The sequence below is a fragment of the Lissotriton vulgaris genome, chromosome 8, assembly GCF_964263255.1.
Source record: "Lissotriton vulgaris chromosome 8, aLisVul1.2, whole genome shotgun sequence".
In the NCBI taxonomy this organism is placed as follows: domain Eukaryota; kingdom Metazoa; phylum Chordata; class Amphibia; order Caudata; family Salamandridae; genus Lissotriton; species Lissotriton vulgaris.
Genome location: NC_141696.1, coordinates 1,292,098,183 through 1,292,242,361, shown reverse-complemented (window position 1 = coordinate 1,292,242,361; position 144,179 = coordinate 1,292,098,183).

Here is a 144,179-nt window from a genome sequence, read left to right as displayed (position 1 = left end):
CCGACTCGTTGTGACTATCAAGAGCACACATAGCAAGTGGTCCATTTAGATGGATAACCATGGAATGTTGTCATTCAATCCAATGACATCAGATTGCAATCTGTGAATCCACCGTTGCTCCTTCACAAAGAGAAAATGGGAGACATTGGTGATGTGAGGTGGGATGTATGGCTGTTCCAGCACTAACCAAAACATGTCCTCAGGTTTATGTTTCGCTTCCAAGAAGTGATTGGTAAGGCCTGTAGATTGCTTCCTGCATCGGATAGTACTTTTGTGTTCGCTGATGCGAGCCTTAATCATCCGCGTTGTATGGCCCACATATTGTTTTTTGCATGGACAGATGATCAAATAAATCACTTTTTCGGAATTACAATTAGTATGCCTTGTCAATTTCCAGGGTCTATTGGTTCCAATATCCACTGTTAAGGTTTTGCGCGTCTGTGGACAGGCAGCACAATTCCCGCATGGGTAATGGCCTTGAACTGGATTGCTGTTCCAGATGGTATTAGTGGTTTGTCTCATCTCGGTGCGAGGTCTGGTGTGTACCAGATTATCCCGAATAGAGGGTCCTCTTCTGAAAGCAAACAAAGGGCGAGGTATTGCGCTTGTTGCTGTATTCAGGATCTTCCAATGCTTCAGGAACTGCAGTACCCTACCCCTCCGGTACCGCCAGGTGTAGCCCTTAGGGAACTGCAGTACCCTACCCCTCCAGTACCGCCAGGTGTGTCTGAACGGTCCGCACTTTTAGGCATCTCCAAATATCCACCGAGTCCTAATACCGGACCTGACTACAGTATCAGCCACTCCCACTCTCATGCTCCTCCACAGGCGTCAAGCACTGATACACATCTCCGAGTATTCTATCTTAACACTCGCTCCATGGTGAAACACCAGCTTGATCTATTCCTTTTGCTCACCACGGATAGACCTGACGTATTGCTACTCACCGAGACCTGGCTCACTCCGGACTCTCATCCTGACATCTTAGCTGCCCTTCCCCCTGACTATTACATCCTCAATGTCAATCGCCCTCTGAACCGCCCTGGAGGCGGAGTAGCGGCTATCATTCACAAAAAGTTCAGATTTCTCACCTCCGCTTCACTCGCCCTACCCGGGACAGATAATTTAGTCATCAGTCTGGAGACCGGAGGTGGTGCCCTTGCAATTGTACTACTTTATCGTCCCCCCTTGTCGATGCCATCTTTCCCTCTATCCTTGAGTGAACAGGTGGCTGACCTGCTTACGCACAACTCGAGAATCGCCATATTCGGCGATTTCAATTATTGGTACGACAACGATCTTGCAGGGCCTCATGCCACAGAGCTCTTTGAAACTCTGACCTGCCTGAACCTTACACAACACATCTCCTCACCTACCCACTCCAAAGGCCATATTCTTGATCACGTCTGGACCCACAATCTCGCCTTGTCCCGCCCTAACATTTCTCCCTGCCTCTGGTCAGATCATCACCTGATAGAGGTTACTATTACCATTACAGGGAGCATTAAGGCCCCTACCCTTCCTGGCGGACAATGTCGCAAATGGAACTCTTATGATTCCCAGGGGTTTCTCGACTTTGCAGCTAACACCTGTCCCACCATCAACCTAGCATCCGGTATCGACTCTATGGAAGGTGTAATTACCACCTGGCTGCAAGCGGCCAGTGACAAATTTGCCCCTCTCACTAGATTTGCTCACACAAGGTGTGGCAATTCCCATCGCTGGTTCTCTGAGGAACTTAAAATACAAAAATTGAAACTACGCCAGCTTGAACGCAAATGGAGACGGGGTTACTCTACGGAGGATCGTGCTGAGTATGTGAAGGCCCGTTATGAATATAAAAGTGCTATCATTAAAGCTAAGACCTCACATATCTCTGAAAGAATCAACTCAGCCTCTAATAAATCCAAAGAAATCTTTAAAATCATGAAGGATTTCTCCTCTGATCAAAGAATCCTCCCCTCCCAGGCTCCAACCCAAGACACTTGCAATGCGCTCAATACTTATTTTATTCAGAAAATCGTTGACATCAAGAACGCCATCTCCCCCTCCACTCCCTTTACTTCCTCAGACTCCTCCCCTCTCAACCCCTATACCTTCACTCAGTTCCCAGCTATTACTCCCAGTACCCTTACTGAGCTCACAACCCGTATTAAATCAGGTTCTCCCAAGGACTGTTGTCCCCCCCCGGTCCTCAGGGCAGTTTTCTCAGCTCTACCTGACAGCATACTCCCCCTCCTGAACACCTCCCTAAGTACTGGCAAGGTCCCCTCTGTGTTTAAACAGGCCATATTGGTTCCCCTCCTAAAAAAAGCCGGAGCCGACCCTGCCAATCCTGCTAATTACAGGCCTATCTCCCTTTTACCCTATTCTTCCAAACTGTTGGAGGCCCATGTGACTACTTGTCTATCGGCATTTATAGAAAGCTCTGACTTCCTGGTACCTAACCAGGCAGGCTTTAGGCCAGCCCATTCTACCGAGGCAGTTATCTTAAAAGTCATCGATACTCTCCGGGGGAATGCTGACAGAGGGTCCCCACAGGCACTTGTCCTTTTGGATCTCTCGGCTGCGTTCGACACGGTGGACCATGACATTCTTCTCCACCGTGTCGGACAAGCAGGCATCCAGGGCCCTGCACAGGATTGGATCAAGTCCTTCCTTTCTGGCAGAGTGCAAACTGTCCATCTAGGCCCCTTCACTGCGACCCAGGTATCCACCACCTGTGGAGTCCCCCAGGGATCCTCCCTTTCACCCCTCCTTTTTAATTTATACCTCCGCCCGCTAATTCATTCACTCAGTAACTGGAACTGCACTGTCCTCAACTACGCAGATGATATGCAGATCATCTTTCCCTTAGACACCCCGGATGCCGCATCTAACTTCCAGGCAGTAATGCTGCACATCCAACAATGGATGATTTCTAACCAGCTTAAATTAAATCCGGAAAAAACAGAACTTATCCTGCCTGGTACCAGCTCAGCACACTGGGGACCTCAATTCTGGCCAGCTGAGCTGGGCACTGCCCCTATTCCGTCGAGTGCAGTAAAAAGCCTAGGTGTCACCATTGACAGGGACCTCACCCTCAAAACCCACGTCGGAGCTATCATCTCTGCTAGCATGTTCCAGCTACGTAAAATCCCAAAGATCTCTCACCTGCTTTCCCACGAGGCCTTGGTTCAAATCGTCATTTCCCTCGTCCTTTCCCGCCTCGACTTCTCCAACTCCCTCTTCTGGGGCCTATCCAGGTCCCTGCTGCACCGCCTCCAGATGGTGCAGAACCAGGCAGCAAGACTCATTTGCAAAGCCCCCAAATGGCAATCGGCTAGACCCCTCCTGGCCAAGCTGCACTGGCTGCCCATCGAACAAAGGGCTGCCTTCAAAATTGGATGCCTAATCTATAAAGCCCGGCATACCAAATGCCCGGCCTTTCTGAAATCCCTCATTAACCCACACTGCCCCACTCGCAATCTCCGCTCTGCCCATCTTCACCTTCTCACCGTCCCAGCGATCAAGTTAAAAAAACAGGGTGGCCGGAGATTTAGTTTCCTGGCACCCAAGCTGTGGAACTCCATTCCCCTACACATCAAAACCTCTGACACCTTGCTGAGCTTTAGAAAGAGCCTAAAGACCTGGCTCTTCTCGAACTCCCATTAGCTCTCAGTTCTACCTCAATTCCAACCTCAGCGCCAGGAAACCTCCGGTGTCAGTGCGCTCTATAAATTTAGCCTAACATTAACATTAACATTAACAGTATGGTTTTCTTCACCTGGTTGGAAGATGTGGTGAAAGTTTGGACCATAGTCATCTGGTCCCTTGTGGTCTCTGGCCTCTTGTGTTGCAGAAGTGCCTCTCGATTATTGTTGAAGCCTCTCTTCCGTGCGCGGCGTATTAGATGATCCGGACTGGGGGTGAAAACTCTGAGTTTTCACCCCCAGTCCCTTCGCGAAAATTTACCTGTCGGACAATTTCTCAGGGTGAGAAGGAATTGTTCATCTAACACCCTATACGAACAACACGCGAAGGAACTAGCGCTTAATCTGAAAGATCGACACTATCCGGATCATCTAATACGCCGCGCACGGAAGAGAGCCTTCAACAATAATCGAGAGGCACTTCTGCAACACAAGAGGCCAGAGACCACAAGGGACCAGATGACTATGGTCCAAACTTTCACCACATCTTCCAACCAGGTGAAGAAAACCATACTGAAGCATTGGAAGATCCTGAATACAGCAACAGGCGCAATACCTCGCCCTTTGTTTGCTTTCAGAAGAGGACCCTCTATTCGGGATAATCTGGTACACACCAGACCTCGCACCGAGATGAGACAAACCACTAATACCATCTGGAACAGCAATCCAGTTCAAGGCCATTACCCATGCGGGAATTGTGCTGCCTGTCCACAGACGCGCAAAACCTTAACAGTGGATATTGGAACCAATAGACCCTGGAAATTGACAAGGCATACTAATTGTAATTCCGAAAAAGTGATTTATTTGATCATCTGTCCATGCAAAAAACAATATGTGGGCCATACAACGCGGATGATTAAGGCTCGCATCAGCGAACACAAAAGTACTATCTGATGCAGGAAGCAATCTACAGGCCTTACCAATCACTTCTTGGAAGCGAAACATAAACCTGAGGACATGTTTTGGTTAGTGCTGGAACAGCCATACATCCCACCTCACATCACCAATGTCTCCCATTTTCTCTTTGTGAAGGAGCAACGGTGGATTCACAGATTGCAATCTGATGTCATTGGATTGAATGACAACATTCCATGGTTATCCATCTAAATGGACCACTTGCCATGTGTGCTCTTGATAGTCACAACGAGTCGGGTTCAGTGTGAATAACCACTACACATCTGTGGCGCTAATGACACCAGGCTCTTCGTTAACCATTTACAGGTTCCTAAGTTACATGCAATCTACCGGATCACCTCTGATCCTTATAACAGACCCCTTAACTATATATTCACCATTAATTCACACCCAGTAGTAATTTATGTACACTGTAGAGGTCAAGGTCTCCTAGTAAGCTGGCCCAGGAATTTGTTAATTCCTTAGTTGTAAATTTTTTTCATTGCCTTTTTTTCATTGCCAGTTTTCGGCTACACAGCGCACAAGTACGCTCTTCGGGCGCAGTTACCAATTTATGGGGCTTTAAACTTGTAACATGGCTATTTAAGATCCCTTTATTTAGCTCCCGCCCAATAAGCTAACTTAACGAGTCGTGGGGTTTTCCAGCAACATAATCGCGTCCCCGTTTGCCTTTCAACACGCGATCAGCAGCTGGATGGGGGCCGCAATAATCAAGCGCGAGACGGCTGCTTTTCATCAGCGTCTCGCTACTTGCCAAGGTAGAGAGTCAGCGCTCCTCCAATGCGCATGCGCAGTACACGCGTACAGATGTGGTTGTGTCCGCGCATGCGCGGCACGCGTGAAAAGGCGCACCGGCCTTCGCGCATGCGCGCGATTTGTTTACATTGCTGCACGCATGCGCGAGGTAGAAGTGAATTGTGTATCGCGCAATTGCAGCGCATACACATCGGCACTCAGCTGAGACTAATTATCAATCAATGTAGCGCTATAAATAGACGCCAGCCTGTCCGTTCGGTGCCTCCCCTTCGGCTCGTCATTCAGCCTCAAGGTACCGACGGACAGGTAAGCAGGGACTGGGTCACTTAAACTGGGTAGACCAGGTAGTTCACTATTTTGACCCCTCCACTCAGTTAATAGATAGGAACAGGAGGACTCCCTTTTACCAAGCTCTGAACAGCATTTATCAACATCCTTATTTTGCTGCAGAGATGGACTTTAGGAGATAAAGACAAGGGGGATCTTTCCCCACTGGTTCTAAACAGTAGTATCAAACATCATAACTCAGTAGTTTGGCTGGGAAATAGGTGTTGCTTCAGTACAATTGATGAGCATCCCCTTTAATACAATAGAGGGCTAGATACCTTAGTCGTGAGATGTGGCCACCTTAGACACCGGTGGGGCACATGTGACAGACAGTTGATAGAGAGTATGTGGGTTTTTAATAATATACAGAGGTCGTATCCTCTAGACATGTATCTTTCACAGACATTGTCTTTGTATATTTAGAGCGGTGCCTTATCCGTCCGAGCAGTTGCCGGGTGAGGTGAGGTCCACTTCCCACACACAGCTGGGTAAGTGTTAAACTTGTGTACATCTTTTTAACCATTGGGTGACGTATTACAATGCACTTTGTATGTGACTATTACTAATGAGTGATGGTCCAGTCTGAGGTATGAGAGTTTTCACTGGTGCTGCACAGTACATCATCCTCTAGAGTATAGCTGATGTACATTTAATTAATTTTTAGGAACAAGGTCTAAAAGCAATGTCTATACTGTTCTCTTTTATTTTCTTGTGCTTCTACAGGAAAGACCTATCGCATCACCAGAACAACACTGAGAAGATGTGGTAGGATGGTTCTTGTTTTACTCACCTTCTTGTATATTTTGTTTAGTCCAGCACATATTATAGTGCCTTGCAGTAGCAGATATTAATTCGGCCCTGACGAATGCCAGTGATCCTTCACATTTAAGGCAGAAACATGTTGGCCCTCTTATATCTCACTTAGTTTTCCACCAAGCAAGTCAAACAGTGATTTTTTCACACTGTTGTTTCACTATTTTTAATCTGACGTCCAGGCAGACGCTAATAAAGGTCTTTGTCTGCCTTGATAGCCATTTTACCACACATCACTTTATTTTTCTTTCTTGCACTGCACATATCAGCCTCACCCTCTAGTCTAACAATTGTGGTGACCATACCATGGTTTATGAATGCGTCGCTAAATCCCAACTAGGCGACTGCACACTTACCTTGGTTTTGGAGTCCTACATGATGAGGCTCCGCCATCGGGTGGGCTGATAGGACTTAATCAGCCACAGTTGATAGTCTTTTGTTAAATTCACCTGTGTACAAGCATACCAGTGTCAATAGTCGTACCTCAGCACCATTTGACTTACAGGCTTTATTGTGAGTTACAGAAACATCCTCCAGTCCAGTCTTAGGCAATTGGAATGGAGTACAAAATAGCTCCCCATATAACACTTCAGGGTTTTGTTATCTCAAACCTTCTCAGCAAAGTGTTTTTTGTTCTCCATGCCTTTTCTTTTGGTAGATTTGCGATAAATATATGTCCAGTACATAGTTGGCGATTGCAGCTCTGTAGTTAGGGTTCAGCAGCAATTTCATTGAAAATATATTTTAGTTGGCTTTCAGCTTTAGCGTGGTTTGACACATATGCCTGCCATTTGGCATTCACCCTTTGTAACCAACTACATTGCTGCATGCCAGGTTTTGTGAAGAACCATGCAGGTCAAAATAGGCCAGAGGTTGTGAAACAAAATGCATTTCCCATTTTAGCTTTTATTAGAAATTATGCATTAGGTTACGGCAAAAACCACAATGGCAGCCAAAATTTACTCAAAAAGTGTTCTGTCATTGGGTTGATGTAAATCTCATTTTTTTTATCTTTACAATTAGAATTAGAGATATCTTGTCCTCCAACCTTGTACGCGTAAAACAACAAAATTCTGTCAATAACATTTGAATTTTCATGAAATGTGATTGACTGATGAAGGACATGAATTATTCTTTTTTCCTCTAATTCCGGAAGTTACCCAATCCAGAAAATAGGCCTGGGCATCAAATTAAAAGTGGACCCCATTAGCGACTAACGAGGTAACTAAACAAGCATTTACAATGCAATGGTCTCGGCATCATTAAAGGTAGAGCTATTGGCATGGCTCATGACATTTTTTTCATTTTTTTTCTTTAAAACATAAATAAATGGTATTGTCATTTACAATGGCAATAGGTGAGCATTAGAGAGTAGTAGAGAGTATTCGCGGACACAGAGCCACACACACAGAAAGCCACACACACACACACAGAGCCACACACACACACAGAGAGCCACACACACACAGAGCCCCACACACACACACAGAGCCCCACACACACACACACAGCGAGCCACACACACACACACACACACACAGCGAGCCACAAACACACACACACAGCGAGCCACACACCACACAGCGAGCCACACACACACACACCGAGCCCCGCACACACACACACACAGAGCCCCCACACACACACACAGCCTCACACACCCACACACAGAGCGCCACACACACACACAGAGCGCCCCCCACACACACACAGAGCCCAACACACACACACACACACAGAGCCCAACACACACACACACAGCCCAACACACACACACAGAGCCCAACACACAAAGCCCCCCCACACACACACAGCGAGCCACACACACACAGCGAGCCACACACACACACACACAGCGAGCCACAAACACACACACACAGCGAGCCACACACCACACAGCGAGCCACACACACACACAACGAGCCCCACACACACACACACACAGAGCCCCCACACACACACACAGCCTCACACACCCACCCACAGAGCGCCACACACACACACAGAGCGCCCCCCACACACACACAGAGCCCAACACACACACAGAGCCCAACACACACACACACAGCCCAACACACACACACACACAGAGCCCAACACACACACACAAATCCCCCACACACACACACAGCGAGCCACACACACACAGCGAGCCACAAACACACACACACACAGTGAGCCACACACCACACAGCGAGATACACACACACACACACACACACACACAACGAGCCACACACACACAGAGCCCCCGCACACACACAGAGCCTCACACACCCACACACAGAGCGCCACAAACACACACAGAGCCCCCCACACACACAGAGCCCAACACACACACACACACAGAGCCCAACACACACACACAGAGCCCAACACACACACACACAGAGCCCAACACACACACACCGAGTCCAACACACACACACAGAGCCCAACACACATACAGACATCCCTCAGTCTAGGTCAGCCACACGTCCATCTCCGCCCACTAACACCCCTGGAAACAGAGGCAAGAAAAAACAAGCAATTTCTTTGGATCCTCTCTACTGGTACCTGCTTGTAGTGTCCTAGGATTTAGCCTGGGATCCCGGGGTTTGTTGGCTGACAGTGCAGGAGGGATGTATGAAGTTCCGGGTGTCTCTTGCTGCCTCTCACGGAGGGTCCATTGCTTCTTGGCAACCAAACTGCGTTCAATGCTGGTGGAGCGGATTAGAACATCCCCTGCTGTACTGCTGTACTGCTGTACTGCTGTCCGTAGAGACCAGACTGATATAACTGAGCTGTTCAGTGCCATTGGGTAGTAAAGCAGTACATAGGTGTTAACCAAGGAGAAAGTAAGGCGCTATACAGAAGAGTCAGAAGATACTGAGTGGAAGAGGATGCGGGAAGCGGTGAAAGGATGGGGAGAGCGGGGATTGATGGAGAATGCTGCGAGGGCACTTGCTGGCAGGGATTGCTCTTGGATACGGTTGCAGCCCAGAAAATATTCCAGCGAAGCCCGAGGACAGCTGACACCACTGGGATGGCTGGCACGTCTTAGGGGGTTGCCTATAAACGAGATGTTAGGATGGGTATTGGGTCCCACTAGAAACTGCGGGGGAGGGGGGGCCAGGTCGGAGCTATCTCCTTTAATAAGGGTGATATTAGAGGGAGGGGCTAACACACCTGCCTCGATAGGAGGCCCCTGAAAGGGTGAGTGCTCATACCTGCCTCGCTCATGGCGGCCCCGCGGGAGGGGCGCTGGCTTCGACTCTGTCCATGTCATGGGCCTCCGTGGCCCCCCAGGGTCCCTGCACACATGCTGCCTCCCAGTGCTCCCCGTGCATCCTACGGGCCGCAGAGGCAGCGGGCGGTGTCCTCCCCAAGAGACCGGCGCTCAGTGCATCCTTTGCGGCATGGCTGTCTCCAGGTACTGGCTCTTAGTGCATCCTCAAGGGCCAGCTCATCCCCGAGAGCCCCGCTGCCCGTTCCCGCTCTCCACGGCTCGCCTCTGCTCCATCTCTGCTGCTTGCAGGCGGAGTGCGCCCGGAAGCGGTGGGCTGGTCTCTGATAATGTGTTGTGCTCCCTGTCTGGTGTAGGCGACCTGAGGCGCCTGACAGCGGGGAGAGAGGGGGCTTCCTCTTGTGTTCTACAGTCCATCTCGAGCTTCCGTCCTTGGGAGTTTGTGCCGTCTATGAAGATTCCTGCCTTTCTCTGACGTTCTGCATCCATCATCCACTATATCAAAACAAAAATGGAATTCCGTGACCTTTTCGCCCCGTGCCCTAAAACGCAACCCGAAACACGGTTAAGCGCTTACTACCACTGATGAGGCGTTCATGCGCCTAACGCTGGGCCGCACACTGCTCTAAAAAGACGAACGCAGCTAGGGAAAAAGGCAAGAAAAAGACGAGCGCAGCTAGGGAAAAAGGCAAGAAAAAGACGAGCGCAGCTAGGGAAAAAGGCAAGAAAAAGACGAACGCAGCCAGGAGGCAGAGGCAAGAAAACTTACCGACTCGGGTGTCGCCATGCACGCAACCAGCAACATTTTTGGGATTGTGGGGCGTGTTTTCGTTCTCTCCTCTTTGCCAATGGGAAGAGGAGAGAAAGTAAACAGAAAGAAACAAAAAAACACACCACTCAATCCCAAAAAGACGGGGCTTGAATGGAGTGACGCCCCTCTCCTCCAATGGCTGGACTCCGTTTAGGAAGCCAGCCAATGGAAAAGAGGGGCGGGTTCAAGCCCCATTCTAAGAAACTTTAAATCTTCGGACAGAACTGCGCAAGCACAGCCTACGGTCCTCGACCTAAAAAGTGACCCACATTCTGCAAATCGGAGCAACTTTGAATCTTGAAAGCACAGTTCAAAGGTGCTTTGCAAATTATGGCAGACTGCATCGATTTGTGCTTGCTAAAGGCAATGTTTGTGATAAAATCCGGAAATACAACAGTAAAAGTGGACCAAAAAACATTGAACAGCATATAAACAGCCAAAACGAGGGCCGACACACTGACCTGTCAGACCAGCCATTCAGATACTGTCAGGTTGCCATATAGGCCAGTCCGGCCCTAACCCAAACTTGCAAGTTTCATGTAGTTGGATAAAAGTTCACAATGAAAAGGGGAAACATGATCACCAGTTGCAAGCCATAAAGTAGGCAGAAAGAGAACAAGAGGCATAAGAAAAGTGCTAAAAATGAATTTAGTGAACAGTAACTCACAAATTCCCAAATCAATTAGAGTGTGCAGCTGCCTTCCTGACCCTAAAAATGATGCCTTTTCCTGAAATTAAGATGATTTGGTGACTTAGAACATTTAAAAACTGGGGTAATTGAGTCTTCATGCCTGTGGTTAAGTGTAGAGCTGGGCAAGATGCATGGGCGATTAGATGCAGAGCTTACACCACCCAACCATTGCGATGCATGGGTACGTGAGCACAGTGCCTGGCCAAAGCCAAGCTCTACTTGTAACTGCAGGGAGACACGAGTGGTTGGGCGCAGGGAAATGCTGCAGCCCAGCTATGGGTTCAACCCTAGCCATGGACAGCCAAAGGACATGCGTGGCAGGTGTTCGATATACAGGCGGTTGGGCAAAGAGGTGGCTCGAGGCCAGGCCCTCTATCCAATCCCTGCTACACACAGCCGAAGGTAAGAGGAAAGAATGGCAGCAAGGAACAACTTACTGCACCACCCAGTAAAGTCACCACTAGGTCACAAGCTTGAATATTGCCCACCTCAAATAACCAGCTGCCACACGGTCATAAAACATAAATATAACAAGAAAATGAGAGTCAATACAATCACAAAAACATGAGTCAAAAAATGTATCATTCCATAGGCCCAAGTCTGAACTGGTAATTCTTTTATTCCAAATTCTTCCACAGCCAACCTGTTTCGCCCTATTACCAGGGCTTATTCAGGGCACTAGCCGGAAGTGTCATGTAGCCGATCACGAGAAATATCTGTTACAATTCTTCAATTCTTCTAATAATTTTCAACGGTCATTCATGGGCCATCTTAGCACTGGGAACCAGTGAGCAGACAAAGGTTAAAAATGTTAAAAGAGCCGCGATTTCAAAAATGTCCTAAAATTAAGGGTATGTGCGTGCAACCCTGAGAGTCAGAGGGGGGAGTGAGAGATAGGGATAGAGAGAGATAGAGAGATAGAGAGAGAGAGAGAGAGAGAGAGAGAGAGAGAGAGAGAGTTCCACAGCTTAGCAATATGACATGCTACAGAAACCAAAAGATGTAATCAGAGCAGTTAAGGGGGCTATATAAACATTACATAGTGTAGGAAGAACCGCCAGAGCCAACCTGCACGAAGGGATGAAAGAGGTAGCCGAGTGGATGACGACCAGCCGCCTGAAACTGAACTCGGACAAGACGGAGGTCCTCATCCTGGGCCCCTCACCCTCCGCCTGGGACGACTCCTGGTGGCCTCCCGCCCTGGGCACCGCACCCAAACCGACAGACCATGCACGAAACCTGGGCTTCATCCTGGACTCCTCCCTCTCCATGACCAGGCAAGTCAACAACGTTTCCTCGGCGTGCTTCAACATCCTACGCATGCTACGGAAGATCTTCTGGTGGATCCCCACCGAGACCAGGAAGACCGTCACCCAGGCCCTCGTCACTAGCCGACTGGACTACGGCAACGCCCTCTACGCCGGTACCACCGCCAAGCTCCAGAAGAGACTCCAGCGGATCCAGAACGCCTCAGCCAGACTCATCCTCGACATCCCACGAACCAGCCACATCTCCGGACACCTGAAAGACCTTCACTGGCTCCCCGTCAACAAAAGAACCACCTTCCGCCTCCTCACCCACGCACACAAAGCCCTACACGACCAAGGCCCGAGCTACCTCAACAGCCGAATCAACTTCTACGCTCCCAAACGCCACCTCCGATCAGCCAACCACGCCCTCGCCGCCGTCCCCCGCATCCGAAGAGCGACTACAGATGGAAGGTCCTTCTCCTACCTGGCCGCCAAGACCTGGAACTCCCTCCCGACCGACCTGCGCCTGACCCAAGACCACCTCTCCTTCAGGAAGAAGCTGAAGACCTGGCTGTTCGAGCAGTAGCGGCACCCCCCCCCCACCCCCAGCGCCTTGAGACCCTACGGGTATGTAGTGCGCTCTATAAATGTAATTGATTGATTGATTGGAAGAAGTGATGATCCCTAGGTAACACCATAAGGGAAATTCAAATTGGCAGATTGAAAGTGGGATGAAAAACACACATCTTTCAGATAAAAATGATTTGGTCCATCCCAGAGACTCTAATGTTCAACGGCCACTCAAGGAATACTGAGTGTAAGAACATGTCCGATACCGAAGAGAGGTCAAGTAAGACTAAGGCAGCTGGCACACCCTTGTCCAAGATGACTCTAAGATCCTCAACTACCACTAAGAGCACCGTCTCAGTATAATGGGAAGATCTTGCAGAACTGGTCTGCGGCCATGACAAGTGATTTTTAGTATTTGGGAGGTCTTCTTTGTTATTCACTCAGCAGCAGTCTCTTTATTTTGCTCTTGGGCACTGAGTTTTTAACTCTATTCTTAACTTACCTGTTAGCAGCAGTGCCACTCTCTGATCCATCATGGCACAGCCATTTGCAGTGGCTTTAAATCCTTCCCTGCTTCCCCTCCTACTTCCCCTAGACCCACTATGAAAATCTTCCATTTAAACGTCTGGTCTTTGGTCAAACATTATATGGAGATCCATGATCTCATTGTGGACGAATCTCCTGATGTATTCTTTATAACTCAAACCTGGCTGACTAATGCCACAGTGGCTGAGCCGGGCCTCGCTCTCCCCCAGGGTTCAGTGTACTGACACTCAATAAAGAAACTAGAGGTGGGGGCGTAGCTGTCATTTAAAAAAATTGCTACCACTGTTTACTGGTTATGGAGGATGTGGCCGGGTGCGAATGCGCTCGTTTTGTCATCTCGTTCAATGCCCACTACTCTTTCTCAGGTCTTTTAGTATATCGCCCCACTGGACCTATTTTGGATTTCAAGTCAGCCATCATTGAGGTCGAGAGTTCCCTGGCATTGACAGCTAAGAATTTTAACCTCATTGGTGACCTTAATTTTCACTTTGACTGTCCAAATGACCCCGAAGTTGACAGTTTACTTGCGGACTCCTTTGCTTATCAACTTAGCCAGTTGGTGGTGGGTCCCACCCACTCTGCAGGGCATTTACTTGACCCGATTTTCTCCAACAACTGTTCTCTTTTGGTCAAGACACCCAGCCCAGTGTGTTGGACTGACCACTATTTAGTTACTATCCTCTTTCCGCTCACTGAGCCTACATTTAGATCCAATCCCAATCCCACTCTTAGGCACTACTGGCACAAACTTAAAACAGAGGATCTGCTCTCTATTCTAGCGTCCTCTTACCCTCTCCTAGATACAGATCCTGAGCAAGCGAATAAATCATTCTGTGATTGAATATTACAGGCCTTGGACACTCTGTTCCCTGCCAAATGGTTCATAGGTCGCTGCTCTAATTCCAACCCCTGGTATGATGACTCACTGGCAGTCCTGCGCAGCAACTGTAAGAAATTAGAACGGGCCTGGAGAAAGGTCTACGACCTTGGGGCTAAAAAAATGTATCAGGATGCAATCAAACACTATCATAAGGCCATACATCAGGCTCGGTCAGCCCATCTCACTAATGAGATTAAGCCAAGTAAGAATCCGGCTAAAAGCATCTTCAAAATACTCAACGATTTTAAAACTAGGAAGGATCCCTCGACGCCGTGCATTACGACTGACCAACATTGAGAGGATTTGGCCACTTTTTCCGTGCAGAAAGTTGAAGCCATTTATAAATCCTTCCCTATCTGCCCTCTGGATCCCATGTCCACAACAGATTCTCGGCCCATCAATACCCTGGCAGTCATCCCTTCCATCTCCCAGGATTAGTTCCTTACCCTGAGCAAAAAGGTTAAATCAGGTTCCTCTATAGATCCAATGAGGCCAGCCCAATTTAGGGATAATCTACCTGCTTTAATGACACCTCTGCGGCAGATTATCAATACCTCTTTCACTACGGCGGTGGTGCCCCCGGCATGGAAACAAGCTAGAGTTGTCCCCTTGCTGAAAAAACCATCACTCGATCCTACTAAACCAGAACATTTTCGACCCATATACCTTCTGCCCTGGGTCGCTAAAATTGCTGAGGCCCACACTAGTGCCATCCTCTCAGGCTATTTGAACAACACAGGTGCTTTGGATCACTCTCGGAATGGTTTCCGCCCGGGTCATAGTACCAAGACCGCGCTGCTAGCCGTGAGTGAACATCTGCGGACCATCCTGGATGAGGGTCAAACTGCGGCCCTTATTTTACTCGATCTTAGTGCCGCGTTTGACACAGTCTCCCATCAGATCCTCCTGTGCCGGCTAGAGGAGGCGGGGTGGTGAGCCTGGCCTTGGAGTGGTTTCATTCTTTTCCATCTGACGGATCATTCCAGGTTTCGGCCCCCCCTTCCTCTCACAAGCTCATGTCATCAAGCAGGGGGTCCCCCAGGGCTTGGCCTTAAGCCCCGTGTTGTTCAACCTTCATGTACAACCCCTGGAGGCAGTGGCTAAGTACCACGGCTTGACCATGGTCTCGTATGCTGACGATAAGCAATTAGTGGTGGTCCTCTCGGACGATCATACTCAGGGTGCTGTACGATTCCGGGATGGCCTAGCAGCAGTTGCGCTCTGGATGACGGCAAACTGCCTGCAACTTAATGCCAACAAGTCAGAAGTTCTGTTGGTGGGGAAGGATAAAGGGCTCTTTGGAAAGCATTGGTGGACGGCTTCTCTGGGGACTGCCCCTACTCCCAAGTCGGCAGTAAAAAACTTAGGGATCTGGTTTGATTCCACCCTTGGGTTCCAGGAACATACAAAGAAGATCGCTGGTACTTGCTTCAGACTCCTGCGGGGTTTGAGGCCCATGCTGGGCTTCTTTGATCCTTCAACTCGACAGTTGATAGTCCAGGCGACCATCCTATCTAAATTAGATTATACCAACTCACTTTTGTTAGGGGCTAATAAGGCTGAAGGTACCCGCCTACTGTGAGTACAGAATGCGGCTGCCCGAGTCCTGTTGAGGCTCCCCTTGACCAGCTGTGGGTCAGGTGCTTTACGGAGCCTTCACTGGCTACCCATGCCTCAAAGGATCCAATTTAAAGCTCTATACCTAACCTTTAAAACTTTAAAGCTGTCCTCCCCTGAGATCCTATCTAATCTGTTAGTCCCTTACGTCCCTACTCGTCAGCTACGCTCGGCAGAGCACTCCCTAGCAGCGTTCCCCTTGTGAAGCACCTCAGAGCGGGGGGCCAGTCATTTCGATTTCTTGCCACTAAATTATGGAACTCAATCCCTGTTCAGATCCAGCGGTTAGATTGCCTGCTGTCCTTCCGTAAGGCCATCAAAACCTACCTATTTCATACAATCTAGCCCATGCTTTCTTTTGTCACTGCTGCAAGCGCCAGGACGCCCCTTCACTGAGGCAGCTGTGCGCTATATAAAACTACCTAAAAATAACAATAGCAGTGGAGAGAGTGTCGCCCGCCATTCTTGCTCCACTTGCAGTTTAAGCGGAAGGCGGATAGCACTCTAGTGGCACTCGACCGCTACTTAAACAGATGCTTGCACGGCCGAGCAGCCTAGAACTGGTCTGGGGTCATGACAGAAGTGATTTTTAGTATTTGGGGGGTCTTCTTTGTTATTCACTCAATGGCAGTCTGTTTATTTTGCTTTCGGCCATTTTATACTCCAGTGTCTTAACTTACCTGTTAGCAGCGGTGCAACTCTCCAGTCCATCGCGCCTTTGCTGTTTGCAGTGGAGAGAGTGTCGCCTTCCATTGTTGATCCACTTTCAGTGTAGATGGAAGGTGGTTAGCACTCTATTGGCATTTGACTGCTACTTAAACAGATGCTTGTACGGCCGTGCAGTGGATGCGCGCAGCAGGCAAGCTGTTGGCCAGCCAAAGGCAACCCAAAGGTGAGCCCGTCTGTGCCCATCCCCTGCCGTCTGGGGCCTGGGGCCAGAACCCCTAGTCTTTCTAATACCCATAAAAGATTTTATTCTTCCACAGAACTTAAGGAACTCGCCCCACCTTCTCATATGGAATGCCACAATCCTATTGAGCTTGACAGCCTTACCCTTATGTACCGACTGTGGGTTTACCTCCAGTCTTCCTGAGAAGGAGAAAGTCTGTAAACTAGAACCATAAAATGCAATTCACTGTTTGGCCGTTAATTGCCACTCCCTAACTAAACATAAACAGGAGATTTTTGAAATGATCAGGGACGTTCAACCTGATGCTCTTTTTCTGACCGAAACATGGCTCACAGACACATCCACCCCTAAGATTTTAGATGCCATACCTTGTGGATATGGAATTGTGAAACAAGAGTGGCTGTTCCAGAGAGGAGGAGGCGTTGCTTATATTTCTAAGCTCACCATAAAATGTTCGTTTTGATTAATGTGAAGGTGAGATTTTTTCACTAATGCTCACAAACACATGCACATTAAAGTGTCTCTTAATCTATCGTCTACCAAGGCCGGCGTTTAAGTGTATATCATTTCTGGAGGACCTCACTTCTCTATTGGCAGTCCGGCATAATAAATGTATTATTCTTGGTGTCCTTGACCTACATTTTGAAGATAGCTCTTGTAAGGGAGCTCAGTCCCTTATCAATGATATTGAAACTCTGTGTCTGGTACAGAGAGTCTCGGGGCCCACTCACGTGAAAGGTCACACGTTAGACCCTGCCTTTTTTGATTTTCCTACTCTGCTGGTGGATACTCCCATCATAGTTCCCGGGTCAGATCACTTGATGATACCTTTTTCTTTTCCACCTCCTAACAGAATTTCCAGCGGTGGCAACGATTCTAATGCACTTTCAAGGAAATATGCCAAGATTTATTTATAGATTTACATAGCGCAGACATGACCCAGGTGGGTATCAGAGCGCATTACAAAAGATCAAGGACAAAAAGAGTTTGGCAAGTGGGTCAGTAACAACAACAGTGATAAGATACTGATGTATACAAGAGAAACAAATTATTGTAACACAACAAAATGCATATAAATGAGCATACATGAATAAAAAACAAATAGTGATGTTGAGAACAGTCATAGGATCAAGTGCGAAGTACATTGTAGCAGCGCCATCAAGGCGAGGCAGTCTGTACAGGAGGAGAAAAAACATTTTGTTTAAGAACTAACAACAAGTGGTATGGAGTGGGAGTAGGTATGTTAAGATCAGAGGGAAATCATCAGTAGTGCTTTTGCTTCTTTTTTTGAAAGATGCCGTTGAGGGATTCAGTCTTATTTCCGGAGGCAAGGAGTTTCAGATTCTCAGGGCAATACCCAAGAAAGCTCGATTAGAGGTTTTCTTTCTTTGGAATTTTTGAGGTTTTAGCAGCAGGATGCTTGAACTCCTAGAAGATGTGGTACCACCAGAGAGTTCCAGTTTTTGAGCAAGGTACAAAGGGGTGTTTTGGTATAGGGCCTTGTGTGTCATGCAAGCAATTTTAAGATATATCCTAGCTTCAAAAGGCAGCCAGTTTAGGCATTCCAGGTCTTTGTGTGATGTGATTATTTCTTCTGGATCCCGTGATAAGCCTTGCAGCCGAATTCAGGGAGTCCCTGAGCGGTGCCAACTTTTAGCTGGGTAGTCCACAGAGTGTTGCGTTACCATACTCCAACCTGGAAATTACTAGAGCTTGAACAGCAGGCTTGAAGTCGTCCGGGAGGAGGAAGGGATTTATCTTTCCTAGGACACTCATGTTGAAGTTAGCTCCTTTGGTGGCTGAGCTAATGTGCTCCTGCATACTCAAGGTCTTATCAAGTATTATTCCAAGAGACCTTGTGGAGTCAATGATGTGTGGTGTTTAGTTGAGAGCAGTTAGGTATTTCATGTATTCAACAATGACCGGAGCCTGTTTAGTTGGCACAATAAGGAGGAATTCCGTTTTGAAGGAGTTTAGCAGTTGGGAAGTCAGCCAGTGTTGTGTTTTGAGTAAGGTTGCGTTGAGTGACCTGTTGTCTTCTGGGCAGGAGATTTTCAGGTACAGTTGGGTGACATCCACATACATGTGTTAGCAAATGTTGGATGAATTGAGCATTTCTGTTAGAGGCTCCGTGAACAAGCTGAAGAGTGCGGGTGAGAGTTCCGCCCCCTAAGGGACCCCAAGGTTGGATGGGTTAGAGTTGGAGAGGGTTTTATTGACTTTAAATCTTTGCGTTCTGTTGTTAAGAAAGGAGGCAAACTAGTTTAACACTGAACCTGATATACCCATCCTGCGTTCCAGTAAGTCCAGGAGGTTGTCATGTCTGACCTTATCAAAAGCTGAAGAGAGGTACCGAGGCCTTCACTAAGACACTATTATCCTCCCCACCCAACGTAGGGGAGAATGTGGATCAGGCATACAGTAATATCAATCTATGGATTAGTGAAGCCTTAGAGTTAATCGCTCCATTAGGTCGGGCACGCTCCTTTCCTTCTGCACCCTGGTTTAATGATGATCTAGTGGCAGGCAAGAAAGCGTGCAAGCTCCAGGAATGCATCTGGCGGTTGGATTACAACCAGAGTGGTCACTCTAATCTTAAATTAGAACTTAAACATTATCTTAAGTTAATTAGAATGACATGGAGAAAGTTCTATGTACAAAAGATTGATTTCACCATACTCAAATCCTTGTCCTCTCTCAACTGAGTATCTGCTGTGGGAATCCCCTCTCAGGAAACCTGCAAAAGCATTTTTCACTTTTTCACAACTAAAATAGGTAAAATCTACTAAATATTTCCCCCAGAAGCCAAGGAATATAGTGCTAAACTGACAACAATAGATAGCCCAGTCACCCAGGGTGCTCATGGGTTTTTCACCAGCACTTCGATGAAGGAAGTACAGTATCTTTTCCTACAGGTTAAATAAATCGGAGTCCCTTTGGATACAGCCCCACCTAGGATCCTCCAACTAGGAATGTTCCCCACCCTTCTCCATCTCAGACAACTAATTGTGATGTCTCTAAATTCATGGTGGTTTACCCCAGAAATGAAAAATATGCCACTTTGCTCACCATACAAAAAACAATCACTCTTGACCCCTCGATTTTGGACACTCTTTGACCTATCTCTCTCCTGCCCTTTTTCATGAACATTGTGGGAAAACATGTTAACCATCAACTCACTTGCTTTATCAAAGAAAGAGAACTACTTAACCCCTCTAACTATGGTTTTCGGCTGCCCACTTGATAGAATCTGCCCTTCTTCTTGTGACTAAAACGTTAAGACACAATGCGGATCAGGGTCTTACTTCGGCTTTAATACTACTTGACCTGACTGCTGCCTTTTACACTGTATCCCACGGCCACTTGTATCACAGGCTAAGGGAATGTGGCATTGGTGGCTTGGCCCTAAGATGGCTTTCATCTTTTTTGTTTAGCTGCTCATTTCAAGTAACCCAGAGACCTTTTATCTCCGAGGCACTGACTCTTCCCCAAGGAGTTCCACAAGGCTCTATCTCGAGTCACACCTTGTTTAATATTCAAATGTGCCCTCTGGCAGAGGTTATTGAAAAACATAATGTTAGAGTAGTATCATACGCTGATGACACACAATTGATTGTGACTCTTTCTCAACATGAGGCTGGTTCGGCTCTCCAGTTTAAATCCTGTCAGGTAGAACTGGCCTCCTGGAGGACTGAGAGATGCTTAAAGCTCAAAGCTAACAAAACAGACCTCCTGATAGTTGGTAAGACTCCTTCCATACAGTTATTGGCATGGTGGCCAGATTCTCTTGGCTAGATCCCTGAACCGAAGCTGAATGTTAAACATTTGGGTGTTTAGCTCAATACTAATCTTTCTTTTGAACCCCAAATCAAATCTATTACTTGGAAATGCTCCGGCACTCTGAAAATGTTAAGAAAGACGCAGAACCTCCTCCTATTGAATCACGTAAAACAGTGGAACACACACTAGTCACATCCTAGTTAGATTACTGCAGTGTGCTCTACCTGGGAGTTACAAAGGGAAGCCTAGAAAATCTCCAAAGAACAAAATACAGCAGCCCGCCTGGTCCTTAATCTTCCCAAAAGGGCTTCCGCTACGGCGGCTCTAGCCACTTTGCACTGGCTTTCGTTGTAAAAGAGAATCTATTTCTGCCATGGGATTCTAGCTTTGAAAGGTCCCAAATATGTGTGCCCCCTGATAAAGCCCTATTCCCCACAACCTTACCCAAGATCCTCTAAGGCCAACTTGGTGCAAATACCTATGATCCAAACAGCCCAATTGGGTGCATGTTCCTTTTCCTTTCTGGCGGCTACGTTTTGGAATTCCCTCCCGGCATCGATAAGAGCCGAACCTTCAGAAACTTGATTTAGAAATTTGTTCAAAACCTGGCTCTTCAGTTCTGCATAATTGCCCACCTGGGCTTCGATGCCACTCCTGTCGCGCTTCGGCAACCTGGTCATGGTGTTAGCATGGGGACACACCAGTGTGGTGCAAGCAGGTGCTCTATAAATGTTTTACTATTATCTAAAGAAAAATTGAGTCTCATCTCACAGTTTACTGTCTTCCAAACAGGATGTGTACTATTAGGCCTCATTCATAAACAGGTTGGGGTTAACAAACAGAAGGGTAGTCTCAAATCCCTCACTGACAGCCTGGAAGCACGGTGAGTGACAGAGCTCCATTATACTGCTTTTCACTCTGCTCCAGTACTTCTATTCTCTCTGCTAAGCCTAATGATTGAGCTGAGCTGCAGGGCACTTGGGCAATGCAATACCTGGTGCCCTCCAGCTACTCCCATAACTACGGCATTGTGAAAAACTGAGGAGAAGTTAGAATTAAAGTTGGTTGGCAATTACAGAAAAAGGACAGAATGAATGTTACAAACATTTCCCTATGTTTTGGTTCTGCAATCATGTAGCCAAACATGAAAGTACTCTTGCACGAAATGAAAGGTCTGGTTGTGAAACCTAAAAAAACACATCAACAAACAACAAAGTGATGGAAGGAATGCTTGGATTCTCTCTCAGGTAAGATGTGCACCATACAAATAAGCATAACATAACATGATTTCATCTCAGCCACTGGAAATCACATAGGCTGCATTTCGATCCAAGGCTTTTTAGACCAATGTGCCACTCTAGACAGAGACCAGCCATATGCAAATCATTCCTGGTCATGATGTAATTGGAACGGTCCAGACAGAAAGGCCAGCTCAGGTCCCATCCTAAAAGAACAAGCATTTGAAATGCAATAGGTCTCGCATTATTGAAGTTTGAGCTATTGGCATTGCTAATAATAATGCAACACCGATAGCTCAAACATTCAGTAGTGCGAGACCTATTGCATTGCTGTTTTATATAGCGCAAACTCGACCCAAAGGTATCAGAGTGCTTTACATGAGCACCAGTTGCATTACAGATGGAATGGAAAGTAAACTTTTATGAGGGCACTGATTTCTGAAAGATAGAGGCAGAGACACTGGATTACGTGAGAACACGGGCGCTGATTTCTGAAAGATAGAGGCAGACACACAAGATTATGTGAGAACACGGGCGCTGATTTCTGAAAGATAGAGGCAGAGACACTAGATTACGTGAGAACACGGGCGCGGATTTCTGAAAGATAGAGGCAGAGACACTAGATTACGTGAGAACACGGGGCGCTGATTTCTGAAAGATAGAGGCAGAGACACTAGGTTACGTGAAAACACGGGCGCTGATTTCTGAAAGATAGAGGCAGAGACACAAGATTACGTGAGAACACGGGGCACTGATTTTTGAAAGGAAGACCGAGAGACACTGAATTCCGAGAGGAGAGGGAAATACCTGGGTTGTGGAAAGATGGAAAGACACTCCCTGCCCATTGTTCTCCCCTGTTACCTATGCTCTAATCTTATTTTCCAAGAATTACACACAAAGCATCCCAACTACGATTGTTTGCGACCTGGTTCTAATTATGGCATTTCTGATTCAGTTGGGAGTTTACTCTGTTGTTCTGAGTAAGATTGCTGTCGCCTAAATCTCGACGCTCTCCACTCGACCACACACGGGTAATCCTTGGCAAACAAACCCCTCCAGTTAAGCTTCTGTGCTCTAGTTTTTTTTGTTGAAAAATTATTGAGCTTGATACTGATGGAAGACCTAAATGACCACCCGGAAGCCGAGGATGTGATACTACGTGCAGGACATCTTTGTAGAAGTGATACAATGGCATATCGCTTTTGAATATGTACTTTTTATCACAAACTGAGAAAATTGCATCTCAAGAGAGCTGAATTAAAGTTTTGTGTTTTATTTCCTATACATCATCACTCGATTGCATTTGGCAGGTGGAACATTCTTGCATGACTTTGCTAAATTTAATGTTTGAGCCTGTTGTATAATAGCGAAAATAATTTTACTGTTATGTTAATAATGACACTTTTAGTCTAATGAACAAAAGGTAAGTTTGGAAAAATGCAGATGCACTGAGACATGGGATGAAACAAATATAATATTGAAAGTGGGCGTTTACATCTCTAATAACCGCATGCGTGATGTACAGTGCTTGAAAGCTGCAGGCATCTAACAGCTATATAACGTCAAACATATTTCAAATAATTTTATGCGCATGTGAACCATTCGTAAAGCGTTCACAAGTTGCACCAGAGATTGGCCAACTGCTGCCGACCATTTAGACAAATGTTTACATGCCTCGTTTTTTTAAAAAACGTTATCTTAAAACATTTATTGTTCCTTCTGCTGCAAGTCACTGGGAAAATGCAACATCCTCTTTCTGCTGTCGGGTCTCCATGAGTGCCCAGATACTGACCTGTGTGGAGATGCTGTTTGTTTTCCCCCTGCCTCTTTAGCCTATTCTTGGACTCCCCTCCTCATTTGAGTTCTCCTCCATTTCCTTCCCCACCCATCGACCAAGAAAACTTGGTAAAAAAAAGGCGCCATTTTCACAACAATTGAGACTAAATGCAATTATTAGGCAGGAGGTCGTGGGTCAGAAGGGATGGGGGAGGTGAGAAGGGAGTAAGAAAGGCGTGGAAGAGGTGATGGGGAGTAGAGGGGAAACCTGTTACCGCCTGCAAAAAAGCTCACAACGCGAGGCGTTCTCTTCTGTTTGTGTACACTTTATTTACAGAAGCAGTAATCTAAGTGCTTTCATTGGCTTTTCTGGCTATGACAAAAAACATATGGACTTTGTAATCCTGATTACAATGCGCGCTACCAAAGGGCTTATTTTGTATGTGATCAAAGGGCAGACAGGGGCCATAACAAGTGCTGTTTTTATGGGTTTTAGTCTAGTAATGCCTTATGGAATCTGTGAAATTAGAGGGCAGTGGAATATGTGAACAAGTGGCTGTTTTTTCACGAGGACAGTGCTTGTATGGCGGTTTATTACATATATAGGAAAAGTATAATGGGCCATGCGCATGCTGAGGTCACGCAGGGACAAGAGATGTGCACGCTTATGGAGTGCACATCTCCTGCCCGCCTTCATAGGAGACGCCATGCGCGCGCATCGACTGTCCGTGCTCGCACATGGTTTGCCTCCCTTCGATAAGGAAAACCACAACAATAGAGACTCGCTAAGCGAGCAGCGCATGCGCTGCGTTTGCTAGGTGAGACCTAAAAATGAAGGACTGGAACATGGCCTTGAGTGTCTCCAGGGCTTGAGGTTAATTCAAGCATGCCTTACATCACTTGTTGTTTGTTTCAGTTGATGCTCTAGTAAAGACTTTTTTTTAAAGACCTATCACATTCCAAAAATATGCTAAACTGTCCCACGTGCATTTGGGATGTGAGGTACGCTGGCTCATCATGGTTAAAGGAAGCTCGCAGACATCACTTCAATGTGGCCCCATCTGGTATCCTCTGCTGACCTGCATTAAATAGGATGACCGACTGCGTACTTCAGGTGCCTGAGTCCAGTGGTGCTATTACTGGTTTTCCTCAGCCTCTTACTATACAGCACATTTACATCGCGTAAATTCCTAGATAATCTTTCATATTCAAACTCTGGAAGCTGTGAAATCTTTTTAACAGCCTGAAAGAGACACTTTCACAAGTCCCAATTCCATGTTTATTTTTGACTTGTGCACATACCTCACTGTGATATTTCTAACTTTCTCACCCTTCACAGAGAAAGTCACCAGGCAATTTGGTCATGGCTTAGAAATGTAAAGCAGACACTTTATTTCAACAAAGCAGCCAAGCGAGAATAATTCTTGTCACTTAGCTGATTTCTATCCTCAGTGAGTGAATATGAACATATTCACAATCATAAAAATTTCAGCTGTGTTTGCACTTTCGTTTCGCTTATTTTGTCAGATCAATAAAAGATGTTTTCACCTCAGTGCTCGGTTTTATGGTTTGTCCATTTAACACCGCGGTGAGCACGTGCCTTCAGTGTCATCTAGTTCATAAAATGCCCGTATGCTACTTTAAATCATGCGGAAATGACGTGCATGTGTAGTTATATTAATAGTGGATTCTATTGCTACACCTACAATAGGAGTTCAAATAAATACTGATAGGTTCAGACCCATCTTTCTGTCATTAATTGGATACTTCATTCTTGTATCTTTGGGGAGCTTGTGCAGAGGGAAGGCCTGATAGGGACAGAAAACAGGTCAAAACATCCAAAATAAAAGTGCCCACCGTTTGCGAATGTAAGAGCTAAAGAGGTGCCCAAGAAAAGCAAATGGAGGCAGTTTTGACTTTGAAAAGGCACCCTGGTTTTTGTAAGGTACAGAAGGCAGCATGCATTATTTGTGCTTGTTGCAGGAAATGTGTGTGGTAACGTTATGGAAATCAACTGTAAAAACCCGCAAACAAGGCTTAAAAACATACCCCAAAACAGCCACAAATCAGCCTTAACACTGATCTGTAAGACCAGCCCTTCTGGCACTTCCTATGGCACGATTCAGAAAAGGGGGTGGTGATGGACAGAGTATCTGAATTAAACAGAACACTCATACCCAGTCAACAGATCAGGGCTTGATCCATCACCGTTTTTTAGCTCACTGCACCATCCCATCTCAGAACCTGGCTACATGCAAATTAGTCTGTCCCTGGCCCAGTGCATCATGGGAACAGGGCAGACCAAACTACCAAGCCAATTCTTATACTGGGAAGGAAACAAGCTTCCGGGGACCGGTTTCCTGCATTACAGCCGTCTTCGGCCCGGCTTGCTTGAATCCTGATGGTGCAATGAACAAGGGACTCACATCTGAGTATACCCTTCCACGCTTATGGTGGACAAAATGATTCAGAAAAGGGGGTGGTGATGGACAGAGTATCTGAATTAAACAGAACACTCATACCCAGTCAACAGATCAGGGCTTGATCCATCACCATTTTTTAGCTCACTGCACCATCCCAGCTCAGAACCTGCCTACATGCAAATTAGTCTGTCCCTGGCCCAGTGCATCATGGGAACAGGGCATATCAAACTACCAAGCCAATTCTTATACTGGAAAGGAAACAAGCTTCCGGGGACCGGTTTCTGGCATTACAGCCGTCTTCGGCCCGGCTTGCTTGAATCCTGATGGTGCAATGAGCAAGGGACTCACATCTGAGTATACCCTTCCACGCTTATGGTGGACAAAACGATTCAGAAAAGGGGGTGGTGATGGACAGAGTATCTGTATTAAACAGAACACTCATACCCAGTCAACAGATCAGGGCTTGATCCATCACCGTTTTTTAGCTCACTGCACCATCCCAGCTCAGAACCTGGCTACATGCAAATTAGTCTGTCCCTGGCCCAGTGCATCATGGGAACAGGGCAGACCAAACTACCAAGCCAATTCTTATACTGGGAAGGAAACAAGCTTCCGGGGACCGGTTTCTGGCATTACAGCCGTCTTCGGCCCGGCTTGCTTGAATCCTGATGGTGCAATGAGCAAGGGACTCACATCTGAGTATACCCTTCCACGCTAATGGTGGACAAAACGATTTAGAAAAGGGGGTGGTGATGAACAGAGTATCTGAATTAAACAGAATACTCATACCCAGTCAACAGATCAGGGCTTGATCCATCACTGTTTTTTTAGCTCACTGCACCATCCCAGCTCAGAACCTGGCTACATGCAAATTAGTCTGTCCCTGGCTCAGTGCATCATGGGAACAGGGCAGACCAAACTACCAAGCCAATTCTTATACTGGGAAGGAAACAAGCTTCCGGGGACCGGTTTCTGGCATTACAGCCGTCTTCGGCCCGGCTTGCTTGAATCCTGATGGTGCAATGAGCAAGGGACTCACATCTGAGTATACCCTTCCACGCTTATGGTGGACAAAACGATTCAGAAAAGGGGGTGGTGATGGACAGAGTATCTGAATTAAACAGAACACTCATACCCAGTCAACAGATCAGGGCTTGATCCATCACCGTTTTTTAGCTCACTGCACCATCCCAGCTCAGAACCTGGCTACATGCAAATTAGTCTGTCCCTGGCCCAGTGCATCATGGGAACAGGGCAGACCAAACTACCAAGCCAATTCTTATACTGGGAAGGAAACAAGCTTCCGGGGACCGGTTTCTGGCATTACAGCCGTCTTCGGCCCGGCTTGCTTGAATCCTGATGGTGCAATGAGCAAGGGACTCACATCTGAGTATACCCTTCCACGCTTATGGTGGACAAAACGAATCAGAAAAGGGGCTGGTGATGGACAGAGTATCTGAATTAAACAGAACACTCATACCCAGTCAACAGATCACCATTTGCGAATGAAAGAGCTAAAGAGGTGCCCACGAAAAGCAAATGGAGACAGTTTTGACTTTGAAAAGGCACCCTGGTTTTTGTAAGGTACAGAAGGCAGCATGCATTATTTGTGCTTGTTGCAGGAAATGTGTGTGGTAACGTTATGGAAATCAACTGTAAAAACCCGCAAACAAGGCTTAAAAACATACCCCAAAACAGCCACAAATCAGCCCTAACACTGACCTGTAAGACCAGCCCTTCTGGCACTTCCTATGGCACAACAGGCCTGTCCGATCCTGTGCTTCGTTTGCTTTATAAACTCTCGGCATGGGATGTCCCTATGTTGCAGAGTTAAACGCATCCTCTAGCACATTGTTTACATTTTTCATTCAAGAGACAGTTAATTCTGCAAGCAGTAATAATATGAATTCTAGGACTAGCAAACCTCCAAAGCTTTAGACGCTCTGCAGCCCCGCCCCCACCCACCCCCCAGTTGTCCCTAGACTAGAGTTTCCGCTTTGTGATATTAGAGCCCATGGTATGAGCTTAAGACGGCGCACATTGACTGGCATTTTAAAAAGTACCACATTTCCTTTCAGGGGTGTCTTCTTTTCTTAGCAGGGCCACAGGTCTCTGTTGTAATGTGGAGACATCCGCGACTTTAAAAAAAGCAGAATGGAAATTTAAAAAAAATTAAGTACCCTTTGAGAAAAGTACAAAATAATTTAACAACAACCGTCATCAATGATGTCATTTAACATGCAATGAGTGGTGTAATATGTGAGGTCATAAGCAGTGCATGATGAGAGCACAAGTTATACCTAGTTCAATAAACTATGACAGGCAAAATGCAGTGTTTTTTTGATTTTTAAATGTTAGTTCTTGTTGGAATGGGCCCTTTCCAGGATGCTTTCCCTCAACTTTTTGCTTTTGTCCCTCCTGGTTCCCATTGATCTACCTGCTAGCCTTAGGACTTTGAGCTCGTTTGACACTGCCATTCAGTGCACACGCGTTGTGCTTGTCATATACCATTCTATCACTGAAAGGGTTTCCTTTGGACAAATTTGTGAAGTGTAAGCAATATAGGATATATGTACTAAATTATATCAAGAGCTCACTCATTCAACTTAACTCCTTTATTTTTAATTTTAATTTTGTATTTGTCAATGATTGGGAAATGCATAGTACAATCACATACATCAAAGCAGTATCAATACAGCATTAAGCATGGGCGGAAAATCCGTTTCGCTCGCGGATTTTGCGGATTTTCGGTAAATTCGCAATCCGCGAGATTCGCGAATCTCCCGCAAAATCCGCAAATCTGCGAGCAGCGGATTTTGCTCGCACTGCTCGCACTGTTCGCGTGAGTTCGCGGCTTCCCAGTACAACTTCGCGCCCCGCGAATAAGTGCAAAATTGCAGAAATACGATCTTAGCAAAACTGAAACTACTTACCAGGTTCAAAAGTTCAGGCTCATCATTAGTAGCCATTTCCTGTAGTGCTTCCTGAGGGGCCCCTCCAGAGTTCAGTTGCCAGTTGCAACTATTATGTGACCCTGCTCTGAACCTCAGAATAGTTACACATATGCCACAAAGGTCCTGAATTACAGCTAAGGGAGACAAGCAGGAGCCAGGCTGGAAGTTCAAATCCATTAATCAGCCCCTAATTCATTATTGTCAGTTGGGGCAGGGCAGGTGTTGTAACTAATTTTGCAACAATGAAAGCACTTAGCAAGTGCAAAAGATCACTAATCAGGAAGCACTAAGGAAGCAGGTGCCAGCTAAAAAAAATATTCTGTGACACATTAATCAGCCCCAAATTAATTCAGGTCACTTGAGGCAGGGAAGGTGTGCTTGCGTTGCCACAATAATGTACACAGAGGGTGCTGTGATGAAACAGAGGGTGGCATGGGTGGGCCAGAGGGTGGCATGAGTAGTCAGAGAGTGGCAGTGGTGACAGAGAGTGTCAGTGATGAAGAAGAGTGTCCCAAACAGGCTGGACACGTAGAAACAACAAGTTCGCGAAACTTGCGACCCGACAGGTAAGTTCGCAATTTGCGAAATTGTACAAAACCCTCGCGAACTGGCAGAAACCCGCGCAAACACAAAAAAAAAATCCGCAAATTCGCGAGAATTCGCGGATTTTGCGGATTGCGAGTTCGCAAATCCGCAAAATTCGCGAACGCGAGATTCGCAAAATTCGCCCATGCTTATACAGCATACGGCTAATATCACAGGTAAAGTAATTAAACAAGGAGCACATAAAAAATAAATACCAAAAATACAAAAATACATTCTAGGACCCACTTATTTAAACCACGTTAGGTATCCTCGAATTTCCAGAAGATTATCTAAAGCCAAGACCCTCATATTTTATTACATTTAGCAACTGAATGTATGCCTCTTGACTTGGCCAATGCCTGTTCCATATCATATGTCTGTTGGACTAAAAGCCACCAATCCATCACATTTGGAGGCTTTGGGGGTATCCATTCTCGAGCAATAATCAGCTTTGCCGAGACTAGCAATAGACCGCTGCTTTTAAGTACAACATTACTACGGCCCAGCATAATTTCCCCTACTGTCAAAGGTATTTCTAACCCCAATTTCTAGTGGATAATATTCTGAACACCCTGCCAAAATCTTTTTAGCTCTAAACACGTTACAAACATATGTTTGATATCTGACTTATACATATCACACCTTGGGCACTTCATCCTATCTGTAATTATATTGTTAACCGCCACTTGGCTATCCTCTCGGGTGTGTAATAGGTAGGACGCACCCAGCCTCCCCACAGCACATACCCGGGTGTTCGGCAAGCAACGACCAGGCTACCCTTCCTGTCCGCTCTTCCTTCTTCCATCTTCTTTTTTCCCTGCTTTCCTTTTTTCCTTCCTTTCCTTTAATTTCTTCTTGAGAGGGCAATACTTATGTACGCCTGTACCAAGCTTTGCCCAGCAACTGTATATGCGTCCAATCATGTCAACGATATGCCTACTGTAACCATACGGCATATAACGACACCAGTATTGCCTTCGCTATATATGTACTGTAAAATCTCTCGAATAAAATCTTTTTGAAATCAAAAAAAAAAGAAAAGACAGATCATCCAATGTTGATGCAATCTCAAATTAGTAGAATGCACTACCTCTTTATAGTGCCCAATGCTTGTATTATAGTGCTAACCCCTACAGGAATCTCCAATATTTTACTCCATTGATTAGCCAACCTTTCACAATCATCTGCTCTGTTGCTGCTCTGCCAATTTTAAACCTTGCTAATCATAGATTCCCTTACTTCATCATATGTAAAATCCCAAACCTCAGACCCAGTTATATTAGTCAACTTCAGGTGCTTTCGAAAAAAATGGTTATTTATGTATGAGTTGTAGTCTTTCAAAAGCAATAATACCATTATAATCGTAGAGATTACCCAAACATCCCACTCCCACTCCGCCCCACTTTTTCCCCACCCCATCGTGAAATATATTAGGTAAGTCAGGGTTAGAATACAGAGGGAATTTATCATGATATGGAGATATATTGCCTTTATGCAAAATCACCCGCCAGATATATATGCTGTCCTGAGAGATCTTGAATTGAACCCTTTTAAAATAATTAGGGTCCATTATTCCATACAAAAACATCTTACTTTCTTCCCCCAGCATTAATGTATGAGAAAAATTGAATACTCGCAGGATTAATCAAACTACGGAGACAACTAAAGAAAGATGACCAGAAAAAAATCTTAAAATCCAGTAACTCCAAGCCTCCTTGGTCAAATGGTAATTTTAATCTTTCTATCGCTCGCCTAGATTTCTTTTTTTTTTTTTTTTATTTGACAAGCAAGTCAAGGAGTGTGACATTTTTCATATACATACAAAAAATAAGAGGGTTTCAGTTAGTACAGGCTCAGATCGGTGTTCAATAAGAAAAATAAGAAAAAAGAAAGGAGAGGAAGAAAAAAGAAAAAAAAAAGAGAAAGAAGAAAAAATACTGGCAAACCAAGAATAAAGCTTCTTGGCCACATCAATAGTATCAGCTAAGGCACATACATTCCATTAACCAAATCCGTGTACGATTTACACAAAGTTGTCCCAGATCTTTTCGAACTTAACCATTGCTTTTGAGCTTCTGCTCCTAGCCAGTGCCCTTTCCATAGATTAAATTTCATGGAAAAGATTCCACCACTCGATTGTGTGAGGGGGGTTCTGCGAGATCCAAGCCGTAGCAACCACCAATCTGGCGCAGGACAGAGCTATATTTAACCAACTTCCATATATGATGCCCGTTGGGTATATAGATAGTAGTACCAGAGGTGCAGTAATTGGAGTGTTAATCAACTGTTTTTGAAATAAAACATTTTCTATTTCTAACCAATATTTAGTTAATAATGGGCATGAGTAGATCATATGTATGAGGTCAGCTGCCACCAGACCGCATTTAGGGCATTTTGTATGATCACTACTTGAAATGTTTTGTGACCATTTAGATATTTTTAATGGAGTATGATAAAGTTGACTAACCGTCCTATAAAGTTGTAGTTTCAGGCTAGAAGAGTGGAATACTTTTTTAATATTAACTAGCGCAGCTGAAACATTCTGGGAAGTCACTTTAAATCCCATATCGGCCGTCCATTTTGACGCCAGTCTAGGGCAGTCATCCAATTTGTTTTGGCCGAGACTTTTGTATCCCATACTAATAATAGATTTCCTTTTTGTAGAGTAAAAACAACTCCAAATATCTGAGCTACCTATTTGTTTCAGATTCATCTTGCGTACCAGATAGTCCTTAATTTGAAGGTATTTATATATCATTACTTCGGGCAATTTGTACATAGTCTGCAGTGTTGCAAATTGTAGAAAACCATCTGAGCCTTATAAGTCTCCTAGCGTCTTAATTCCAAACTTGACCCAGTCCCGCCCAGTTTTATCCCTGAAGATATAGGGGAGCCCTGGATTATCCCATAATGGTAGCTCAGTATGAAAAAAAGTGTTGCAGTGGCTCAGGATCATGTTCCAGATACGTACACCATCCCTTGCAATCTTAAATTTTACTCGTTTAAAATAATTTGGATCTTGCACTTTTGCCAAGAAATGTTTTGAGTTAGTGCCGAGCATAAACTGATAAAAAAAGTATTGATCATTAGCTATAAACAAACTCCGAAGCCGGCCTAAAAAGGATGCAAAAAAGTAAACTTTAAAGTCCGGGAAATCCAAACCCCCTTTTTCAAGTGATAATTTTAGTATAGACATAGACCTTCTAGCCTTCTTATAACCCCAGATAAAACTGCTAAAGATTCCATCTAATTTTTAAAAAAATAAGTTGTTAACCCGAAAAGGAATGGAACGGAAAAGATATAAGAATTTCGGCAAAATGTTCATCTTAATCAGATTGATTCGGCCAAGTAGATTAAGCGGGATCTTATGCCATTTTTTGAGCAGCATGGTCACCTCTTTAAGTAAGGGATCATAGTTTAACGTGTTTATTTCAGTGGTCTTAGAAGAAATTGTTACCCCTAAATAGACTGCAGATTTACAAAGTCCTAACGCTACTGAGTTAGCTTGATAATTCATGATAACTTGTGTTTTATTGATGTTTAATTTATAACCGGACATAGCTCCAAAGTTTTTAGCTTCCTCTCTTATTCCTAGTAGTGCTTCCACCACATTAGTGGTGTAGATAGCCAAGTCATCCGCATATGCGGTTATTTTAAGGATTCTGTCTTCAGGCTGCATTGGTATGATCTTAACTTGAGTTTGCAAGGCATTGATGAAAGGTTCCATAGAAAGAGCAAAAAGCAGGGGTGACAACGGGCACCCCTGCCGAGTCCCCCTTAAGATCGCAAAGGTTGAAGAAAGTAACCCAGCATAGCTGATTTTCGTGTTAGGATCCCTATATAGAGCCTGTATGCTTCTGTGGAACTGCCCTTTAATGCCAAATTGCTTCAGGACTATCCACAAATAATCCCACCCCACTCGATCGAATGCCTTTTCTGCGTCTAGAAGTATCATACCGAGTGGGGTGAGATTAGTTGCAGCCACGTCGAAGGCAGTGATAGCCGTGTTGACATGGGTGGTAGTATCCCTCCCTACCACAAAACCATGCTGTTGATCATTTACCAAATATGGCATAAGGGGTGCCATTCGCATTGCTAACAGTTTGGAGTAGGCCTTAGCGTCGGAATTTATTAAAGAAATAGGTCTGCAAGACCTGCATTCCATGGGTGTTTTTTTTTTTTTAAACATAATTTTAGCGGTTTTCCAAGAGTCCTGGGCCATTCCTGTAGCACCAATTGAATTAACTACTAGACAAAAAAGAGACAGAATTTCATCTGCACAAATTTTGTATAGTTCTAACGGAAGTGTGTCTTCCCCTGCCGCCTTATTAGATGGGAGAGAGAAAACCGCCAGACGTAATTCTGCTATTGTGTATTTCTCTTCCAGTTGGTCGGTGCTTTCCTGATCTAAATATTCTTTTGACGGTACTTTCTCGTTTATGTAAGATTGGATCTGATCTTCTGTGCTCCTGCTCTCAGGGGTGTATAAGTTTTCGTAATAAGAAGAAAACTGTCCCATAATTTGTGAAGGTTGGGAGTATAGAATATCAGTGGTACGCATTATAGATTTAATTAAGGTCGTTGCCCGATCCTCAGCAACTTTGTAGGCCAGGAGCTTCCCTACTCTATCCCCACATTCATATTGGGAGAGTTTATATTTGAGTATTTTACGACTGTTTTTCTCCCTGAGGGAACTTTTAGTAATTGACCGTAATGTTATAAGTTTATTTTCCAACTGAGCAATGTCTTGGTTGCTTAGCCCACCAGCCCTAAGATTGTCAGCTAATTGATTTTCAACCAGTAAGATGTTGTCAGTTGCTGCCTTAGTTTCTTTCCTACGCAATGCATTTTGTTTAAATACAAATTGTTGTGCAAGCCCCCTAATGGAGGCCTTGCAAGCATCCCACACTGATAAGAGAGTAGCAGTATTAATATTGTTTTTATTGATAAATTCTTTTATATGTTCCTTAAGAGCTGCTACAAAAACTACATCTGTTGATAAATATCTTGGGAACGTAAAGGGTCGCCGTTCTACTGACCTTTGAGCTAAATGGAATATAAAAAGAATAGGATTATGGTCAGAAGATATTCTTGGGATGATTTCCATATGTCCTGAGTCAATTAATTCATCTGAGGCCCACGCCAGATCTATTCGAGAGCATAGTTTATGGGGGGAGGAATAGTAGGTATATCCAGGTGTACCTGGATGTAGATTACGCCATATATCTTTTATATTGTGTATCCTTGCTAATTCCAGAATTGCAGCCCTAGTTTTACGCATGCGTGGAGCTATCCCTCTCTTCGTCACATCCTGTTCATAATTTAGCACACAATTAAAGTCCCCCATCAAAATAAGTTCGCCTTCCCAAGATAGTAATTCTACATTCAACCAATCAAAAATGCGTGGTTCGTCCTTATTTGGCCCATAAATGGCACAGAAGACATAAATACGGTTTTCTATCCGCATTTGCGCTATTGCCCATCGCCCCCCATTAACTGCAGCAGTTTTGATCACTTGTCCCCGCCCTTGTCTCTTCCTCAGAATTGCTACCCCCCGAATAGGAACATTTAAAGTAGTGCATACAACCATCTCGTATCCCAGTTGGGACAGAAGTTTTTTGTCCTTAAAACAAATATTCGTTTCTGTGAACATAACCAAATGTGCATCATACATTTTCAGTTCCTCATAGACCAAGCTCTTTTTAGTCTTATTATTCAAGCCTGACACATTCCATGCTAAACAACTAAAATACGACATTTTGAATATCAATTAAATCATTGAGATCTGTCCCGTTTCTAATCTGATAACTACCAGGTTACACTCACTTAGACTTGTCCTGTCTTTTTTTTGTATTTTTCCCCTCCTCACCACCCCCCCTTTTCGCCTAGATTTCTTGTATCCCCATATAAAGCTACCAATTGCCCATTCTTATCGTTTGAAGAAGGAGTTGGGGACCCGTAGAGGAATAGAGCAAAAAGGTATAAAAACTTGGGCAGGGTTTTCTTTTTAATTATATTAATACAATCTATAATGCCTATCGGTAGCTTGTGGCAATTTTTTGAAAATGTTTTTTTGTTTCATTTTTGTTTTATTGTGTTTTCAAAAAAAAGAAACAAACATCAAAAAGAAGAGAAAAAAAAACAGGCGAAGGCATTCACAAATTATAAACCATATTACAAAATATAAATAGATGAATAAAGATATATAAATACAATACATGAAAAGAACAGTAGAAAAAAAGGGGAGAAAAAGAAAAAAGGGGAAAAGAAAAGTTCATAATAAGAAAGAGAATATTCAGAGAATTAAAAGATAGAAGACAGAAAAGGAGAGTTAATGAAAAGGTGCAGGTGATGATGTGAAAGGTAACCAGAGGAGATCAGATTTGATTTTTTGAGAGAGAGTGAGAGACGAAACACTAGCAATTCTATGTTCATCACAAATAAAATTCCACCAAGTCATTGAGGAAATTTTGGAATTATCCTTCAAAGAGGATAAAATAACTTTGAAAGCTAAAGCAAGAAAAAGGTTAAGTAGCAAGGAGATAGAGGAGGAGACAGCAACATCAGGATAGGAAGAGCCTAGAAAAACATTTTGTAATGATAAAGTAAAAGCACAGAGAAAAATTTTCATACAAATAGTCCAAACAGATTTCCAAAATATTAATACATTTGAACATTCATAAAGTTGACGCCACAAAGTGCCAGTAGCATTAGAGCAAGACCAACATAATGGAGAAGAAGAAGGGGAAAAATTGGAAACAGAAACAGGTATAATAACAGCTCTATTAAAAATAAAATACAAAGATTGGGTTATACGAGCAGCGGCAGAAACTTTAAATAACTTAGACCAAAACGTGTCCCAATCCGAAATAGAAAGAGAAACGGACAAGTCAGTTTCCCACGCAATTTCAAAAGGTGATTTAGGTCTTTCAGTATTGAGAGACAACAATAATTTATAAACAAGAGCTGCTTTATGTCTTTGTATCTGAAATAAACTATATAATGGAGTAGGTGGAGTAAGAGAAGGTGTATCCACAGGAATGTCAAAAGAGGCAAGCTGTAATCGCAACGCATCTGAAATTACAGTATATTCATTAAAGCAGGAGCTAGGTAAATGAAACCGCGGCTGCAGCTCATGGAATGGGAGGGCATAGTTGTGGTGTATTAATTGGTGCACAAAGATAATTCCCTTCTCCTTCCAATACTTGGAATAAAACGATTTACCCTTATATTTGAGGAATTTATTGTACCAAATGGTAGAGGATAAAAAACATTGAAATGGAGTTAGACTAGAGGTGAGAATATTGTATATTATATTCAGGGACAATTTTAAAATAGGGTTACTTGAAGTACAAGTACAACTTGACATATATACTACATTCTGAAAAGTGAAGTCCTTTAGTAAGGAACGCTCAAAACAATCCATCTAGGAATAGGAATATCAGCAAAATCATATGCTAAAGCAAATGATTGCTTAATTAAAAAAAGGCCGAATGATAAGCTTTAAAATGAGGGAAACGTACACCACCTTCAGATTTAGGGCGTGTAAGTTTTGCACTAGCAATACGTCGGTGTTTTTTATTCCATAAAAATTGCGAGCAAACAGAGTTAATTTGGTAAAAAATATGACAAGGGAATGCGAATAGGTAACGTGGATAGTGTATATAAGACATGTGGGGCAATCATCATTTTGATGGTGTCTAACCTACCCTACCAGGAGAGATGTAAGGGAGACTATGTAAGTAGGAGCGATTGGATTTTAGTAAGTAAAACATTAAACGTATATTTAATTGTGTTAGATAGTGAAGTAGAGAACCAGATACCAAGGTATTTGAGTTTAGTGGGGCACCACGCATAATTAGTACCAGAAAACATATATTGGTAGTACAAAGAATTCAGAGGTAAAACTTCAGTCTTAGAGAGGTTCAATTTATATCCAGAAACACTGGAATTACAAACGAACCTCATCCATAAATGGAGGCAGGGAAGTAAGGGGATTAGACATGTTGTAAACTAATATATCGTCAGCATATGCTGATATCTTGGTCTCTATAGAATTATATGAGAAACCAGAAATATAAGCATTAAAACGAATGCGTTCGAGAAATGGTTCAAGACATAAAACAAATAACAGGGGAGAAAGGGGGCATCCCTGATATGTACCTCTGAATAAAGAAAAAGATTTAGAAAAGTGATTATTCACAAAAATACTAGCTCGCGGGCAGGAGTATAATAGTTTAACATAGGAAATAAATGTAGGTCCAAAGCCGAACCATTGGAGAGTTTTGAACATAAATTGCCAATTAATACGATCAAAAGCCTTTTCGGCATCCAAGGATAACGCAGCAAGGGGTAGTTTGAATTTCTTGCCATATGAAATGATATTTGCAAACATTCTAGCATTGTCCATTACTAACCTGCCCTTCACAAAGCCAACTTGATCAGTCTTAATTAATAATGGAATAATATGTTCAAGACGAGAATCCAGAATCTTGGCAAATATTTTACAGTCATAATTGATCAATGATATAGGTCTGTGATTTTTACAAAGGGAATGGTCCTTGTCAGGTTTAGGGATGATAATTATTAAAGCTTCCATTAAAGAGCTAGAAGCTCTTTCATGGAAGCTTACACATGATGGAGGGAAGGGAGGGTCATACAATAATAGTTGATACACATCAGGAGTACGTCTAAAAAAAAAGAAATGACATCACATATAAGATGAGTATAGGAAATATGTTCCATAGAAACAAACAATACTGATGAGCACATGCCACATATTTAATATCATCAAGAAAAAGAGACAGATGAACACAAACAAGGAGAAAGTCAAAAAAGGAAAAAGGAGTTGAAACAAAAAAAAGCGAAGATAGATCAAGGAACATAGTCCGGATCTATAAAAAATTGACAAAGACACATTCATGGGGCGTTACTGCGCAGACGAGAGATGAAGCAACAGGGAAAAATATAGAAATTATATATCAACAAACAGCCATAACGAGCAAGAAATACCAACAAGGGAACAAGAATGCTAAGGATTATAGGAAGCAATACCAGCTGAACTTGTAGAAATGTTCTGGAGGAATGACCTCAACTTATTGGGATCATCAAATGAATGTGTGTAGCCCTCATGAGTAATTTTACATAAGCAAGGATGAAGGATACCATATCGAATGTTCAATTGGGGGCGTGGCTTGGGCGCCGATGGCGATGGTCGCCTGAGAGCTCGGCTCCGGGACTAAGCCCGGGATTATCCTGAAAATCAGAGGCTGCGGGGCACCCCGGACCCCGCATTCTGCTGAGTGTGCTGACGGTAACCTGCCGAGGCCCCTGGTGGAGATCGGACAAGGATTGCTCCGGAGTAGGACCGAAGTTTGCGGAGTTGCGGAGTGCGACCCAACATGGCGCCCAGACTCCTTTGTCCCCCTGTGAGGACCTACTGACTTGGAGAAGAGCCGTGGGCAGCGACTGGCGCCCGGCTTCGCCATCCCCGGCTGTTCTGGGCATGGGGCATTTATTGGATTGAACCTTTTGCAACGGTTTTGCACTCGGTTGGACGGCCGGGTGGGTGCCCACGCAGTGGAGGGCACCGGGAGCGGACGCCCTGAGATCCGAGCGGTGGCCCGCCTCGCGACTCCGCAACTAGCTACGTCTTCCCGGCCAGTCCACCTACATAGGAGGCGCGACACTCTGGCGCCACAGATCATCCGAGGGAATTGGTGGCCCTCACCCCGGGGCTATAGTGGGTGAACGGGTCTGCCCGACTCGGCGACGGCTGTCTCCGCCCCCCCATCGGTGCCCTCGGACGCCGTGGCGGTGGCGTGAGCCGAAGCGGCGGAGTCTCCACAGGCTCTGGAGAAGGAGGTCGCCCATACCCGAATTGAGGACAAGCACCCGGGAAGGTCGTGATCGACACCTGTACACGGAGACACCTACTCCGGGACCCTCACGGAGTGCCCCTAGCAGCATGGGGAAACCTAGAGGAGCCAAGGGATCCACCCAGACCACCTCGGACTCTGAAGCCCAGGACAAAGAGGAGCATGGGGACCCGAAAAGCTCTGGTAGCGCGCCGCTGCAGCAACAGTTCGACCGTGTCCTAGAGGCGATAGAGGCTACGAGATCGGCCCTCCAACAGGACATTGCTCAGGTGGCGACGAGCCTGGGCCTCCTCAGGGCGGACCATGGCAAACTTTCAGACCGGGTCAAGGAGGTGGAGGGCACGGTGAAAACTTTGGAGCCGGCGCAGCGAACCTTGGCTGCGACGATGAAGGACGCCTTATCCCGAATTGAGACCCTCGAACGGAGGGCGGAGGATGCGGAAGGCCGCAACAGGAGGAACAACATCCGAGTGGTGGGCCTGCCGGAAAAGATCGAGGATGGCGACATGGTGCAATACTTGGAGACTTGGCTCCGAGACACGGTGGTCCCGGAGGGTCTGTCCTCCTTCTACACTCTAGAACGGGCCCACAGAGTCCCAGCACGGCCCCCACAGCAGGGACGTACCCCGAGGCCGGTGGTGGCGCGGTTGCTGCATTTTCGGGACAGGGCCCGTTCCAAGTTGCAAACAGTCAGGTGAACATCTTCCCTGATTACACCTACGAGACGCAGCGCAAGCGGTTCTCCTTCCTAGCGGTTAAGCGCGAACTCAGGAGCGAGGGCATTCAGTATTCACTCCTATATCCTGCAAGGCTCCGCATCATTCTCGATGACAAAACCCAGTTCTTCGACACCCCGGAGGAGGTCTGTGACTGGCTCGAGCTATACCGGACAGGGAAAGATGGTTTTGGCTCCTCGTCCCAACAGGCGGATGAGCCGGAACAAAGGAGGCGATCCAGGAGGGTCAGGAATCGCCGCGGCCGCACGGGAGGGCCCTCGACTGCGGAGACATCGTCGGAACGGAGGGGAGTGTTGGAAGTATTGTCGGAACTGTCGGGAGCAAGGGACGAAGTCATCGAGGAGGAAGAAAACCCGGGTGCTCAGGGGGCACCGTCGGACTCGGAGGATTCAGTGGCAGATAGTACACATACACCGGTGATCACACCGAAATCGGTGGAAGACCTTCTAGATGGACAAGGGTAACGGGGTATACTGCTTTGTTTTGGGTGGGGGCCCGGCAGGGGGGAGGCGGTTGCCGTCCTTTATTGCTGAGGACGCGGGAGAGAGGGTTGGGGGGCCTCTGCTTTTGCCCCGGAAGGTTTTGGCACTGTTTGGGGCTTGATATAGTCCTGGTGGCCTGGGCGACGAGGGCCCACTGCCTCCGCCCAGCCCGCACCTGGCCCATAAGGCCTTCCTACGGTGGCGACCGTAGGATTAGTGGGGGTTCTGGGGTTGATGTACGACGAGGTTTGGATGGGATCTAGATGGTGCTGTTTGGGTCCTGTTCTGGGGTGGGTGGGGGGGGGGCTTTGTTGGTTCTTGGGTGGTTTGGTTTTGGTTGGGGAAAATGGCCGCCATCAGCGCTGGGAGGATTGATGCCTTTGCTTTGTGGGGACCCAGATGGGGGAACTGTGCAAGAACAATCTGGGACAATGGCTGATGTTGCTAACTTGAAATGTGTTACTTGGAACGTGAGGGGGCTTCACACTATGTCCAGGCGCCACAAGGTCCATGCTTATTTAGTGCGTAGGGGAGTGCAAATGGCGCTGCTGCAGGAAACGCATCTGAACAAGGCGGAAGGGGCGGCGCTTCAGCGTAGATGGCGGGGGCAGGTCTTTTCCACGTCGTACTCTGCTTATGCCAGGGGGGCGCTAATATGGATCAGGGCAGGGGTCCCCTTCCAGGTCACGAGGACAGTGTTGGATCCAGAGGGGCGTTTCGTGGCCATCTCAGGCACTCTAGGAGGGAGGGACCTGAACGTTTGCTGTGTGTACGCTCCTAATGTGGACCAGACTGCCTTCCTTTCCAGGTTATCGGGCTCGTTGGCCCACTTTTTCGCCGGGCCCCTCCTGTTGGGGGGAGACTTTAACTCCGTAGTGGATGTGGACATAGACCGCTCGCATCCCCCGCTCCCCGATTCCCTGGTCCGTCGCACGGCTAAGAGTCGTCAGGATTGGCAGACCCGCTGGGGTTTGACGGACATTTGGAGGGCGCATCACCCCGCATCTAGGGATTATTCATATTACTCGAGCCTCCATGAGCTGCATGTCAGACTGGATGGCTTTCTTGGTTCGCCCGAACTGGTTTCGGCAGCGGTCCGATCGGAGTACTTATCGAGGACCATCTCGGACCATAACCCCCTCCTACTGGACATTCGCTGGTTTCCTGGGACGCCGGCGGTGCCCACCTGGAAGATGCGACCCGAGATCCTCGAGGACAGTGTCTTCAAGGCGGACCTGGGGGAGAGAATATCGGATTATTTTGCGTCCAACGGCGGCTCCGCGATTACTAGGGCGTTAGAATGGGACGCTTTTAAGGTAGTGGTGAGGGGCTACTGTATCTCTAAAAAGGTGGGCATGAGGCGCGTCATCCTGGCTGATTTGGACACGGCGGACCGGGCACTCCGCGAGTTGAAGTTAGCCGCCCCGGACACCCGGAATTACAAGCACAAACGGCGGAGGCGAGGGAGAGGGTAGCGGTGGAGGTCGAACGGCTCCGCTGTTTTGATTATAAGGCCTATACGGTCCGGTCTATCGCGGAGGGAGACAGGTCGAGTGCGTTGCTGGCGTGGTTGGCCAACCCTACGCGCCAGTCCCAGACGACGACAAATATGCGTGGGGCTGACGGACCGAGGTATGCACCCAACCGGAGATTCTTGGTTGCTTCCGGCATTATTATGAATGTTTATACCGCAGCCGCTCCGCACGCGACCCAGACCGGCTCGATAATTATCTTCGCCCACTGGAGCTCCGCACAGTAGGGCAGGAAGTGGCGAAAACTCTGGGTTCCGATATCGACTTGGGGGAGATCCGCGGGGCTATCAAACGAATGGCAAGGAACAAGACCCCGGGCCTAGATGGCCTACCAGTGGAGTTCTATGCAGCTTACGCTGACCTCTTAGCCCCTCGGTTACTGGTGGTCTACAGGGAGGCGAAGAGGCTGGGGTGACTCCCGAGCTCGATGTGTGAAGCGTTGGTGGTTCCTCTCCTCAAACCGGGCCGAGACTCATCCGACCCGGGGTCCTACCGTCCCCTATCAATGTTGACGGTGGACTACAAAATATTGAGCAGCATCTTGGCCTCGAGGCTGATGGGACATATGAGTTCCCTGGTGCACGAGGACCAGGCCGGCTTCATCCCGCGGCGGAACACGACTATGAATATTCGTAGGTTGTTCCGCTTGCTAGGGGAACCATTTGTGGATGCCCCGTCCCCGGTAGTTTTGTCGGTGGACCTGGAGAAGGCTTTTGATAGCCTAGAGTGGGACTACCTCTGCACGGTGTTACGGAGCTTCGGCCTCGGGGAGGGATTTGTCAGATGGACCGCGGTTCTTTATGCTTCTGCTTCGGCCAGGGTCCGATCGGGCCCATTGATTTCATCACGGTATCCGGTGGAACGAGGCACGCGGCAAGGGTGTTCCTTGTCCCCGCTTCTCTTCGCGCTAGCGGTGGAGCCACTGGCGATGCACCTTCGCTCGGGAGCCCACTATACGGGCTTATGGACGGCTGCGGGCCCGCATTATGTCTCGCTATATGCGGACGACCTGTTGCTCTTCCTGGAGGACCCGGTCGACGCTTTACGGGGAGCGGAATTGGCGCTCACGGAGTTCGGAGCGGTCTCGGGCCTCCGAGTGAATTGGTCTAAGACCTGTCTTTTTCCGGTACGCAGGGGTACCCCCACCCCTGCGCTAAGTAGGGAGATTAGATGGGAGCCCGACTGCTTTAAGTACCTTGGGGTATTCGTTTACCACGACCAACCCGACCTCCTAGATGGGAACATTGCCCGCTGCATTCGAGCACTCCGAGGTTGCATGGACTTTTGGGCCACGCTGCCGCTCTCAGTGGCGGGACGTATCGCCCTGCTCAAAATGGTGGCGCTTCCCCGGTTATTGTATTACTTCCGAACTTTGCCGATCTGGGTCCCACCGGCCACGTTTCGTCGCTTACGCTCTATAGTGGTCGGGTTCCTCTGGGGAACGGGCCGGCGGCGGGTGGCCCTTAATACCTTGATGAGGCCGAAAGACGAGGGGGGGCTCGCTGTGCCGGACTTCGAGAAGTACTATCTGGCGGCGCAGCTCCAGACCTTCACCCAGGAGATCGCCAGGGAGTTCAGGGGCCCGGAAGACGGTAGAGGGACGGGTATGGCCAGGCATGTTCTCTCCTTTATAGCGCTGCGACAACGCTTGGTCCTGCGGGACTTGTCGATGGAGGAGCGGACTATCCGACTGTGTTGGAATCGGGCTCACGCCAGAGGCCAACTGAGAACACCATATGGGCCTGAAATACCGTTGGGGATGCTGACGGCCCTCCCCCATGGAGGGGATTGGTCACGATTGGCGGCCTGGGAGGATTCCGGTTTACAGCTCGTCGGTGATCTGTACGAGGACGGTGCGCTCTTGTCCTTTCAGGATCTCATTGACCGCTTCGGGATCTCCCGGGGCGACTTTCTGCTGCACTCGGCCATTGTGCGAGCGATCCAGGCACACTGGCAGAACGGGCCGGAGGAACCCCACTTGTCTCAGGTGTGCCAGTACGTAATGATGTCGGCGGGCACGGTGAAGGCGGTCACTTGCCTCTACGGCAGGTTGATTGCCGAGGGATTGGCTCCTCTCACCACATTGAGGACCCGCTGGGAGGAGGACATTGGTAGAGAGATCCCGGAGACGACCTGGGCCCAGTTGGTGAGACGTGCCTGGAAGGGCACACGTAGCGCCCGTTTCCAACTGGTCCACTATTATGTTCTCCATAGAGCGTACCTGACCCCGGTGAAAATCAGGCGTTATTTTGCCACGGCTTCAGCGGAATGCCCTAGATGCCCGGCTCAGGAGGCGGACCTCCTACACATGTTATGGGCCTGTCCGGGACTGACGTCCTACTGGCAGGAGGTAGCGGCGACTCTGGAGGAGGTGACGGGGAGGCTCTTATCATTCGACGCGGCGGTGGGGCTCTTACACTGGTTCCCCCACACCCCCCGGAATAAAATTTCCAGTAAATTTATTGACCTGGGGCTCCTCCTTGCTAAGCGAGAGGTGACCAGAAACTGGAAGGCACGAACTGGTCCGGCAGGCAGCAGATGGCACAGTGAGCTTTTGAAGTGGGCGGCGGGAGAGAGCGCGCTGAGATATCAACTGGCTTGGAGACAGGGTAATGAGAAGGCGCAGGAGGCCGCGTTGGAGTGGGAAATGCTAGTGCAGGCCCTCAGGGATTATTGTGCCCCCAGCGACTCCGAAAGTGAAGAAGCGACTCGCCCCGAGTCCTGATGAACGTCAGCACTGACAGTCTTATTACCTTCCCCGTGGGTCAAATAGCAGATCCTATGTTGATAGCTCCCTGGCGCTGGTGGTGGGGGGGGGAGGGGGGTTTTCTCAGTTAGTGGGTATTTTGAGGGGGGGGTTTATTTTGGGGGTTTTGGGTTTGTTTGGAAAAGCAGATGACGGACAGTGTATTATCCGGACCAGCTCCAGCATCCTACGGACCCCTGTTGCATTTCGCCGCCCGACCCCAGGGTTGTGGGCCGGTTGGCTGTGTACAGACTTTACGGAGGGGGGCCAGAGGGCTTTATTCTGTATATGTTGCTTATAATACAATGCTGGTCGCTACTGTACTGATTTACTGATTCCTGCAATAAAAATATATTTAAAAAAAAAAAAAAATCGAATGTTCAATTGTCTCATTTGAGGACAAAGAGCCAAGAATTATTTTCTTCTAGCGTTAGTAGCATTCAATAAGTTTTGAGATATGAAGATGTTGTGACCAGACCATTTGAGGTGGCGTTTCGATTTAGCTGCTGAGAGGACTCACATAAAATCAGTAAATTCCAAAAATAACATAATGATTCCTCTAGGTTTTGAGGGATGAAGTTGAACGCGACCAAGTCTATGAGCACACCAAATATTTAATGAAGGCTCAGGTGAAAGGTCCAAAAGTTCTGGCAAACATTTTTTGAGAAAAAGAAGAATATCTGGACCTTCAAGATTTTCTGGCAGGCCATAAAGACGTAAATTATTACGTCTATTACGATTTTCAAGGTCCTCTGTGTGAAGTTTTAGACGGTGAATTTCCAGCTCCAAAACCGGAATTTTCGTAGAAACGTCTTGAAGATCACTGATATATCCAACACTTTAGCTTCCATACTAATCCATCTATCCTCTATTAGCTGAAGCTTTTCATTAGTCGTTGACATAAAAGACTTAAGGCCTCTTACTTTATCCAAAATAATATCAAGTACAGGATTCTGAGAGGATAAAATGGGGGAAGGAGTGTCATTTTTGGCTCTCTTAGGTTTGGTGCCAGAAGACAATGCTCTGACAGAGAGTGGAGCTGCATTTGCCATCTTGGAACAATGAGGAGAACGAGACGCAATTTTTAATGAAGATTTCAATCTTCCCATATGTCTAGATGCATGAATAAGAATGAGGCTCCAGGAAGAACTAGATCAAAAAAGGACATCACCCTCCATCAGCATTGTAGTAATTGCTAACTGCAAATATAGTCAAGGCATCATGGCAAATATAAAATACAAGCCAGATTGCAGGAAGCTAGGATGGGTGACCAATGTATTAAAACTTGTTCAGCATATGGAATGCAGCAGTTGTTAAAGCAGTCTTTGTTCATTAAAATAGCCAAAAAATATGAGGCAAAAAAAAACAACAAGAGGCAAGCATGAGCCAAAAAGAAAGATGCAGCTTGAGAGGAGATAAGCTGACAGCAGGGGCAAACCATGCAAGTTAAGGGCATTCATTTTGTATGTTAGTGCCAGACAGCAGCATCCTAGTATCCTTGTTAAAAGAAAGCATCACTTCCTTTCTTTAAAAAAAAAAAGAATAATAAAAAAGAAGCACACAGGAAAAAAAAACGTTGCAGAGCGTTTAAGCATAAAACGCCGGTTTACCTGAGGCTGCGTGAGTCGAGCGGACTGCACAAAATGGTGGCCGCCACTCACATCGCTGAAGAGAAAATTGGCGCCATTACCACAAGCTCGCTGTTTGCCTCTAAGGAGTCAGAGCAGTTGTATTCACTGCTCTGACCCTTCTGTCACGATACATCATCTTTGTAGCTGCTGCTAAGAGGCAGAGTCGGCTGAAAATATGTTCGGAGCTCCGTAGATGCTCGTAGCTCACGGAAGAGCCTCCATCTGCAAGCGGAGCGAGACCACTCCCCCCTTGTGCCCATTTTTAAATGATTTAATTGTATCCTTCAGCAGCTCCTCATAATTCAGAGAGATAATTTTCTCTATTTGTGCTGATATTCGCACCCCTAGACAAGTGACGGCTGGACATACCCCCTGTATAACAAAAAGCGCTTTGTGAATAATTAATATTTGGGACTTATTAATATTTAATTTATACCCTGATATCTGACTGAACCCGGCAGCCGCCGCTGTTATTTTCCCTAATGCTCGCCCTGGATCTGTGGGGAATATTGCCTAATTGTCTGCAATAGCGGTGACCTTTAAAAAAATTATTCCATTACTATTTCGAGGATTGTTTTGTAAAGCACAGATGAATGGTTCTATGTATAGAGCAAATAATAGGGGTGAGAGAGGGCAACCCTGGCGTGTGCCACAGGACACCGGGAAAATAGACGATAATAAACCTAAATACGCTAATTTAGCACTGGACTTATTATATAGGGCTTGTACCCATTTCTTAAAGCAACTTCCAATCCTGAAAGCAGCGATTGCAGCCCAGAGAAACTCCCACTATACTCGGTTGAACGCTTTCTCAGCCTCTAAAAGAATCATACCGAGCGGGGTAGATATAATATTTGCCACATCGAACGCTATTACCGCCGTATTTACATGAGTAGTTGTATCTCTATTTTGGATAAACCCATGTTGTTGGGGAGAAACCAGATTAGGCATCACCAGAGCAAGCCGGTTAGACAATATTTTTCCAAAAAAATTTGCATCAGTGTTAATGAGCGAAATCGGTCTATATGACCCACATTCCTCTGCTGGTTTATCTTTTATTCAGAAGAAGACAATTTTTATCATATTCCAGGAATCAGGCACTTGCCCATTTACACTGATAAACCTTAACGTCTGGCTAAAAGGCAGCCTCAGTTCATCCTTAAAGATTTATAAAATTTTAAGGGGACAGAATCTTCCCCGCAGCTTTACCTGAAGGTAAAGCCCCAATTGCCATATCAAACTCCTCCCACAGTATCTCTACGTCCAGGGACTCAGCGATCTCCTCCCCTATACTTGGCAAGAAAAATCCCTGAATATAATTACCAATATCTGCCTGCCTTGGCTTTATTGTTGAAGTATACAGTTCTTGATAATACCTCACAAATTGCTCTAAAATCTGCTGTGGATGCTCATACAGTCTACCAGCAGGCCACCTAATAGTTGTAATTAAGCATGGGCGAATTTTGCGAATCGGGCATTCGCGAATTTGCGTATTTGCGGACTCGCGATCCGCAAAATCCGCGAATTCTCGCGAATTTGCTGATTTTTTTTGTGTTCGCAAGGGTTTCTGCCAGTTCGCAAGGGTTTTGTACCAGTTCGCAATTGGGAACTTACTTGTCGGCTCGCAACCGTCGCGACTATGTTTTTTCTACGTCTGGTTCATCATCACAGGTTCACAGCACCCTCTGTTTCACCACTGCCACCCTGTTTCACCCATGCCACCCTCTGGTACATCAATGCCACCATCTGGTTCATCACTGTAGATTATGGGGGGGAAAAGCAGGCACACCTGCCCTGCTTCAACTGACATGAATTAATTTGGGGTTGATTTATTAATGTGTCACTGTTTTAAAATTCCAGTCTGGCACCTGCTTCCTTATCTGTAATTTACTTTCTGTTGCAGTGCAATTTTTTTTCCAGGACCTTTGTGGCCTACTTGTAGCTATTCTATGAGCCTGCTGTGAGGGTCAGAGCAGGGTCATAGAATTGTTGCAACTAGCAACTGAACTCTGGAGGGGCCCCAGTCAGGAAGCACTACAGGGAATGGTTACTAATGATGAGTTTGAACTTTTGCACCTGCTGAGTGCCTTCAGTTTAGCAAAACTCATTTTTCTGCAATTTCGCAGGATTCGCGGGGCGCGAACTTGCGCGAGATCGAATTTGGAAGCGAATATGCGATTGTTTTTTTGTGGCGTGTTAGTTCGCAAGGTTTTGTGCGTTTTAGCGAGCCGCTTGTAGCGCAACGGCGCGAAGTTACCCTCACGGTCGTTCACGGGCGCGGCCATCTTGTTTGCATGACGTATTTCCGTTTCCGGGCGCGATGTGTAATCTCGAAAAGTGTGCGGCTCGCTAGTACAATTTTGCGTGTGATCGCGAGGAAAATCTCGCGCGAACTTACCCACACGGTTGTGAACGGGCGCGGCCATCTTGTTTCTCATTCATTGCTATGGTTCTGGGCATGCTTTTTGTATCCTCTCTGAATCTCTGCCATCCTTTGCGTGTTTGAAGTTTTTTTATCTATTTTACTTATTATCTATCCCTCTATTTTTCTAGCTCTATATTTTTGTGTTTTCTGCTACTTTTGGTTAATTTTAAACTACTTTTTTAAACTCTTTTCTTTTCTTCTTCCCTATTCTATTTCTTCTTTATTATTTAGCTTCCTTTCTGCCCAGACCATGGTAAAGGGAGCCGGGAAGCACCCCGAGAAGGGGAAGGGTCCCGCACCCCATGCCCGGCTCCCGTGCGGGCGTTTGAGGGGGGAGGAGGTCGCACCCCAGGAGATCTTCAGCGCGGAGGAGGTGGCCGCACTAATTTTTTATGTTCAGCGCCGCCTCCCCAGGCCCATCATGGCAGGCGGCAAGATCGCTAGTGGGTACGGGATCCAGGAGCGCCGGAAGCGGTGGGAGAAGGTGTGCCGGGCCATGTACCAACACTCTCGGCTCCGGCACACCTACAACCAGGCCACCCACCGTTGGACAGATCTCCTGGACCGGGAACGCGATCAGCTCGTCCTGCTCGGCCTTGAGATTCCCGGGCATGGTGAGTAGTAGTAGCGATTTCTTTACTACTCTGTTTTCTCCTGCTCTGTGTGTTATTATATTGCAAATTTGTGTTTTTTACCAAGAGCATTAATGCTGCTGATTACATTGTATGTAAATTATATTTCAAAATCTTCTGTGCATTTCAGGTGCACTGCTCTCCTTCTCAGTAGCGTTGCTACTATGCTTATTTGTTTTCGATTTTGTGTTCATTTCATTGGCCTGTGAAATTATGTATGAGTGTAGTTTAAAGAACTGCGTAATGCTAGACACTAAGGGTCAGATTTTTAATTACCGGCGCATCCCTGCAAAGTAGCAGGAATGCGCCAGTAATTGTGCGCCACGCCACCACCACCCATGGTGCGCCGTATTTACAATGCGGCATACCATGGGCCCAAAACGTCACCAAATCGTTACGCATCTGTGCCGTAAAGGCGGCGCATTGCTGGAGTTGCGTCACAACGATGGCGCAGCTCCAGCAATGCTCGGGGTGCCCTATCTCCCTAATGCTGCGTCAAGCCATACGTCTGCTTCAAGCAGGCGCAGGGTTTGAGTCACGCATCATTGTCCTCAAAGTGACTGATTGAAATCTTGTAGATTTCCCTCAGCCACTTTTAGGATGCGTTCCTGCGCAGGAACGCCCTCCCTTGCGCCGGAACGCCCCCTGATGGCGCAGGGCTTTACAACGTGATGCATCTCCCATATGCGTCACGTTGTTAATATACGCCGCACCATGGCGCCTCTTTTGTTCTGCGGCTGCGTCACAAAAGTCATGCAACAATGGAGCAAAAGAGCCACAAGGAGCTTCTAAATCAGCCCCTACAGACTCAAGTCCAGTCCTTCGTTTGTACACATGGCGATAAGAAGAAATAGTGGTGGTGGATTGATAGTTTGAGTATTTTAATGACTGGTTAATGTAGTAGGAAACTTTTTAGTGTTGTCGCTGATCTGCAATCACGATGGACTTTGTCTGTCACTTCGCGTGCTGCGGACTGCTGCCTGCCAGTCCTAGGCGAACCTTTTTAGTAGTTTGTTTAGTGAGTTACATAAGAACTTTCCAAGTCGACGGTCCGCAAATCAAGCAATACTAATAACGTAGTAGACCACATGATATCGGTCAATATATCCCGTGGAATAGTTGTCTATTTGCTATTTCGCCAAAATATTTTGTTATTGTTCTTTTGAAATGTTTGATTTGGTTGACAAATATCATCCGTGTTTTCTGGTCTTTCTTTCATGTTGTACATCAGCTCCCCCCAAGGGCAAGATGGCATTGGAGGAGGCTGCTGCTGCTGCTGCTGAACAGGATTGGTCAGGCGAGGGATCCTTTGCTGGCCCCAGTAAGTTTTAATTTTAATATAGATACCTATTTTTTCCTAGCGTTCCTCATTCGATTTTTTCTAAATCGTCTTTGATCTTCTTGTAGACTGTATCTAAATTCTTATCCTTCCTCGACTATGACTCCCTGTGGTATTACTAGATTATTCTTATTAGTCTGTCTGTGTAGCTAACTAAGATTGCACATTTGGCAATTCCATTGGACTCCCATTCTAGTCAGCAATAGCTCTATGCACTGAGTGCAGTCCTCTGGGATTGTCCATAATGTTTTTTCAAGTCTTCTAAATGTTTATGCTTTGACAATTGCCAACAATAAAAAGGTGAATGACCACCAAGAAAGAATAAGATACTACTTTACTTTTGGTTTGGATAGGAGGACAATCCATTCTACTACTGTTGCAGGGACAAACAGAACTATGAACACTAAATAATGCATTGCTTAGCTTATCAATTATAATAAGCGCTGTTAGACTTTCCACATACCTCAGTGATAACAGACTTTGTAGTTGAACCCCCAATCTCCTTACTGACTAGATAGTGTGGCAGAGTCATTTAGCTCCCAAAGTCACTGATGATTGATCCCCAATGATGATTATCCAACGCAGGAGAAGAGTACGGAGTCAGAGTCAAGAAGTGTCAGAGGCACGGACTCATGCTTGCACAAATTGCAAAACCTTTAGCTCAGCCACTCTAGTCTGAAGGACCAAAAACCACAGAGTCTATTTAAGTTTAAAAGCTTTATTAAAAGTAAACACATTTATTAAAATCAAGTTTGTCATAAAACTAAACGTTTAACTTAAAATGGAAAAGTGCTTAGTGCTGACGATTAATTGAACACATTTCTTGTGGTCGAGCCAAGCTCTCACCTGGTTTGAACTTGATCTTGCTCGTGTTCTTAGAAGTCAAGCTTCTGTCTGTTAGGAGAAAAAGTGGTGCGTGTTAAAAATAAAAAGCAAGCATTCATCAGTTGTGCCAAAAAGTGCAGCAAGACAACAGCCTTCCCTGGAAAAAGGGGCATTTTTACTTTAGAGTAGACAGTCACAAATTATTACATTGTTTTCTGTTTTTTTCACATTTCTTTATTCCTAGGCCAAATATTATATAGTAGTGAGTGGTGTATTCTACCATTCTTAAATGTACTTTGTAGGTGGAACATCTGGTGCTGGGCCCAGCGCGGAGGTGGGGGAGGAAAGTTCTGGGGAGGAGGCGGTGCAAGTGCCGGAGGACACCAATGTGCCTGTGAGGGTTCGCACGGTGGTGGCGGGCAGAGGTAAGCTATATATTCCTTACTTATTGAGATTGAAGACTGCAGAGTGTGCTTTCTGCACGGGTGTATTATAAATAAACCAGGTAGTAGCCTCCTCTAAATGTACTTCGACTTAGCTGTGAAGTTTTGGGCGAGAAGAATCCCAATCAGATCTGAGATGAACTTGATGGATGGGATGAACGAAAAGCGAAAGAAGGGTGTAAGTAAGTGTGGAAGGACGAGAAATTTAATGATGACTGGCAAAGAAGAATGATATGTGTTTGCTTGGTCCCCGAGGTGGCTGGGAAGGAAAGAATATGGTATGGTGCATGGCTGGGTGAATGATGAAGCAAGGATGGGTGGAAGGAGAACAGCCTGGGTGGGTGAAACAGAAACTGTATGTGTGCATATACTTTGAATGGATGGATGCCTGGATCATGGTACTATCTGACTCTTAGATAGCATATGTGTATCTAGAGAGAGTAGACGGTCACTGGATGAACTAAGTGTTACTTTGAAGAGCATGTAACACCGCACCCTCACGTCCGTTCCAGTGTAGGAAAGGCAAGGAAAAGAAGTTGTAATTTTGTCCAAATACTACCATGAATAGTAGCAGTAGTTTGTATTGCAACTGCAAGCACAGCATATATCCGGTTATTACGGTGGACACTCCCTACCTCTCTTAATAAGTTTAGTTTAGTAGTAGTACGTCATTCATGTGTGGGTGTATCACTGTTCACTCAATAAAAAGCAAAGCACCTAAAGTCATCCCATATGTAATCAAATCCATCCCAGGTGAAGTGATAGATAATCAGATTATTTAGCTTCTTCATTTTCCTTTTCTAGTACTCATTTGCACTGTAGGGTGAAAGTTAAATTAATTCAGCAGTAGCCCTTTTAACAGAGTACTCTCAGTGCCACCCGTAATAGAAAAGTAAGAGCTTCACCACCTGCATGTACTGGACCGGTACAGTAACGCAAGTCTGTCTCACTCATCATGGTGTGCGTCTGTTTTTCTCGGGTGCAAGTTCACTGTGCTGGCATTATGCCGGCTTGCATAAGATAACGTACCAATTTTCCTAAACAAGAGAGAAGAAGAAGAAGAAGACTGGTGTACTGTCATAGTCGACTGTAATGGAAGTCCATAGTGCTCGTAGAATTTGTTCCTTAAACTCCCACTAATGTTAGAGCAAGGATGAAGAAGTGGGATGTTAGATAGATACTGGCCTCAATAGTTATGTACTGTGCTTTCAAGTTGCTAGTTGTACTGTGACACAACTTTATGCTCAATCATTTTGTGTTAATCTTAAGGAGCATTGGTTACAGACTATGTCTTTCTTTCTTCATATAGTTGCTCCTTCCAAATCAAACAAATCAACAAGGAATGAGCTGGCTCGAATGGCCCGGCAACGGAGGCTGGATGCCACTGTCGCCGAATGTCGGCGGCTGGTGGCCCTGGAGGAGGAGGACACGCAGTCTACTGGTACATCCACTGGGACAGCTGCATCCTCCTCCGTGCCCCCACGGGCTGCCAGCCAGCGCAGTGCTCCAGCGGTACGGAGCCGGGCTACCAAAGCCAACCGCCACAGCCGAGCAGCAAAGACAGCAGCTGCCCCCCACAGGAGTTGCAAGGCACGCCAGCACCGCTTATGCCTCAGAGTGTCCTACCTGGAGCAGGAGGTCCTAACATATAAGACCTTGGTGGAGGGCCTCCGCTCTGACCATGCCACCCTCCGCAAGGAGTATGATGCCCTGGCCGCTAAAGTGAACAGCATCCTGCCGTAGTGTCCCTTGCCCCTTTTTTAGAGACTTTTGGGGGGTGGGAATTGGGAGTTGGGTTGTTTTGGGGACTTTTGAAGGACAATCGTTGGGGTTAGGGAGGGTCTTGCGGGAGATTATTTTGTTAGGGCTACACAAATATACTTTTTGAAACTTTATCTGAGCATACCTGTTTTTTACTGCTTTTGAGTCTGGTGGGTGGGGGTTTAACAGTAAGTTTGTTTTCCTGAAACTTAAGTCTGTGTCATTTTCTTCCTTTAAGTGTAAATGGCTAAATGTTTTCAACACTAAGTGCCTCTCACAGAGTAAGTGAATTCAAGAGTCCTAGGACTTTAGTAGTACTACCGTCAATCTCTCGTCTCTCCTAATACTCCATTATACTACCTCCCACCAAACGCTTATCTTACCTGTAATTTGTGTTTGAAAGTAGGACTAGGCCCAGGGCTGGCTCCACGGGAAATGGCGATTAAGGTTGGCAATCCTGGGCGGATGAAATGTCCTCATTGCGGTGGTACTAGTGGTGTGACACAGTGGCAGTTGCATGCCTATGGAACAAAAAGAAAATGAAACCTGCTTTGTCCTTACTGGAGCATTACAACGGTACGATAGAGAATATAGCAGGTGACAGTACACTAGAACAGTGCCACAATGTAGCCTAACAAATGGTAAAGTATTGAAAGTATGACTAGTACTTGCGTTGAATTTCTTTGGCATTGGGTACTACTACAAGAAATAGTACTGAAGCTGAGTAAGTCTAGAATATATCCTCAGATTCCTTCACCAGCCTGTTGCTATGACCTTATCCTCCCCAGCAAGTGTGTGGAATTATTGCTGTCATTTAGTCACACATCAATCAAAACCACACAGCCCGGGGCAAGAGGGTTAGGGTTTGGAAAATGGATGGGAATGGGTTTTTTTTTTGGGTAAGTTTTGTTGAGAGAAGAAAAAAAAAGCACAGCATGGACAAACAATAATTGAAGATAAAGAAATCTTTGGGTACAAAGCTAACCATAAATCTTTTAGTGACATAAAGGAAGTGCATGCACTACTGCATGCATGGTTACTGAAAAGTAAGTAGTACTTTCGACAACCGTGAATGACAGAATGCGACAGTACAGGGCTGCAGCGTTTTCACTTGCCTATCTCTGCACTCAGAGAAACACTTCTTACATTAAATTAGGTTTAAAAAATAGCCGAAGTAAAACCTATAGAATGGCTGTAGGGATCAATTTAGAAGCAGAGAGAGATCCAAGAATTGCAGAGTCACACTCATAGAAGTTCACAGCAATAACATTACTTAAAAAATAATTTGAAAAGAATGGATACTGTATCTGTATGTTGTTGTAGTTGTCCTGTTGAATTTGGTAAGTAAGTTGCACGCATCAAACCATTCCTCTTATTAGCGGCACTCCTCTATTCCAGCTGACGGTTCGTCCATCAATGTTGGTGACCAGAAGACACCCTGTCCACTGCCTGCCTGGCGGATGCTGAATTGCGGCTCGCTAATGTGAAGCCTGACTTCATCCTTTTTTTCCCATTGCACAGACTGAAACCTGGCCTGTAATTATTGATGGAAAAACAGGAAGTGATATTAGAACACCACTGATAAATAAATGTAAGGTATGTACGCTGTGTAGTGCAAAAAGTCACACTTTGAGTTTCCTAATAGACAGTACAATATTTTTGAAAGTGCGTACTCTGTCTGAGTCTCCTTTTGAAGGATAAATAAGTATGGGCAAATTAATTTAGCGGATCTTTCCCCTCAAGCTAGGTGTACTGTAAACTGTGTTTTAGAACAAAATTACACCTTCTCAGCAGTGCTCCCACCCAGACCCTTACTAAAGCCAGTCGCAAAAATGTAGAAGACCCCAATCAGATCTCCAAAAACGAGGCCTAGTAGAAAACTGGTGACAAAACGTACTTTGAAAGTAAAAGTAGGCCCAAATACCCCCTTTCCCACCGTGGATTGTATTCAAACCACTTGCAAGCAAGCAAAAGTATCCATACCCATCATCGCTACAAGACTCTCAAACCCCCCCACAAACAGCCCCCTACCCAAACACATGCAATACAAATACTGCTAACCCTAACAAGCCCTAAGTTAAGAATAGTGGCAAACGCTTTCTTTAACTATGCCAAATCCCCCCTTTCCCACCATGGATTTTCTTCAAATCACTTGCAACCAAAATTACACATTCCCACGAGTGCTCTAAGACCCCAGAAGAACTCAGTTGCAAAAATCTAGAACACTCCGAAACACATGCAATCCTGCTGCTAGGGCTAACCCTAACGAACCCTAAGTTACAAAAGGTGCCATAAGGCTTTTCCGCATGGATTTTCTCCAAACCAGTTTTATCCGGTATTAGACCTTCCCAGCAATGCCCCAAGACCCGCCAACCCACCCGCAAAAAAGAACGACAACACCCCCAAACAGCCAAAAAAAGGAAAATCTCATACTTACAATATTTATCGGCCTTCGGTCCAAACGCGCTGTGCAGCTAGGTCATAACTCCCGTTTTCCACCACGGATTTCCTGAAAAGCAAATGCAATCAAAATAAGACTGTCCCAGCAGTGCTCCCAGACCCCAAAACCCACCCACAAACACCCGGAACCCCCCAAAGAGCACCTCAAAGGCAAGCAAGTCAGCAAAAACGCAAAAAAAATTTGCCTCCGATTTGGTCCAAACCACTTTTATCCGGTATTAGAGCTTCCCAGCAATGGCCCCAGAGCCGTCAACCCAGGCGAAAACTAGTAGAAGACCCCCAAACAGCCAAAAAGCAAAAGTACAAAAATGGGGACTTAGGGCCCGATGTAGGTAAATCCCATTTACCGATTTTGAAATACCGAATCCTACCGATTCGGTATTTCAAAATCGGTAAATGGTATGTAGGTCCCAACATCTGGATTCGATACCGAATCCTTAGCAATGCTTTAATTACCGATTCGGTAAATACCGAATCGGTAATGCCCATTCATTCCTATGGGCTTTGAAGCCCATAGGAATGATTAGGCATTACCGATTCAGTATTTACCGAATCGGTAATTAAAGAATTCACAAGGGTACAGGGGGTGTCACTTTGACACCCTCTGGCACCCCCAAAACAGGCACAGGTGCCATGTGGCAGGCATACCTGCCCTAAGGGCAGGTCTGCCTGTCACATGACATAGGTGTGCATGCACACATGTGCATGCACACCGAAATCGGTATTTAACCATGGATTTGTATTCCATGGTAAAATACCGATTCTGTAAGCCATGTGCAGAAGGTACATTGCCTACCTACATTGCATTATCGGTAATTTTACCGAATCGGTAAATGTTACCGAATCGGTAATTATTTTACCGATTCGGTACATATTACCGAATCGGTAAATTTACCGATTCGGTAATGATACCGATTCGGTAAAATTACCGAAAATGTGCCCCTACATCTCGGTAGCCCTTTACCGATCGGAAACGGTCGAAAATCGGTATTTTCGGCCAATTCGGATCGGTAAAGGGCTACCTACATCGGGCCCTAGGTCATTTTCATGGCAATTTCCAAAATCACTCCGCGCGCGCTCTGCAGCTAGGCCCTAACTCCCCTCTGCCACCATGGATTTGCTTCAAACCTCTTGCAATCAAAAGTATCTATAGCCAGCAGTGCTCCCAGACCCCAAAACCCACCCGGAACCCCCCCAAAGAGCACCTCAAAGGCAAGCAAGTCAGCAAAAACGCAAAAAAATGTCACCTCCGATTTGGTCCAAACCACTTTTATCCGGTATTAGACCTTCCCAGCAATGCCCCAAGACCCGCCAACCCACCCGCAAAAAAGCACAACACCCCCAAACAGCCAAAAAGGAAAATCTCATACTTACAATATTTATCAGCCTTCGGTCCAAACGACCAGGCCATAACTCCCGTTTTCCACCACAGATTTCCTGAAAAGCAAATGCAATCAAAATAAGACTGTCCCAGCAGTGCTCCCAGACCCCAAAACCGACCCACAAACACCCGGAACCCCCCCAAAGAGCACCTCAAAGGCAAGCAAGTCAGCAAAAATGGGAAAAAAAATTAGCCTCCGATTTGGTCCAAACCACTTTTATCCGGTATTAGAGCTTCCCAGCAATGCCCCAAGACCCGCCAACTCACCCGCAAAGAAGTAGAACACCCCCACAAGTGCAGAGTCTTTCTTCATTGGGCGTAATCCAGCACTCTGCTTTGAGGGAAATAGGAGTCTGGAGGAGGAGGATAGAGGAGCATGTTCTTGTGAACTTGTGAACCTGAGGAATGCAGACTGGGGCACCTTCAAATCAATAAGCAAACAAGTGAAGACAGTTCTGCTGATGGGCTTGTTTTTGTGATTAGGTGAAAAAAGTTTTAATTATATTACCTGTGCAAAACAAAGAAAGACAGACACACAGGAATAAAAGTGAATAAGAACAAAAAAAGAAAGTTATTGATTCATTGGCTCATTTTCAGGGCTCGGTGTCAGGGAATAAGAATAAGAGTTCGTCCTCATACTCTGCAAATTTAGGCACGAGTAGGTCAGTGTCACGTAACAGAGAAGAAATTCCCTCATCTAAGTTGCTGTCCTCCTCGTCTTCATTCGGCGTGTGTTCTCATACTTTGTAATCTGGTGGTATGAGGTGCTGATTCATCTTGATCATTGTTAATCTCTCCACATTTTTGGGCGAGAGGCGGGTCCGTTTGGAAGTTACAATGCCACCAGCAGCACTGAAAACACGTTCAGAAGACACGCTTGCGAGTGGGCAAGACAAGTAGTTTATAGCCAGGTTGGAGAGCTGTGCCCACAATTCTTTTTTCCCATGCCAATACGCCAATGGGTCAGAATTAACATAGACCTCTGTTGAGTCATCCAGATAGTCCTGCACCATCGACTCAAGGTTCTCCAAGGTTCCTCCACTTTGCTTACTTTTTGCTGGGACCTTTTGAGAACCAAACCCAAGCCAAGTTAGCCAATCCTCTTCTTCACCCAATGTTACTGTTGTGTCTGGTGCAGATGATCCGGTTGCCGGTGTCTTTAACGGCTGAGAGGTCACTTGTGCCACAGCCACAGGTGCAGAAGTGGATACTTTTGACTGGGGATGGCCTGCTGATGCTGATGTACTGCCTTTTCCTTCAATTTGCTGCCGTTCTCTTTCAAACCTCATGGCTGACAAGGCTAGCCAATGTTTGTACTTTGTAACATCTTCATCATCAAAAGGAAAGAATGCTCAGCCTGCCAGCGCCTTTTTGTAGCGTGGATCCAGAATAGTAGCACAAATGTAATGCTGTTCTGAGTGGATCATTTTAAGACGTTCATCGCCAAGTAGGCGCTCTAATAATTTCTCAGCCAAAACAAAAGCGTCTTGCTTTTTTTTATCTTTTTGAAACATAGAAGACACCGCCTTCAGTTGGTGCTCCAGCATGCGCAACAATGGGATAGCGTTTCCCAAATTACAGTCCTCCTTGCTGACTGCACGCGTGAAGACCTCAAAAGGATGAAGCATGTCTGTCAGGCTTTTAACTAGGTTCCATTGCGCCGCATCTAGCCTCAGGTCCTTCTGAGCAGTACCCAGTGTTAAGAAATAGTGATCGAGTACCGTATTCTGCTCATACAGACACTCAAGCATGTAGAAGTTTGAGTTCCAACATGTTGGCACCTCCTGGATGAGTGCTTTCACTGGCATTCGACGTTCATGTACCAGGCTCCTCAGATGCTTTCCGGCCTTAAAAGAATGGCTGAAATGGTTGCACATTCTTCGGCAGGTGGCCACTAACTCGCACGCTGGACTGTCTTCATCACTCAAGAATTTTTTAACAACCAGGTTTATACAGTGCGCCAAACACGGCACACTGAAATAGTGACTCAGATCCATGGCCTTAACTACATTGGCGCCATTATCCGTGGAAACATAACCAATCTGGCGTTTTTTTGGTGACAGCCAGTGAAAGACCTTTGTGTTAAACTCATTCAAAATGTTTTCTGCTGTATGACTTTTCTCCAAGCCAAACATGGCTAGTGTTGCATGTTTCCGAGCAGCTTTAAAAACTTGGTCCGGGTCAACACCTGCGTTTTGCTTTGCTTTAACCCCTGAAAAAGAGACCTAGTGTGCAGTGATGCACATGTAATCAGCGCCTGCGCCACTGGTCCACATGTCTGTTGTCAGATGTATAGTGTGAACAGCACTCTTCTGCAAAGCTGCCGCAATCACCTCCAGCACATCTTCATGTAGTGCTGGAACCGCAACTCTGGCAAAATAGAACCGGCTAGGAACCTTCCATTTAGGGCAGAGCGCTGCCACTAATTCTAGAAAACCAACCCCTTCTACAAAAGAAAAAGGGAGAAGGTCCAGAGCTAGCATTTTAGCCAGCTTAGTGTTATACACACGCGTCAGTGGGTGGTTGCGATCATATGGCGCGTCTGAAAACAACATGGTTCTAATGTTGCCCTGGACCATGGTTTTACGGGATGATGATGATGATGACTTCTTCGACCCAGTTACGCTCGCTGATTAACTTTTTCGCATTGGTGTCTCACTCTCTCCCACACTCTTAGTGTGGCTCACAGGGGGTGTGCTACTGACAGGGGTACTGGGTGTAAGTGAAGTGTTTGACACTTCTTCCTCCTCGTCATCATCAGATGAAACATCAACGTTTTCTTGACTTGCAATTCGGGCTTCCTTGATCTCCTTTAGGTGCGCAAACCATTAGACAGCGTACTGTCTCTTAAGATGACCTCTCTGGCCTCCGGTACCATAGTTGGTACCAAACTTTCCACGACTAACTGCATGCTTACAAATGCTACAAATGGCGAAGTTTTCCTTTTTTGGGCAAACACTAAAGAAGTCCCAAACTGCGGACTTGAAATGTCTGTGGGGGCCGGAGGAGGCGGCGATACTGGTGGTGGTCATGCTGCTAATGCCAGATGAAGTGGAGGATGTGGATTGCCAAACTTTACTACGTTGTGCACTTTCACCACCATTAATTGAGGTCGAGGTGGATGGAGGTCCCTTCTGGCGAGGAAGAAATATGGAAGCGGTAGGTGTTGGTGTACTAGTTAACTCCAATGATTGTGGTGTTTCCATTGCCTCCTCGTCGACAACATCATCATCACGCTCAGCAGCTTCTCGGGCTAGGATCAAAATGTCTGTTTGCTGCATGCCCGCTGAGGCTGGAGTGAAGCCTATGATGACTGCGTCGTCGTCGTGAGAGTCTTCATCAGCAGGAGTATCCGCCACTTCTTGTTGAGCCTCATCGCACTCCATAACTATGAGACTTTTGACGACCTTCCTTTTACGCTTAACTACCTTTGTCAGATCATGGTGTGCCTCACTCTCAGACGGCAGTGGAGGTTCCCAAGTTTGATCCATATCATCAGCGGGAGGTGGGCTTGAAGAAGATGTAGACACCACCCTTGATCTTTTCCTTGCTAGGGATGTGGAAGACAATGAATGATCATCAGGAGGAGTGGCTTCCTCAAATGATACCTCAGCTTGCTTGTCGATTTCCTGATGTGCCCCTACTTCGGGAGGAACAACAATTGTGGGCACTTGTGACCCTCCATGCACCTCTGCTTGCGCATCTCCTTGCGCTGCCTCTCCTTCCACAAGTACTTGGGCTTGTACTTGCACATGTGGTTGTTGTTGCGGCTGTGGTTGTTCAACACTCGTCAGATGAGTTACAACAACCTGTGTTGATTGAGGGACATTGCTGCTACTTTCTTGCGATGAACCAACATCACTGGTCGATGGTGATTGAACAACTAGACTAAGTGCCTCTGCAGCACTCAAGGGCTTGGACTTAAGTTGGCGTGGTGGTGGTGGCACTGAGCCCAATGGTGCGGGGGTGCTGCTCCCAGCTTGGTCCCCAGCAGATCCCGCTGCTGCTGCAGGCGTACTTTTTTTTTTACTCCCAAAACATGTGGCGGGCGGCACACCAGTCTCCTTGGTAACTTGCTTCTTCGGCTCCTTACTGGCAACTTTCTTGCTAGAGGAGCTACAAGGAACTTTTTTTGGGGCCATCTTCTTCAGAGGTCAGAACAGCAGGCCGCAGTTGCACAAGTTGCAGAGCTGTCTGTGGCCAGACGTGACGTCGCGTGACGTTATGCTGCACGCACACACTGCTGCAGGACTTCTTCCTGGCACTGGTGGTTCTCTTGAGTCTTGTGCACCTAAAAGCAATGGAAGACAGAGGAACATCAGTTCAGTTATACACCCCAAAAACTCGAAAACCACATAAAAATCAGCACAATCCCATGCCATCCAAGCCCTCCATGATGTTTAAATTCAAGACACCCCACAGAAAGACTAGGCCCATACACCACTCACTACCCCTGGGCATAATGGTTGAAAGCTAGGCAAAATGGGTGCAGGCCTGAGAACACTGCCTGCATTCAAAATGGCCCCTTGCCTCCCAGCACATGGCCGGGGCATGCCTGTACCAGCACTCAAAATGGCCCCCACCCACATGGCCTGTCCCCATGAACACCCCAAAAATTCGAAAAACACAGAAAAATCAGCACAATCCCATGCCATCCATGCCCTCCATGATGTTTAAATTCAAGACACCCCACAGAAAGACTAGGCCCATGCACTACTCACTACCCCTGGTCAAAAGGCCACAACAACAGCCCAAAAATCGAAAAACACGGAAAAATCAGCACAATCCCATGCCATCCATGCCCTCCATGATGTTTAAATTCAAGACACCCCACAGAAAGACTGGGCCCATGCACCACTCACTACCCCTGGTCAAAAGGCCCCAACAACAGCCCAAAAATCGAAAAACACAGAAAAATCTGCACAATCCCATGCCATCCATGCCCTCCATGATGTTTAAATTCAAGACACCCCGCAGAAAGACTAGGCCCATGCACCACTCACTACCCCTGGGCATAATGGTTGAAAGCTAGGCAAAATGGTTGCTGGCCTAAGAACACTGCCTGCATTCAAAATGGCCCCTTGCCTCCCAGCACATGGCCAGGGCCTGCCTGTACCAGCACTCAAAATGGCCCCCACCCACATGGCCTGTCCCCATGAACACCCCAAAAAATTGAAAAACACAGAAAAATCAGCACAATCCCATGCCATCCATGCCCTCCATGATGTTTAAATTCAAGACACCCCACAGAAAGACTAGGCCCATGCACCACTCAGTACCCCTGGTCAAAAGGCCCCAACAACAGCCCAAAATCGAAAAACACAGAAAAATCAGCACAATCCCATGCCATCCATGCCCTCCATGATGTTTAAATTCAAGACACCCCACAGAAAGACTAGGCCCATGCACCACTCACTACCCCTGGTCAAAAGGCCCCAACAACAGCCCATAAATCGAAAAACACAGACAAATCAGCACAATCCCATGCCATCCATGCCCTCTATGATGTTTAAATTCAAGACACCCCACAGAAAGACTAGGCCCATGCACCACTCACTACCCCTGGGCATAATGGTTGAAAGCTAGGCAAAATGGTTGCAGGCCTAAGAACACTGCCTGCATTCAAAATGGGCCCTTGCCTCCCAGCACATGGCCAGGGCCTGCCTGTACCAGCACTCAAAAAGGCCCCCACCCACATGGCCTGTCCCCATGAACACCCCAAAAAAACGAAAAACACAGAAAAATCAGCACAATCCCATGCCATCCATGCCCTCCATGATGTTTAAATTCAAGACACCCCACAGAAAGACTAAGCCCATGCACCACTCACTAGCCCTGGTCAAAAGGCCCCAACAACAGCCCAAAAATCGAAAAACACAGAAAAATCAGCACAATCCCATGCCATCCATGCCCTCTATGATTTTTAAATTCAAGATACCCCACAGAAAGACTAGGCCCATGCACCACTCACTACCCCTGGTCAAAAGGCCCCAACACCAGCCCAAAAATCGAAAAACACAGAAAAATCAGCACAATCCCATGCCATCCATGCCCTCCATGATGTTTAAATTCAAGACACCCCGCAGAAAGACTAGGCCCATGCACCACTCACTACCCCTGGGCATAATGGTTGAAAGCTAGGCAAAATGGTTGCAGGCCTAAGAACACTGCCTGCATTCAAAATGTCCCCTTGCCTCCCAGGACATGGCCAGGGCCTGCCTGTACCAGCACTCAAAATGGCCCACACCCACATGGCCTGTCCCCATGAACACCCCAAAAAATTGAAAAACACAGAAAAATCAGCACAATCCCATGCCATCCATGCCCTCCATGATGTTTAAATTCAAGACACCCCACAGAAAGACTAGACCTATGCACCACTCACTACCCCTGGTCAAAAGGCCACAACAACACCCAAAAATCGAAAAACGCAGAAAAATCAGCACAATCCCATGCCATCCATGCCCTCCATGATGTTTAAATTCAAGACACCCCACAGAAAGACTAGGCCTATGCACCACTACCTACCCCTGGGCATAATGGTTGAAAGCTAGGCAAAATGGTTTCAGGCCTAAGAACACTGCCTGCATTCAAAATGGCCCCTTGCCTCCCAGCACATGGCCAGGGCCTGCCTGTACCAGCACTCAAAATGGCCACCACCCACATGGCCTGTCCCCATGAACACCCCAAAAAATTGAAAAACACAGAAAAATCAGCCCAATCCCATGCCCTCCATGATGTTTAAATTCAAGACACCCCACAGAAAGACTAGGCCCATGCACCACTCAGTACCCCTGGTCAAAAGGCCCCAACAACAGCCCAAAAATCGAAAAACACAGAAAAATCAGCACAATCCCATGCCATCCATACCCTCCATGATGTTTAAATTCAAGACACCCCACAGAAAGACTAGGCCCATGCACCACTCACTACCCCTGGTCAAAAGGCCCCAACAACAGCCCAAAAATCGAAAAACATAGAAAAATCAGCACAATCCCATGCCATCCATGCCCTCCATGATGTTTAAATTCAAGACACCCCAGAGAAAGACTAGTCCCATGCACCACTCACTACCCCTGGGCATAATGGTTGAAAGCTAGGCAAAATGGTTGCAAGCCTAAGAACACTGCCTGCATTCAAAATGGCCCCTTTCCTCCCAGCACATGGCCAGGGCCTGCCTGTACCAGCACTCAAAATGGCCCCCACCCACATGGCCTGTCCCCATGAACACCCCAAAAAATCAAAAAACAGAGAAAAATCAACACAATCCCATGCCATCCATGCCCTCCATGATGTTTAAATTCAAGACACCCCACAGAAAGACTAGGCCCATGCACCACTCAGTACCCCTGGTCAAAAGGCCCCAACAACAGCCCAAAATAGAAAAACACAGAAAAATCAGCACAATCCCATGCCATCCATGCCCTCCATGATGTTTAAATTCAAGACACCCCACAGAAAGACTAGGCCCATGCACCACTCACTACCCCTGGTCAAAAGGCCCCAACAACAGCCCATAAATCGAAAAACACAGAAAAATCAGCACAATCCCATGCCATCCATGCCCTCGATGATGTTTAAATTCAAGACACCCCACAGAAAGACCAGGCCCATGCACCACTCACTACCCCTGGGCATAATGGTTGAAAGCTAGGCAAAATGGTTGCAGACCTAAGAACACTGCCTGCATTCAAAATGGGCCCTTGCCTCCCAGCACATGGCCCGGGCCTGCCTGTACCAGCACTCAAAATGGCCCCCACCCACATGGCCTGTCCCCATGAACACCCCAAAAAAACGAAAAACACAGAAAAATCAGCACAATCCCATGCCATCTGTGCCCTCCATGATGTTTAAATTCAAGACACCCCACAGAAAGACTAAGCCCATGCACCACTCACTACCCCTGGTCAAAAGGCCCCAACAACAGCCCAAAAATCGAAAAACACAGAAAAATCAGCACAATCCCATGCCATCCATGCCCTCCATGATGTTTAAATTCAAGATAACCCACAGAAAGACTAGGCCCATGCACCACTCACTACCCCTGGTCAAAAGGCCCCAACAACAGCCCAAAAATCAAAAAACACAGAAAAATCAGCACAATCACATGCCATCCATGCCCTCCATGATGTTTAAATTCAAGACACCCCAGAGAAAGACTAGGCCCATGCACCACTCACTACCCCTGGGCATAATGGTTGAAAGCTAGGCAAAATGGTTGCAGGCCTAAGAACACTGCCTGCATTCAAAATGGCCCGTTGCCTCCCAGCACATGGCCAGGGCCTGCCTGTACCAGCACTCAAAATGGCCCCCACCCACATGGCCTGTCCCCATGAACACCCCAAAAAATCGAAAAACACAGAAAAATCAGCACAATCCCATGCCATCCATGCCCTCCATGATGTTTAAATTCAAGACACCCCACAGAAAGACTAGGCCCATGCACCACTCACTACCCCTGGTCAAAAGGCCCCAACAACAGCCCATAAATCGAAAAACACAGAAAAAGCAGCACAATCCCATGCCATCCATGCCCTCTATGATGTTTAAATTCAAGACACCCCACAGAAAGACTAGGCCCATGCACCACTCACTACCCCTGGGCATAATGGTTGAAAGCTAGGCAAAATGGTTGCAGGCCTAATAACACTGCCTGCATTCAAAATGGGCCCTTGCCTCCCAGCACGTGGGCAGGGCCTGCCTGTACCAGCACTCAAAATGGCCCCCACCCACATGGCCTGTCCCCATGAACACCCCAAAAAAACAAAAAACACAGAAAAATCAGCACAATCCCATGCCACCCATGCCCTCCATGATGTTTAAATTCAAGACACCCCACAGAAAGACTAAGCCCATGCACCACTCACTACCCCTGGTCAAAAGGCCCCAACAACAGCCCAAAAATCGAAAAACACAGAAAAATCAGCACAATCCCATGCCATCCATGCCCTCCATGATGTTTAAATTCAAGACACCCGACAGAAAGACTAGGCCCATGCACTACTACCTACCCCTGGGCATAATGGTTGAAAGCTAGGCAAAATGGTTTCAGGCCTAAGAACACTGCCTGCATTCAAAATGGCCCCTTGCCTCCCAGCACATGGCCAGGGCCTGCCTGTACCAGCACTCAAAATGGCCACCACCCACATGGCCTGTCCCCATGAACACCCCAAAAAATTGAAAAACACAGAAAAATCAGCACAATCCCATGCCCTCCATGCCCTCCATGATGTTTAAATTCAAGACACCCCACAGAAAGACTAGGCCCATGCACCACTCAGTACCCCTGGTCAAAAGGCCCCAACAACAGCCCAAAAATCGAAAAACACCGAAAAATCAGCACAATCCCACGCCATCCATACCCTCCATGATGTTTAAATTCAAGACACCCCACAGAAAGACTAGGCCCATGCACCACTCACTACCCCTGGTCAAAAGGCCCCAACAACAGCCCAAAAATCGAAAAACACAGAAAAATCAGCACAATCCCATGCCATCCATGCCCTCCATGATGTTTAAATTCAAGACACCCCACAGAAAGACTAGGCCCATGCACCACTCACTACCCCTGGGCATAATGGTTGAAAGCTAGGCAAAATGGTTGCAGGCCTAAGAACACTGCCTGCATTCAAAATGGCCCCTTTCCTCCCAGCACATGGCCAGGGCCTGCCTGTACCAGCACTCAAAATGGCCCCCACCCACATGGCCTGTCCCCATGAACACCCCAAAAAATCAAAAAACAGAGAAAAATCAACACAATCCCATGCCATTCATGCCCTCCATGATGTTTAAATTCAAGACACCCCACAGAAAGACTAGGCCCATACACCACTCAGTACCATTGGTCAAAAGGCCCCAACAACAGCCCAAAATCGAAAAACACAGACAAATCAGCACAATCCCATGCCATCCATGCCCTCCATGATGTTTAAATTCAAGACACCCCACAGAAAGACTAGGCCCATGCACCACTCACTACCCCTGGTCAAAAGGCCCCAACAACAGCCCATAAATCGAAAAACACAGAAAAATCAGCACAATCCCATGCCATCCATGCCCTCGATGATGTTTAAATTCAAGACACCCCACAGAAAGACTAGGCCCATGCACCACTCACTACCCCTGGTCAAAAGGCCCCAACAACAGCCCATAAATCGAAAAACACAGAAAAATCAGCACAATCCCACGCCATCCATACCCTCCATGATGTTTAAATTCAAGACACCCCACAGAAAGACTAGGCCCATGCACCACTCACTACCCCTGGTCAAAAGGCCCCAACAACAGCCCAAAATCGAAAAACACAGACAAATCAGCACAATCCCATGCCATCCATGCCCTCCATGATGTTTAAATTCAAGACACCCCACAGAAAGACTAAGCCCATGCACTACTCACTACCCCTGGTCAAAAGGCCCCAACAGCCCAAAAATCGAAAAACACAGAAAAATCAGCACAATCCCATGCCATCCATGCCCTCCATGATGTTTAAATTCAAGATACCCCACAGAAAGACTAGGCCCATGCACCACTCACTACCCCTGGTCAAAAGGCCCCAACAACAGCCCAAAAATCGAAAAACACAGAAAAATCAGCACAATCCCATGCCATCCATGCCCTCCATGATGTTTAAATTCAAGACACCCCACAGAAAGACTAGGCCCATGCACCACTCACTACCCCTGGGCATAATGGTTGAAAGCTAGGCAAAATGGTTGCAGGCCTAAGAACACTGCCTGCATTCAAAATGGCCCCTTGCCTCACAGCACATGGCCAGGGCCTGCCAGTACCAGCACTCAAAATGGCCACCACCCACATGGCCTGTCCCCATGAACACCCCAAAAAATCGAAAAACACAGAAAAATCAGCACAATCCCATGCCATCCATGCCCTCCATGATGTTTAAATTCAAGACACCCCACAGAAAGACTAAGCCCATGCACCACTCACTACCCCTGGGCATAATGGTTGAAAGCTAGGCAAAATGGTTGCAGGCCTAAGAACACTGCCTGCATTCAAAATGGCCCCTTGCCTCCCAGCACATGGCCAGGGCCTGCCTGTACCAGCACTCAAAAAGGCCCCCACCCACATGGCCTGTTCCTATGAACACCCCTAAAAATCGAAAAACACAGAAAAATCAGCACAATCCCATGCCATCCATGCCCTCCATGATGTTTAATTTCAAGACACCCCACAGAAAGACTAGGCCCATGCACCACTCAGTACCCCTGGTCAAAAGGCCCCAACAACAGCCCAAAAATCGAAAAACACAGAAAAATCAGCACAATCCCATGCCATCCATGCCCTCCATGATGTTTAAATTCAAGATACCCCACAGAAAGACTAGGCCCATGCACCACTCACTACCCCTGGTCAAAAGGCCCCAACAACAGCCCAAAAATCGAAAAACACAGAAAAATCAGCACAATCCCATGCCATCCATGCCCTCCATGATGTTTAAATTCAAGACACCCCAGAGAAAGACTAGGCCCATGCACCACTCACTACCCCTGGGCATAATGGTTGAAAGCTAGGCAAAATGGTTGCAGGCCTAAGAACACTGCCTGCATTCAAAATGGCACCTTGCCTCCCAGCACATGGCCAGGGCCTGCCTATACCAGCACGCAAAATGGCCCCCACCCACATGGCCTGTCCTCATGAACACCCCAAAAAATCGAAAAACACAGAAAAATCAGCACAATCCCATGCCATCCATGCCCTCCATGATGTTTAAATTCAAGACACCCCACAGAAAGACTAAGCCCATGCACCACTCACTACCCCTGGGCATAATGGTTGAAAGCTAGGCAAAATGGTTGCAGGCCTAAGAACACTGCCTGCATTCAAAATGGCCCCTTGCCTCCCAGCACATGGCCAGGGCCTGCCTGTACCAGCACTCAAAAAGGCCCCCACTCACATGGCCTGTTCCTATGAACACCCCTAAAAATCGAAAAACACACAAAAATCAGCACAATCCCATGCCATCCATGCCCTCCAAGACACCCCACAGAAAGACTAGGCCCATGCACCACTCAGTACCCCTGGTCAAAAGGCCCCAACAACAGCCCAAAAATCGAAAAACACAGAAAAATCAGCACAATCCCATTCCCTCCATGCCCTCCATGATGTTTAAATTCAAGACACCCCACAGAAAGACTAGGCCCATGCACCACTCACTACCCCTGGTCAAAAGGCCCCAACAACAGCCCATAAATCGAAAAACACAGAAAAATCAGCACAATCCCATGCCATCCATGCCCTCCATGATGTTTAAATTCAAGACACCCCACAGAAAGACTAGGCCCATGCGCCACTCACTACCCCTGGGCATAATGGTTGAAAGCTAGGCAAAATGGTTGCAGGCCTAAGAACACTGCCTGCATTCAAAATGGCCCCTTGCCTCCCAGCACATGGCCAGGGCCTGCCTGTACCAGCACTCAAAATGGCCCCCACCCACATGGCCTGTCACCATGAACACCCCAAAAAATCGAAAAACACAGAAAAATCAGCACAATCCTATGCCATCCATGCCCTCCATGATGTTTAAATTCAAGACACCCCACAGAAAGACTAGGCCCATGCACCACTCACTACCCCTGGTCAAAAGGCCCCAACAACAGCCCATAAATCGAAAAACACAGAAAAATCAGCACAATCCCATGCCATCCATGCCCTCTATGATGTTTAAATTCAAGACACCCCACAGAAAGACTAGGCCCATGCCCCACTCACTACCCCTGGGCATAATGGTTGAAAGCAAGGCAAAATGGTTGCAGGCCTAAGAACACTGCCTGCATTCAAAATGGCCCCTTGCCTCCCAGCACATGGCCAGGGCCTGCCTGTACCAGCACTCAAAATGGCCCCCACCCACATGGCCTGTCCCCATGAACACCCCAAAAAATCGAAAAACACAGAAAAATCAGCACAATCCCATGCCATCCATGCCCTCCATGATGTTTAAATTCAAGACACCCCACAGAAAGACTAAGCCCATGCACCACTCACTACCCCTGGGCATAATGGTTGAAAGCTAGGCAAAATGGTTGCAGGCCTAAGAACACTGCCTGCATTCAAAATGGCCCCTTGCCTCCCAGCACATGGCCAGGGCCTGCCTGTACCAGCACTCAAAAAGGCCCCCACCCACATGGCTTGTTCCTATGAACACCCCTAAAAATCGAAAAACACAGAAAAATCAGCACAATCCCATGCCATCCATGCCCTCCATGATGTTTAAATTCAAGACACCCCACAGAAAGACTAGGCCCATGCACCACTCAGTACCCCTGGTCAAAAGGCCCCAACAACAGCCCAAAAATCGAAAAACACAGAAAAATCAGCACAATCCCATGCCATCCATGCCCTCCATGATGTTTAAATTCAAGATACCCCACAGAAAGACTAGGCCCATGCACCACTCACTACCCCTGGTCAAAAGGCCCCAACAACAGCCCAAAAATCGAAAAACACAGAAAAATCTGCACAATCCCATGCCATCCATGCCCTCCATGATGTTTAAATTCAAGACACCCCTGAGAAAGACTAGGCCCATGCACCACTCACTACCCATGGGCATAATGGTTGAAAGCTAGGCAAAATGGTTGCAGGCCTAAGAACACTGCCTGCATTCAAAATGGCCCCTTGCCTCCCAGCACATGGCCAGGGCCTGCCTGTACCAGCACTCAAAATGGCCCCCACCCACATGGCCTGTCCCCATGAACACCCCAAAAAATCGAAAAACACAGAAAAATCAGCACAATCCCATGCCATCCATGCCCTCCATGATGTTTAAATTCAAGACACCCCACAGAAAGACTAAGCCTATGCACCACTCACTACCCCTGGGCATAATGGTTGAAAGCTAGGCAAAATGGTTGCAGGCCTAAGAACACTGCCTGCATTCAAAATGGCCCCTTGCCTCCCAGCACATGGCCAGGGCCTGCCTGTACCAGCACTCAAAATGGCCCCCACCCACATGGCCTGTCCCCATGAACACCCCAAAAAATCGAAAAACACAGAAAAATCAGCACAATCCCATGCCATCCATGCCCTCCATGATGTTTAAATTCAAGACACCCCACAGAAAGACTAAGCCTATGCACCACTCACTACCCCTGGGCATAATGGTTGAAAGCTAGGCAAAATGGTTGCAGGCCTAAGAACACTGCCTGCATTCAAAATGGGCCCTTGCCTCCCAGCACATGGCCAGGGCCTGCCTGTACCAGCACTCAAAAAGGCCCCCACCCACATGGCCTGTTCCCATGAACACCCCAAAAAATCGAAAAACACAGAAAAATCAGCACAATCCTATGCCATCCATGCCCTCCATGATGTTTAAATTCAAGACACCCCACAGAAAGACTAGGCCCATGCACCACTCACTACCCCTGGTCAAAAGGCCCCAACAACAGCCCATAAATCGAAAAACACAGAAAAATCAGCACAATCCCATGCCATCCATGCCCTCCATGATGTTTAAATTCAAGACACCCCACAGAAAGACTAGGCCCATGCGCCACTCACTACCCCTGGGCATAATGGTTGAAAGCTAGGCAAAATGGTTGCAGGCCTAAGAACACTGCCTGCATTCAAAATGGCCCCTTGCCTCCCAGCACATGGCCAGGGCCTGCATGTACCAGCACTCAAAATGGCCCCCACCCACATGGCCTGTCCCCATGAACACCCCAAAAATCGAAAAACACAGAAAAATCAGCACAATCCTATGCCATCCATGCCCTCCATGATGTTTAAATTCAAGACACCCCACAGAAAGACTAGGCCCATGCACCACTCGCTACCCCTGGTCAAAAGGCCCCGACAACAGCCCATACATCGAGAAACACAGAAAAATCAGCACAATCCCATGCCATCCATGCTCTCCATGATGTTTAAATTCAAGACTTCCCACAGAAAGACTAGGCCCATGCACCACTCACTATCCCTGGTCAAAAGGCTCCAACAACAGCCCAAAAATCGAAAACCTCATAAAAATCAGCACAATCCCATGCCATCCAAGCCCTCCATGATGTTTAAATTCAAGACACCCCACAGAAAGACTAGGCCCATGCACCACTCACTACCCCTGGGCATAATGGTTGAAAGCTGGGCAAAATGGGTGCAGGCCAGAGAACACTGCCTGCATTCAAAATGGCCCCTTGCCTCCCAGCACATGGCCGGGGCATGCCTGTACCAGCACTCAAAATGGCCCCCACCCACGTGGCCTGTCCCCATGAACACCCCAAAAAATCGAAAAACACAGAAAAATCAGCACAATCCCATGCCATCCATGCCCTCCATGATGTTTAAATTCAAGACACCCCACAGAAAGACTAGGCCCATGCACTACTCACTACCCCTGGTCAAAAGGCCACAACAACAGCCCAAAAATCGAAAAACACGGAAAAATCATCACAATCCCATGCCATCCATGCCCTCCATGATGTTTAAATTCAAGACACCCCACAGAAAGACTAGGCCCATGCACCACTCACTACCCCTGGTCAAAAGGCCCCAACAACAGCCGAAAAATCGAAAAACACAGAAAAATCAGCACAATCCCATGCCATCCATGCCCTCCATGATGTTTAAATTCAAGACACCCCGCAGAAAGACTAGGCCCATGCACCACTCACTACCCCTGGCCATAATGGTTGAAAGCTAGGCAAAATGGTTGCAGGCCTAAGAACACTGCCTGCATTCAAAATGTCCCCTTGCCTCCCAGGACATGGCCAGGGCCTGCCTGTACCAGCACTCAAAATGGCCCCCACCCACATGGCCTGTCCCCATGAACACCCCAAAAAATCGAAAAACACAGAAAAATCAGCACAATCCCATGCCATCCATGCCCTCCATGATGTTTAAATTCAAGACACCCCAGAGAAAGACTAGGCCCATGCACCACTCACTACCCCTGGGCATAATGGTTGAAAGCTAGGCAAAATGGTTGCAGGCCTAAGAACACTGCCTGCATTCAAAATGGCCCCTTGCCTCCCAGCACATGGCCAGGGCCTGCCTGTACCAGCACTCAAAATGGCCCCCACCCACATGGCCTGTCCCCATGAACACCCCAAAAAATTGAAAAACACAGAAAAATCAGCACAATCCCATGCCATCCATGCCCTCCATGATGTTTAAATTCAAGACACCCCACAGAAAGACTAAGCCCATGCACCACTCAGTACCCCTGGTCAAAAGGCCCCAACAACAGCCCAAAAATCGAAAAACACAGAAAAATCAGCACAATCCCATGCCATCCATGCCCTCCATGATGTTTAAATTCAAGACACCCCACAGAAAGACTAGGCCCATGCACCACTCACTACCCCTGGTCAAAAGGCCCCAACAACAGCCCAAAAATCGAAAAACACAGACAAATCAGCACAATCACATGCCATCCATGCCCTCCATGATGTTTAAATTCAAGACACCCCAGAGAAAGACTAGGCCCATGCACCACTCACTACCCCTGGGCATAATGGTTGAAAGCTAGGCAAAATGGTTGCAGGCCTAAGAACACTGATTGCATTCAAAATGGCCCCTTTCCTCCCAGCACATGGCCAGGGCCTGCCTGTACCAGCACTCAAAATGGCCCCCACCCACATGGCCTGTCCCCATGAACAACCCAAAAAATCAAAAAACAGAGAAAAATCAACACAATCCCATTCCATCCATGCCCTCCATGATGTTTAAATTCAAGACACCCCACAGAAAGACTAGGCCCATGCACCACTCAGTACCCCTGGTCAAAAGGCCCCAACAACAGCCCAAAATCGAAAAACACAGAAAAATCAGCACAATCCCATGCCATCCATGCCCTCCATGATGTTTAAATTCAAGACACCCCACAGAAAGACTAGGCCCATGCACCACTCACTACCCCTGGTCAAAAGGCCCCAACAACAGCCCATAAATCGAAAAACACAGAAAAATCAGCACAATCCCATCCCATCCATGCCCTCTATGATGTTTAAATTCAAGACACCCCACAGAAAGACTAGGCCCATGCACCACTCACTACCCCTGGGCATAATGGTTGAAAGCTAGGCAAAATGGTTGCAGGCCTAAGAACACTGCCTGCATTCAAAATGGGCCCTTGCCTCCCAGCACATGGCCAGGGCCTGCATGTACCAGCACTCAAAATGGCCCCCACCCACATGGCCTGTCCCCATGAACACCCCACAAAAACGAAAAACACAGAAAAATCAGCACAATCCCATGCCATCCATGCCCTCCATGATGTTTAAATTCAAGACACCCCACAGAAAGACTAAGCCCATGCACCACTCACTACCCCTGGTCAAAAGGCCCCAACAACAGCCCAAAAATCGAAAAACACAGAAAAATCAGCACAATCCCATGCCATCCATGCCCTCCATGATGTTTAAATTCAAGATACCCCACAGAAAGACTAGGCCCATGCACCACTCACTACCCCTGGTCAAAAGGCCCCAACAACAGCCCAAAAATCGAAAAACACAGAAAAATCAGCACAATCCCATGCCATCCATGCCCTCCATGATGTTTAAATTCAAGACACCCCGCTCAAAGACTAGGCCCATTCACCACTCACTACCCCTGGGCATAATGGTTGAAAGCTAGGCAAAATGGTTGCAGGCCTAAGAACACTGCCTGCATTCAAAATGTCCCCTTGCCTCCCAGGACATGGCCAGGGCCTGCCTGTACCAGCACTCAAAATGGCCCACACCCACATGGCCTGTCCCCATGAACACCCCAAAAAATCGAAAAACACAGAAAAATCAGCACAATCCCATGCCATCCATGCCCTCCATGATGTTTAAATTCAAGACACCCCACAGAAAGACTAGACCTATGCACCACTCACTACCCCTGGTCAAAAGGCCCCAACAACAGCCCAAAAATCGAAAAACGCAGAAAAATCAGCACAATCCCATGCCATCCATGCCCTCCATGATGTTTAAATTCAAGACACCCCACAGAAAGACTAGGCCCATGCACCACTACCTACCCCTGGGCATAATGTTTGAAAGCTAGGCAAAATGGTTGCAGGCCTAAGAACACTGCCTGCATTCAAAATGGCCCCTTGCCTCCCAGCACATGGCCAGGGCCTGCCTGTACCAGCATTCAAAATGGCCCCCACCCACATGGCCTGTCCCCATGAACACCCCAAAAAATTGAAAAACACAGAAAAATCAGCACAATCCCATGCCATCCATGCCCTCCATGATGTTTAAATTCAAGACACCCCACAGAAAGGCTAAGCCCATGCACCACTCACTACCCCTGGTCAAAAGGCCCCAACAACAGCCCAAAAATCGAAAAACACAGAAAAATCAGCACAATCCCATGCCATCCATGCCCTCCATGGTGTTTAAATTCAAGACACCCCAGAGAAAGACTAGGCCCATGCACCACTCACTACCCCTGGGCATAATGGTTGAAAGCTAATCAAAATGGTAGCACTCCTAAGAACCCTGCCTGCATTCAAAATGGCCACTTTCCTCCCAGCACATGGCCAGGGCCTGCCTGTACCAGCACTCAAAATGGCCCCCACCCACATGGCCTGTCCCCATGAACACCCCAAAAAATCGAAAAACACAGAAAAATCAGCACATTCCCATGCCATCCATGCCCTCCATGATGTTTAAATTCAAAACACCCCACAGAAAGACTAGGCCCATGCTCCACTCAGTACCCCTGGTCAAAAGGCCCCAACAACAGCCCAAAAATCGAAAAACACAGAAAAATCAGCACAATCTAATGCCATCCATGCCATCCATGATGTTTACATTCAAGACACCCCACAGAAAGACTAGGCCCATGCACCACTCACTACCCCGGTCAAAAGGCCCCAACAACAGCCCATAAATCAAAAAAACACAGAGAAATCAGCACAACCCCATGCCATCCATGCCCTCTATGATGTTTAAATTCAAGACACCCCACAGAAAGACTAGACCCATGCACCACTCACTACCCCTGGGCATAATGGTTGAGAGCTAGGCAAAATGGGTGCAGGCCTAAGAACACTGCCTGCATTCAAAATGGCCCCTTGCCTCCCAGCACATGGCCAGGGCCTGCCTGTACCAGCACTCAAAATGGCCCCCACCCACATGGCCTGTCCCCATGAACACCCCAAAAAATCGAAAAACACAGAAAAATCAGCACAATCCTATGCCATCCATGCCCTCCATGATGTTTAAATTCAAGACTTCCCACAGAAAGACTAGGCCCATGCACCACTCACTATCCCTGGTCAAAAGGCTCCAACAACAGCCCAAAAATCGAAAAACACAATAAAATCAGCACAATCCCATGCCATCCATGCCCTCCATGATGTTTAAATTCAAGACACCCCACAGAAAGACTAGGCCCATGCACCACTCACTACCCCTGGTCAAAAGGCCCCAACAACAGCCCATAAATCGAGAAACACAGAAAAATAAGCACAATCCCATGCCCTCCATGATGTTTAAATTCAAGACACCCCACAGAAAGACTAGGCCCATGCACCACTCACTACCCCTGGGCATAATGGTTGAAAGCTAGGCAAAATGGTTGCAGGCCTAAGAACATTGCCTGCATTCAAAATGGCCCCTTGCCTCCCAGCACATGGCCAGGACCTGCCTGTACCAGCACTCAAAATGGCCCCCACCCACATGGCCTGTCCCCATGAACACCCCAAAAAATCGAAAAACAGAAAAATCAGCACAATCCCATGCCATCCATGCCCTCCATGATGTTTAAATTCAAGACAACCCACAGAAAGACTAGGCCCATGCACCACTCACTACCCCTGGTCAAAAGGCCCCAACAACAGCCCAAAAATCGAAAAACACAGAAAAATCAGCACAATCCCATGCCATCCATGATGTCTAAATTCAAGACACCCCACAGAAAGACTAGGCCCATGCACCACTCACTACCCCTGGTCAAAACGCCACAACAACAGCCCAAAAATCGGAAAACACAGAAAAATCAGCACAATCCCATGCCATTCATGCCCTCCATGATGTTTAAATTCAAGACACCCCACAGAAAGACTAAGCTCATGCACCACTCACTACCCCTGGTCAAAAGCCCCCAAAAACAGCCCAAAAATCGAAAAACACAGAAAAATCAGCACACTCCCATGCCATCCATGCCCTCCATGATGTTTAAATTCAAGACACCCCAGAGAAAGACTAGGCCCATGCACCACTCACTACTCCTGGGCATAATGGTTGAAAGCTAAGCAAAATGGTTGCAGGCCTAAGAACACTGCCTGCATTCAAAATGGCCCCTTGCCTCCCAGCACATGGCCAGGGCCTGCCTGTACCAGCACTCAAAATGGCCCCCACCCACATGGCCTGTCCCCATGAACACCCCAAAAAATTGAAAAACACAGAAAAATCAGCACAATCCCATGCCATCCATGCCCTCCATGATGTTTAAATTCAAGACACCCCACAGAAAGACTAAGCCCATGCACCACTCAGTACCCCTGGTCAAAAGGCCCCAACAACAGCCCAAAAATCGAAAAACACAGAAAAATCAGCACAATCCCATGCCATCCATGCCCTCCATGATGTTTAAATTCAAGACACCCCACAGAAAGACTAGGTCCATGCACCACTCACTACCCCTGGTCAAAAGGCCCCAACAACAGCCCAAAAATCGAAAAACACAGAAAAATCAGCACAATCCCATGCCATCCATGATGTCTAAATTCAAGACACCCCACAGAAAGACTAGGCCCATGCACCACTCACTACCCCTGGTCAAAACGCCACAACAACAGCCCAAAAATCGGAAAACACAGAAAAATCAGCACAATCCCATGCCATTCATGCCCTCCATGATGTTTAAATTCAAGACACCCCACAGAAAGACTAAGCCCATGCACCACTCACTACCCCTGGTCAAAAGGCCCCAAAAACAGCCCAAAAATCGAAAAACACAGAAAAATCAGCACACTCCCATGCCATCCATGCCCTCCATGATGTTTAAATTCAAGACACCCCAGAGAAAGACTAGGCCCATGCACCACTCACTACTCCTGGGCATAATGGTTGAAAGCTAAGCAAAATGGTTGCAGGCCTAAGAACACTGCCTGCATTCAAAATGGCCCCTTTCCTCCAGCACATGGCCAGGGCCTGCCTGTACCAGCACTCAAAATGGCCCCACCCACATGGCCTGTCCCCATGAACACCCCAAAAAATCGAAAAACACAGAAAAATCAGCACAATCCCATGCCATCCATGCCCTCCATGATGTTTAAATTCAAGACACCCCACAGAAAGACTAGGCCCATGCACCACTCAGTACCCCTGGTCAAAAGGCCCCAACAACAGCCCAAAAATCGAAAAAAACAGAAAAATCAGCACAATCCCATGCCATCCATGCCCTCCATGATGTTTAAATTCAAGACACCCCACAGAAAGACTAGGCCCATGCACCAATCACTACCCCTGGTCAACAGGCCCCAACAACAGCCCATAAATCGAAAAACACAGACAAATCAGCACAATCCCATGCCATCCATGCCCTCTATGATGTTTAAATTCAAGACACCCCACAGAAAGACTAGACCCATGCACCACTCACTACCCCTGGGCATAATGGTTGAAAGCTAGGCAAAATGGGTGCAGGCCTAAGAACACTGCCTGCATTCAAAATGGCCCCTTGCCTCCCAGCACATGGCCAGGGCCTGCCTGTACCAGCACTCAAAATGGCCCCCACCCACATGGCCTGTCCCCATGAACACCCCAAAAAATCGAAAAACACAGAAAAATCAGCACAATCCAATGCCATCCATGCCCTCCATGATGTTTAAATTCAAGACACCCCACAGAAAGACTAGGCCCATGCACCACTCACTACCCCTGGTCAAAAGGCCCCAACAACAGCCCATAAATCAAGAAACACAGAAAAATCAGCACAATCCCATGCCATCCATGCCCTCCATGATGTTTAAATTCAAGACACCCCACAGAAAGACTAGGCCCATGCACCACTCACTACCCCTGGGCATAATGGTTTAAAGCTAGGCAAAATGGTTGCAGGCCTAAGAACACTGCCTGCATTCAAAATGGCCCCTTGCCTCCCAGCACATGGCCATGGCCTGCCTGTACCAGCACTCAAAATGGCCCCCACCCACATGGCCTGTCCCCATGAACACCCCAAAAAATCGAAAAACACAGAAAAATCAGCACAATCCCATGCCATCCATGCCCTTAATGATGTTTAAATTCAAGACAACCCACAGAAAGACTAGGCCCATGCACCACTCACTACCCCTGGTCAAAAGGCCCCAACAACAGCCCAAAAATCGAAAAACACAGAAAAATCAGCACAATCCCATGCCATCCATGCCCTCCATGATGTTTAAATTCAAGACACCCCACAGAAAGGCTAGGCCCATGCACCACTCACTACCCCTGGTCAAAAGGCCACAACAACAGCCCAAAAATCGAAAAACACAGAAAAATCAGAACAATCCCATGCCATTCATGCCCTCCATGATGTTTAAATTCAAGACACCCCACAGAAAGACTAGGCCCATGCACCACTCACTACCCCTGGTCAAAAGGCCCCAACAACAGCCCAAAAATCGAAAATTCCAAAATTGTAGTTGCAGCAACTGTAATGCCCCAAACAAACTTACTTGTGAAATTTCTAATCCAAAAGTGATCCAAAGAAAGTCAAAAAGGCCTCAAATCCAAATATCCAGCAGCATCCACAAAAAGTAAACCTTCCAGGTCAAGAACCTGAATGAAAGTGACCAGCACATGAAGAAAGCACTGGGAGGAGCCTGCTGGACAGGAACAGGAAGTTGGAGACTGTGGGGCACTTCCTTCCCCCCCCCCCAAAAAAAATTGACTCCTTGCAAAAAAAAGTGCAGGCAATTGTCAACCTGAGGAGTTATTCTGATAAAAATCATCATTTTCAGAAGGTCTATGCTGCTTGCTGGTGGATTTCTTGTGCAGAATTTCAAATTTTGTAAGTTTGCGAGTGCGAGATTGTTGCTGCCCACCGCATCTACGTGTTCCCAATTGCGAACTCTCGTGATGCGTGCTGTGCAAGGTGGCAAGCCGCGATTATGTAATCGCGGTCGCCAAACTCCCGCGGGATCCCGGAGCAAGATCCAAAATGGCGTAGCACTCGCAAAATATCGAGAAAAACAACTCGGCTAACGCTGAATGACGGTAAGTGAACGCGGCACACCGCAATATTGTATCACCAAGAAAAAAAATCCGCTGCGTGCGAATTTGCAGATTTTCGGTAAATTCGCGAGAGTTTGCGTATTGCGAATTTACCGAAAATCTGCAAAATCCGTGAACGGATTTTCCGCCCATGCTTAGTTGTAATATGGGCTTTAGCTCTATCATCAGCTACATTATTTTCCCGATTGTTTCCCCATACTCATACGGTGTCTGCCGATATTTATTAAATATGACTATGCTCTTTTCTTTAAGCGTTTTCTTGTGACCCAATCTAAGATTAATTACCTCAAACCCCAATTGTTCTGACTAACCTGCCCCCTTCAGAACTGCCTCCGCATGTAAATCTTGTGCCCTACGTATTACAGAGGTTGTCTCCTTCAATATCCCTCTAATAATTTTATTTTGGTGCCAGATATACTGTTGGGTGTGCCCCCTAATAACGGCTTTAAATGTATCCCACACCACAACTGGAGTATCAGACCCCGTATTCTCTTTAAAAAAAAACTTTTGATTTGTTCCTGGGCACTAGCTACATAATCCGCATCTGATAAAAGATACCTAGGGAATGAAAAAGATCTTGGTGGCCTATTTTCTTTATTGACTTTAAAAGTAAGAAGAATAGGATTATGGTCTAATGTTACTTTCGGGCGTATATATATTTCTGCAGACCATAATATCTGTGCAGACACACAGGCCGTATCTATTCTTGAGTAAGATTTATGTGGGGCATAGAAATAGGTATACCCTGGTATGCTTTGGTGCAATGCTCTCTAGGCATCGCTAATAACCTGTAGTCGACCCAGTTCCCAGATTGCCCTACGTGTTTTCCGCATCCTCTGATTTGCCCCCCTCCTTGTAGTATCAATCCAATAATCCATAATACAATTAAAATCACCCATCATCATCCGATTCCCCTCCCAGTTCAAAAGTTCCATATTTATGTTATCCACCACAGTAGGATCGTCATTATTAGGGCCATACACTACACAGAACACATATGTCCTCTGTTTTAATATAAGCTGTGAGATAGCCCAGCGCCCTCCCTTATACGATGTTGTCTTGCATACTGTTGCCCTAAGCCGTTTATTCTTTAATATTGCAACTCCACGTACAGAAGCACTTTGAGTAGAGCATACTATAACCTCAAATCCTAGCTGTTTTAACCATCCCCGGTGTTTATACGAAAGGTGTGTCTCTGTTAACATAACCATACTAGGATTATACATGTTTAGCTCTTCTGCCACCCTGCCATTTAGCCCTGCTTCGTTCCATGCTAAGCATTTAACCCCTCCATATAAAATAAAATACCTACTCTTTTTTTTAGTAACCGCCTTACTTATCTGAATACTTTTATCATTGCTTTTTACCCAATCATTGACCTTTTCTCCTTTAAACCCCCAACCCTTCCCTCCCTTCCCTCTCTCTCCCCCAATCTCTTCCAGAGATTGGCCCTCCACCCTCCCCAGCATCTAGAAGGAGGAATCATCCCTTTTCTCGAAGCTGCTGTTGACTTTGGCAGCCCCGGTCACAAAGGTTCCAGAAGCTTCTAGTATCTACGTTGTTCAACACAAGAAAAAGCAAGTCATAAAACAGAGGGAAGCAGGAATGAAATATTTTTATCATATACCACAATAGATCCCTTCCTTCCAGAGATAAAAAAGAAGGAAAAGAGTTAATGTAGTAACTTCTACCGTATACCTCTCACATATTCTACTCTCACATAAATAAGGAAGCAAAAAAAATACTTTAGAGAGATATACATTTTCCCCCTTTTAGCCTGTACCCTCTTTCCGCCATCTGCATAGAGTCTTCTTTGCCTCTGTTTCTGAAAAGAACATATAAGATTGACCCCCACAAATTACTTTTAGTTGAGCCGGCTCTAGCAGCTATGCCTGCACACCAGCAGCTTTCATTGGGCCAATCAATGGTCTGAGCTCCCATCTTCTGTCCATTGTTACTTTACAGTAATCAGAGCGGAAAAGAAATGGATTTACCATCAACAAAACATAGGCGACCTTGGGCCAGCTTTTAAATAGACAGCCTGCCTAAATAAAAAATTGTCAAAATAAATCTAAAATAGGTGTAGGATATCAGCTATCTTGTCTCTTTTGGACGATTGGCACCCTATAAGACCTTTGAATCTGGCAATCCCAATCCCAATCACTAAGGTCAGGACACAATTTCTGCAGTTGTTGCACTAAAAATGTTCTAGGGTCTGTACCCTCTTGTCCTTCTGGAATGACAAACATCTTCAAATTCTGTCTCCTCTGCCTATTCTCCAGATCTTCCAGCTTAAGTTGCATCGTGGCCAAAACTTGGTCATTCTTCTCGGTTATGCTAAAAGTTTTCGAAGCTGTTTCTTCCATATCCGTCACTCGCTATTGAAGTTCAGCAATCTCACCCGGCAAGGATCCGACTTTGGTAGTGACTTCTCATAGAGACAGTTGAATGCCCTGGGTATCTGATCACACATGGGCAAAGAGCTCTCTAGTCTCTTCTCTTTGGCCTTTAGGATTCTGGAGAATCAGCGAGAGCATCTTTGTGGTAGGTGGGGGAGGAGCAAGATGGCGGACTGACGGCGTCTTAGAAGGAGCTCAGGAGGCTCAAGCTACACTAATGAAAATATTGTAGTGGGGAGCGTGAAAGCATGAATAGTTGGATGGTGAACATATTAGACTTAGTGCTTCTTGTTTCCTCGTAGAAAAACCCAGAAATGCAGAAACTTTGCAAGAAAAACAGGCAACATTTTTAGAAAACGGCAAAGTGGCAGACGGAAAAGTCCAAAGTGGATGTCGTTTATTGGGCAGGAATTGCTGACGGAATCTGATGGAAATCTCTGACAGATCTCTGATGGATATATATTTGCTGGCGCTTGCTGGTGCTCTGACGAAAGGGACGAAAGGGAGGCTTGGCTTGGCTTACTTGCTGGTGCCGGTGCTGGTGCTGGTGCTGGTGCTTGCTGTTGCTCTGGCGGTCTGTGCAGCCTGTGCAGCTGGTGGAGGTCTACGCTGCGCTGATGAAATAACATTGCAGCTTTAGTACGTTTGTTTTGTTTTCCTGGAGGCAGACACAAAAACGCCGTATTAGTGCTTTTGTTTCCTCGGGTGCAGGGAAGCAGAACACTCCCAATTCGGCAAGAAGACCGGCAAAAAAAAATACGGCAAAACAGAAGACGGACTACTTGAAATCCTGAACTGGATAACAGGGCAGGTTGTCAGAAGTCTTTGATGGATCTCTGGTGCTTGCTGGCTCTGGCAACCTGTGCAGCTGGTGGAGGCCATGGATTACAGATGAGACGGATTACAGATGAGCTTGGGGAGTTGAATGCAGCTGAATGCAGGCAACAGTAAGGCTTGGCTTTCAGCGCTTGCCATATACTAGGGTAGCCGAGTGTTTGGCTGCCCAACGACACGCACAGAGGTCACAAGAGAGCTGGCGAGCTAGTAGTCATGGACGCTCAGTGGCTAAATCATATTTACTCCAATGGGATATGGCCCCACCAAAAGCGACTGTCAGGAGTACCCGCGCCACTAACAGAGCATTGGTGATTACAACAGTGACTCAGGGTAGTAATATGGATGTCGAAGGTGTGGAGATACAGAGGGTGGACTCTTCCAGCTCTGCTTTTGGACTGGGGAAGGTGGGAAAACCTGTGTTGCAGTTCTTTCAATCAAGGAAATCAATGGAATTGTTTTCCTCTGATATTATGGCGGAAGCAGATACTCTCAACAATGGCAAGATATTAGCAGATATTGTGAGTCAGGCAATTGGGGTGCAACACAGTAGTATCTCTTCAGGGCACATTGTTTCAAATAACCCGGAGACATCGCTTCAGGCACTTCCTCAGCCTCAGCCTCAACATCAGCCTAAGGAAGGCCTAGATAATGGCAGGGTCCTGGATTTGGATAGGGGGCTTGATCGAAGCGGGGACGGAGCATGGGTGCCTCTTCACCAGCCCTGCTGATCCAGTGACTGTTCAGGACTCCCTGAGAACTTTTGGAGAGCTCAAGTCGGAGAAAATGAGACATATAGAGACAGGAATAGAGCCCAGAATATCTAAGTCTGGAGAAAGTAATCCTGAGGCAATTGTCAGTCTTTGTAATTTTGGGACCCCTAGGAGCCCTATTACTCCTGTAACTGTGCCTATTGAACTGATATTGGGTGATTTCAGCATCTCATCTTCGGCTTCTGTTACCGGCATCGATCAAGTACAAGAACAGAGCCAGACCCCCTCTGCGTTACAACATGAAGTCATAGTTGGACAACAGAAGAACATTTCAGGGTCAGTAATTGTTAAAAAGAAACATCAAAATCAAAATCAAAAATTGAAAGCGGTGAAGGAGTTGAAAAAAGCTTTTGGGGTTTGGATCAGGCAGTAGGAGATGAGAGGGCAAAACAACGGAAAAAGGGAGCTACATCTGATAATTCAATATGGCGATTGGGTACAAGCAAAAGGTGGGGGAAATAATACAGCATCAAGGATAACAGAGACTGGCACAACTGATGAAGCTGGTGGGGGTATGGAGCTGGTGGCAGAAGACATAGGTGACCTAGGATTTGGCCCTGGGTCAGCTTCAATTATGTCGTCGGGAGAAACAAGCCTGCAGCAACTATCTGGGGATCCGGACAGTAAAGAGGAGCAGGGAATCGAAACATTCAACTTAACTCCATACATACACGGGAAGTATAGCCATATATCCCAGATAGACAATCTAGACAACATTATTTATAGAAAAGTATACATCTATTGATTAACAAAAGCTCATAAGGTGCACAATCTTAAAAATATAGACATAATCAATAGCACTGTGGTTCACCTAACATGTATAGTAAATGTGGATATTGCAAATAGTTTCTATACATACATAGAAAAACACATTGCAAATAAAAAGAGAGTGCATGTAGTAAACAACACAATATGTCATATAAGTAGCACACATCCGTGATTACAAAATTTCTCAGGCTGAAACCCGGTACTTTACTATATAATAGGTACTCAATGGCCACAGTCTCTTCACGGATTGTGTTTTCTCAAACGGGCGTCAATGTGTTTCGATGGATATCTTATAACACCATCTTTGTCAAGACTAGAATTGTGACTCTCACTATAAAATATATTTGTACTGGACCCGTTAAAAACACCTGTATAATAAAACACAAATATATATAAGTGAACCTAGGAAGTATTATGACATATTCACATAGTATTGCTAGACATTTACATTGAATCTCACGTATTCACACTATACTATCAGACATTTAGATCATATCTAGCAGTTCTTCCTAATCGTGCATTGCGCAATTGCTTGTCATATACCTAGTTATGACTGGTGTACACATGATTGGCTGATTTGGGTTAGCTGTAAGTCCCTTGTCTAGGGGTAAAACATGTACCTAGGGCATGTAACCCAAATGCGTCTTCGTGGGCCTACAGCACTAATTGTGCCACCCACGGAGGTAGCTCTTCAAACATGCCATAGGCCTGTTGTGTAAGTTACTGTAAGTAAAAAGCTACTTGCCAACGTTCTGCATGTCTCTCACCACATCGGAGTACTCCCTGAGGGCAGGGTGCGTGTTGGGAAAGGTAGGGCATGTGCTTGTGTGTCCTACATGCACTGGTGGTGAATGGCACCAAATGGTGTGTTGGTGCATTGATTGGCATGAGGGATCTGTGGAAAGGCTATTCAACTGTATTTCCTGCGTGGAGAAGAGTGACAGTATAGTGTTTGATATCGATGAGTTAGTAATGGCTAATCCTCTCCGGAAGTGTGAGTGGATTTGACATTACTGATGTGGACATACCACTTTAGGAAAAGTGTGTATTTCGATGCTCGGGCTCTGTGTGCCTGTCAGTCTGTCTCCACTTCACATCTGGGTGCTGGTTAGGACAGCTACATCTGTGCATTCTTGATATACGACCATAAACTGGGGGCTCAAGGGAAACAGCAGACCTCCGGACTTGGCATTTGCATTCCACAGGGGAAGGGTCCTGGCCCCACTAAAGATAATAATCAAAGGCCCTTGTAGATAGAACAACTGGGGCTCTGTCCTGAGAAGTTGGAGATGATTTTGGTATTGGAACCATACTACGTTGGTTAGATGATGGAACATGAAAAAGAGGAACCATTGAGGCAGGAGGAGCTGCTTGTAGGCCTGGGGATTGTCGTACTCCAGGGAGAGGACTATCACTTGGTGGATTTTGCCTGGATGTTGCTGGTCTGCAACTAATTGGCAACTGTCGTGGCGCAAGTCCCTAAACACTCTACCAGGGCGGGTTGGCTGACCGCCTGTCCACGAAATCCCAGGGACAGAAAGGATGTCCTTGTTAACACAAGATTGTAAGGACTGCACAGGGTCCGGTGGAAATGGGTGGAAGTGATAATCAGTTGGGACAAGGATCATCCTGATGTATGCAGTAATCACACTGTGGAGAGCAGTGTGTGCGCAAAGATCAGAGGCCCACCTGCGGTGCCGTAAGGTGAGGAGTGCGTGAGAAGTTTGCTGAATCTGAGGGGCCCGAGCTTACAACCGGAAACCTGTGCTAGCTTGCACTTCATAGCTTGTGGTGTCTGAGGGGTGTTGGAGGAAGAGTGCTGAATACATGCGACCCAAGCTGGATGCCTAGACTGTCTCAGACCTCCAGATTGGGAGGACAACAGTGCCTGACATTGTGGCCTCCGTCCAAGGTTCCGTCTCTCTATCTCCCCGGACCCGAGCCACAAGGTACTCTGTTATTGAGAACATCGTGACTGGACCCAGGGGGTTTCTTTGTACCTTGTGTGCACCCACGGCTGCCTGCCTAGAGCAACTGCAGATCGCACCTCTGCTGGAGGGAAAACATTTCTCCAACTGCAAAGCTAATCACTTTCCGGAGTCACAGTCATTTGTCTATGGTGGGGGATAGTGCTCCTGCACTTGTGAAGTTGTCTCTGGGTGCCTGAAGGCCTAATCTCAATGGAGGAAAACACATAACTTTTTTCTTGTGCTTTAGGTGGTCTCACCAATCTCATTAAAGTGTTGCCAGCAGGTGAAACGTGTATCATTGGTTGGGGTAGTTTGAGTGGCTGAGGGACTGGGTCACTGGGCATAGTCAAATCCTGTGATTACTTGACCATTACAACTGTACTGGGTATGCGATATTGTGAATGTCGTATTTCATGCTAATGTGTTAGCGGGAACGTGGAATACCTCTGAACAGCCTGCTTATATGTTATGCTTTTGATGTGTGAGGGATTGCTTGGATCATGAAAAGCTCAGGGAAGTATGAAGATGGTTTTATGTTGCTTACAAGGCTGAGGGGACAACGGGGCAAGTGAACACCTCTGACTAGTACATATATGTTCATGTCATTGTGCTACCAATGGAAGAGTTTGATAATTGCATATAATTGAAAAGTATGTATCCAATGTGTATGTCATTTTGATTTCAATGGGTGTGTTATACAAAGACCAATGTTTTATACATAGGAGTGGAGTCATTTTGTAGTATACATAGTGTGTTGCGAGGGTGGTGTTGTGCCAACACTTTAGACTTTGACCTTGAGGATAAGCCTGACTACTCTGTGCCAAGCTACAAAATGGTGAGCACGGATTATCGGACAAGTGCATTGTACTCATCGGGTTCTGTCTGGCCGCGATGTGTCCCAGCCAGCCAGAAACCGCTGGGTCTAACATTTCCTATGTCAGTTCATCTCCTTTCTGTAACGTCACTGACCTTTTGTTTTTTTCAGTGAATTTCTGGGGGTGGATTAACATATGTTAATATCGAATTTCCATACTCACTATAATCTCACTATAGCCCTTGTTGTTTTTTATTACATTTCTGTGTTGTTTAATCATATTTCAAAATGAGCATACACCCAAGCCCTGGGGTACCTACACGAGCCAGCCCCGACAGGCAGCCGACCCCCACTGCAAGGGGGGTCTGGCTGTACACAGTGGGGATTGGCCAAAGGACCTGGGTTTAGTTCCCACAACCAAATATTAAATATATTTTTAATGTTTTAATTTAGGGCACAGGAACTAAGAGGACCCCCTCAACCGAACGTAGGGATCAGGTTGTGCTCAGCCTAGCTCTCTTTTGTACCCTTTCGTATTTCAGTCCCAGAGTCCAATAATGGCACCTGCAACATTTTCTCCAATGTTGCACCCATCGTTCAGTTTGTTCTGCTGGCTCTTCTCTGGATGTGCGGCCCCCGAAATGGCCAATGCGAATGAAAGCTCATGCAGTCAGTCAGCTCTCAACACACAGTGCCAGTCGCATATCCTTAAATCTTAATATTGAGTCTGTTATTGTTTTACAAATGTACTCCATACTAACTGCTGCCTTGAGTTATTTACTCATTCATGTACATACTTATTTATTTCTGGTGATGCACAATTTACTTAAACCTCTCGAAAATCCTAGAATCTATGGGCCTTATTTATGAAGGACTTGCGCCGCCGATGCGTCACTTTTTCCCATGTTAAAAGTGACGCACCGGCGGCGCAAGTCCTTCATAAATAAGGCCCTATGTTTTCACATTGCCAGTCACTTACTTAAGTTTAATTCAATCTGTTTCTATGTTAGTTGATGGGGAAAATTAACTCCCCGATTTCGTTTTCATTATCGCCCTCTTTCTTGTTTTGAAATGTTGGCATGTGTTATTCAAAGCTATATCCCACTACAAATCTAAATATCTCACTTTACCTAGATCATACACTCCTTATTTTGTAATATTTATACATTTTAGTCTTCTGCAAACCTCTGAAATTTTCTGTATGGTTAAATATTACCTGATGTGTTTTGTTAATCAGTCAACACATCATTACCTACAATTGAGGCTCTCATTTAAATCTTTTACATTTTTATTCAGATAACGAAAATATCTTACAGTAAAAACAGTTTGGACAGTAAACCAGTAAGAAAATACACAGAATAGTTTAGCAAGTTAGAGCAATGATTTGCTTATGTACAGAGACGTTTAAACCAGTTGGGCTGAGTGGCCTTGATTGGGGAAGGGATAGGGAAAAAGAAAAACTATAAATACTCATCCTTGCACCTGGCATATCCCTCCCAAGGAAGAAGTCCAATCCTGCAGACAACATACCTTTTTCAAGGCACCACTACCTGTTTGGCCACCTCCATACCATATATCTCTCTCACCTTTTGTCCGCTGATGGCACATTACCTAGGAAACCCCTGGCTGACTCAACCTAGAAGAAAAGATACGTCTGTCTTGACACTGTAGTCAATTTAAAGCTTCACTAGATATCCCCTTGAAGACACCATAACCATAACTTCCAAGCGGAATGGATGTGGTGCCTCCATCTCTACTTCAAGCAACTTACGTCTCACAGCACATAACTCCTCCTTTAAGGTGTCAACTTAAATCTGTAGCGCAACTCTGAGCATTACCAATTGCGTCCTTTCAGAAAATCATAAAGGTGTTTGATCTTTCCACCAACAATGTGACTCCCTCAAACAAATTAATTTTAAAAGTTTCCAACCCTCTTACAGCATTGGTTGAAGTACAGATCCAATCTTCCAGGATTAACAGCGGCTTCTCTGCAGACTCCTGATCTCACTCCACGGCCATCCCTATATTGATTAAACCCTCCATCTTGCTTTCCATAGCCTTCAGTGCCCTCTCAGTGTTCCTCATCTTCTCTGCTATTTTGGAGTGTTGCCGGTGTCCAGTAGTGCTTCCCACATGACTCTTCATCAGACTTTAGGGGTGAAAGATGTCTGCCCTTACACTGCACTCCTCTTTTGGCCTGGAAAAAGTGCTACTCGCATTTTTGTCTGCCAGCAATATTAACCACATGGATGCTGCAGATATTCCTCTGCTGTGCTGGACAGCAATAAAAACGGGAGTGGTCATGACGAGCTGAGCTCGTCATGAGCACACGAGAGGTTTACCTCATGACGAGCTGAGCTCGTCATGAGCATCGAAGGGGTTAATAATAAAACATGCTTTCATAAACTGTGGCCAGGACCAGCAACACACCCATTTTCCCTTGTAGACCACGCAGAATTTACAAGTACCGTAGGGTCGCTGTCAGGTTTCTCTGGGGTATTATGTCCAAAATCTCATCAAACACTTGAATTGCACCCAGCGTCTCCCCAGCAAAATCTCTCACCCACTGTCCCCCAGGTGTGCGGTGTCACTGCAGCGCTCCCAATGTAGCTACTGCTATGTCTCCTGCGACCCCTGGCACTGTGCTTGTGACCAGGGCCGGACTGAGAACCAAAACCAGCCCTGGCAAAGTGCTCGGCCGGCCCCCTGGGGTGCGACCGAGCTTTTTGGCGGGCCGGTTTTCGGCCGATTTTGTTACAGGGGCGATTTTGCAGCTATGCTGCAAAAACGGCCCTGTAACAAAAACGGCCCCAGTGCCCAAAACCGGCCCCCACCCTTGCGGCGCACCAGGGGATTGCCCGGTGCCCGCAACGGCCAGTCCGGGCCTGCTTGCGACCCCTGGCATCAGAGGTGGCTCTGGTGAGCCTTGTTTACTCTATCTGTGTCCAAGCTACATCTCCTGATGAGATGGCATAAAAACTCTCAGCAAAAGCCTGATCGAAGCAAAGGAACTCACTTCCAAAACCAATATTTATTTTTCTAGTAGAGTCAACCACTGTAAAAAGCATCACTGTGCCTCCTACTGCGCCTGAGCATGTGACAGGAGCAAGAACTACAAGGGAGAGAAAAAAGTGGGAAGACCATAAGGGGAAAAAGTAAAGCAGGGACACTAAAGAGAGACAGATGTGTATGTGTGTGAGAGTGAGGGATTAAAGACATAAGAGAGATGTGCGAGAGCTACAGGCAGATGTGAAATGGTGTGACACAGTTGAGAGGAATGAGTGATAGACACAAAAGCATGTGACACTCAGACATCTGAGTGTTAGGGGGAAAGATCAGTGAGAGGGGATGACAGTATTAGAGATGTTATACAGATAGAAGCACAGGGGCGTTGTGAAACGCCAATGTTTGGAGCATCAATTACCCTTATCCTATAGCAGTATTGGAAGAGCAATCTTTTTAGGATGAGATGCATGCTATGCTTCAAACTCTCTCGCCTTCTTGCCTTCCTTCTCTATCAGCTCAACCCTTCTCCACATCTACCAAGAGCCATCTTACCTGCTTCACTCCTCTTACAGTTGATATGGTCTTTAACAAACATAGGGCCTGATTTTGTCAGACGGGTACACCCTCACAAACATGATGGATTTCTCATCCACCATTTTACATGTGCATTATGCACTTGTCATAATGTGGGCAGGTATCTGTCATGTTTGTGATGGAGTACTCATCTGCCAACGTCTTAATCGAGCCTTTAATCTAATTTCTTCAGGTTCTAGTGCTCAATACTTGTCCTAATAAAATCCTTAAAAATTTGACTTCCCTGGCTGCCCTTTATCCTATCCTTATTGAAATAACATTCTTATCTACAGATCCAATCAATCACTCTCCTTGAGTATCTTTCCTAAATCTTGAAAACGATCTGTAGCTGCTACCCTTCTGAAAAGTTCTTCCTTCAATCCTCTAATCCCATCTACTGTCCCCTCATAGGTCTTCTCCAGGCGTAGCTAAGATCACTGAGTTTTCTGTCTGCTCCCAGGTTTCTGATTACCTTAAAGCACATTGGTACTTGGAACATCACCAATCTGGTTTCCGTCTCAATCTTGGCCCTGCATCAGCCTTGATCACTGTTATAATTGATATTCCTTTGTCTTTTAGTTCTGTGCAAGAAACTGCATTGATTCTCTTTGGTCCGCCGCTGTTTCTGACACAGTCTTTCGCCCCACCCTTTTTTTGTCATCTGGCTGAAATGGAGTTGGATGGCTATGTCCTGGATTAATTTGCCTCCTTTCTTCAGATGGAGGCTGTTATCCTTCCTTCTTTATAATCAGATTTTAACCCCATTACTTGTGAGGTTCCTCAGGGCTTTTCATGTAGCCAAAAGCTATTTAATCTTTATGAGGCCCCTATCACTCTTCTGATTCACTCTTATAATTACACTCATGTTGGGCTCCCCAACAACCTGTAACCAAAATTAGTGGCCTGTTGAGTTGGGGTTTGCTACTGTTCCAGTCTCTGCTATCTCCAACCTTGGAGTAATCTTGGATTCCAGCCTTTCCTTTCAAAGTCACATTTCCAAATGTTCTCTACATTTCTTTCTCATCTGAAAGTTCTTGGAATTTTTTTTATTTTTCTACCAGTCACTTTTCCCAAAATAGTAGTTCCATTGGTAATATTGTCTCATCTTCACTACTTCAAACTGCAATTGCTTGCCTTCTTTTAGGGCTACAGAAAGATTGTTAAAATCTCTGCTAACCAGTCATCCTTTCTCTGGCATACTATTGAGAAAAGGTCCATGAAATCTGTTTGCTTCTACAATCAGACCTTCCATCTGTCTGGCCCTAATTAAAACATGTAATAATCCCTGTTATTTCCCCAACCTGGAATTACCAATATTAGGGGTACCAGTAATTCCACAGAGGGAGATAATGGGAATTATGAGTTTTTAGGGAATAACATGTGCCTGACCATGATGATTTTGCAGGCTTTTCGCTGGTATTTTATCTGTAGACTTTGCCTGCTTGTATCTGCGGTATTCCCTGAAAATGTATAATTCCGACATTTACATTTCCAGCCCCATCACTACCCTTACAGCCATGTTCTAAAAGTGCTACAATCTGGCAATAGAGATCTCTGGCAAGCTCAGATAGATGGCATTGCAGTCGTCCTGGTGGACATGAATGCTAGCAATAAGCACCTGGCACTTTTGTATACTTTAACTTTTCTAGAATCAGGAAAGATTGAACTGTCCTCAAGCTCTCCAAGATGCAGGACCAGTATATCTGAGCCACCGCCTCTCCTTCCACATACCCGCCAGACACCTATGCTTCACCCAACTGGCCTTGGCCACCGCCGACCCACAGATACACAAGACCAGAACTGGAGGAAGATCCCCCTCCCACCTCGCCGCTAAGATCTAGAACACCCTGCTTCTCCACCTCAGACAATCCCCGTCGCTGACCCAATTGAGGAAGAATTTCAAGACCTGGCTCTTAGACTGAGCCCCTGCGCCCAGAAGGATCAGCATCCCCCCAGCACCTTGAGACCCTTACGGGTGAGTAGCTGTGCTATATAAACGCCTGACTGATTGATTGATTGATTAGATTCAACCTACTGGATATGGCGCCAGAAGGATAACTTGTGGTTGAACAGCAGCCCCATAATTTTTACTTTAGTTACCGGGACTTTTGCTTGGTGTTCTTGCATGCTTATTTTCTACAGTGCTCTGACACCCAGTTCAGTGAAGTTTGTGTTTTATAAAACATCAAATAAATAATGTTGTGATTCCATATGAATGCTGAATGCAGGTGTACGAAGAATTAGCACTCTTGGTTTACCATGGTATATGTCAGTTCACAATTGATGTGATATATTTTGGCCATAAAGTCTTTGCTATTCATGAGAAAGGACGGTAGGTGTCAGAAAGGCAATAGACGACACAATCTGTCTTCAAGGTGGATAAATCATACTTTTATGTATCTTTTGTAATAAATGCAGGGTGGGGAATGGAGATGTTTATTCTTGAAATATCCGTACTCATTTTATTCAAGTATATTTTGTTCTCTCCATTTTGTTAATGGTTCCCCATATGTGTGTGTAATGTCAAAGTAGTATTCTCAATTTACCTCCTCATCACAAGTCTTGTCTCCAACTTGTCTCAATGATTTTAAAACACATTTTATTTGGAAACGAGCACCTCCTTTCTTGATGGATTTCAAGATGGATTTTTCCTCATTGAGTTTGTTCAGGCAGCGAATTTTTCACGTTACATTTCTATGTACCTTTTCAGGTTTCAACATCCTTTATCACATCAAATCCAGTTTTACAAGATCAGTAAATGCATCCAAAGCATCAAAAGGTAATAGAGGCATAGTGCATGATTTACATGTTAAACCACTATTACTAAGAGGATTGGCTCATATGCAAATTTAATTTGAAAATGGATAATCCTCACTAATGAATTGCCAGAACCTTGATCTGATGACATAGAATTGTACTATGAGTCCAATATTTTAATAATTATTGTATAATTATATTATTGTTTTCATTATTAATAAGTTGTGGTTTTGTACAATTTGTGAGCCTTCATGAATTTTAACTTTCAAACTCCAGTCAAAACTGGAGTTTGAAAAGAGCAAACCTAGTCCCAAAACATCTGTTTCAGTAGAAGTTAAGTCATTACAAGAGTGGTTAATTACCATCAACTTCTTTATTATTATGCATTCCAACGCCATTATTGCATTCTCCTGTGAAATGTGCTTCTCTTCTTCTTGATGGTTTTGATTTACCTTCTAATCCAATGAGTTCTCTTCGTTTGTGCACTAGGAGGTAATCTCTGGGCTTAAATTCTAGACTGTTACATACATGCCAAGAGCAGTATCAAGAACCTATTGAAAGATGTTCATATTCAAGAAGGAAAGAAGCACTCCTCATGCTGCCAGGCAGTGCATTTCAGAATGCCACACTCAGCACAAGGCTGAACGTTTCCACAACCCGGACCATTCTGGCATCTTCCCACTTGCAATCACCAGAAAGGTGTTCTGTGACTTATTTCAAGTGGCTGCAGTACTCTGAAATATAGGACTCAGAATGAAGGATGTCAAACTTCGGCTTCTTCTACTATCAAATGAAAACCATGACTTTCTGGATTGTGGAGTAGAAAAGGCTCATAACCAATCTTCCAAATGATATATTCAATACCTAGGATGTTAGTTTAAGGCTCCAGATTCAAGGTGAAGTAGAGTCTTTCCTGTGACTTCAGTTCCTGTTTGAATCATGTATAAGTGATGCAATAACAAGAGTAAGATGTATAGCAATGCACTTATTCCCTTATTTTTCATCGCATTATTCATCCCTTTCTACAATTATTTGCTCCAGATTTGTGAGTCTACCAATTTGAACTTCTAGATGTTATGTTTGGAATTCTTGCTAGGTTATTTTCCCCATCCTAATGTTAGGGGGAGTTTGGTGTTTTTCTGATTTCTTCAGTATTGATCTTCAAAATCAATCCATAGCTACAAAATTACCAGGGATGCTTTTTCCCTTGTGTGGGCTTTTCTTACTAACAGAGACCCTCTTGAGGAGACACTTGTAATCTTTCATGTATTCTCCTCTGTGCATAAGGGCACCGAGGCTACTGGGTGAAGTTGCTCTCTCCTTCAGCAATCAAGAATGGAGTTCAGTAGACCTTCTCAGAGTCCAGTCCTTGACAGATTGTGACACTAGCAATCCCTTATATATGATGTTGCTATGAATCGTATCACAAGAGTTACAACAAGTTTGTCTTCAGAATTCAGTACTAAAGTGTACTGGTCTATCAGCAGTCCCTTCAAGCACCCAAGTTAGAGACTTTTTGAATTCTCTTACAATGCACTTTGCTTGTCGCTCTGTACAAACTACTTCTGCCAAGATTTTTGTAGATTTGTCTCACAGTGACAATGTAATTGGCAAATTAAAACTTTTTGGGTTCCAAGTTTGAACTAGGTCTTATATTGATGGACTGTGCAAATTTAAAAATAGTAAAAGTTAGCTTGTGCTACGTCTCAGCAATTTCATGCTTAATTTCAAGAAACATGCTAAAGTTAGAAGCAAATTAAAAAATCGCCTTTCAACTGTCAAGTTATACACATTTGTAACTTTTCAAGCCTACCTGGCACCTTCAAATGATATTATCTCAAAAATAACTCAAAAGATTTACAGAAAACACTAAAGGCTTTTGGTCCTGCATAGTTTAGTCAAGACCAAATCAAGTAAGTAACATGATTAGTTGGCTGACAAGATCAACATTGGTTTTTTAAACTATTTCAGTAACAAATGTGGATCTTTGTTTGCAGTGTTATGTTATTAAAATGTAAGGAGATGTTTGAACATCCTGACTTGAAGTACTCAACTGAGAAAGTATTATGTGATATTCAACAAGGTGGATTGGATGTATTGGCTTATGTGTCTTGTTTTGTCAGTTAAACCAGAAAATATCTGGATTCAAATAACTCCGATTACACTTTTTCAATGTAGAGTGAAAGAAGACCTAAGGAGAAACCAATTTGTTCACAGCATTCTACTTCATTTTCTGCATTTGTCGATTTACTGCTGTTGATTCATCATAGATTACACTACAGAAGAAAATAAAGAATTGTGGGGCAGATGTCCGACGGTTTTTAGCGGTTGCAAATGGAGATTGGGCCTGTTTGTGATAGCCAAAATGGCTTTTTGACATGTATCAAGCCTATTTTGCGAGTCACTAACCTATTACCGACTAGCAAAATAAGGTGTGCAAGTCGCTACTAGGTAGGGGCGTGCTAAGGGCGTCCCTGCCTAATAGCGAGTCACAGTGGGATGTAAGATTGTTTGGCGACTGACATGCAGTTGCAAAATAATTACAGTTTACAGTCTACTTCAAGTAGGTGATAAGCCAGTCACAAACAGGAAGGGGTCCCCAGGGTCCCATGAACCACTGCCTACTCTTAAAAAATTAACCTGAAATGTTTAATTTTTCTTTTTTAAATGCACTCTGTTTTCCTTTAGGAAAATGGGCTTCATTTTTAAAAAACTGCTTTTTTTAAAAAGCAGTCACAGACATGGTGGTCTGCTGAGCCCAACCGGCCACCATCCCTGTGAGGGCTGGCCATTCCCACTGGACTGGGTCTTGTCGCAAAAGGATCCTATGGAAGCAGAAACTGAGAGGGATCCCTTAAACGATAGCGAAAAATAGCTAAAGCGTAAGTCTGACCTTTATCTATATTGTGGTGAAGCTCGACATTTGATTCAGACCTGGAATATGGTCTCATAGGAGGGCTGTAATAACTCACCATCTCTTGAAAAGAAGACAGGAGACTATTGAATCTCCACTATTGTATCTTCTCTGAATAATGCTGATAATCATTTGTTCCTTCCCCTGAATGTTCTGAGAACAGAATAAGGAATGGTCGATGATATCTCTGCATTGTTGGATAGTGGCACGTGGAATGCCCATTTATCAGGACTGGGCCACTAAAAATAACATTCCTAAGACAGGTAAGAAGACTTCTGAAGTGATTGTAACTATTGATGGCTCACCATCAATTTCAGAATTGATACAAGAGACCTCTTCTCCACTGCAAAGTTAATTTGTTTATCACATAGTACTATCTTTTAACATGGTATTTATGGTAATCCCTTGGTAGAAGAGGCATCATTTCTATGATAATTGGCCTACTGAAACAATATTGTTGTCAACACAGTTTTGTCTTGATCTTGTTTATTCTTCAGGAAGTTATTAGTCAATGAGTGATGATATAAAGGACAAAGCATTCAATTTGTGTCTAACCTTCTTCAGTATGCAACTTCAATACCATACATTGCCACCAGGCTTTGCCAAGTCTTGAAAATCACCAGTTATTGAAGTTAACACACAATGCACACCATAACTCATGCCCCATCATGTTTTCTTTTTAATTGGCTTCCTTTTTCATCACATGCTATAAGCAAAGCGGTATACTGAGCATGGTGGAGGTGACAAGAGTTATGGCCACTGGGGGCAGATTGTTACCCCCTTGCGTCTGATTTGCAATAAGTCTGATAACACTGGCATCATTTTCTGTCTGCCTAACTTCATGCAGATTCATCAAATAGAGCCAAAGTTCTTAGTGCATTAAACTTATATTTACCCTTTGTATCTCCCTCTTCATGGTTCTGCTCAAAATCTGACATACCAACAGAAAGCAAAACCTGCTAAAGGACTGCCAGCACTCGTTTGAATTCATCAAATGATGTCAAATTCATCAGCAAATAAACACATCTTTGACCCACCTGTAAATGTTACTCCCTGTTGACAGACCTCCATGAAATTGAGAACACCAAGACACAACTAAAGAAGTATCTTTAACATTTCATACAAATACACCAAACTATGCCAAAGTGATTAGCAGATCAAATATTCTTTGACCCACAAGCTGACTTAATTTGTTTCCTAACCGCTGTATTGGATCTGCACCAAACCTGAAATACCTCCGCTAACTGTAATTTGTTAGTTGTGTGACACTATTGATGTAGATTCATCAAACATACCAAGGTAATCAAAATAAAACATTTGGGCTTGGCCCTTTCTGCAGGGTCATCCCCAAACTTTTTGCCTTCACTCCTCATATTTTTTCAGAATTCATTTTTGTTGGCCTAGGACTCTATGTACTTTACCACTGCTAACCAGTGCTAAAGTGTTTGTGATCTCTCCTCCAAACATGGTTAAATTGGCCTACACCGAAATGGCATATTTAATTTACTTGTGAGTCCCTGGTAAAGGGCACTACGTTTGCCCAGGTCATGTAAAATACATGCTAGTACTGGAACTGAAGTACTCATTGTACCACCCACTAAAGTAGCACTTTAAAAAATGTCACAGACTGTTTTGCCATTTTAAACAGCCAATTCGACCTGGCAAAATAAACCTGTTGCCTGGCCTAAACCTTTCTTTTTAATACTTATAGGTCACATTAATGTAGGGTTTAAAAGCTTCCATGGCTGTGTGCATGGTGTTTAAAACAGTAGGACATGCAGGTTGAAGTTTTCCATGTCCTGCCAGTGAAACAGTCCTAAAATCTTTTTTCACTGTTGTAAGGCTTATCTCTCCCATTGACTAACACTGGGTTATCTTTTTACAGTTGATAAGTGCTAAGTTTAGATTAGGAGCAGATAGAAATATGCTGTTTACGCTCAATGAACTGTAATTTAAAACCATCCTTAACAGTGAAGTCAGTTTTTAAGTTACAATTTTGAAAATGCTACCTGACTGCTGCTGCTGGTTAAAACATGGTGGAATTGGCTTATATCCAATTGGCATATTTAATTTACTTATAAGTTCCAAGTAAAGTGGCACTATATGTGCCCAGAGCCTGTAAATTTAATGTTACTCATGTGTCTGCAGCACTGATTGTGCCACCCACCTAAGTAGCCCTTTAAACCATGTCTCAGACCTGCCATTGCAGAGCCTTTGTATGCAGTTTTAAACTGCCATTTAGATCTGGCAAAACAAACCTTTTGCCAGGCTCAAACCTTCCTTTTTAAAACATATAAGTCACCCTAAGGTAGGCCCTGAACAGTCCAAAGGGCAAGCTGTAATATATTTTAAAAGAAGGACCTATACCTTTAAGTTTTACATTTCTTGGTGGTGAAAAACTCTTACATTTGTTTTTTACTACTGCAAGGCCTGTCTCTCCTATATGATAGCATTGGAGTTGGCATATTACATTTTATAAGCGTAATTTCCAAATGGGAAGAGATAACGAGTTCATGGTTGGTGTTTCTGGAATCACAATGTAAAATCCTATCTTATGGTGAAGTCGGATTTTAAATTAAAATTCTGAAAATGCCACTTTTAGACAGTTGTCATTTTCTTGCCTTAGCCATTTAGTAGCTGTAGCCTGTCTCTGGTCACATGACTGGATGTAGTTGGGCTTTGTGTGTTCCTCTGAGACAGCCACACAGAATTAGGAGCTTAGGTGTGACAGGATGGGGCATCACTGGCAGGATGGGTGGAAGGACATGTTCCTGCCTTAGCCACTTACTGCCTACAGTCTACCTCTGGGTCACATGACTGGGTATAGTTAACAGTTAGGCTTTGCGTATTCCTCCTAGACAGCCACACACATTAGGGAGCGTAAGTGTGCATGGATGGGCCATCACTAGCAGGAGGGAGGGCGGTGCTGGGCACAGCCCAACTTACACTTGAATAGGCTGTGTCCTGTCTCCACATAAAGTGCTCCCTACACCCCGTAGTTAGTCTGGAGTCAGGGCAACGAAGGCAGGGCATCTGTGCACTTCAAAGATTTACCTCTAGAAGCTTCTCCCCATTTCAAAGGCACAACTCTGTATGAAAGGAGGCCCTCAGACACCAACTCTTCAGTACACTTCCGGACCTGTGGACATTCTGCCAAGAAGAAGGACTGCTATGCTACTACAAGGACTGCCACTCTGCTAGGCTGCTGATCTAAAGGAACTGCTGCTCTGCTGTGCTGACCTGCTGGGGAGAAAGAACTGGACCAGCAACTTCATCTTGAATATCAGAAGATCAAACTTCATCTTGAACACAGGACCCCATAGTGACTCAAGTGGCTATTCTGTTGGTCTCCTGATCCGAGCTTTAGGGACACTAAAGGCTCCCCAACCAACTCCTGGACTCAGCTGCTGTGAGTTCCTCCCCCAAGTGGTGCGCCTCAGGTCCTGGTCACTTGGTGTGGCACAGCACTCTTAAAATCCTGTTTTGGGGTCACCGCAACTGTGAATGAACCCAGGGGTGGCTCCTCCATTTGAGAGGAGGAGCGTCGCCCACATGTCAGAGCTGAAAAATAAAATGGTAACAAAGTTTATTTATTACCATTTTTCAGCACCCTGTCATGAATTAAGTGTGGGAACGGGACAAGGCAGGACAGTGCTGCAGAGTGGCAGAAACAGGAAACTGTGCACTTTAAAATGTGCATGTCCCTTTGGCCAGCCATCTTGCAACGGCCAGTCAGACATGCACATTTTAAAGTTCTCTGATCAGCATGAGCTGCCATCAGCCTGTCTATTCGCACAGCAGCATCGATAGCCCAGGGGACCGTCAATGCGAATACCAGCCCACCTGTCCGCAACACCCAGCCTGCTCTTTGCATCACATCAACTGCCACCTACGATGCTCTCCTTGCTCCTCGCGACCTCTCCAATGTGGACAGGACCCTTGGCACAAAACATGAGACAGTAAGCCCTCAGCAGGACTAATCTGGGACTGTATTCGACCCGCCCTCTATTGTGGTAGGCCCGAACTTTTTACTTTGACCCTTCCAGCGCGACCAGATAGCCATGGTTAGTGCTTTGTGTTTTTAGGCGCCATTGATATACTCTAAGAGTCACATAGGAATGGTAGAGAGCACAACGGTCTACTGCATATGCTAGTGATTAGAGTTATCTCTATATACATAGGGAAGGGATATGACTGGATATACACTAAGGGTCACATAGGAATGGTAGAGAGCACAGCGGTCTACTGCATATACTAGTGATTAGAGTTATCTCTATATACATAGGGAAGGGATATGACTGGATATACACTAAGGGTCACATAGGAATGGTAGAGAGCACAGCGGTCTACTGCATATACTAGTGATTAGAGTTATCTCTATATACATAGGGAAGGGATATGACTGGATATACTCTAAGAGTCACATAGGAATGGTAGAGAGTACAAAGGTCTACTGCATATACTAGTGATTACAGTTATCTCTATATACATAAGGAAGGGATACAAATGGATATACTCTAAGAGTCACACAGGAATGGTAGAGAGTATATAGGTCTACTGCATATACTAGAGATTAGAGTTATCTCTATATACATAAGGAAGGGATACAAATGGATATACTCTAAGAGTCACATAGGAATGGTAGACAGTATACAGGTCTACTGCATGTGTGGTGTTTTCACTGTTTTACTGTTTGAAGTGTTGCACAAATACTTTACACATTGCCTTTAAGCTAAGCCTGACTGACTGCTCTGAGCCAAGCTACCAGAAGGTTGAGTACAGGTTAATTTGTGGTTGCTTGTGCCTTACCCCGACTAGGATTGTGGTTGCTGCTTGACCAGGGCTCACACCCCAGTCAACCAGTAACCCAACTTCTAGTACCTTCCCCCATTTAACTTTGTTCTGTCCTTGTTGAACCTGTAAATACTGACAAACAGCTGCTTCTTCTAACCTTCTGAGGGATTTAATGTATATTTGTCACACAGTGCCAAAGTTATTGGCAAATTAAAACCTGTTTGGTCCAGCTTTCAAAAGGTCCTCCATGATTACCTATGGGAATTTGAAAATAGTAAAAGTTATTTTGTGCTAAGCAAAATACAAAAGTTATAGGCAAATCAAAAATGCTTTTTCAATATACAAATGGTTAACTCTTTTGAACCCACGTCAACCCTTTTCTCAAACACTATTATCTCACAAACTACTCAACAGATTTATACAATACTACAAAAAGCTCCCTTAGAGTCCGGTCTTTAGATGACATTTTATTAGATGTTGATCAGATGTCGACCCTCCTGGTATTTGACCGGTAAGTATGGCTTTTGCCTCCCTTGTTCTATGTGCGTCTCAATCCCACTCAAAATCACTGTGTTGTAACACTATTTTGTAAGAAATACGTGTCCATGTATGTGAATTGTCCACCTGTAATATTCCAGGTTCCCCCTCCCCCTATCAGTGCAAGTTACGCTGTTCTGATCATTCCCTGTACATGCAGGCTTTGAATTCACTGTTGCCAGGCATAACATACCTAAGAGACACTAGACCAGCGTGGGTACACATGGAGTCCCTGCACGTCCTCTGACTCCTTACAGCCACTGCTAATGTTATGCTGCTCTAACCCCTGTATTTGGCTCCGCTCCATGTGGTTTATTAGCATAAGCACTATGTCTCCTTACACACAGCCTCTGGGTCGTGGTAGTCCTCTATATTATCTCCTTTCTGTCCACCATATAGTTTTTCAACAATTTCAGATTATAGTGGCACTTTATTCCAGCTCCTAATGAAGTGGACAAGAGACAAAGAGTTTTTCCACTGACCTGAACTTCCAACCAAACTCTCATGGGGCGGGTGCAAGGGCGTGCAGACAAGACACAACAACCCTCTTGCTCCTGTTGCACCCTCAACCCCACAGCGCGGTAGCGTTAGGCTGGAGGGACGAGCCAGCAATTGGATTTATTTATTTTATTTATTATTTTATTTATTTAGCTTATATAGCGCAACAGCTACCCAACAAAGGGTTTCCCGGCGCTATGATTCAGTTATAGCTGACAGGACAACTGACTTAGATGTTAAATAGCCAGGTTTTCAAGGGTTTTCTGAATTTCATGTAGTTCACCTCAGAGCGCAGAGCCTGTGGCATGGCATTCCACAGTGAGGGTCCAAGGAAAGCGAAGGATTTGCCACCCATGCGTGAAAGTTTTATTTTAGGGATAACAAAAGTACTTGGGGGCTTTTTTTGTAAAGATCTTGTGCATGAAGCATAGGGACTTGAATTTGATCCTGTTCTCTATTTTCAGCCAGTGCAGCTCACGGATAAATTTGGTAGTGGATGAGAAAATAGGAATTTTAACTAACAGTCTCGCAGCTGCGTTCTGCACAGTTTGCAATCGGCGAATTGTAGCTTTATTTGCCCCCATATATAACACATTGGCGTAATCAAGCCTTGATGTTATTAAGGCATTGATAACCGGTTTTTTTTGCGTGTTCTGGTAGCATCCAGCAAATTTTCTTTAGCCACTTTAGGATAGCGAAGCAAGTGGCCGATGTTTTAACCGCTTGCTGGTGCATATTCAATGAGTCATCCACAATAAGACCTAGATTACGGGCCTGTGTAGTTGGAGTTGGGGGAGTACCCATTTCTGATGGCCAATGTTGGGGTCCCCAAAGTTCTTTGTTTTTCCCCAGGACAATTAACTCGTTTTTTTCACCGTTTAATTTCAGGAATTTTTTTTGCATCCACCCTGCAATTTTTCCCAATCCTAGATTTAATGTGGAGGGGTTATTACTTCCCGATGATGAAAGAGAGAAGAGAAGCTGAGAATCATCAGCGTAGGAGAACATCAGCAAACCGGTCTCTTCAACTATTTTTGCGAGCGGACTCATGTACAAATTAAAAGGTAACGGGCTTAAAATCGAGCCTTGTGGAACTCCGTGTTTGAAGGTAAGGGTTTCGGAGCAGACAGATTGAGAAAAGACTTGAAACGTTCTATTCTCTAGTAATGATTTAATCCAATTTAAGGCAGCGCCACAAATGCCTATAGAGTGGAGAGTCCGTATTAGTACCGCATGTGACACAGTGTCAAATGCGGCACTGAGGTCAAGAAGCACTAGTGCCATCGTTTCTCCTCTGTCTATCATAGCGCGGATATTGTCTGTCACACCTAATAAAGTAGTCTCAGTTGAGAAGCCAGCCCGAAAGCCTGACTGATGGGAAGGCAACGAGTCGTGCGTGGTTATAAAATCTGTGAGACAACGGTGGACGTGTTTCTCCAGAATCTTAGCAAAAATGGGGAGAAGAGAAATTGGCCGGAAGTTAGAGGGCACATTAGGATCAGTATCAGCTTTTTTTAGTAGTGGATGGATCATTGCATGTTTCCATTCATCTGGCACATGTTCTTCCTGTAAGGATATATTTAAGAGATCTATGATAATGGACATAGATTTCCTACTAAGTAATTTTAAGATGGAACATGGTAGAGGGTCTCTTGGTGAACCTGATTTGATCGTGTTAATTAGGTCTATGACAGTGTCAATATTAAGCATGGGCCAATTGTCTAGTAAGACGGTATGAGTATCACAGACATTGGGATCTAGGGTGTCAGCTTGATTGCTCGGTCTGTCAAGGAAGGAGTTTCGAGCATCTATGTGAGCTTCGTTTTGTTCATTCTGTTCTTGTTCAATGCTTTGATATATTTTATCTACTTTGCTTACAAAAAAGGTAGCTAGTTGGTCACATTGTGTTTTATTAAGGTCAGGTGGAGTTTGTGAAGTATTTGAGCCAGCCAGCTCTTTAACTATTTTAAAAAGAGCCTTGAATTGATTTAAGGCTGCAGTGATTTTGATGCAAACAAATTCGGCTTTAGCTTTACTACACATCTTTTGATAGTGTGTTAATTGTATTTTATATTCCTTCTTAGTTTCTATTTTGGATGAGAATTCCAACCATAATTAATGCATGGTGCTCATTCAGGGCAATTCCTAAATTGTATTTCATGTTAGCAAGGCACGGCGCATTTCAGCCAAAACATGGCTTTGATCACATGACCAACAGAACGTAAAATGCACAACATAAACAAAGTAATGTATGTAATGTAATGTATGTATACTTGTAAAGCGCACTGTTACCCCGTTACGTGACGTCCTGGCGCTGTATACCGCTGGGGAACCCGTCCTGGCTTTCCCTGTGAGAGGAGAGAAAACAAAAGGAGTCAGGCCCTTAAGGACAGGTGGGTAGGCTGGACCTTATCTACATGAGCAAACAAACAAAAAGTGCCTAGCCACCTACATTTACATCCACACTTGAGGAATGTCGAAAACGCTAGCTGTCAAGTTCGACGAGGTACTTTTATTTATACCAGTTATTTCATAATTAATCAAAGTTTATCAAAGACAGTAATTAAAGGCATACAAAAACAAATATCTACATCACGTATTTACACCAAAATTGTCGTAATTGTATCTACACAAATGTGTTCTGAACTTGACATATAAACAGTCATGAAACAAGTCAAGGGAAAAATCTAATACAAACAGAAAACAATTTATACATGTGCAAAAAGAGACAGTGATTCTATACAAATGTGATGAGGGCACCCCCAAGGTGAAGCCAGGCATCCCCGGCGCTGCTAGGGCCGTTGTGGAGATTAAGCAAGCTATTGCCCAGAGTTGCAGAGTGGGACCCATGGTTAGCGTAGGCACCTAGGTGAGAATTATCGAGTCCGCGGACATAGACCCAAGACACTGCCACGTCGGGAATTGAACCCTGGTCCCAGGCCGACCTCTGCTTCAGGGTCTGCCGCTTCTAACCAGTGAGCCACACTTCTCCACAAAGGATGACTCACCTGCACAAATAATTGCCATCTTTGAATGGTTGAATTCACACAAAAAGGGTTAAAGTGAGCTATCACGAGGTGAAAATGTCTGCTAAAATATAACATTTTAAAATCTAAAAAACACTGAAAATCACAAGTTACAGTTTACTGAGCTAACTAGAACTTGTGCAGCCACCATGTCCAGGGTTGTCATCAATAATTTAATTTGGGATGTTATCAGAGATGTCATCAATGAGTTCATTGCACATGTCATGAGTGATGCAGTCTGTGAGGTCATCAGAAAACATTGTGGGGGCTTGCTAGCTCAGCAAACTATGACTTATGAATTTCATCGTTTTTTAAAATTTTGTTTAGATTTTTACATTTCTTAACCGACATTTCCATGAACTATCTCATCACTTTCATCTTTTTTTCCAGTGAATTTCTGAAGGGTTTTCTAATACAATTTTTATTAAACTTTTTAAACATTCTATAGGAATTACACAGATTTAGATGGTAGACAGGTGAATGGGCAAGTACAGTAACTACAGTATACTCAGTCATTGCAGCGAGTGGGCAGTGGGGGTTATACATAGCCATGGGCATCAATTCTGCAAAAACAGTGATATACACTATAGCGCAGAATGGTTCATTGTGCATTTCGGCATCAAGAGGGTCTTTCATCTGGAGGATCGATCAGGGCACATGACAGCGCTTTCCCCAGGTCAAAGTGTTCTTGTAGTTTGGCATCAGTTTTAGCGAGTTTAATTTTTGTTTCCTCCACTGTTGAACATTCTGCCATTTTTGGAGTTTTTTTTAAAGTAAAGTAAGAGGTTACTATCATACCTAACTGTAAATTCACTTTAACCATTGTGTTTTTTCAATGAATTGGTAGGGATTTTTTACTATAAGGTAAGATTTTGTTACAATACTGAACCTTTTGCAGGCGGCCAAGGGCCTGCTGCGCATGACTTGTAGCCAGTCCGGCTCCCTCCAAGGGCGACCAGTGCTCTATCACGTACCGTCTAAGGCTGTACACTGCGTTGGGTGGGAGTAGGGTCTGGCCTGGGTCAGATGCAAAGGAGCAACCAGTAAAAGTCAAAACAATGCTCTTTCAGATATAGATTGCCACATAAAGTATGCAAAAAAGAGCAGAAATCCCTTGGTAGTTCCCTAGTTTTAGATGGAGAGCAGCTCCTTTAAATGGAAAAGGGGCAGTTCCTCCACTAGGGCAGAGGAGTGTCGCCCCACAGCTTTCTCGCAGTGTGAGAAATCCAAAACATAAAATGGCAATAACTAAATGTTATTACCATTTTACGTTTCCTTTTAGAGCAAGCAGGTGGGCGGGTTTGCTCTGCTCTTTGAGCAGAGCAGGGGAGGAGTGCTTTTCCCACTCCTGAGTGCGCAAAGACTGTTTGGTCGGCCCTCTCGGGCTGCCCAATCCAGTCATGCACACTCTGTCCTTCTAGCCTGCATGGAGAACATGGCCACCCCATTAGCCACTGGCTGGGTAGTATCCCGACCAATCACAATACTGCTTGCAGTGTTGTGATTGGCTTAGGGGAGGGAGCCTAGCTGCCTGCTTCCTGTTCCTCTCGGAGGCAGGAGACCAGGAGCTGAGAAGACACCTGCGAGCAATGCCAGCCGTGACTAATATGGAACAGTCTACAATACCACCGTCACTCCAAATTTGCTCACCTAAAATGTCTGATTTTTCTACAGAATATTTAAGCATAGGATTAGCACAGCGCCATCCATGGCGAGCAAGAAAGTAACAAAGTCTTTTGTCATTTTAACAGCAATGTCTTAAGCATAGGATTACCATCCACAACGAGATGAAAATTGACAAAAGCTTTTTACCATACCATTACGGATTTGGATAAGCAAAATATCATCAAAGCCAGCCTGAAATGAATATGCGCAGAAGTCCACCAATCTTTTTGCCTTCACCCCTTCAGTTTTGCTGAATTTATTTTTGTTGTCTTTAGGACTTTGTGCACTTTACCCCTGCTAACCAATGCTTGTGCTCTCTGCCTAAAACATGGTGCAGTTAGCTTACACCTAATTGCCACACTAATTTAATTACTTGTAGGTCCTAGTAAAGTAGAACTATGTGAACCCAGGGCCTGTAATTTCAATGCTACTAGTGGGCCTGCTGCACTCATTGTGCCACTCTCCACAGGAGGCCTTTAAAACATGCCTCAGGTCTGCCACTGCAGCCTGTAGTGCAGTTTTAGATTGCCATTTCGACCTGGCAAAATAAACCTTTTGCCAGGCCTAAACCTTCCCTTTTTACACAGACAATTACCCCAAAATTAAGTCCGAAGCTTGTGGGGCAGGGTGCGTTATATTTAAGAAGCTGGACATGCAGATCTAAATTTTAAATGCACCCAGAAGGAAAATCTCCTTAATCTGTTTTTCACTATTGCAAGGCCCGATGTCTCCCATAGGATAATATTGGATCACCTTATTACAATAATTGGGTGGTAAATTGTTTGGAAGCAGACAGGAAAGTAACGCTCATACGCAAATTCATTGTAATTTAAAACTCTCTTTTGTGGTAAAGTTGTATTTTTTGTCACAATTCTGAAAATAACACTTTTAGAAAGTTAGCATTTTCTTGTCCTAGCCATTTGGCGTCTGCTGCTTGGGTCACATGACTAGGTGTAGTCGCCAGTCGCATTTTGTGTATCCCTCTCAGACAGGAATACAACAGGAGACTAAGTGCTGGCCTAAAAGGCCGTCCTGCCAAGATAGTTGAGGGTGGACCTGTTCCCTGCCTCTATTATATTTGAAAGGGCAGCGCCTGCACACACACAAAAGGAATTTTACACCAGCCTATTGTGACCCAGACAACTTGGAGCCTGGAAAGGGGAAGGGAGGACGTTTCCAGAACAACATCTGGGGGTGGTATTGAGTTACCCCCTTTTCAAAAGCTGGCACCAGATATAAACATTGGAGCTCTTGGACCACTTATCAGACCACATCTGGGCCTGTAGAAGACTCAGAAGAAGGACTGCTCTGCTGCCATGCTGCCCGGCTGCTGGAAGGACTGCTCTGATGCATGGAGGACTGCCCTGCTGCCTGCAGAAGAAAGACTGAACCTACTGCTTGAACCCAGAACCATCAGAGTGACTCCAAGTGCCAGCTGATTGGCATCCTGTTCTGGGCTAAAGGTACATAACAAGCTCCAGAGATCTGTCCTGCATCTGCTCAGCTGTCCAGACTCAATTGGACCTACATGTGCCCTGCTGCTGGCCTCTAAAGGAGTGAGTCCTTATCCCCGAGAGGTGACCCCTGGGTCCTCTACACTTTGCTGGAGTGTGCTCCTTCTGGCCCAACTATGGGTTCCCTCAGAACTGACGCAGCGCACACAACTCAACGCAGCACAATGCAGGACCTCGTTTCACAGAACTGCACCGCTCCTGATCAGCAGCCTCACCCTGATGCGTGACGCAACTTGATGAGGGCCTTGCATCGCAGAAACTTGCAGTTCCTGATAGGCATCCTCTTCGTAACCGAAGCAGTGCAAGGCATCTCAACACATGACTTCCCATCAAATCATCTCGCAGCTCCGATGCAGCACAACATTTCTCGGTGCCTGAACATGGAGCTCCTGATCGGCTGCCCCTATTGGTACCGAAGCAACTTGCCACAGGACCTCACATCTCAGCCCAAGTCAGTTACACTGTCCAGCAAGGTAAACTGGTCCTGGGCCCAGCCCGTGGTCCATCACTGTCAGCTTGAACATGTGACTGTCCTAGTTCAACGTGACCAAGTGACCCCATTTCAAACTTTGAAATTGCATTTCTCTAGTTCTACTGATTGGATTTTTGTCACTTTGTTATCATTTCATTTTGCTATCATTTAATTTATTAAAATTGACACTACTTTTCTAGATTGTATTTTTCTTGTGTCATGTTTTCCCCTTTATATTTTGAGTGCTGCATATATTCTTTACACATTGCCTGCAAGTTAAGCCTTTTGTGCCAAGCTACCAGACGGTTAAGCACAGGTTAATTTAGTGACATTTTGGGGTTCACCCTGAGGAGGATCGTGGTTGTTGCTTGAGAATGAATTGAGAGGGTGAGTTTTTAAGTGTCATTTAATAAAGGTGTCGAAAACAAACTAGAAAAAAAGGATGCCACACACTTTTCTTAAAATGGACTCTGAAACGTATGTGTGTAATATACCTCAAACACAAAACTGATTGTGTCTGCATGCCCACGCTTCCTGACATATTTGTGTTTTTTGCTGACCTTTAAGAGGCCATCATGTTTATAAAATTGATCACAATGAACTTCGGATGATATATTTTCAGAGACAGTGGTGGTTCTTCCATGGGGGCCTTTGGGCGCCGCCCCCCCTGCTTTCTCGCCGTGCGAAAAGGCAGAAACAAATGGTAGTGTAGTTATTGCCGTTAATATAACTACCATTGTTTCTGCCTTCTCGCACGGCGAGAAAGCAGAACTTTCTGGTGTAGAGTTTTACTCGAGGGCAGGGGGAGTGGCTTGGGGGAGTGGCTTGCCCACTGTTGTTAATACTGACTGTTTGGGCAGCCTGAGGCCGCCCAAACAGATAGTATTAACAACAGTGGGAAAGCCACTCCCCCAAGCCACTCCCCCCTGCCCTCGAGTAAAGCACCCAGTCCCTGACTCTCTGTATGCTGTAGCCTGGGGCAGCTGGCCGCACCAATCAACCTGCGGCGGTGGAGAAGGAGGCTGCCTGCCGCGCCGCCTTCCTGATGACGTGCTGCCTGCAGGACTTGAACCAGGACGGCAGAAGTCGGGACAGAGTCTCTACGGACGGTAAGTTTACTATTTTTATTTTATTTTAAATATATTTGTTGTTGTTGTAGTGCTTTCAGTGGCGGTTCTTCCATGCGGGAAAGAGGGCAGAGGGGACGTTACAGGGCAGCGTTGTGTGATATTTGGCAAATCTCTTTGCTTCACTGTTCCTCATTTCCCTTGATTTATTAATGTGGGAGCAGCCGCAGCAGCGTGTGAACTTTGCAAACGATATAAAACTGTACAAGAGGCAGACCGGAGCGCGGGGCTAATGCATGCGGAGTTATATTGGTAATAAATGTATAATTGAAAGCCCATAAACGCATCGCCACTGTACAGCAGGCAGCGGAAAGAGGGCCCGGCAGTTACCATAAGGCTCGGAATATTAACGGCCTGGCTAATTGAAATGATGGGCAGGCCCGTGCAGCAGGGTTCGGATAATGCGGCAATTAGCAGCTACACAGAGGCGCCAAAGTTGAAAGCATTTGATGTAATTATATCCCCCTTCTGTCACTTAATTATCCAGCAAATAAGTTATTGATCTCACATTATGAGAAATTGAGTTGGCAGCCAGGGCGCACCGTCGGAAAACGGAGGCGGGGGCCCCTTTGTTATGTGTTTCCTTAGGCGGCGGAGCGTCGTCAGAACTGGACTTCCGGTCCTTTGACAGAATCAGACTGTACTGTTATGAAATATTACAAATTAATGTCAGGCACTTGGTCTGAAAGGTCAGTAGGGTGTGGTGGTAAAGTAAGGACGTCATTGCCCAAATATCAGCTGTATAAACCAAAATGTTAATTTGTAGTTTAAAATACCATATTGTTTCCCGATAATAATAATATTGGCCTCTTCTCCAGTGCACGCCACGCGCAGGTTTGAATTTTGACTTATTTGTGTCGACAATGTCGGGTCATTGGGTGGGAGAGACAGTCTTTGCCAGAGTCTGAGAGGAGTTTGTGTTTTGAAATGGAAAATGTTAACAAATTTCACGTAGTACAGTACTGTGACCTAGTGTACTCAACCGGAACATCTGCAAAACAAACAAAACGAAATAGGCCCCTGTGTTACTTTGAATGATTTGACTGGAGTATAGGGTCTTCCAGACAAGCCCAGACCGGCGAAGACTCATGAGTCAGCACTGGCTGGCCCCTATCTAATAAATAGGGGCATTTTTTAGAGCTCCTGTTGCAAGTCGAAGTCCCTTCGAGGTCGCGGGTCTGTGTGGCATGATTCCTTGCTGCCAGCTAGTGGTGTGTCTTTCTTTCAGTTTGTTTCTTGAGACCCACTCGCAGGCGTCGCAGTATTAATTGCTTTCCCGCCATCTTCCCCACAGGCCCAAGGATTTAGAGACGCCCTGAGAAGCATGGCGGGCTCCAACGCAGGGCTGGAGAAGCATACGGAAGGGGGAGGGCTCTCCACCTCTACAGCTGCCTGGTTGAACAGGGTTCGGCATTGTGAGGAGGGGCTCAGACTTCCGCCATAGCTGCTGCGCAACAGACCTGAGGTGAATGGGGAACCTGTAGATGGCTTGCAGCATGCGGAAAAGAGGGGACGTTGCAGGGCAGCGTTGGTGTTCACTGGCATAGCTGCGTGCTGAGCCCAGTACCACTAGACATATTGTCAGGTATTGAGTGCCCGCAATTCTTTAATTTTAGTATGACAGTCATTTTTTGCCTCACTACTTTCAAATGTCACCAGCCGCCACTGTTCAGAGACGTGCAATAAACTTACAAACATGTAGTTCTATGACTTTGGATATTATGCTAGGCAGGTGTCTGGCATAACTGGTTTGAAGTCCTGGATTTTGCGGTTTCAGGTTTCCATACACGTGACATGAAATCAGAGTCTAGCGTCTTGTTACTGGAAGTATATTTTTAAAAGAATACAGGCAACATCAGCAGGGTAATGAGCAGACTGAGACGGCCCGGACAGTATTGAGATCTACTAAGCTCATGCGTGGCTGCAGAAATGAAGGTCGTTGAAGGTGCTATGGGATAGCAAAAGTAAGCAACTGAAGTGGTGCAGTGGGCGGTGCAGTTTTAAATGTTTACACCTGTAAAATGCTCGCCTGCTGGGTGTCACGTGTGCGCTGTGAGCACTAATTAACATGCAGGACACGAGTTGTTTGGTTCATAACGCCGTCCCGACTACCGCCGCTGGGCCCTGCCTCTTTATTATATAAGGGAGCATTGCGCCATGCGCCAGTGCATACGCTAAAGCTCAGTGCGGAGGTGAACTAGACTGTCACCCCGAACTGAGAACATTACATTCCTCTTCACCTTAATTAAATGCAACACCAAAAATTAAACACTGTTACCAGTCCTGGAGAAGTCCCACTCCGCCACCTGACGCCGACCACCTTCGCAGCCATACACAAGATCGTAGGCCTTCACACAAAGAACCCTGCCAGATGGGAGGAGGGAGCAGGATTGCTCCTTAGGTGGTACTGGGAACTCTTTTCTCTGGACGGGATCGGAGACGGAACCGCTTCTCTCTTGGTGCAGCAACCTGGAGATTCTGGTGGGGAGCAGGCTGGCTCTCTCTCCAGATTTCTTTGTGGAGACGGGGACTCTTGACTTGGCATGCTCGGGACAGCCTCTAGGAGCATCCTCGCACTGATGTCACCTCCTTCCGATGTTCTCAGGCTTGAACTTTCTTATTCATTTTCACGGACTGAGAGATTGGGTGTTCCAAAATTTATTTTCTTGAAAAAGGGCACAATTCGTGTAAGCTCTTCCGTGCCTTTTCAGGCAGTGACAATTGTGCCTCTTCGGCGAGTTACTGTCCATTGAGATTGCTCGAACGGGAGGCTGAATTTACTCCCTGGATGTCTGTCCTTATGTACACTTTGTCTCCTGCACGGATGCTTGACGCGTTTGCTTTTCTGTTGATGCTGGGCCGGACATTTGTGTTGGTTCTTTTTGCTAGGACTCAAGCCCCGTCAATGGGGGAAGGGACCCATGTCGGTTGATGGGGGATAGTGTCTCTTACTACCCGGCCCATGCTTTCAGGTCCCGGTGCTCTCTCTGTTGTGAGATGGGTGTTAGACGGTATTCCCTCAGGAAACTATATGGCTCGTTCCAGGGGTGCTTCCTCAGAGTGAGCAATGCGGATGACCTTGTTGAGGGTGCGCATAAACAGCTCTACTTCCCCATTTGCTTGAGGCCAACGCAGTGTTACTTTCCGATTACGGATGCCCCAGGATGCAAGCTATTCGGCAAATTCCTGTCCTTGAAAAGGTGGGCCATTGTCAGTCCTGACCACTTTAAAATTACCATGTGTGGCTATGATTTTTTCCACTTTGGTGATCACTTCCCCTGCGGTTTGGCTTCCCACAATTTCTATCTCCGGATATTTGGTGAAGTAGTCAAAGTCAGTCAAAGTCAAACAGACTTTATTTCGGTTGTATTGCAAACCATAAAAGTACACATACAATATAAAATCTTATGTCACAGTAGTCTAAGACTACCAGGGCATAGCATCCATCTGGCAGGTGCCCGGAGTCCATGCTGACACACTCCCAAGGTTGTTGTGGATTGGTTTCTGTAATGACAGGTGGAGGCCGCTCAAGCTGGCCCAATACTTGCCACCATTGACACGTTCTGACAGCCTGTTCTACCATTGTGGCCATTCCTGGGAACCACACCTTTGCTCTCAGCCTACTTTACATTTTTACCATGCCTTGGTTTCCTCGGTGTGCGAGAATCACTACCTGCTATGTTAAGCTTGACAGAAGGACCAGACTAGGACCTCTCAAAAGGCATCCGCTGCTGTCGGTGGACAGCTCTTCTTTACTCTCATCAGCGACTCTAATGTGTCTTTTGTTGGTATTGTCCGTCTGGCCATACTGGTCTGGATGGGTCGCCAATCATTTGCTTGAACTGCTGCGATGGCTAACTGCAGACACTCATCCTTCTTCCTGGCTTCAACCAGTGGTTCAATCATCATTGGCGTCGGCCGGGAAGTTCGGCTATGAAACAGACATATTCTTTGGTTTCTTCAGCTTCGTCCTCCTCTGCTTTGGTCGCTGCCCTTGGGTGTCTCGAGAGATAGTCTGCGGGGTTGGATGAATCAGGTTTGTAGTCTACCCGGTAATCATAACCTTGCAGTTGGAGTAGCCATTTTTCTATCCTCAGGGGGTGGGGGGCTTAGAGGCGGACCCTTGGAAGAGGGGGATTATAGGCTTGTGGTCTTTGGAAACTGTGAACGGGGGGCCATATACGTAAATGTGAAAGTGCCGACAGTCCCAATGGATGGTGATCACCTCCCTTTCAATCTGCGAGTAGAGCTGCTCAGTTTCCATCAGGGACCGGCTTGCATAGGCTACTAGGGCCCATTCTTCATTGTGTTGCTGTTGAGTGAGCACAGCGCCTAGGCTGTAGGGGCTGGCATCCACAGCGATGTTCGTGGGCAGTGCTTGGTTGAAATAGTACAGCGTGGTGTCCGCCGAGAGGGCTGCTTTGGTGTCTCCTTGAATACTTGTTCTTGTTCAGGTCCCCACTGCCAGGACGTGGCAGTTTTCGCCAATTCTTAGTGTGGTTTCGTGACATTGGTCAAATCGGGGATGAAGCGGCCACAGAAGTCAACCGTTCCCAGGAAACTCTGCATTTCAGATATGTTGGTGGGAGCCGAGGCGTCTTGAATGTCATGGACTTTGTCCAGGTTGGGGGATAATCCTTTATCTGAGAACGTGTACCCAAAGAAACTGATTTTCTTTTGCAGGATTTGGCACTTCTCTCTATGCAGGGTGAGGCTGGCTTCTCGGATCCGTTGAAATACATCGCAGAGACTTTTATGGGGATCTTCCAGGAATGTAGCAGAGACAGCAGGTCGTCGCTGATGTTTAGGACTCCTGGGAGCCCGCTCAGGACTTCGCTAATGGTCTTCTGAAACACCTCGGCAGCGCTCGAAATCCCAAAGTTCAGCATCTTGTATCTTCTCAGGCCTACATGGGTAGAGAAGGTGGTTATGTATCTAGAATCGGGATGTAGGGGTAGTTGGTGGTACCATGAGCGTAAGTCCATTTTTGAGAACCAGACAGCACCATTTAACTCACTGAGGAGGTCGTCTATGGTGGGGTTTATGTGACGGTCCCTCTTTATGGCCGGGTTTGGAAGGCGCATGTCTAAACAGATGCGCAATTGGCCTGGTTGCATCGGCTTTCTGTCAAGTCAAGTCAAGTCATAAAATTTGTATAGCGCACTACATACCCAGAGGGTTTCAAGGCGCTTAGGAAGGGGAGGAGGATTATTTGTCAAATATCCACGTTTTAAGCTGCTTTCTGAAGGCTAGGTGATTCTGGGTGAGGCGAAGGTAGGCGGGGAGTGAGTTCCATGTTTTGGCAGCCAGGTATGAAAAGGATCTGCCTCCCATGGTGGTCTTGTTGATGCGAGGTACAGTGGCGAAGGCTTGGCTGGAAGAGCGAAGTTGGCGGGAGGGGGTGTAGAAGGACAGTCGAGAGTTGAGGCAGTCTGGTCCGATGTCGTAGAGTGATTTGTGTGCGTGGGTAAGCAGTCGGAAAGTGATCCTCTTATTGACGGGTAGCCAGTGGAGGTCTTTAAGGTGACCAGAGATGTGTTCGTTGCGTGGGATGTCTAATATGAGCCTGGCTGAGGCGTTTTGGATTCGTTGTAGTTTCTTCTGGAGTTTAGCGGTGGTACCTGCGTAGAGGGTGTTTCCGTAGTCCAGTCGGCTCGTGACTAGAGCGTGGGTGACTGTTTTCCTTGTTTCGGAGGGGATCCAGCGAAATGTTTTTCTGAGCATGCGAAGAATGTTAAAGCAGGAAGAGGATACAGCGTTAACTTGTCTGTTCATTGAGAGAGAAGAATCCAGGATGACGCCAAGGTTCCGTGCGTGGTCTGTCGGGATGGGTGCTTTTCCGAGGGCTTCCGGCCACCAGGAGTCGTCCCATGCAGAGGGGGATGTACCTAAGATGAGGACTTCTGTTTTGTCTGAGTTCAGTTTCAGACGGCTTTGTTTCATCCATTCGGCGACTTCTTTCATTCCTTCGTGTAGGTTAGTTTTGGCGGTGCTGGGGTCCTTGGTGAGAGAAAGGATCAGTTGAGTGTCGTCCGCGTAAGAGATGATGTTGAGGTTGTGTTGGCGGGCGATGGCCGGGAGGGGGCTCATGTATACGTTGAAGAGGGTGGGGCTGAGTGAGGATCCTTGAGGTACGCCGCAGATGATTTCAGAGGCCTCGGACTTGAATGGTGGGAGGCGGACTCTCTGGGTTCTTCCGGTTAGGAACGAGGTGATCCATTCCAGTGCTTTTTCTTGGATTCCGATGTTTCTGAGGCGTTGTAAAAGGGTGCTGTGGCAGACTGTGTCGAATGCTGCAGAGAGGTCGAGGAGGATGAGGGCGACTGTGTCTCCATTGTCCAGTAGAGTTCGAATGTCGTCTGTTGCTGCGATGAGGGCGGTCTCAGTGCTGTGTTTTGCTCGGAAGCCAGATTGTGAGGGGTCGAGTGATTTGTTGGCTTCGAGGAAGGCGGCGAGCTGGTTGTTGACGGCTTTCTCGATGACTTTGGCCGGAAATGGAAGAAGTGAGATGGGGCGGTAGTTTTTGAGTTCGGTGGGGTCTGCTGTTGGTTTTTTCAGAAGGGCGGTGAGTTCAGCGTGTTTCCAGTCTTCTGGGAAGGTGGCGGAGTTGAAGGAGCAGTTGATGACGTCCCGGAGGTGCGAAGCTATGACGGAGTCTGCTTTGTTGAAGATGTGGTGGGGGCATGGGTCTGTGGGGGATCCAGAGTGGATGGAATTCATCAGGCGGATGGTGTCCTCAGTGGAGATTGGGTTCCAGGCGTTAAGGGTGTTTACGGGGGGAAGATGGTCAGCAGATGGTAGGGTGGGTTGGCTTCCGGGTTGGTTGTCAAAGCTGTTGTGGATGTCAGCAATCTTGTTGTGGAAAAAAGAGGCTAGGGAGTCGCAGAGGGTTTGAGAGGGGGTGATGTCGTTGGAGTTGGCCGAGGGGTTGGAAAATTCCTTGACGATGTTGAAGAGTTCCTTGCTGTTGTGGGCGTTGTTGTCAAGTCGATCCTTGAATGCTGTTTTCTTGGCTTTTCGGATCAGTTGGTGGTGAGTACGGGTGGCACTTTTGAAGGCGTCCTTGTTGCTGGTGGATGGGTCTTTTTTCCAGGCCTTTTCAAGGGAGCGGCACAGTTTCTTGGACTTTTTGAGATCATCGTTGAACCATGAGGCCTTCTTGTTGCCAAGTTTGTGTTGACGTTTTTTCAGTGGTGCTAAGGTGTCGGCGGTGTTGGATAACCAAAGGGTGAGGTTGGAGGCGGCTTCGTTGGCGTTAGAAGAGAGGGCTGGGGAGGTTCGAAGGAGCGATGTGGAGATCTGATCCGTGGTGATTTTCTTCCAGTTTCTTTGTAGAGTTGGTTGGAGGTGGATGATGGGTTTCGGCTTGTTGTAGGTGAAGTGAACGCAGCTGTGGTCAGTCCAGAGGAGATCCGTAGTGTGGCTGAAGGAGACATGGTTGCTGGAGGTGAAGATGGGGTTGAGTGTGTGACCTGCGATGTGGGTGGGGGAAGTGACCAGTTGTTTAAGTCCGAGGTTGGCGAGGTTGTCTAAGAGGGTGGCGGTGTTGCGGTCGTTGATCTTTTCAAGGTGGAAGTTGAGGTCTCCCAGAAGGATGTAGTCTTTGGAGGGGAGCGCGTGTGGGGTGATGAAGTCCGTGATGTCTTCACTGAATTTTGCGCGGGGTCCTGGTGGTCTGTAGAGGAGGGTGCCTCTAAGAGTTGTATTGGGGTCGATGTGGATCTGGAAGTGAAGGTGTTCGGAGTTAGCAAGGTTGGCGTCGGAGCTGGTGGAGATGCGGATGGATTTCTTATGGACGATGGCGATTCCTCCTCCTGTATGGTCGGTGCGGTCCTTGCGTGTGATCTTATAGTCATCAGGGATAGCGATGGCGATGTCAGGGGCGGAGGAAGCGTTCATCCATGTTTCCGTTAGGAAGGCGACGTCAGGAGAGGTGTTGAGAAGGATGCATTGTAGGTGGTTGGGGTCGGGAATCTGTGGTGTGGTCGAAGCGGAGATGTTGTCGGTGCCGCTAAATTTGCAGGAGAGGCAGGAGAACGGTCCATGGGTGCGACCAGGAGCGGCTTGGACGCAGTTGGGGGCGCGACCTGGGTTGAGGGCTAGGAGGGTGGTGGCATCGTAGGTAATGCGGGGGGGCAGGGCAGCGCGAGGGGCAGGGGGTCTGGCGCTGGGCGTGGTCCAGGCGCGGACGGGCGTAGACGGGCTTACCTTTGGCGCACCTTCGGCGCGGGTTGGGCGCGGTCGCTGCGCGTGAACGCTGCGCGCGGGAGCTACTGTCATATATGGATAGTGGAGGGGGAGGGGCGAGGGCGTCACAGCTGGGAGGCGGGGCGGGCACACGAGGACAACAACAAACAAAATGGAGGCGGAGGGGGGGGCACAGCGCAGCGCTACAGTCTAGCGCGACAACACGAATGAAAACACCGTGGAAATGATCAATGAAGCGCTAATTAATCAAAGCGGCAATATTCTACAGCAGATAAATTAAACTACACAACAAGAGCAGCTCAGGCAAGTCAGCGCTACGGAATCGTGAATAATGCAGGCGGAGTGACACAAAGCAGTTCAGACAGGCAGCGCTAGTAAGTAATTAATACAGCAGGCGATATGCAAGCAAATGAAAGGCGCTTTTTTAAACACAAAGCTTCAATGCAAATGAAAGGCGCTTTTTTAAACACAAAGCTTCAATGCAGCGCGTTAAAACCAGGTGCCTGCGAGAGACACTGGGAGCGACCACTCAGCTTGTAGGCGAGGAGCGAGTCTACTGACCACTACGATTGGTGACACGCAGGGGGTGACCTTTTCTATGATGCCTTGCCATTCAAGCGCCTCTAGTTCCTCTTCGTCTTTCTGCCTTTGGTGGATCGTTATGCGTCGTTGTCTCAGCGCCACTGGTTGGACTGATTGGTCGATGTGGAGAGAGACCTCTTTTCCTTTTAGGCACCCTATTCCTTGGAAGACATCGTTAAACTCTTCCATGATGGCCGTCAATTCTTCTTCTTGGAAGGCGAGGGCAAAGGACATTAGTTGCAGTTCTTCTGCAGCGTAGCCACTGACCAGTATGCCGCTCCCTTCTTCTGTCGCGTCCATTGTGGTGGGGATGCTTAACCCTTGATGTCGCAGTTCGGTTTTGAAGCACGCCAACAGCAGGATGGGCGTCTTCTGCACATACGCAAACACGCGGATTTTGGCTTCTCGTAGCTGTGGGCATGGACTAAGGCTTCTGTACACATTAGCGGCCATCAGCTCTATTGAAGCGTCAGTGTCTACGGTGGCTTGCACTTCTTGGTCGTGGATCCTTATGCAGCATTTCGGAACTTTGCACCTTTTCCTCGGCGGGTGGTCCACTGCAAGCACATAGTGAACTGGGTAGTCTCCTGTGTTGTCGTCCATATCCTCACTGTCAGGCGATTCTCCTACTGCATGGGCCGGTTCTTTCCGTGGCTTTGATTACCTGCACCCGGCCAAAAAGTGGTTTATCCTGCTGCAGACTGTACACTTTCTCCCTTTTGTTGGGCAGTCCTGCATTCTTTTCCTTTGCCCTGTGTACATTTGCTGGGTGAGCGACATGGTTTGGCCTTCACGTCGTTCGCTTGCTCAACCTTTATGGAGCGGTGGAGCACAGCCTCCATGTGCGATGCCCTGGCCATCGACAGCTCATTCGATCTTCCCAGTGTGAGACTGTCAGCCAATGACTTGCCAGTCTCCTGGAGGATGGTTTTTCCTAGCTTCGTGGAATAGCGCCCTATATGATTTGGGACCTAATTTCCACTTGTTCATCTTGGAATCCGCACATGATGGCCAGTTCTTTCAGGTGACCATGGAATGTGTCTAACGCTTCCTCCACTTCTTGTTTAGCTTGGCGGAAAATGAGTCGCTCGTAGTCCCTGTTCGCCATAGGCTCAAAGTGCGCATTTAGGGCATTCAGCAATGCCACATACGTCTTGGGTGTGGCCTCCACTAGAGTCTTATAGATGCGATGAATGTCCATACCTCCTAGGTTTAGGAGTAGGGCTCTGCGCTGTTTGTCGGCGATGCCTGCCCCGTTAAAGTAGATCTGAAGGCATTCAGTCCAGTCCTTCCATTTCGGGGCGAGGGACGAGGGAGCGCCATCCACTACCAACGGCTCAATCGCTGGGATTGACGCCATCAGGACGTCGTTGGGGGTTCACCTCACTGCATGAACACTGCCTCACCACAGCAGAAGCGGCAGTCGCCTGACCGAGGGCAGATGGGGCCAGGCAGAACGAAGGCCTGTCCTTCCCTGCGATTCCTGTCAGCTCAGGCTGTGGTTGTCCTGCAGGGGGCAGCTGGGGCTGAGCAGCCACTGGGATGGGGTGCACTTTGGGCTGGGCAGGCACTGGTGAATTGGGGGTGGCAGAACCCCAGGTCCAGCTCCAGGAAGGAAGTGGAGGAAGGGTAGCAGAATCCTTGCTGATTGCAGCAACAGCAGTACCTCTGTGGGGGGCCTTGCTGCCACACTTCACCTAGCGCGATAGCATGTGAACGTTACCTCCTCGTCGCCAGTGTAAAATGCTTGCCTGCTGGGCGCCATGTGCACACTGTGAGCATCAAGTAACATGTGGGATACAAGTTGTTTGGTTTGTAACGCCGCCTCTTTATTATATAAGGGTGCCTTGTGTCATGCGCCAGTGCGTACACTAAAGCTCAGTGCGGAGGTGAACCAGACTGTCACCCCGCCCTGAGAACATTACAACACCCAGGTAAGTAGAGCTTGTGCTCTACTCTGCATGTCTGCACACTACATGATCTAAAGCCCCATGATGGCAGCACAATATATCTCATTACGTGCTTCAGGACCTTTTCCAGAGAAAATAGCAATGTGGCTTCAGACTTAAACAGCATGATACGTGTCATGACATAAATGAGTTACTTTTGCCCCAGTGGTTAGCTTTACATTGGCCATCAACAAACTAACGTGCTGTGCCATGAGCTGCTGCGAACAATAGCCCTTCATGTTCTGCTTGTTTGAGTTGTTCCCGCTTTCTCACATTAAAATGTTGCCAGGAACAGAGGCGTACTCATGCCATGTGACGCATTGGTATACTTGCAGGAATTTCATGTGAAAGGTGCCATGTGAATTCCTGAAATGCGCACATTTAAATGCCGCCTTGGCCTGATGGTGTTGTCAGTCCATAATTTTAGCAGCAGTTGTGATGAATACATTTCAGAACAATGCTTCCCTTCAGAGACTTCTTGTTGGTAATTCTCTTCTGTCTAAGAGAGTTAGGTCTAACCTCCTAACAGATTCAACCCAAACTTTCTTCAAAGGCAGAAGGATGGTTCTTGTGTATATGTACGCTGTGGTTTTTTCGACAAAGCTGTAGCCTACTTCTTCAATCAGAAGGGTCAACAAATATTATACAAGGATGCTAATAAGTAGAAGGGATCCAAACTAGCTGGAGTCTGTTTCCGCCTTCTCCGATCGGTACGTAAAGTGCTGCCTCTGATTCCTTTTCTATCTTGGAAGCTCTTAATCCAGGGTCTGATCATGTCCAGGTTAGATTTCAGCAATGCGATCTATCTAGGTGCCCCTGAGATTACTCTGATCAAACTTCAGCAAGTTCAGAATGCGGCAGCTCGAATGCTTCATAACATCCCCATGTCACGATCGGCCAAACCAGCACTGAGGGCGCTACACTGGCTGCCAGTACGAGAAAGGGTGAAATTTAAATCCCTCTGCCTTGCGCACAAAATCCTGCAAGGCAAAGGCCCTCCCGTCCTTCAAAAGATGGTGATCCCGTATAAAGCCAGTAGAACTTTACGCTCGGACCAACAACATCTTATCGTTGTTCCCAGGGTCAAAAAGGCCCGATCAGGAGGAAGGAGATTTTCTGTTAATGTCGCAACCCTCTGGAACTCACTCCCCCTCGCTCTACGCTCGGAGCCATGTCTCCTACGCTTTCGTAAACATTTGAAAACCTTCCTCTTCTGCTAAACTTCTCTGACTCTGTCTGTATTATTACTCTGTTTGATGAAGCGATGGGATGCTCTAGGGTAACCACGTGCTGTACAAAACCGTTTTAATAATAATAACAACTGTGCTTCACAATTATGAAACTTCTTTGGCCAATGAGGAGCTAAGATTTCTATGAAGCACAAGCGGTGAAGATACGAACTTGACCGTAGACAGAATGACGTCAAGCATTCCATGGTTGGAGTTTTACAGTCACGCTCTTGAATGCCAGGAAAAGGAAATTACTATTTCTAGGCTTGTGAATCACAACTGCACTGCATTTGAGGACCCTGTGTGTTAGTCAGATTTACTTGTTTGCTTTTGTAAATCCTGGGCCCTCAGTATTTAGGACCAACCAATCCTCATAGACCCCCATTGATTCTTGTTCATGTTGCCTGTCAGGTTCTCTCCTGGAGACTTCTGTGTGGTCAAAGCCTTGGTCCACAAGATAACAAAGATCAGCAAAGAAATCTCTGCATTGCATCTTCCCATACCTTGGATTACAAAAAAGATTACAACTATCCTAACACTTGTAATCTCAAAGTTTGACTATACATAGAGACTATACTCCCCCCAGTTTCATCATAGATAACACAATATTCAAATATAAATTACCTAAAATGCTGCTGCAAAACTCCTCTCCACCTCCACCCAAGAGGACTCATGACTCCAGCCCTACATTTACTCCACTGGCTATAGGCAGCTAGATGAGCATTAGTCTTTTAAGGCACTCTGCATCATCAACAGAGAATTCCAAGGAAATTATCACTATGCCCACAAGTTAAGTTCAAGCAATAAAAGGAAAATAGGACACTGTGCTTCAGGCTTGCTCCATGGATCATCATATCACCTTACTACAAGAAACCCACATGAGGAATTGCTTTCTCAGTACAAGCCACCATGCTCTGGATCTCACGACCAACCACCATTTGAAGCATTTAAGAGCATTTACACTTCCAACGAGAGGTGAAAACATAGCTATTTCTAAGATAACTAAATCATCCTTCAACCCGGAGATAGAACTCAGAACAGGGACTCCATCAAATACAATCCACAGTCTACAGGTCACAGATATGGAACAGAACGCATTTCTATGTCCAGGTAAGTTGCGAAAGGCTAACCTATGTCCAGCCTAGTTATATATTATGTCAATTCATATATAACCTTCCTGGTCCTCACAAATAAGATTACCATAACACTTAGTGATGGGGGGCAAGTAGTAGTTTAAACAGACTGGGTAGGAACTCCCCAAACTCATTGAATCTCTTACACTCACACAAGAAAGAACCTCTCCTGGTAATGCCCATCACTCAGGGTTGCACGAGTACACATCAATAAACCATCCATCATCAACTGATCAGGCATGGAACAAATGAAGAGACCTGCCACGTATCGCTGGCCAATGGAGGCCTCGATTTAGTTCATCAGTGCCGGTCTCAACTAGCTACTTCTTATGAGCGCTTCATGACATCTCACAGTAACATTCTATATGGGGTGACAGTAACATGGTCCATCCCAGCAGATCTATTCACTATCTCCATCACCAATCTATCCCTTGTCAGGCCATAAACCTTAAAGTAAAAATCTCAGAATGGACATGCAAGTTCGGTAACCGGCTTAGTGAACTATGATCATAAAAATGCCATGAAGGACCCAGCAGAGCTGTTTAGAGCTACCAGCTGTGCACCTTTTGCTCACACTTCCATCAGACTGTTAAGTGCTGCACCCTATAACACAGTAATGGCACATCAGTGGTCATCATGCACGACATTGAAACAGTTCCCACATACGATCAAAGCAAAATCATCATCCTTCCAACCACACACCCTACTTAGTACAGAATGCTGCCCATATGGGCAAGAGCTTCAGGGCTAAATAAATATTGCAATACAATACTTCTAGTACAGATGGACATGAATGATGGATCGTGAATTCACATGTGACACATGTCTTTCATGGTATATGGAGCTTTATAGATCCAATCTCTTTTTAGGTTTTTAAAAGTACGCAAGTGTTTGGTGGTTGTGCTATAAATACCCTTCGCGTCAGTTTCATGCCATATGAATAGCACTTTTTGGTTCCCTTGTATATCTGGAAAAACGCCTCACTGGATTGTTTATGGAAAACCCCTTGCAATGTAAAAAAGTTGCCCTTGGCATATCTGGTGTTAGTGTGTGCCAGGGCTCCTCCGAGTGTCACAGTGGCTGTTTGTCTCCATGCTTGTCTTTTAAAGATTGCCACCGACCCTGTGGTTATCTGCCATGGCAACCTCCCTGTTTTATCAATAGCTGTTCATGAAATTCGACTTGTAGCCCTCGAGCAACTTGAGATGTTTATCAGCGCGATTTCACTTCTTCATTGCGAATTTCCATTCAGCAATAAAATGCTATGTTTCACACTTCAATAGCAGCAAAGTGTGTGAGTTTGGATGGAATCTGTAGCAGATCTCCTGAGAGACAGATGAGTAGCAAAAGCAAGGAATCTCGCTCCTTCAAATTCTTCTGATACTGTGGATGCCTTTGGTGGACTGGTGTTATCCCCCTCCTCATTTACTGTGGACGTATCGTAGGAAGGAGGTCATTTAAAAGCAGACGTCCAGTCTGAACCACGCCCCCAAAAATGTCTCTTAAAGTAGAATTTATTTGTAGGAGGAAAAAGTTTGTACAGAAGGACAACTGAGACATTTAAACAGATATACTCAAGGAACTAAGCACATTTCCTACTTCGTGATAAACTTCAGTAGCGGCAACTACCAGACAGAAGTAGTGGGGCGGTGGGGGGGGGGATAGAATGAAAAAATTAGGACTTACCTAGAACTGCCAGCCGCTGCCTCTCCTCCGTCTTCGTCCTCTTCATCTTGCTTCTTCCTGTCCCGGCCAGCAGCAAGAAGCCACAGGGCACACAGGCTCCTATGAGCCAATCACAGTGCTGCAATGCAGCGTTGTGATTGGTCTGAGCACCGTGGTTCGGTGCTCAGATGGGCACAGGGAGCCTGTGCATGTTCCTCACGAGGCTGTGTAATGTGTTAGTAGTTAGTTGGTTAATGAAATATTTTTTTCCAATTTTTCTTGTGCACTAGTTGTGTTAGGTTTGTGCTCTTAATTTGATGATTGGAGTGGATTTGAAAAGGGAGTTTGGAGTAGAGATAGTATGATAGGAATCGAATTAAAAAGGAAAAGTAGTAAGTGTTTTGTAAGTAGTGGTTGTATGTGCTTGTTAGTTGGGTGGCATGGCTAAAAAGGAGTGGTGAAAGTTTCAGAAGGATGTTGCAGAGTACATAGTAGTAGGAAAGATTTGGGATGAGACAGAGAGAGGCGGGATGGGAAGGATGGGCATCATTTATTTTAAACATTGCAACATGTAAATAATTTCTACATACACGTATATACACGTTGTTTGGTAAAATTTTGTTTGCTTGATCAAACTTCTGTTTATAAATACCCATATGTACATTGAAGCTGCAATATTTACATGGTCTGGTCTCCACATTTATCTTATAGGACATTTTTCATGGTTTTAAATAACTGTAATTAACATATATATATATATATATATATATATATATATATATATATATATATATATATATATATATATATACATATATATATATATATATATATACATACATATATATATATATATATATATATATATATATATATATATATATATATATATATATATATATATATATATATATATATATATATATATATATATATATATATATATTACCTACTGGCGGTCGCCAGTAGGTAGTTATAGTTAGGATTATTTTCAATGCAAAATCTCAAAATTCTATTGTGAATAGCTTTGGCGCCGGTTGAGGAATCTGCCTGAAAATTTCCTCACATTTGCCTCGCGGCGCTCCGGTCCTTCCTTGAAAGTTTGGGGGGGATACGTGAACCGGGGGCCGAGATAAAAGGGGTGTCCCAAAACATGTTTTCCCCATGTTAATTTCCATAGGGCGGTCGACCTCACTTTTAGCCCGAACGGCTGAATGGATTTCCACCAACTTGGCAAAATTGTAGGGACTGGTACCCCGATGTGCCTTTGCTATGTCTCAAGATATATGCTCCAGTGGTTTTTACGAAAATTAACTTTGAAAAAATATATATTGGGCTACATTCAATCAATCAATCAAGGCATTTATAGAGCACGCTACTTACCCAGAGGTGGTCTTGGGTCAGGCGGAGGTCGGTAGGGAGGGTGTTCCAGGTCTTGGCGGCCAGGTAGGAGAAGGACCTTCCTCCTGTTGTCGCTCTTCGGATGCGGGGGACGGCGGCAAGGGCGTGGTTGGTCGATCGGAGGTGGCGTTTGGGAGTGTAGAAGTTGAGGCGGTTGTTGAGGTAGCTCGGGCCTTGGTCGTGTAGGGCTTTGTGTGCGTGGGTGAGGAGACGGAAGGTGATTCTCTTGTTGACGGGGAGCCAGTGCAGGTCTCTCAGGTGTCCGGAGATGTGGCTGCGTCGGGGGATGTCGAGGATGAGTCAGGCTGAGGCGTTCTGGATCCGCTGGAGTCTCTTCTGGAGCTTGGCGGTGGTTCCGGCATAGAGGGCGTTGCCGTAGTCTAGTCGGCTGGTGACGAGGGCCTGGGTGACCGTCTTCCTGGTCTCGGTGGGGATCCACCGGAAGATCTTCCGTAGCATGCGCAGGATGTTGAAACAGGACGCGGAGATGGCGTTGACTTGTCTGGTCATGGAGAGGGCGGAGTCCAGGATGAAGCCCAGGTTGCGTGCGTGGTCTGTCGGTTTGGGTGCGGTGCCCAGGGCGGGGGGCCACCAGGAGTCGTCCCAGGCGGAGGGCGAGGAGCCAAGGATGAGGACTTCCGTCTTGTCTGAGTTCAGTTTCAGGCGGCTGGTCGTCATCCACTCGGCTACGTCTTTCATCCCTTCGTGGAGGTTGGTTCTGGCGGCGGCGGGGTCGTTGGTCAGGGAGAGGATCAGCTGGGTGTCGTCGGCGTAGGAGATGATGTTGAGGTTGTGCTGGCGTGCGATGGCCGCAAGGGGGCTCATGTAGACGTTGAAGAGGGTGGGGCTGAGCGAGGAGCCCTGAGGAACGCCGCAGATGACTTCCGTGGCTGCAGATCTGAACGGTGGTAGGCGGACTCTCTGTGTCCTTCCAGCGAGGAAGGAGATGATCCACTCCAGTGCCTTCTCCTGGATTCCGATGTTGCAGAGGCGCTGCACTAGGGTGCGGTGGCAAACAGTGTCGAACGCCGCGGAGAGGTCTAGGAGGATGAGGGCCGCTGTTTCACCGTTGTCCAGCAGGGCTTGTACATTGGGCTATATATATGTTAGAGCCCAAATGTAGCCCAATGTAGCCCAATATAGCCCAATGTAGCCCAAAGATGGCCACCAGAGACAAAAAAAACAAATGTAGCCCAAATATCAGCCAGATGTAGCCCAACTATAGCCCAATGACAGAATGTCCCAGAGTGTTCTAAAGAACAACTAGAGCGCTAACAGTCTTACGTATGACAAAAGTATGGCACACCTGAAGTCATCTTGATTGGAATAAAGTGTTAACACTTAAAACATTTAATTTGCAAAGGAACAAAATGAGGGCGTTAATTTTGCCATAGAAATTATGATTAGTGCTGAAGAAAGAAAAATTAGGGCACATTTTGAGTGACTTCTCAAATCCTCTTATCTTTCATTAAAAAAATTCTGATATGCAGTCTCCCAAGATGGCCACCAGAGACAAAAGAGCCCAAATGTAGCCCAAATATCAGCCAGATGTAGCCCAACTATAGCCCAATGACAGAATGTCCCAGAGTGTTCTAAAGAACAACTAGAACGCTAACAGTCTTACTTATGACAAAAGTATGGCACACCTGAAGTCATCTTGATTGGAATAAAGTGGTAACACTTAATACATTTAATTTGAAAAGGAACAAAATGAGGAGTTTCATTTTGCCATAGAAATTTATATATATATATATATATATCTATATATATATATATATATATATATATATATATATATATATATATATATATATATATATATATATAGTCACTGAAAAAACCATAGGTTTCACACCAGTTATAGTTAAGAATTAGCATTTAAAAAACCTATTAAATTCACTGAAAAAACCATAGGTTTCACACCAGTTATAGTTAGGTGGAAATTTTACTCGCATAAAACCATTGAAATTCCCACGTTATAGTTAGTTGGACTCACATATGGTCAGTGACATCACTCATGACATCACTGATGACATCTCAAATGACATCACTGATGACATCATCCAGTGAATGTGTATCTTTCTGAAAAATAAATATTTTTTTATATATGTATATCTAAAGGTTGATGGAAGAATAAATGGGCAAATAAATGTCTAAATTGATGGGTTTTTTTGTAAAATTGAACGGTTAACTGACTTATTAAATGTATCTTAGTGAATACATATATTAGCGAGTAATGTTTAAATATTTAAATATCTGTATCTGTGTCTCACTTTGTGTATAAGTGGCTGCATGGGTTGGTGAGTAGCTACATGAGTGTGTATATGAGTTATTAGTTGTTTTTTGAGTATCAGTATCAGTGCATGTATGGTTCAGTGGGGGATATTACTTAGAGCGCAGATGCATGAATGAGTGACTCACTATTTGTATGTATTTTGAAGACAGCATGTGTGCAAGACTGTATGGGTGGATGATTGTGTGTATGGGTGGGTTAGTGAGTATGTGTTTTTATAATTGATTGTTTAAGAGGGTAAATATGTTTCAGTTTCTGTAGAAGTATGTGTAGTGGTGTGTATATAGCAGTATAATCAAGTAAATGGTTTTTGATAGTTTATTTGCATGTGTGAATTTGTATGTGAGTAACTATATGGATTAGTGTGTAACAGGATGTATAGGTGTATGAGTACATATGATGCGTAAGTACATGCATGAGTGACTATATAGAACTGTTGGTGAATGAGTGGATGTGTATGTAGATGTTGGAATTACCTAATAAGTTGTTGTAATTGGTATTGGTTTCTCCTTTTTTAAGAAAATGTTAGTTTCTATTTTTGAATGTGTGTGTCAAAGGTTATTTTATGCTGATAGGAGGTCTGCCACTTTGTCACAAGGATGTTGTCATCAGTGATGTCATTTGAGATGTCATCAGTGATGTCATGAGTGATGTCACTGACCATGTCATGAGTGATGTAATATGTGACGTCATCAGCAGTGCATTGCACGCGCAAGTTATAGTGAGTCCAACTAACTATAACGTGGGAATTTCAATGGTTTTATGCGAGTAAAATTTCCACCTAACTATAACTGGTGTGAAACCTATGGATTTTTCAGTGAATATATATATTTATTTAAGTATTTTAAGTATGTTTAAATTAATTATATTTATTATTATGTTACTTTTAAATTACTTTTAAGACATTTAAAAAATTCAATATTTTGACTGTCTATATTTTTCACAACAATATTTTTATGTCGATATTTTTGTACTTACATGTTTGAAGATAGGAAGTCGATATTCTGGAATTCTATCTTTTTTCCACGATATTTTGGCAGGTCGATATTTTGCTCCTCGATATTCTGTCAGTGATCCGAGCTTTAGGGCAGCACCAAATAAGACCGACGGGTCACACCCACAGCTTGTCAGTCTGTCAAATGACATGACCTGGGTGGGATCCCCCCTCCACCTACCCTAAACAGTTTTCATTCCCGTGTCCATCCAGTGACCACGTCCAACTGGGCTCGCTCTCACACTGTAGTCTCATGGGTGGCCCTGGTGAACCAATGTCTCATCACCAGCGTGTTGCGGCCCGGGGACTCACACAGAGGGTTCCTCCCAGTTCATACCCCTCCCGACTCCACATGTAGCCTCAGATGGAGTGTGATGAGACTGATTCATGCAAGCCCTCACTCAAGGGGGTCGATTCCGATTCGGGAAAAAAGCGTCCGTACGATTTGTATTCGGAGCCCTCTCCGGACGAATCGTACCCGTCCGTCCGAGTCGCGAAGTACGATCCGTATTCCGTGAATCCGTCCGAATCGTCGCGATCCATACGTATTGCAAGGCTGAAACCTTGAACTGTACGACTCGTACACATACCGTACGACTTGTACACATGCTGTACGACCCGACGAGTACGATCCGGACCGGTGTATGAGGACGCAATTCGCACGGTCCACGTCAGGTAAGGGCGAGTCGTACGGAGAAGCACACAAAGACATACACACCGTATGGTCCGTAGACCCCATGATCGCAGGGGTACGCACCGTACCCCTGCGATCATGGGGTGTACGAGCCGTACCCCCATTGTACGATTGGTGTACGAGCCGTACCCCATGTACGATTGGTGTACGAGCTGTACCCCAGGTACGATCGGTGTACGAGCCGTACCCCCATTGTACGATCGGTGTACGAGCCGTACCCCCATCGTTCATGGGGTACAGTTCGTACACCGATCGTACATGGGGTACGGCTCGTACACCGATCGTACATGGGGTACGGCTCATACACCGATCGTACAATGGGGGTACAGCTCGTACACCGATCGCACATGGGGTACGGCTCGTACACCGATCGTACTATGGGGGTACGGCTCGTACACCCCATGATTGCAGGGGTACGGTGCGTACCCCTGCGATCATGGGGGTATGCACCGTACCCAGGGGGGCCGTTCCGTACCTGTTTCGGCACGAACTCTGCTTTTACTGCTGTTTTCAGCTCCCATAGAAAAAGGGTCGTACGGTGCGTACCCGACACATATCGTACTTGCTGGGTCGTAAAAACCAGCCGCGAACCGTACAGATGTCGCGTACAGCGGGTTTCGAGGGAGAATTGTACGGAGATTAGAGTCATACAGTGTCTTGTATGACTGGTACGGAGTACGGCTCCTGGTACAAATCGTACTTCGTCGTATGTACGGGGGACGTTGCAGGGTACGATTTGTACGGGAAAAACGCTCCGAACGGCTATTCAGAGCGGTTTTTCCCGAATCGGAATCGACCCCAATGAGTTTCAGGGTCGGTGTGCCAGGTAAACCCCCTGGAACAGAGACCTCAGGTCCTTCTATTTCCGGGACCTGGCCCGCTTGGCAGTAAATGCACTGATGATTATCGCAGTCATGCTCCGGACTTTGGCCCACAATCACAGCTTTCTGTAGCCTCGCCAATAGTTCCCCCGCACCCCGCTGAATTCACAGTAACTGTTGAGGAAATGATCTCAAGCAGTGAGCAAGGGGAGAGAGTGGAGAAGTGGGGATGAGCTGCAGGGGACCTGAGGGCACACCACAGGCCGTCTTTTTCACTGATTTGTACTCATAGGGGCTCTATCTCGCGACACAGGCCACTGCAGGAGTCAAGTTCTGTAGCCGTATAGAGCTGATGTGATGGAGCTCCAAGGGCAGTCTCGTGCAGGCACTAACAAATTATCCATCCTCGCTGGTCCACTGGGGATCACCCACCCAAAGACACCCCACATGATGGGCCTGGCCTCCCACGGGGTCAGAGGCTCACAGCACGGGTCACCCACTGGGGCTGGCCTCCCGTTGCAACAGCCAGCATTCTCACCTGCACTCAGGCCAGCAGGCGCATGGTCTCCCTCACCTCCTCAACTCGCCTCAATCAGCAGCAGGCCCCCGACGGCTTCAGAGTTCACTGCTGGGCACTGGCTGACAAAGACCCACCGGGGCAGATGCCATCCACCATCCTAGCTGTGCACTGTGGCCGACGGCCGTCAAGGGTACATAGTCTCACACCTCATCCCTTATTGCGGGGAGTCACCATACAGCTGCGCTATCCCGGATGTCCTTACCACAGGCATGCCCCCAATGTCCACATACCTGAAAGAGCAGGACTGCCTTTGCCCACTTACAGGGTCAGAAGCCACGCGCCTTGTTGGCAGCACAGTGTGGTCGCCAGCAGTCCGCCGTCACACACCTCATCCCTTCAGCGAGTGCGACTGCACAGCCACACGGTCGCTGGGGTCCTCACTACAGGCAGGGCCACCGATGGTGTCAGAATTGGAAGATTAGGGCTGGATTGCGGGCCCGGGTGTAGGAGGTCTACAGATACGCGTCTGCCATGCTTGAGTGTTGGCCACGCAGAGTGTTCAGCCTCCAACACAGTGTGAAAAAACTTTGTAAGCTCTCATTATTAACGTTTTTGACAATGTTGAAAGTTCAACAAAGTGAAAATTATTTAACTTTTCTTAGTAATAGTAAATGCTTGGTTACTTTTGAGGTCACAGTCCTAAAGAAGAGAGAATACATTTCATGTTACTTCATGTTATGGAACCTTTAATATTCATCATATTCTTTATTTGGGCGTATGCCATAAAAGCACAAATACAAACAAAGAAGATGAAAAAAAGATATTACGTTTTTTTTAAAACAGTAAAATCAGTAAAATACATATACAGTTAATATTAAAACAAACAAGTTCATAATTAATTTAATAAAAAAGTTAATCAATCTTCATACATTGCAGGGGGAGACAAGGCGGGCAATCACCAATCATAAATATAAATTGCTTTACTGAATCCACCACAAGTTTATTAACAAGCATTTGCAATGCAATAGGTCTCGCATTTACGCGTGTTTAAGCTATTGGAATTGTAAATGACAATGCCTATTATTTTAATATTTTTTTTCAGGTTTCTTTCTTTTTTTTAAAATCTGTTTCTATTTTCTAGATAAGGAGTAGAACATAGGTCCAGACTTATTTTTGTTTTTTAAAACATAAATAAAAGGTTTTGTCATTTACAATGCCAATAGCTTAAACTTGTGTAAATGCGAGACCTATTGCACTGCAAATGCTTGTTTGAGTTTAAAACTGAGCGCGGCACCGCTTCAAGGACACAGTTTTTTGTTTGTTTTTTTACTTTAACATTGAGCGTGGTGTCCTTGAAGCAGGCGTAGCACTCAGTGTTAAAGTAAAAATAAAGAAACTGAGTGATGTGTCCTTTAAGCGGTGCCGCGCTCAGTTTGAAAGTTAAAAGAAACCGAGCGTGGTGTCCCTGAAGCGGGCACCGAGCTTAATATGAAAGTTAAAATAGCATTAATATTGATTCCAAAATATAGAATGGACAAAATATCGAATGGACAGAATATAGACAACAAAAATATCGACTTTGAGGGAAGTAAGTTAATATCAATTTTTGAAAGTGTTTTTTATGTTACTATATGTGTGAAAAGTGTATATTTATTTTTAAATTAATTTTAATTAATTCATTTTATGGTATTTTATTTTTCCGTAATATAAATTAGTAGCGGGTTGTGGGTTTATAGGGGAATAGGGTGGGAAGTAATTTAAATATAATTAATTAAATATGTTAATTTATTTATTGGTATTTATTTTGAATTAATTGTTAATTAAGTAATGATTGGTAATTAATTAAAATGTAATTGGTAAATCATTTTAATTAATTGATTAATTGATAATTAAGTTAATTATATTAATTTATTTTCTGTAGCGGGTTGTGGGTTTATAGGGGAATAGAGTCGGAAGTAATTTAATTATAATTAATTAAATATGTTAATTTATTTATTGGTATTTATTTTGAAATATTTTTTCATTAATTATTATTTGGAAATTAATTAAAATGTAATTGGTAATTATTTTAAATTAATTGATTCATTGGTAATCAATTAAAATATAATTGGTAATTGATTGTTAATTAATTTATAATTGGTAAATAATTAAAATATAAATGGTAATTAATTTTAATTAATTGATAACATGGTAATTATGTTAATTATTTTTATTTCTTTTCAGTAGTGGGTTGTGGGTTTATAGGGGAATAGCTTGGGAAGTAATTTAATTATAAATAATAACATTGTTTAATTTATGTATTGGTTATTTTTGTAATAATTTATTACTATTTTGTAATTGTTAATTAATATATTGTTAATTGTTAAATACTTTTTATAGTAGGTAATTTATTTTAATTATTATTTTTTATTTGTATTTTTAATTGAATAATTAATTTATTAAAAATAATTATTAATTATTTAAAACATTTTTTATTGGGTATTAATATTTGATTAATTTTCATTCATATATGAAGTATTAACTTTCCCTACTGTTGCACTCTCTGGAGTGGGAATAGTAATTTTAACCCCTACGCTATCCAACGCTTTCCCTACTGTTGCACTCACTGGAGTGGGAATAGTAATTTTTACCCCTACGCTATCCAATGCTTTCCCTACTGTAGCACTCTCTGGAGTGGGAATAGTAATTTTTACCCTTACGCTATCCAGCCCTTTCCCTTCTGTTGCACTCACTGGAGTGGTAATAGTAATTTTTACCACTACGCTATCAAATGCTTTCCCTACTGTTGAACTCATTGGAGTGGGAATAGTAATTTTTATCCCTACGCTATCCAACGCTTTCCCTACTGTTGCACTCTGTGGAGTGGGAATAGTAATTAATATCCCTACGCTATACAACGCTTTCCCTACTGTTGCACTCGCTGGAGTGGGAATAGTAAATTTTACCACTACGCTATCAACGTTTTTCCTACTGTTGCACTCATTGGAGTGGGAACAGTAATTTTTACTCTACCGCTATCCAACGCTTTCCCTACTGTTGCACTTATTGGAGTGGGAATAGTAATTTTTACCCCTACGCTATCCAATGCTTTCCCTACTGTTGCACTCACTGGAGTGGGAATAGTAATTTTTAATCTCCCGCTATCCAACGTTTTCCCTACTGTTGCACTCACTGGAGTGGGAATAGTAATTTTTACCCCTACGCTATCCAATGCTTTCCCTACTGTTGCACTCTCTGGATTAGGAATAGTAATTTTAACCCTTACGCTATCCACCGCTTTCCCTAGTGTTGCACTCACTGGAGTGGGAATAGTAATTTTTACCCCTACGCTATCCAACGCTTTCCCTACTGTAGCATTCTCTGGAGTGGGAATAGTAATTTTTACCCTTTCGCTATCCAGCGCTTTCCCTACTGTTGCACTCACTGGAGTGGTAATAGTAATTTTTACCCCTACGTTATCCAACGCTTTCCCTACTGTTGAACTCATTGGAGTGGGAATAGTAATTTTTATCCCTACGCTATCCAACGCCTTCCCTACTGTTGCACTCTGTGGAGTGGGAATAGTAATTTTTACCACTACGCTATCCAACGCTTTCCCTACTGTTGCACTCACTGGAGTGGGAAGAGTAATTTTTACCCCTACGCTATCCAATCCTTTCCCTACTGTTGCACTCTCTGGAGTGGGAATAGTAAATTTTACCACTACACTATCAACGTTTTCCCTACTGTTGCACTTATTGGAGTGGGAACAGTAATTGTTACTCTACCGCTATCCAACGCTTTCCCTACTGTTGCACTTATTGGAGTGGGAATAGTACGTTTTTACCCCTACGCTATCCAATGCTTTCCCTACTGTTGCACTCACTGGAGTGGGAATAGTAATTTTTAATCTCCCGCTATCCAAAGCTTTCCCTACTGTTGCACTCACTGAAGTGGGACTAGTAAGTTTTTACCCCTACGCTATCCAATGCTTTCCCTACTGTTGCACTCTCTGGAGTGGGAATAGTAATTTTTACCCCTACGCTATCCAATGTTTTCTCTACTGTTGCACTCACTGGAGTGGTAATAGTAATTTTTACCCCTACGCTATCCAATGCTTTCCCTACTGTTGCACTCTCTGGATTAGGAATAGTAATTTTTACCCGTACGCTATTATCCAGCTCTTTCCCTACTGTTGCACTCACTGGAGTGGGAATAGTAATTTTAACCCTTACGCTATCCACCGCTTTCCCTAGTGTTGCACTCACTGGAGTGGGAATAGTAATTTTTACCCCTACGCTACCCAACGCTTTCCCTACTGTAGCATTCTCTGGAGTGGGAATAGTAATTTTTACCCTTTCGCTATCCAGCGCTTTCCCTACTGTTGCACTCACTGGAGTGGTAATAGTAATTTTTACCCCTACGTTATCCAACGCTTTCCCTACTGTTGAACTCATTGGAGTGGGAATAGTACTTTTTATCCCTACGCTATCCAACGCTTTCCCTACTGTTGCACTCTGTGGAGTGGGAATAGTAATTTTTACCCCTACGCTATCCAACGCTTTCCCTACTGTTGCACTCACTGGAGTGGGAAGAGTAATTTTTACCCCTACGCTATCCAATGCTTTCCCTACTGTTGCACTCTCTGGAGTGGGAATAGCACATTTTACCACTACGCTATCAACGTTTTTCCTACTGTTGCACTCATCGGAGTGGGAACAGTAATTGTTACTCTACCGCTATCCAACGCTTTCCCTACTGTTGCACTTATTGGAGTGGGAATAGTAAGTTTTTACCCCTACGCTGTCCAATGCTTTCCCTACTGTTGCACTCACTGGAGTGGGAATAGTAATTTTTAATCTCCCGCTATCCAAAGCTTTCCCTACTGTTGGACTCACTGAAGTGGGACTAGTAAGTTTTTACCCCTACGCTATCCAATGCTTTCCCTACTGTTGCACTCTCTGGAGTGGGAATAGTAATTTTTACCCCTACGCTATCCAATGTTTTCTCTACTGTTGCACTCACTGGAGTGGTAATAGTAATTTTTACCCCTACGCTATCCAATGCTTTCCCTACTGTTGCACTCTCTGGATTAGGAATAGTAATTTTTACCCGTACGCTATCCAGCTCTTTCCCTACTGTTGCACTCACTGGAGTGGGAATAGTAATTTTAACCCTTACGCTATCCACCGCTTTCCCTAGTGTTGCACTCACTGGAGTGGGAATAGTAATTTTTACCCCTACGCTATCCAACGCTTTCCCTACTGTAGCATTCTCTGGAGTGGGAATAGTAATTTTTACCCTTTCGCTATCCAGCGCTTTCCCTACTGTTGCACTCACTGGAGTGGTAATAGTAATTTTTACCCCTACGTTATCCAACGCTTTCCCTACTGTTGAACTCATTGGAGTGGGAATAGTACTTTTTATCCCTACGCTATCCAACGCTTTCCCTACTGTTGCACTCTGTGGAGTGGGAATAGTAATTTTTACCCCTACGCTATCCAACGCTTTCCCTACTGTTGCACTCACTGGAGTGGGAAGAGTAATTTTTACCCCTACGCTATCCAATGCTTTCCCTACTGTTGCACTCTCTGGAGTGGGAATAGTAAATTTTACCACTACGCTATCAACGTTTTTCCTACTGTTGCACTCATCGGAGTGGGAACAGTAATTTTTACTCTACCGCTATCCAACGCTTTCCCTACTGTTGCACTTATTGGAGTGGGAATAGTAATTTTTACCCCTACGCTATCCAATGCTTTCCCTACTGTTGCACTCACTGGAGTGGGAATAGTAATTTTTAATCTCCTGCTATCCAACGTTTTCCCTACTGTTGCACTCACTGGAGTGGGAATAGTAATTTTTACCCCTACGCTATCTAATTCTTTCCCTACTGTTGCACTCTCTGAATTAGGAATAGTAATTTTTACCCTTACGCTATCCAGCTCTTTCCCTACTGTTGCACTCACTGGAGTGGGAATAGTAATTTTTACCCCTACGCTATCCAACGCTTTCCCTACTGTAGCATTCCCTGGAGTGGGAATAGTAATTTGTACCCTTTCGCTATCCAGCGCTTTCCCTACTGTTGCACTCACTGGAGTGGTAATAGTAATTTTTACCCCTACGTTATCCAACGCTTTCCCCACTGTTGAACTCATTGGAGTGGGAATAGTAATTTTTATCCCTACGCAATCCAACGCTTTCCCTACTGTTGCACTCTGTGGAGTGGGAATAGTAATTTTTACCCCTACGCTATCCAACGCTTTCCCTACTGTTGCACTCACTGGAGTGGGAAGAGTCATTTTTACCCCTACGCTATCCAATGCTTTCCCTACTGTTGCACTCTCTGGAGTGGGAATAGTAAATTTTACCACTACGCTATCAACGTTTTCCCTACTGTTGCACTTATTGGAGTGGGAACAGTAATTTCTACTCTACCGCTATCCACCGCTTTCCCTACTGTTGCACTTATTGGAGTGGGAATAGTAAGTTTTTACCCCTACGCTATCCAATGCTTTCCCTACTGTTGCACTCACTGGAGTGGGAATAGTAATTTTAACCCTTACGCTATCCACCGCTTTCCCTAGTGTTGCACTCACTGGAGTGGGAATAGTAATTTTTACCCCTACGCTATCCAACGCTTTCCCTACTGTAGCATTCTCTGGAGTGGGAATAGTAATTTTTACCCTTTCGCTATCCAGCGCTTTCCCTACTGTTGCACTCACTGGAGTGGTAATAGTAATTTTTACCCCTACGTTATCCAACGCTTTCCCTACTGTTGAACTCATTGGAGTGGGAATAGTACTTTTTATCCCTACGCTATCCAACGCTTTCCCTACTGTTGCACTCTGTGGAGTGGGAATAGTAATTTTTACCCCTACGCTATCCAACGCTTTCCCTACTGTTGCACTCACTGGAGTGGGAAGAGTAATTTTTAATCTCCTGCTATCCAACGTTTTCCCTACTGTTGCACTCACTGGAGTGGGAATAGTAAATTTTACCACTACGCTATCAACGTTTTTCCTAATGTTGCACTCATCGGAGTGGGAACAGTAATTTTTACTCTACCGCTATCCAACGCTTTCCCTACTGTTGCACTTATTGGAGTGGGAATAGTAATTTTTACCCCTACGCTATCCAATGCTTTCCCTACTGTTGCACTCACTGGAGTGGGAATAGTAATTTTTAATCTCCTGCTATCCAACGTTTTCCCTACTGTTGCACTCACTGGAGTGGGAATAGTAATTTTTACCCCTACGCTATCCAATTCTTTCCCTACTGTTGCACTCTCTGAATTAGGAATAGTAATTTTTACCCTTACGCTATCCAGCTCTTTCCCTACTGTTGCACTCACTGGAGTGGGAATAGTAAATTTTTACCCCTACGCTATCCAATGCTTTCCCTACTGTTGCACTCACTGGAGTGGGAATAGTAATTTTTAATCTCCCGCTATCCAAAGCTTTCCCTACTGTTGCGCACTCACTGAAGTGGGACTAGTAAGTTTTTACCCCTACACTATCCAATGCTTTCCCTACTGTTGCAATCTCTGGAGTGGGAATAGTAATTTTTACCCCTACGCTATCCAATGTTTTCTCTACTGTTGCACTCACTGGAGTGGTAATAGTAAATGTAACTCTCTCGCTATCCTACGTTGAAAATATTGTATACGTTTTGTTAATAATATGTGTATATATATATATATATATATATATATATATATATATATATATATATATATATATATATATATATATATATATATATATATATATATATATAACTACACAACTCCTGGTACCATGCGGTTTTCAGAAGGAAGAAGGGGCCAGCACACTGGTATCCATTTGCAAAATTTTTAATCACCAGAACCCCCCTCACCCCTCGCAGACGCGTTTCGCCTTTGCAGGCTTCGTCAGTGCAACTAAAAAAAAAACAAAACAAAAAAAAAAAATATATATATATATATATATGTATTAAAAAAAAATGTTTTGAGTTACATTAATTATTTATTCATTTTAAGTTTATTTAAGTATTTTAAGTATGTTTAAATTAATTATATTTATTATTATGTTACTTTTAAATTACTTTTAAGACATTTAAAAAATTCGATATTTTGACTGTCTATATTTTTTACAACGATATTTTGGAGTCGATATTTTTGTACTTACCTGTTTGAAGATAGGAAGTCGATATTCGGGCATTCTATATTTTTTCCATGATATTTTGGCAGGTCGATTTTTTGCTCCTCGATATTCTGTCAGTGATCCGAGCTTTAGGGCATCACCAAATAAGACCGACGGGTCACACCCACAGCTAGTCAGTCTGTCAAATAACATGAACTGGGTGGGATCCCCCCTCCACCTACGCTGAATAGTTTTCATCCCTGTGTCCATCCAGTGACCACGTCTAACTGGGCTCGCTCTGACACTGTAGTCTCCTGGGCTGCCCTGGTGAACCAATGTCTCGTCACCAGCGTGTTGCGGCCCGGGGACTCACACAGAGGGTTCCTCCCAGTTCATGCCCCTCCGGACTCCACATGTAGCCTCAGATGGAGTGTGACGGGGCTGATTCGTGCAAGCCCTTACTCTATGAGTTTCAGGGTCTGTGTGCCAGGTAAACCCCCTGAAACAGAGACCTCAGGTCCTTCTATTTCCGGGACCTGGCCCGCTTGGCAGTAAATGCACTGATGATTATCGCAGTCATGCTCCCGACTTGGGCCCACAATCACAGCTTTCTGTTGCCTCGCCAATAGTTCCCCCGCACCCCGCTGAATTCACAGTAACTGTTGAGGAAATGATCTAAAGCAGTGAGCAAGGGGAGAGAGTGGAGAAGTGGTGATGAGCTGCAGGGGACCTGAGGACGCACCACAGGCCATCTCTTTCACTGATGTGTACTCATAGGGGCTCTATCTCGCGACACAGGCCACTGCAGGAGTCAAGTTCTTTAGCTGTATAGAGCTGATGTGATGGAGCTCCAAGGGCAGTCTCGTGTAGGCACTAACAATATGTCCATCCACGCTGGTCCGCTGGGGATCACCCACCCTAAGACACCCCACCTGATGGGCCTCCAACACAGTGTGAAAAAACTTTGTAAGCTCTCATTATTAACGTTTTTTAACAATGTTGAAAGTTCAACAAAGTCAAAATTATTTAACTTTTCTTAGTGAAAGTAAATGCTTGGTTACTTTTGAGGTCACAGTCCTAAAGAAGAGAGAATACATTTCATGTTATGGAACCTTTAATATTCATCATATTCTTTATTTGGGCGTATGCCATAAAAGCACAAATACAAACAAACAAGATGAAAAAAAGAAATTACATTTTTTTTAAAACAGTTAAAATCAGTCAAATACATATACAGTTAATATTAAAACAAACAAGTTCATAATTAATTCAATAAAAAAGTTAATCAATCTTCATATATTGCAGGGGGAGACAAGGCGGGCAATCACCAATCATAAATATAAATTGCTTTACCAAATCGACCACAAGTTTATTAACAAGCATTTGCAATGCAATAGGTCTCGCATTTACGCGTGTTTAAGCTATTGACATTGTAAATGACAATGCCTATTATTTTAATATTTTCTTTTCAGGTTTTTTTCTTTTTTTTTTAAATCTGTTTCTATTTTCTAGATAAGGAGTAGAACATAGGTCCAGACTTATTTTTGGTTTTTAAAACATAAATAAAAGGTTTTGTCATTTACAATGCCAATAGCTTAAACTCGTGTAAATGCGAGACCTATTGCACTGCAAATGCTTGTTTGAGTTTAAGACTGAGCGCGGCACCGCTTCAAGGACACAGTTTTCTGGTGTTTTTTTTACTTTAACATTGAGCGTGGAGTCCTTGAAGCGTGCGTCGCGCTCAGCGTTAAAGTAAAAATAAAGAAACCGAGCGATGTGTCCTTTAAGCGGTGCCGCGCTCAGTTTGAAAGTTAAAAGAAACCGAGCAGGGTGTCCCTGAAGCGGGCACTGAGCTCAATATGAAAGTTAAAATAAATAAACAGAGCGCGGTGTCCCAGAAGTGGATGCCGTCCTCAACAGAAAAGATAAATATAAATAAACTGAGTGCGGTGTCCCCAAAGGGGGCACCACACTCAGGATACAAGTACAATAAAATAGCATTCGCCATTGTCCCCATAAGTGCTCATAAATAAAATAGTGCTGACCCCCTAGATAAAGCCGACAGTGTAACGAGCCAAGTAAAAGGTCCTGTTGTCATGGGCAGTAAGAAATGGTGACAAGGCGGTACCAAGGAGGGACTAACAAGCCTCATAATGAATCGGAAGCCAGCATTTACCAAGGACAATGACACCAGCCAATGAAAAGTATGGGCTGCGAGAAGGTGAGGCTTATACAGCATACTCAACTACTGCATGCCTCGCAGAGCTAGCTTTGCATGCGCACTGCCGCCAGGCTCGACCTAAGAACTGGAAGACTGCAAAAATAACAGGTAGTGATGTGTCCGTTCTTAATTCCCTAAAAGCTGTCTTAGGCATAGAGTCATCAACTCCTCCTATAGACACGATGCCTGGGGCAAAAAATAACAACATGCTCAATGGATTCTAGCACTTCAGAGCAAAAAGAGCAGGATGGATCAAGATCAGAAACTGATTTTTGCCATTTAACAGTTATGGTATTCAAGGGCAAAGACCTCACTCGAACATTTCACATACAGTGTCTATGTCAATGGTGGCTCAATCTCATACAAGCTGCCTTCCAATTTGAAATCATCTTTAAATTCCAGAAAGGCAGCAATGACCCCCCCCCCCCCACCCAGTGCCTAAGAAATCTTATGTCCATGAGCCACCAGTGAGTCCTTCGAGCTTAGAGTTTGAAAGTATACAAGGGCCCTGTGGTGCTGTCCATAATTTCTCATGGCCATTTTTAATAAGGTGGTTTTTAATGACCTGGAAACAAAGACTCTTAGTGGCATCTGGTAACCTCAGATTTTCCTCAAGACCCAGCTGGTATGTCAACAATTGGAGGAGACCCAGATGTGCCTCCAATACAGCAAGGGTCTGAGACCAATTTTTAGGGTTAGAGATCTGTACTCCAT